Source organism: Catharus ustulatus, chromosome 21 (assembly GCF_009819885.2).
Source record: "Catharus ustulatus isolate bCatUst1 chromosome 21, bCatUst1.pri.v2, whole genome shotgun sequence".
NCBI lineage: Eukaryota > Metazoa > Chordata > Aves > Passeriformes > Turdidae > Catharus > Catharus ustulatus.
This window is the reverse complement of record NC_046241.1, coordinates 2,571,803-2,709,469: the sequence shown is the minus strand read 5'-3', so window position 1 is coordinate 2,709,469 and position 137,667 is coordinate 2,571,803. Positions and strand designations below refer to the sequence as shown.

Genomic DNA, 137,667 nt, shown 5'->3' with positions numbered 1-137,667 from the left:
CTGGTATTTAAAGAGGGAAAGGCTCCAAGGGTTACCAGCCACCCCAAACCCTCCTTGCAGACAGAGAAGGGTGGTGATGAGCTGGTCACCCAGAGGGAAGTGGAGCAGGGATGGTCAGAACACCCAAAGAACCCTCTGTGCATGATCCCTTGGGTGATGCAATGGCCAGGGCCACCCTGGCCTTTCTCATGACTAAACTGTGCCATATAAAATCCTTTCTGACACCCATCTGGCTGTGGGGGTAAGAAGAAAGGTGAAACATCCCAATTTATCAGGGTTTGGGCACTGTTTTCCATGTAGGCCTGGGGGTTTGGGTTTTCCCTGTAGGCCTGGTTTGCCTGGGTTTTTACGGCCACTGTCTTGGAACCTGGAAACCTGGGATTTTTGAGCTTTCTGTGCTTTCAGGCACTGACCCCCTGGAGAACACTGCTTTTGACCTGAGGCCTTGGAGAGAGCTTATAAATTTAAGTGATGGAGTTAAAATCACAAGTGTGTAGTGAATTAGAGGTGTGTGCTTTCACATGGTGATGCGTTTTCAATTTGAGGGTTTTATAGTATAGTAATGGGTATGGGACAAGATGGGAGATTTTGGGTGGTGTCTCTTTGTTCATCTTCCTTTTTCATGGTTTCAGGCAGCAGTTTGTGGTTGGTCAGTCAGTGTCACACTGAGGGTCATAGGAATTTGGTTACTGGGTCAGAAGTACAAATAATACAGGTAGGTGTTAATTCTCTATTGAACTCTTTATCTTTGAGAGACCTGGTAGCAGCTGCGTCTCAAGGCCATTTTTCCTCACTTCTAGCAGGTAGCTGGAAGTGCTGCTGTACCCTCTGTACTTTCTGATAAGATATGACAAACATCCGAGCCTGAACACAATAAAACTGTTTCAATGGTGGTTTTGATAACCCTGGCTCTGAGTGAAAACAGAGACTGAGACAAACCACTAATGAGGTGGTGCCAAGCCCCTGCACTGCTGTTCCAGCACCCTGCATGGCACAGGCTGCTGAAGAGCACACACACAGGTCCTTGGAGCTCTGGGCTGTTTGTTCTCTCATTTCTGTCCCTCCAGAGGAGCTGCAGGGCACTGGAATCTCTATCCAGTGTTCTACAAGCAAATCATCCCAAAATCCTTCCGAGGGTGCCAGTGATTGCTGGAGGTGTCCTGCCAAGGGTGGCAGAGGCTGGGCCAGGCTGGGAGATGGCTCAGGTGGTGCCATGGAAGGGTTGGCAAGCAGCAGGGTTGGAATATGCCCCAGGGAGTTCCTGCCTTGGCCCTGGTGCCTGGGGATGTGCCAAACCCAGCTGGCATCGCTGCCAACACCTGCCTGTGCCCCAAAGGGCACAAACCAGGGCACAAACCAAGGTACAAACCAGGGCACAAACCAGGGCACAAACCAGTCTGCTGCCTCCCCCTGGGCTCTGCCACATCCCCCTGCTCCTGAAACCTCCCTGGGCTGGCATTTCCATGTTTGAGCTGGCTTGGTGCCTCCCTCCCCTCTCAGTGAGGACGTCAGAGGGCTGGGGAAGGCTCAGGGAAAGGGTTTTGGGGATTTTGCCATAAAAATCTTGGAGTCACCTTCATCTCTCCCCAGATTTGTGAATGTTGGGATGGATTACTCAGGAATATCCTGCTTCCAGCAACTGGAGAGGAAGAGCCAGGCTGGGTTGGTGGCACAGAGAGGCCACCAAGGTGACAAGAACCACAACCAGCTGAGGGATGTTTGATTCAACAGGAATTCCCCATCATCCATGCCAAGAACAAAGCATCCAGAAAAGAACAGTGCCAGCTCTGGCTCCCAAATAATCCTTTTCCTGTGGATGTCTTGTCATGCACAGTCATGGATTGCCATCACAAGGGTGTCCTGAGCACTGAGACTCCTCTGCCCCTCCTGCCAGCCCTCTGCAGTGCTGTGGGGTCCCTGGGTTCTCCTGAGCTGGGTCAGATCCCTAAATGCACCTCCCCTGGTTTGTTCCCTCCTAAGCAAGCTGGTGTTTCATGAAAGGTATCACCACAGAGCTGAGCTGGAGTTCTGGGAGAGGTTTGTGCAGCAGTGCTGAGGGTAAAATCCACCAACAAACTGGGAACATTTGGGGCATTTCCCTAAAAGGGCTCTGAGGGAGCTGCAGAGGGGCTTTGGACAGGGGTCTGGAGTGATGGCACAAGGGAAAATGGTTTTAAAATGGCAGAGAGCAGGGCTAGGTTGGATTTGAGGAAGAAATTCTTCCCTATGAGGGTGGTGAGGCTGGATAACTTCCATCCCTGGAAGTGTCCGAGGTTGGACAGGGCTTGGAGCAGCCTGGGACAGTGGGAGGGGTCCCTGCCATGGCAGGGGTGGCACTGGATGAGCTTTGAGGTTCCCTCCAACCCAAAACTGTGCATCTGTGATTTAGCTCCACACCACTCCTTGGGATAGCTCTGGATTAATTCAGTCCTGTGCAGAACCCACAGGTCATGGAGAGGGTCTGAATTGGCACCAGGCTGGTTGGTGGCTGGAGATGAGGTCCCCAGGAACTTCAGGTGACATTCTGTGCTCATGGGCAGTAGGGAACGGAATGGATGACAGGTTGTTTGCAGCCCATGGATTAATGGGACAACTCATCTTGTAGAGATTTTTGCACATCTGGAGTAGAATCAAGAGCCTGGGGAGACTCTTTGTCAGTAAAACTCTGGTTTCACATCAGCACTGGGAGAACTGCCCTGCTGTTTCCAAAATCCTGGAGCCCTGGGTGCTGCTCCACAGAAACCTCGAGCAGCCCAACACAAACCACAGAGTGCTGAGCACTTCTGGCTGTAATTTGCTGCTTACAAGGGGACTGAGCTGTTCTGAAAACCCAGCCCAGATTATGGGTTTCAAGTGCCAGAAAATCTGTCCCTGAGCTCTTAATCCAGTTTATGGGTTCATCACAAATGGAGCTGAGCCATTCTTGGAAAGAAAACTTGGCAAAAGGAATCTTTCTCCACATGCAAAGCTCAGGCCAACCACTCTAGATGGGGAGGAATGAGAATGTGTCCCAGCCTCTGTCTGTGAGTGAGGGAAGTGGGGACAGTGCCCAGCAGCAGGACTGACACCAAAACCCACTGCAGGCTGGGCTGTGGCACACACCTGGAAGGCAGCTGGACACTCCTCAGTTCCAGTCCTGGTGCCAAGGAGGTTCCTGCCACAGGAATCTGGTGCCCTGGTGCCATCAGGGTGCAGGAAATCATCCCCTCTGCAGAGACACAGGGAGAGGAGCTCAGCTCTCCTGCCTCAGAGCTTCACAGAGTCTTCTCTCCCTTTTTATATTTAATGGGGGATAAAAAAAGCAGACCTGAAGGAGGCTATTCCTTTTAAAAGTCTCTTCTAACAGCAGTTCTCTTTCAACAGCTCATTGACTGCCCGTGTGGGACTCCAAAGTGAAATCTGCTCAGCCTAAAAGACTTCCCTTCACACTAACCCTCAATGATCCTCTGCTCCCCAGCAGCCAGGCTGGATTCTCTCTTGACTACCCACATCAATAAATCATGCATTATCTATGCTTGAATTTGGTTAGGATTCTGCTAAATGATGCATGACATAGAAGAGGACTGGGCTGATGAGTTGTGCTGCTCAGTAAAAACTGGCTGAAATGGGAAAAACAGCCAAGATGGATTTTTGCCATTAAAAACTCACTTGTCTGGTCTTGTGCATGGATAGGAGCAGATGCACTGATTAAAGTCACGATGGATTTGTGCAGTCTCACACACCAGCAAGGGAAATTGGAAGTGGAAGAAGAATCTGGGATGTGTTTGCTGCCAATAGACACAACGAGCACCTGCAGGAGTGAGTGGTGGAAAATGGAGAGGAAGATGATCTCCAAGCCCAGGAGACCTCGGGCAGTGTCCAGCAGGGCAGCCTCTCCTCAGGCCTCTCACCACCCATCTTTTCTCTTTATCTTAGCACCATCTAGAGGGATGTGTCTGCACACCCAAGAGGAGAGCACCCACACGTGGGCTGTGGAGTCTGGGGAGGCCAAACCTCAGAGGAGCAGGGCACTCCTCCAGGCACCCTCACTGTTTGCAGCCATCCCCCTGCACTCTGGAACTGGAATGAAGGGTCCTCCAGAGGGACTGGAGCTTGGGAGGTTCAGGGGCGAGGTCTGGGGGCTCTTGCTCAGGGTTTGGGGGTATTTCTTGATTTTTTTTTTAACACCTACAGATCTTGCATCACCTACAGATCTTGCATCACCTACAGATCTTGCAGGTTTCAACAGAGGCCACATCTGGAGTGCCATGTCCACTTGGGCTCCTCAGCACAGCAGGGACAGAGATCCTGGAGCTGAGCAAGGCCTGGAGCATCTCTGTGCCCAGGACAGGCTGAGGGAGCTGGGGCTGCTCAGCCTGGAGAGGAGCCCCAGCTGAGAGGGGCCTCAGCCCTGGGTGTCCCTGGGTGTTCTTTAGTGTCCCTGGGTGTCCCTGTCTGTCCCTGTCTGTCCCTGGGGCTCAGCAGTGGCACAGAGGAACGGGCAGGGATTGATCCCAGGAGTTCCCCCTGCACAGGAGGCAGAAGTTTCAGTGTGCAGTGACCTAGCACTGAACAGAGACCAGAGAGGGTGTGGAGTGTCCCTGTCTGGAGATATTCCACTGTCAGAGGCACTTCCTGCACTCCATAGCCCCATCTCAACCAGCCTCACACAATGCCAAGCAAGGCTGTGGAAACCAAAGTCCAACGTGCCCGGATCAGAGATAAGGGAAGCACACGGCCCTGGGCAGAGGGCAAAGCTGGAGCTCTCAGGGTTCACCTGGCTGGGATCAAGGAGCACAAACAGCAGCAAAGGATGCACAAAAGCTGCATTTCTGCAGTGACTGGCTTTAGTCAGGACTAAATCAGTGCTCTGGAGGTGGAATGGGATAAAGACCCTGGAAAAACCAAGGACAATCCTCTGCCCACATTTTGTATGTCCAGGATGTCACCCCTACCTCCCCCCGACACAATGGGTGTCAGAGGGTTTGAAGGTCTCACTAGGGGACAGAAGGACAGTGAAAGTGTCCCTGCCTATGGCAGAGGGGTTGAAACTGGATTGTGTTTAAGGTCCCTTCCAACCCAAACCATCCTGTGATCCTAAATCTGTCCCTGCAGTGCTGAGAGCAGCAGCAGAGGAGAGGAACAGTCCCTTTCCTCACCCCTGCCCCACACAAGCTCAGTGCCCATGCAGGGACCCTGTCCAGCCCACTTTGGGATCCCAGCTCCAGGTTCACCCCCCTCATCCCAAATCCAGCTCCTCCAGCAGCCGCAAAGCAACACCAGCAGCCCCTCCAGCCACGGCCAGAGCCCCTTTCATCTTCCCTGTGTCAAACCTCGGAGCAGCTGCCCTGAGGCAGCACCGAGCGCTTGGTCCTTGCCGGGAGCAGCAGGGATCCATTCCCGGGCAGGGTCCCGGGATGAGCCAGGTCCGCGCAGGTGAGCGGGAGAGGCATCCCCTGGGAGGGAGGGAAGGAACAGGGAGGGAGGGAGGGAGGGAGAGAAGGAAGGAGGGACGAAGGGAGGGAGCAAGGAGGGAGCAGAGAGGGAGGGAGGGAGCAGAGAGGGAAGGAGAGAGGGAAGGAAGAAGGGAGAGAGGGAAGGAAGGAAGGAAGGAAGGAAGGAAGGAAGGAAGGAAGGAAGGAAGGAAGGAAGGAAGGAAGGAAGGAAGGAAGGAAGGAAGGAAGGAAGGAAGGAAGGAAGGAAGGAAGGAAGGAAGGAAGGAAGGAAGGAAGGAAGGAAGGAAGGAAAGAGGGAGGGAGCAGGGAGGGAAGGAGGGAAGGAGGAAGGAGGGAAGGAAGGAGGGAGGGAAGGAAGGGAGGGAAGGAGCAGGGAGGGAAGGAGGGAAGGAGCAGGGAGGGAAGGAAGGAGGGAGGGAGGGAGCAGGGAGGGAAGGAAGGAAGGAGGCTGGGAAGGAAGGAGGGAGGGAGCAGGGAGGGAAGGAAGGAAGGAGGGAGGGAGGGAAGGAGGGAGGGAAGGAGGGAGGGAGGGAGCAGGGAGGGAGCAGGGAGGGAAGGAAAGAAGGAGGGAGGGAAGGAAGGAGGGAAGGGGGGAGGGAGCAGGGAGGGAAGGAAGGAGTAAGACAGGAGGAAGCCGGGCTGTTGAGTCAGCCCTGCGCAGCTGCCTGCGAGAGCAGAGCCAGGGAGAGCCGCGCTGGCTGCAAGGGACAGGATTGCTGAGCGCACGGCGAAATGGTTTGAGTAATAATCAACGGTAAGGAAACCTCTGCTCTGAGGAGAGAGCTTAGAGGGGAAATAGCCTGTTTGTGTCACGGCCCGGGCTGGTGGGGGAGGCAGGCTGGTGCTGGAGGGGTTTGGAACACAGCCGGGACGGCAGGCACGGAAACAAGTCCCGTTCATCCGGTAAATCCCGTCCCCATCCCTCCCTCTGTGCGGGGCTGCCTGGGGACGCTGCTCTGGGCTCGCTGCTGTTTCCCAGTGCCCCAAAGGTCCCCTGTGTCCCCTGTGTCCCCTGTCCCCGCAGCCTGCCGCTATGTGGCCAGGAAGATGAGGAGCCTGCGGAGCCGGGAGCCCCGGGATGAACCGCCCTGCCCGGGGCAGGCAGTGCCCCAGAGCCACCCCCGGGACAGGGACATGTCCCACAGCCACCCCCGGGACAGGGACATGTCCCACAGCCACCCCCGGGGTAAGTGCGGGCTCACGGGGACAGGGACCTGTCCCAGAGCCACCCCCGGGGTAAGTGCGGGCCCATGGGGACAGGGACATGTCCCAGAGCCACCCCCGGGACAGGGACATGTCCCACAGCCACCCCCGGGACAGGGACATGTCCCACAGCCACCCCCGGGGTGAGTACGGGCTCACGGGGACAGCAGCATCCACACACCTCATCCCAAACCTGCTGGCACGGGGAATTTTCCATTTTTTGGCTGGGACAGGGGGTTCAGGGCTCAGCCAGGGCTGGGGGCAGCTCCACACTCCCGGTCTGTGCTCCCAGGACCAAGCTGTAAAAGTTTCTGTTCTCCCCTGCTGTATTTTTCCTGGCTGGGTTTTGTTGTTCAGTGGCATTGCAGCCCCGGCAGAGGGGAGGAGCAAACAGCAGCCTTTGGAAAGGGGACAGACGTGCTTTGGGGTGGGATTAGGGGTACAAGAGGATGTCACCTGCCCCACAGAGCTATGTGCCCCCGGACACTGTTTGTTATTCAGAGCCCTGCCAAACACCAAAATATAGCACCGAGCTGGCAGCAGAGATTCTTGGTTTTGTTCCCAGTGTTCCCTCCCTGGCCCATTTAAAGCACACGTTGGAACCACAGTGACTTTGCAGATAAAGCAGAGCCCCAGTTTGGCACGGGGGGTACAGCAAGAACCATCCTGACTCCTCTCTGCTCCAAGCAAGGCATGGAAAAATCTCCGGCATCACCTGACTGCCCTGCTCAGATGGCAAAGTGAACTGAGCTCTGAGCTGAGCACTCAGCAGGGCAGGGATCTGCCCCACCCGTGCTGGTTGCACTGGTTTGGCTGAGTCACTCCTGAGCAAACATTGCCAGGAGCTTGGAGCTGGCCCTGGAGACTCCAGGGAAGGTGTAGGGCTGAGCCAATGTGTGTACAGGGGATCCTAAAAACCGTCTAGAATCTCACCTGTCCCCTAAAGTAACACTGGATCCTGAACAGGGAGGGGAAATGCCTCGACTGTGTGTGAAAGAGAAGCAGGAGGAAGGAGCAGCTCCCATCCTGCAGTGGGAGCCAGGAGTTTGCAGAGGCTCCAGGAAGATCAGCAAAGCACTTGGGTGTATCAGGGAGAGGAATCAAACCCATCTGAGCAAAGCTGTTCAGCTCCTTTCTGCAGTTAATTGCTGGGTGTTTAATTGCAGTCAGGGTAGCTGAGGTTTTCAGAATACCTTACTGTCCCTTCCAGAACCTTTTGCCTTGGCTAATCCCGAATCCCTTTCTTTTCTCCCATCCTTGTCATCTGCAGATGTAAAACCAGAGTTACCAGCACCCTCTGAAGCACCAGCCTCACTCCCCAGAAACATCAAACCCATCCAGTGCAGGTCCTGACGATAAAAGCCCTCACGGTGCTCCCATGAACCCCACGAGATTTCTTCCCACTGATTTTTGCTGGAAATCCTGTATCCCAGGGATTGGAAAACATCAGCAAATCCCTGCTGTATCTGCTCTCAGCACAGAAGCACATTGATAGAAAATGTCCTGATCGGTGTTTCATGACCAGAATTTTCAAATTGGCAGGGAAAAAAGATTCCCATGTGCATCAGATGCTCCTGGCACCCATGGGCCATGGAACACCAGGGGAGGAGCAGGAGCCCCTACATCCTAGCAAGGAACTAGATGTTTATACTGTGAAACCAAATCATGCTCCCAGTGATATTGGTACAAATTCAGACGAAGGCAAAACCATTTCCTGAGCTGAATAAGGAGTTTTGGAGCTCAGGTGTGTGGGAATCCCTTTCCCCATGCCCAGGTGATGTGCAGCACCCCCAGAGCAGAGGCTGCAGGACCACAGCAGGATGTGCCCCCAACCCTGCCCTGTCACAGAGCAATGACAGCAGAGCCCCAAACCCCACAAGTGTGGGGAGGACCTGCCTGACCCCTCCTGTGACAGCTCAGCCTGAAGTAAAGGTGCATGAAAATCAGCTTGGGAGTGTGGTGGTTTTTCTCCTGGAATGAGTTTGGTGTCACTGCAGTGCTTGGGATTGTGCATTGGCAGCATGGGGGGATCAGAGGATCTTGTAGGGGGGCATTGATAAGGGAATCATGTGTTAGGGGTCACTGATAAGGGGATCCTTTATTGTGGGTCACTGATAAGGGGATCCCTTGTTGAGGGGGGTTCACTGATAAGGGAATCCTTTGTTGTGGGTCACTGATAAGGGGATCCTTTATTGTGGGTCACTGATAAAGGGATTATGTGTTAGTGGGATCACTGACAAAGGGGATTATGTGTTGGGGACTCGCTGCTGAGGGTCCCAGGCAGTAGGAGATGGATCTCCTCTCAGCATTGCTGTGGCCAGAAGCCATGGGACAAGGAGCAGAGCTGTCCTGCACCCTGGGAAGAGCCAAATGCAAGTTGCTGCTGCTCAGGCTCCTGTGGCCTTTGCTGTACGAGGCTGTGGGAAGGCTGATGGTTGCTGGCAGGAGGGTTTGGACACAAACGAGCCCCAGGCTGTCCCTGGGCTGGTTCTGACCCCTGGGGCCATAACCCCACACCGAGCTGGTGGGCAGGAGCTCTCCAAGGTGAGCAGCTTTATTGGAGTCCTATTTCCACTCATTCAGCCAGGGAAGCTCCCATCCCTGCCCCACAGCTTCTCCACTGGTGGGGACAGCGATTTTGGTGCTGAGTCACCTGTCCCTGCCCCAGCAGCGCTGGGGGTGCAGCACGGTGCTCTGGATGAACTGGCACAGGCAGGGAACGCTGCTGGGGCCCAGGTGTCCCCCTGGGCTGGCCCGAGGGAGCCGGCCCGTGACCAGGAGCCGCACGTAGCAGCCACTGAAGATCACCAGGAGCTGCTGGGCCATGGCCTGGAGGGACAAGAGAGGTGTCAGAGCAGGGCACACATCCAACACCCTTTTCTCCCTGCTTCCAGGGCTGTGCTGCTCTGACAGGAGCACAGATAACTGGCCCAGAGCCTTGTGGCCAGCAGTGCTGGCACACTGTCCCCACAGGGGGTGACACCCGTGGGTGGCCCTGGGCACCTGCCTGCTCTGTCCCTGCCTCCTCGGGCTTGTTTGTGCCTGCAGACAGCCAGAGAGCCTCAACCTGCAGGGATGTCACCTGCCCTGAATTCACTTAGCCACAGTGACAGGAAAACTGCAAAGTAAACCCAAATCATCCCGTGCTGAGCGGGAATCAGGACACATTTGTTGCTCAGCGTGGCACAAGTCTTTGAAGGCAATTTCCATGGAGCAGACAAAGGCTGGGCTCACCCACGGCTCAGCCCCAGCCTGGGCAGGAGCACCAGATCCCTGGGGAGAGGTTTTCTTCCAAACAGGACCCTTGGGACCAGCAAGGAACAGCCCAGTGCATGAATTCCCCAAGGATTATCCCCAGCTGCTCAGACAGCTTTGACAGCTCGGCAGCACCAGGGCTGGAGAAGGTGTGTGGGGACTTCCAGGTGCTTCTGCTGGAGAAAAAGGTGGTGTCCCCATGGCTGGGAGGGGGTTTGGAGCTGAGATGCCTTGGGGGTGTGATTTGGGGGCTCTGTCAGGGGATATTTCTCCTCACCTCAGGTGGGCCCTCGGGGATGAGGTGCAGGAGCTTGCTGCAGGTCACAGGATCTTTATTCGGGGTCACCCTGCTGGATAAAAGAGGGGATTCTTCACATGGAGCCTCCTCCTCCGTGCCCAGCTCGGGCTGAACTGCCACATCCATCACCACACAGAGCTTGTTCAGCCTGTGCCTCAAGCCTGCCTGGAAGAGAAGGAGATTTTGGGGCTCTCCAAAGGCAGGCAGCAGTGGTGTCCTGAGCACAGCCTTTACAGGACACCATTTCCTCCTGCATGGCTTTTATTCCTGGGATTTCCCACCCCAGGCAGCAGTGGTGCCCTGAGCACAGAGTTTAAAAGGCACAATTTCCTCCTCCTGCACATAGTTCACTCCTGGGATTTCCCGTGCCAAAAAGTGTGCCCAGCACTTGGAGCAATGTGAATGGGGCAATTGCTGTCCATCCCTGAGCTGCAGCTTTCAGGGAGATTTCAGAGGGCTCTCACCTCTCATCCCACAAAGGCAGCTCAGCCTTTACACACCCACAGAGAGAAAAACATTTTCTGAAGGCCAAGAGGACAAAATTTTTATATAATTAACTCAATCCAGCATTTCCTGCTCCTCCAGGCTATCCCACTTATTCCAGGAGGACAGCTCAAGGTGGCAGCTGTTCCAAGGTGTGCCACGTGCTTCCAAAATTTGCCTTTCATTCCTGATGACTTTCCATCATTAAAGCTGTACAGTTAATTATCCAGACACGCACATTCCATGGGGTCTGGACAAATTCCTGCTGAACTGGGCAGGGACAGGTGCACTTTATTCACCTCCCAGCCTGCCCAGCTCCCAGTGCACAGCAGGGGAACCTCAGCAGGGCACTCAGACTCTCATTTGTCCTTGCCCACCTCCACCCCAGCAAATCCAGGCTCAGAGCAGCCCCAGGCTGTCCCCAGTGTCCCTTACCTGTGTCCCTTACCTGTGTCCCCTGCAGGTGAGTGATGTGGGCTGACAGGGCCTGCAGGCAGCTCTCAGGGCTGAAGTGCACAAACCACAGCTGGAAGGGGCAGGTGAAGGAAGGAATCTCTCCAAGCCTTCCTCTCCCTGGATGTGGATGCTGGGGTGGGCTCTGGGAGCAGAGCTGGGGCAGGTGAAGGAAGGAATCTCTCCATGCCCCCCCTGCCATCCATGGGATGCTGGGATGGGCTCTGGGAGCAGAGCTGAGCTGGTGCCCTCAGGGTGCTCAGGGACCCAAATAACACAGCCCAGGGCTGGTTTTAAGCCAGGAGAGTCTGGGCTAAGACAAAACTCCAAGCTTGGGGAAGCACAGAGCAGCCAGTCCTCCTCCCTGAGCTCCTGCAGCCTGGGATGACCCAGGGTCATTGCTCATCTCAGTGACCCTACCCCAAATAAACCATGGGCACAGTGACTCAGCTGCCCTACACCTTCCTGCTCTCTTCCCTTTGTTTCTAGGGATTCACTCCATTTATTTTTTACAAAACTGGCCGTACTCAGGGCTGCTCAGAGGACACTGCTGAGAAGAGTTTTCCAAGAGTAGCGTGTTGGGGATGTGAGTCCTGCCAGAGCTGTGTCCTTGTGCATCTGCTGCACCTGCCAGCAGCACAGGGATCCAGGAAAATGTAAAATCCAGAGGGTTGAAATGGATCTGACACTGGGGCAGACAGAGCCATTGTAAATCCCTGGGTTATTTGCTGCTCTCAGGCAGTTTTGGGACAGGTAGGTCAAGGTGAAGGCTCCCTGGGTTAGTCCTCTAATGGACTTTGCTGGCCTGACTAAAGGTGGAATTCAGGTTTACAGATGTGGAATTCAGGTTTTCAAGGGTTTCCTCCTCCTCCTGAATGGCTTTGCCCTCCTGCAGTGTTCCCTGTCCCCTTCCCTGCTTCACCCCAGCTTCCCTCTCCATTTGTATTTCAAGTCTCTTTCTGTGTCTCTCACCTTCCTTTAACACCTTCATGGAGCCTTAAAACTCTCTTCATTCCCCTAAATCCCTGTCTAGTCCAGAAAAATCATCTCTGAAAAGCAGCAAATGAGCCCAAGGATGGGGATTTTGTTTTTCTCCATTTTAGAGTTTTTGGGGGACTGTTTGGTTTTCTCCCTGTTGTTTTTAGTGGTTTTTTTTGTTTGTTTGTTTGTTTTGCTATAGGAACTTTTCTATCACTCTGCCTATAGGCAGAATCATCAGTGTCACATAAGTATAACATATTTTTAGCAATATAAGTATATACAGTATAAGTATATTTTTAGCAATATTTGTCTGCCCTAAGGAACCCCACTTCAACCCTTTAAACTCATTATTTCCAATCACCTTTGGGCATATCTCAATCCCCACTTACAGGAGAAATCAAAACTTCCCAATTCCTCATCCCATCCCACAGGAGACAAACCAGATCCTAGGAACCCCACACTCCTCTGGATCACAGCATCAATAAATCCCTCCTGGCATTGATCCAGGAGGGATCTGCCCAGTTCACAGCAGAAAGGATACTTGCAGGATGTTGTGTGGCCCATCCAGGACACCTGTAATCCCCAGGATTATTCTGTGTTTGATAAAGATTTCATTGACAGCTGCCAGCCTCACATCTGTGTTCACGTTTAGCTGTTAAAGAATGCAAGGGAAAATAACACAATCCACAGCAAAAGTCTACAAACTGCAGCTGGACAATCCCAAATACTGCAGCTCTGAAAGGAAAACAGTGGAATTTATTTCCAGTGCCATGTTCTCCCTTCCTCCCCCAGAAATCTCCCTTCCTGAACCTCTGAACCCCCACACTGGCCTGGCTTCCTCCTGGAAGATTCATTTGCTCTGAGTCTCCCTCTGGATTTTGAATCAAGACTTTCCAATATTATTCTTCAGCCAAATAAATGGTGCCAGTAGTGCCAGAGGCAGCAGAGAATGCAAGGAGGAATCATCAGGAGCAGGGCAGGAGTCAGAGCTGCTGTGGGAGCACAAGCCCCACTCTGAAGGGTTGGTCTGCAGGGTGACCTTGGGGCCTCTCAGGGCTCAAAGCAGCTTCAGGAGAGCTGGAGAGGGACTGGGGACAAGGGCCAGGACACAGGGAATGTCTTTTCCAGAATTAGATGGGATATTGGGCAGGAATTGTTCCCTGGCAGGGTGGGCAGGGCTGGCACAGGGTGCCCAGAGCAGCTGTGGCTGCCCCTGGATCCCTGGCAGTGCCCAAGGCCAGGCTGGACATTGGGGCTGGAGCAGCCTGGGACAGTGGGAGGTGTCCCTGCCATGGCAGGGGTGGGATGGGATGGGATTTAAGATCCCTTTAAACCCAAACCAGTCTGGGATTCTCCGATTCTCTGGTCTCTGAGCCAGCCTGAGCAGCTCCAACACTTCCCTTTCAAGCATTGCATCCCCTCCCTTGGCTGCAGAACATCCCCTGCCTTCCCTGATTGCTGTAAATCATTCCCTCCTCCCTGGATCATTGTATTCTTTGTCTGCAGCTAGGGAATGCCCCAGCAGGAGGAACCCTGCTCCCCTCTCCACATCCCCACAGCAGGAGCCTCCCCTCACCTTCCTGTGCTGCTGATCAATGAGCAGGATCACCAGGACAGTGAGAGCCAGGGCCACCAGGGTCACCAGCACGCCAGCCCCCCACGAGTGTCCCAGGGAGCACAGCTGGAGTGTGGAGTAAAGGTTTGTCCAGAGAGAGATGTAGAAAACCTGGGCAAAAATAGAGAGGCTGGTGAGAGTCACAAACCCATGAAAGCGAGAAAAGTCATGGGAAGAAGAAAACAGTCCCTGCTCCCTTATAAATTAAGTCCCATGAGATTTTTCAAAGGGTGAGAAAGAACAGAAGTTGTTTCAAATAACAAATAAAGAAAGAAAGGACTGGAAAGACTGAGTGAGCCCTAGTTTATTTTTAAAAATCACCACTCACCAAAGACAATGAGTGAATTATTAATGATGATTCATCCCTAGGAAGGATTTCAATGGATTTCTTCCATTTAGATAAGGAATGCACTCACTGAGGCATACTGATAATAATTCTCAGAGTCCCTGGATTTAGAAAGTTCCAATTTCAAGGTGGTGCAGACACCACTCCATTACAGCAATGCTCAACCAGTGGGCACTGACACAGGGCTCAGGGGCTGGGTTAATGTCAGGGAAAGCTGGATTCCTTCACCTCACAGAGCATGGATTTGGGAGCAGGTGTGACATGTAGGGCATGGCATCTTCTCACAAGGACAAAACTCAAAGGCACTGAACAGGCACCAAACCCCTAAAAACACTGAGCACCAATTCCTACAGTACCAGTGAAAGGAGAAGATTTGTATAATGGCTTTCCAAAAATAAAACATAGGAGTTAAAACAAATATTTGGGTTTGATCACACCCTCAGCACACTGCAAAGCATCAGTCTCTCAGCAGATCCTCATGGTTGGGTCTCCAGAGGAGTTTCTTGCACCAGAAGAAGACAACACCAAAAGTTGACTGATTTGTTGGTCTAAATTAGCATTAGGACCAGAATACCTTCAGATTTTTAAAATCAAGTTTTAAAGCCAATGTGTTGTAGGTACTGTCACCTCAGCATGGGCTGCTCCCCCAGGCAAGGACAGCCTGCTTTGGTGGGACTGCCAGCCAGGGGTGGAGAGAGAGCCTTGTCCTCTCCCTGCAGGAATTCTGTCAGCTGGAATTGCCATAGGAGCCCACCAGGAATGTGTCAGGACCAGGATTTGGTGCCAGCCAGAGCCCCTGGGCAGCAGGACCCCGGTGGCAGGCTGGCAGCCCGCAGTGCCCTCACCACAGCCATGGCAATCTGGAAACCCCTGGAGCTGTAGAGCAGGAACCGCCTCACTTCGGGCCTCAGGAGCCCCTCCTGGATCAGCCTCCTCCATGGCTCCACTGGCACCTGCCCAGGGACAAACACAGAGTCAGGGCCACCCTCCAGCCTGGGCTCCACCCCCCAGCACAGCCAGCCTGGGCAAACCTCGTGGGGCACTGACACCTAAACCTGTGTGCCAGAGCTGCCTCCCACGGGGAACATCTCCAACACCACCTACAGGGAACATCTCCAGTCCCAAACACAGGGAAATCTCCAATCCTAAATACAGAGAACATCTCCAGTCCATCCCCAGGGAACATCTCCAATCCCATCCATAAAGGAACATCTCCAATCCTACCCCAGGGAACATCTCCAATCCCAAATACAGAGAACATCTCTAATCCCAAAACACAATGAACATCTCCAATCCCATCCCAGGGAACATCTCCAATCCCAAAACACAATGAACATCTCCCATCCCAGGGAACATCTCCAATCCCAAAACACAATGAACATCTCCCATCCCAGGGAACATCTCCAATCCCATCCCAGGGAACATCTCCAATCCCAAACACAGGGAACATCTCCAATCCCATCCCAGGGAACATCTCCAATCCCATCCCCAGGGAACATCTCCAATAACAAATACAGAGAACATCTCCAATCCCATCCATAAGAGAACATCTCCACTCTCAAGCACAGAGAACATCTCCAATCCCAAATACAGAGAACATCTCCAATCCCATCCACAAGAGAACATCTCCACTCTCAAGCACAGAGAACATCTCCAATCCCAAACACAGGGAACATCTCCAATCCCAAATACAGAGAACATCTCCAATCCCATCCATAAGAGAACATCTCCACTCTCAAGCACAGAGAACATCTCCAATCCCATCCCCAGGGAACATCTCCAATCCCATCCATAAAGGAACATCTCCAATCCCATCCCCAGGGAACATCTCCAATCCCATCCACAGAGCCACCAAAGACCCCAAAATTGGGTCCCTGCCTCAGCTGCAGTGAGTAAAACCTGCCTGGGAAGGGCAGAGAGAGTCCCAAGGGAAGAAAACACCTTTTTGTGATGAAGAACAAGGCAAGGCAGATGTCCCAGGGATGGTGTGCCCTATATGAGTGAATTTTAAGCAAAATTCACTCCAAACTCTCTTCAAAAAGTTTCTCCACAGAGCTTTAAGGCAAGTTCATCCCAGTTGACTTCCAGCCCACGGGGAATAGACTGAAGTTGGACTGAAACATCGACTCTCAAACCAAAAAAACCCCAAAGCCATCTGGGACGTGGGTGTAAATGCAAATCATGCAAATCCAGCTGGAATTAACTCCCAGGGGAGCTCACCTGGACCCCGAGGGCCTGCAGTTTCTGGGCACAAAGGTCCATGTCGAAGGAGGAGGTGGGGCAGGAGTTGTCCATGCTGAGCACCAGCAGCACCTGGCCTTGGGGGGGGTCTGCAGGAACCAAAGGACCATGAGCACAGCATGGGGGTTCACCCCACAGCCAAGCAGCACCTGGCAAAGGGGGGGCTGAGAACACAAACCCCCTGGTGTGTTTGATCCACAAACATCCTTGGCCACTGCTAAGGAGCTCTGGAAGCAGCCTGGGATCCCCTGGATGGAAACAAACTGCAGAGAGGGAGGAAACCCCAAAATCATCCCAGGAGTGAGCAGCCAGAGATAACAGGAGATAACAGGAGATAAGAGGAGATAACAGGGGTTAACAGGAGTCTGATCTGCAGCACAGCCATGGAAGGACAATGTGCTCAGGCTGCTCCATGGTGCTGAGGCTCATTTCCCTCTTGGAGACCCCCCCATTGCCCACCCACCACAAAAACCAACTTGAGCCATTAATAAAGTGCTTTCCAGTGATCCCATTGCTTGGGAACGTGGCAGGGCTGCCCTGGAGCACCCCCAGAAGCCCCAGCAGCCAGGTCTCCTCTCCAGCAGCATTTCTGGAGCCTGGCTCTGCTCAAGGATCCTCCAGTGTCAGCTCGGGGCAGGATCAGAGATACAACCTAGAGAATGAAGTCAGGAGCCTAAAAAGTGTGAGGACAACGTGTCCTAGATTTAAGGAGCAGCAGGGGAGAGCTGTGATCTCCAGGCAGCCCATCTGGCACCCACCTAGAGCTTACACAACGAGAGGAAGAGTTTGGGCCTGAGCAAGTGGCTGGTTCAGCTGAGATCCTGCTTCACTGAAAAGTGTCACCCAAATTTCCTTCCCCTGGAAGGTCACCCTGGGCTGCTCCTGGGGACACTTTGAGCAAAAAGGGGGCCCTGCTGGAGGGTGTGGGGGCTTCAAGAATCCATGGCTCTGCTTGCTGCCAGGCTGCTCCAGCCCCAATGTCCAGCCTGGCCTTGGGCACTGCCAGGCATCCAGGGGCAGCCACAGCTGCTCTGGGCACCCTGTGCCAGCCCTGCCCACCCTGCCAGGGAACAATTCCTGCCCAATATCCCACCTAATCCTGGAAAAGCCATTCCCTGTGTCCTGTCCCTCCATCTTTCCTGTCAGCCCTTCAGGCACTGGAAGGTCACAATGAGATCAAACCAAATCTTTTCTACAGGCTGAACAATCCCAGAGCTGCTCCATCTCTGATCCCCCTGGTGCCTCCTCTGGACTCTCCAGCAGCTCCAGCTCCCTCCTGTGCTGGTTCCAGGGCTGGGGCAGCTCTGCAGGTGGGGTCTCACCTGAGCCCAGGGGCACAGGGACAGAATCCCCCCTGCCCTGCTGCCCCCAGCACAGGCCAAGTTTCCCAAAGATTTCTCAACCTCAAAGCCAAGAGGAGAGGACTTGCAGGGGGCTGCTTTTCAATAGGTTGGTTCATTCATTTCTGCCTATCAGGCATTCCAAAAAAAACCCCAAAGCATCTCTATCTCCATCCCGAAATGCTGAAACATCCACAATGTTTTGGTTCTATCACAAGTGAGATGCTGTTAAAGAGCATCTTTGATAAAATCTGTCAGTGGTTATTTTAAGGACACTGAGCTCAGCTCTGCCTCCCCCATTACCAATGAGCTGCTGCCTTACCTGGCACCCACTGCAGGGCTCCTTCCCTGAGCTCACCCTTGCTGTACCGGAGGGACGACTCATTTTTCTCAGTTCCACCAGTCTGGCTTTTCTGGGCCATGCTGAAGGTGAGTCTCCTTGAAGGATTCTGTGTTTTGTGGTCAGAAACTCAGCATTCCTCTCTCTCCCTGCTGGGAAGCACCAGCCAGCCCCCCAGCAGCAGTGGGGAGCAGATTGTGAAACCCTCACTCGCAGCCCCACTGCTGCCTTCCTGGGGATCCTGCTTGCCATGAGCCACCAGGCATTTCTTAGCCCTGAAATGAGAAAAAGAACATCCCAAATCTTGCAGAGACAGCAAATAAAGGCTAACAGCAGTGACTGTGCTCCTGGGGCATGGCAGCATCTGGTCTTGGTCAGTGCAAGTTCAGTACACACAGACTCACTTTTTATTTGGTTTTTGTTGCAAAGTGAAAAAGTTATCCTTAAATATTCCTTAAATTATCCTGACATCCTTCAGCATTCACATTTTGCAAGCAATTAACAAGGAACAGGCAGGATTTCTCCTTGCCAAGGCTCTTTGCCATCACCTTCAGAAGAAGCTGGAGCTGGTGGAAATGTCCCTCCTGCTCAATGACACGGGGACAGATCCTCACCACAGGACAGAGGAGCAGATAAGGCACAAAAATGCATTTGTTGAAGGCAGGGTCAAGCAGGAGCTCCTACCCAGCAGCAGTGAAGCCTTTGAGGTCTCTGCTTTCCTTTTCCTTTTCCCTCTCCTCTGATCTCTCCCCTCCCCTCTCCTCTCTTTTCCCTCTCCTCTGTTCTCCTTTCCCCTCTCCTCTCTTTTCCTTTTCCCTCTCCTTTCCTCTCTCCTCTGATCTCTCCCCTCCCCTCTCCTCTCTTTTCCCTCTCCTCTGTTCTCCTTTCCCCTCTCCTCTCTTTTCCCTTCTCCTCTCCCTGCTCTCCTCTCCCCTCTCCTCAGGGAAGTTCTCACAGCAGGCATTGTGCCCAAGGTTTTCCAGGTGTTTTTTTCCCTGCTGACACAGCTCTCTAACCTCCTGCCAGCGCCTGTGGGTGGTTGTTAAATGCTTGGAAGACTCAGGAGTTTACTTTTCAATTACTTTCCACCCCAGCTCTCCAAAACCACCACTTACTTTTTAACCTTTGCTCAAACCAAGAGCCTGTTGCTGTCTCCTGGTGCTCAGAGATCTCACCCATTCTCCTTCCAAAGGGGATTGTTTTGTTTCTGACATTTTTTCTGCTTTTTTTTTCTGATGGTTGTGGCTGTATTCACCCCCTTGCACAAAGCCAGGACAATCCCTGGATGAAGAATGCCAGAAAGGAAATGGAGGCAAGAGAAATAACACGAGAAATTCTTCTGATCACAGTGGGGAAAAAACCCCAAAACGCTGAAAACTCACACTGAAAGGATGAAGGCAGTGAGTGTGTGCACACAGGATGGGCACAGCACCTGCCCAGGTGAGGAGAGCCCCCCTGGCACAGCTCTGCCATGAGGATCACGGGCACCACGTGTCACAGGGCACATCCCAGACCGCAAGGTGCATTCAGATTGTCTCACTTCTTTCCCTCCTTTGCCATCCAACAGAAGGGAGTGCGAAATCAAGACAGAAAAGCCCGTGGAAGACAAAAGCAAAGAGTGGAAAGAAAGAAACTAAAGAAAAAGCTGATTAGAAACTGAAGAAAAACCTGATCAAAACCAACCACTCTGTTGCTGCTGCTGGCAGGTTCATCTGGAGATGAATCAAAGCTCTCTGGCTCAGATAATGAGAATCTGGGGCCTCTGGGGGACAGTCCCAGGAGGAGACAGTGGAGGTGCAGCAGCTCAGCCATCCCCAGGAGGAAAACTTCCCCAAATGCTGGGAGCTCCTCAGCCAAAGCAGCTTTGCTTTTACCACTTATTGCAGCACAGTTTGGCTCTGTTGCTTTTTCCAGCAGAACCTCCCATTTGGGGATTGGGTCTCCCCAAACCTCCCTCTGATCCCTCAAGGAGCAGCCTCTCCTCTCCAGCACTCCCAGGCTCTGTGCTCTCTAAACTGCTTCTTATTCTTTATGCAATGCCAACAACCCTCTGGTGCATTGACTTCCTTCTTTTCTGGACACCTCACTGAAGAGCAGAGAAACAGCCAGCAGGTCCTTGTGCCTCATTCCCAGAGCAGCCAGCACAGCCTTACCTGCTCCAGCTCACTCCTGGTGCTGGGAATGCAGCTCAGCCTCCTCCTGCTGCTGCTGCTGCCTGTCCTTCCTGTGCCACTGCCCCACTCTGCACTGCCACACTGTGCCACCGCAGGCAGGAAGGTCCCAGCCTGCTCTGGATGGGGTCCCTCTGTGCCCTGTGCCTGCCAGGAGCAGGGATTGCCCAGGCTGTGCCCCTGCCTCCCTCTCCTCACCCTGAGCTGCAAGCACCGACTTGCAAAATCTCCCTGGTGCATGTGACTCTCCTGCTGGGCTGTGCTCACAAATGTGGGTTTAACCCTCTCTAGTTCCTCAAAAGTGTTCCCACACTGCAGGCACGGCCCAGGGGGAGGTTCTGTCCTCACCTTCGGCAGGGTGGGGGTCCAGGGCTGGAGCTGGAGCCTGAGCATTGTGCAGAGCTGGAGAATGGCACAGGCAGGAGCGTCTCCCCCTCCTCCTCTGGGATCAGGCAGGATTCAGGAACACAAATCCCACTGTGGCACCACGTCAGTTCCTGAGAGAGTTTCAGTCAAACCCTCAGGACAGGGCTGGAGACATCAGAAGATGCAAACACAGATCTCAAGGCTGACAAGAAGTCACTATGTACCAGAAGCTCATGGAAAGCACACAGAACAGGGATGACAGCCACAGCAGGAGTTGTAGCTCCCCAAAGCAGGAGGCTGTGCTGATGTGGAGCAAGTTTCCTCTTCAGCAGCTCCAGAAGAAAAGCAGGCACAGTCAGATGGATCCTCCAGAGCAGCTGCACATGCTGCAGTTGTGACACCATGAAAACAAAACTCCTTAGCCTGGGAATCTGGTGTCAGAGCTCCCCAAAAGCTGCAGGATCCACGGCGGGTTGGAACAAAGCAAATCCAGTGGTGAGTGGATGAAAGAAAAGGCAAAGGCAGCTCTTGCAGTGCCTGTGTGCACTTCCTGGAGCAAAGGCTGTTCCTCTCCTGGAGGGATGGGTTCTGCAGCCCTGCCTGCTCCAGAGCTGGGAGTTCATCCCATGACGTGAACAGGAACAGCTCCAAAGCCACTCACCCTCCTGGGATCCTGTTACACTGCAAACACCATCCAGGTACGGGGGAAATCCCATCAATCTGTCACCAGCTCCAATCCCCACCCAGGACAGGGCCATGGGAAGCTTTGGGTTCTTTTGCAAACGCTCCTCATCAAAGGTTTTGGCTCTGTGTGCTCCTCACCCACACAGAATGCTGACAGGGAACACGAGAAGCCAAGAGCACTGCCAGCTCTGCACGGGAAACTGCCCCAGGCGAATCCCTGTGGGACAATAAAGCAGAAAGCAGCTGGGTAATGAGCTGCAGCACATCCCTGTGCCCTCTGGTTCGGCAGGACTCGCAAGGGCTTGGCATCCAGCTCATGTGAGAGTGTTGGGATCAGCAGAGGCTGCCACCCCAGCATGGTTTGGGTGGGAAGGGACCTTAAATCTCATCTGATTCCACCCTTCCAGCAGCTCGGGCTGGTCCAAGCCCTGCCCAGCCTTACCCTCCCCTTTACACACCTGCTGCCTCTGGGGAGTGCCCCCATCCCAATTTCCCAAATCCCTGCAGTGCTGTGCAGCTGGTTATGGATTGCTCAGAGTTGGTGTGTTTGATTTCACCTCTCTCAGTCACTCTTCCCTGCAGGGAGGCCCAGGCTATTGGTTTCAGATCATTTCTCCCACTTATCAAGATCGTTTGGAATTGTGATTCAGTGCTCTGTACCGTTTGTATCTCTTCCCAGCTTGGTGCCCTGGACTTACATTGTACTCCCTGTTCCACCTGCTGCATTAATGAATATGTTACAGGAGAACTGATTCCAGGAAAATGAAAAAATCTGCTTTTGCAAGACAGAAGTTTGAGGAGTGTCCCAGGCTGACAGCCTCAGGAATAACCTCACCCTCCATCACATCCTTAATGTCATTTCTGAGGTCACTCCAGCACCTATTTCAAGTCTCACTGCTGTAAATAATCAGACACACACATTTAGGCTGGTTTTGCCTATTCTGACCATGTTCCCTCTGTATTTACTCCATGCTTTGATAAACTGATCTCCTTTGCAGTATTTGGAATCCACACCCCCGTGATTCCAGCTTTTTTGGCCACAGTTTGCATGTGGTTGCAGCTTCTCCCCACGTCAGCCTTGTTTGGACTGTGCACACTGCAGCCAACACTGGCACATCTCATTTTCTTTTGATGAAACTGCATTTTCAGGGGAGAACTGTGCCATCTTTTTCCTATTTTTTTCTCTAGTGAGCCTTAATTAGGAGAACAAAATTGTTGAAAGCCTTGTCTTGCCCTTCTCCTCCCTTCCTGCACACAAAGTCCTTTCACTCTGCGTGGTTGGATTTTTTTGTCAGCAAAGCTGACAGATTGACAGTCATTAAATATAAAAATTTATTTCACACTACCCATAAATTACAAGTTTTAAATGAAGAATGACACTTGCTAAAGGCACGAAGTGTGGTTCTTATCTTTATTTTTCCTGCTTCTGCCTTTTTCCTATGAAGACTTAAAGTATTATTCTTTTTACTATGGTAATGCAAAAATCTCTTTTCTTGAATCTCAAATTAAAAGAGGGAAAGCTCACTATGTGCCTGGGATAATGATTCAGCTATTGATCCAGAAGATGCTTTATTAGATTATTTTGAGGCAGACTAAAGTAATTTAATACCAATTTATTTTCTATTCCTATGCCAGTCCAAGATACAAGCTTTTCTGCATGAAATTAGCACTTTCTCCTTTCAACCTCAAAGAAACATTACACTGCTCCTTCCTTGGATTAGTTTGGGAAAACTTTTTCAGCAGAACATTGATCTAGAGGGTTCTTGGTAGTGTTTTCTGTTAAGACTTTAAAGCCAAGGCCTCATCTGGGAACAGCAGGTCCTTGCCTTGTCTCTCCCATTATGCATTAATGCAAGAAGTAGTGAAGAGAGATAAAGGGGAAAGAGATTCCAGATGAGGAAAACAGGCAGAGAGGGAAAACAGAGCAGGTTTAATGTGGGCAAAGAGAAGGGAGAGGAGCTGCATTATTTTTACAGACATCTGTCACCCCCAGGGGTCGTCCCACCCCACAACAGGACAGCACCTGGGATACCCCATCCTGCTGCTCACACCTCCCACAAGCTGCCCCAGCGGCCAGGAACTGCTGGATTCTCTGTAGGGTTACCAAATTCTGCCAGCTCCAGGGTCAGCTGGGCTCCAGGGTGGGAGAGAACTGCAAGACCCAAAGCTGGGGATGCCAGGAAAGGGATAGAGGGACTGCCAGCAGCTCACTGGGCTATGTCTGGCATTAAAGCAGCTCCAGATTTTAAAAAATATCATCAGCAACTGTGCAGTGACCTCACAAACGCAGAAAAATGAGGAAATGAAGGTTGTCAAATGTGGACTTGCCCCCTGGAATACACTGAATTCCCTGATGTTGCCATCCAGCACAGCCAGCCTGGCAGCTCAGGGCAGAGAGGGGAAAGGTTCCTGGACCTCCAGCAGCAGGAACATGCAGGGTCCTCTCCCTGCTTCTGAAACTGCCCCAAAGCAGCTGCCAGGGGAGCTCCTGCTAAAGCCCTGCCAGCCAGAATTGCTGCCCCGCTAATGAGAGCTCTCTGGACTGCTGATCTGGGGTTAGAGGTGATTTCCTTCCTTTACTTCATAGACTCACTCACAGAGTGTCCTGAGCTGGAAGGGACTGAGGGGATCGCCCAGCCCAGCCCCTGTCCCTGCCCAGCCCCCCCAACAATCCCAGCCTGTCCATCCCTGGCAGCGCTGTCCAAACCTCCTGGAGCTCTGGCAGCCTCGGGGCCGTGCCCATTCCCTGGGGAGCCTGGGCAGTGCCAGCACCCTCTGGGGGAAGAACCTTTCCCTGAGCTCCACCTGAGCCTGCCCTGGCCCAGCTCCAGCCGTTCCCTGGCTCCTGTCCCTGGCCCAGAGCAGAGCCCGGAGCTGCCCCTCGGGAGGAGCTGCAGCCCCCGGGGAGCTCTGCCCTGAGTGTGCTCCAGCTGAGCCATCCCAGTGCCCTGAGTGTGCTCCAGCTGAGCCATCCCAGTGCCCCCAGTGTGCTCCAGCTGAGCCATCCCAGTGCCCCCAGTGTGCTCCAGCTGAGCCATCCCAGTGCCCTGAGTGTGCTCCAGCTGAGCCATCCCAGTGCCCCCAGTGTGCTCCAGCTGAGCCATCCCAGTGCCCCCAGTGTGCTCCAGCTGAGCCATCCCAGTGCCCCCAGTGTGCTCCAGCTGAGCCATCCCAGTGCCCTCAGCTGTACCTCACGGGCCCATCCAGACCCTTCCCCATCCCTGTGCCCCTCCTTGGGACACGCTCTCACACTGTAGTGCCCAAAGTGCCCCAGCAGCAGGAGCTGCCCCAAAGCAGCTTCTGCTCTTTCTGTGGTACAGGAGCAGGTTGTGGCTCAGTCCTGAAGGACTGTTACAGACTCCCAGACTGGTTTGGATTGGAAGGAACCCCTGAAGTTCACCCAGTGCCACCCCTTACCATGGGCAGACACCTCCCACTACCCCAGGTTGCCCCAAGCCCCATTGTGGCCTTGGACACTTCCAGCAATCCAAGAGCAGCCACAGCTTCTTTGGTAGAGGAGCAGCAGGAAGAATTCAGACACAGATTTGTTCTAGTAGCTGGTGTGGGCTTTACTCCTACTCCTCAAACTTGCCACAAAACACCCTAAAAATCAGATTTCAGGGGCAAGAAGCAGCGTGTCCCACTCCATACCTGTGTCAGGACTGTTCCCTGCAGAGCATTTCCCTGGCACAGCCTGGCTTAGGCACACAGGGCTCCCTTTCCCAGAGCATCACAGGGTAAGATGAAAGAATCTCAATTGGAAATAAAATCTCTGCACTGCACAAACAATGACAGCCTTCCTGGAGAGCAGTAATTGGAAATGCTTCCTTCAGTGCAAAGCTGGAGTCATTCTCCAGTTAAGTTTCAGGGAAGTATTACAGAAAATTATTATTCTTGCAAGACATTAACACTTCTGCATGTTCTAAAGGGAGTTTCTTCACAGCACATTTGCCAAGGAGAAATAATCATGGAGGATTTTTTCCCCTTTTTCTCCTGCCTCTGTTCTAAAGAAGGATAAAAGTCCTCATTAACCAAGGGAAACTTATGAACCAATATGAGAAAGTGGAGCACACACTTCATTTTTTCTGGACAGAGTCTCAGTCTGTTACTGATAAGAAAAGGAATGAAATTGCTAATTACAGCCTGGAGCAAGGAGGGCTTTGAGAAGCATCCTGCTGGAGCCTGAGCACCTGCTCTCAACAGGGAGAAATGTCTCATCTCCAAAGGACAGAGTGGAATTAGCATGGCTGAAACCTTTTATGAGGCCATAACACCTCTCCACATTGCAGCACACGGATTAAAGCTGGTTTGATCCTGTTCTGCTTGTGCCCACCTGACTTCTCCTCCAGCCTGGCACGTTTGACTTTGCAAGAAGCTTTTGTTGCAATTTTACAACCCGTTTAATAGCTTGAGTTCCTGAAGAGAACTTTCCAGGAGTACAGTACACTATCATAAAATGTGACAGGAGGAGACCCCAGAGTTGTCTGCTCCTGCCTGCAGGATTCACATCCACATCCATCCTGCTTTTTTCCCTCCCTATCACAATTCCAGAGGTCCAAGAAGTTTTGCAATGCCTCACTGAGGAGCTATGGAAATCGAGATGTTCTGTCTGAGGAACAGATCAGCATCCATGAGGCTCCTTGCAAAGATCCCAAACTGCACAACTCCTGGGCCAGATCAGTGACATGCTGAGATCCCTTTCCACAAAAAGCCTGGAATTTGAACTCAACAAAAAAAGCAAAGCTGCATTTCATATTCTGCTGGTAAGAGGAAGAAACCACTGAAACATGAAACCCCTGATGTATTTGTGTGGATCTTTAATCAAAGAGTAGAAAGTGATGCAGACAAGCCCAGAACTCTTCTCTCCCACTGTTCCCAAGCACAGAATGCTGCAGGATTCAGGATGACCTTGGTATAAACAGGCAGTGACCAGCACTGGACCCAAGGAAGGGTAATTACTGTGCAGCACCTGGCTATCAAACTATTCCAATGAACTGGCACCATTTTATTTCCCCTAATGGTCACAAGAACATTTGTTCCTGAAGGTTTTCAGAATGATCTGGCAGGTAAAGCATCAGACTGGAGCCAAGAGGAGGAGCTCTGTAATGGGTTTTAACTTACCTGCTGTGACCTTCAGATACTGTCTGTGTCTCTTAAACTTTCTTTTATCAATACTTGATGGTCACTCTGCAGAGTCCAGACTCCCAAAGTGCCCAGTGAGACCTGCCAGCATTCCCAGGACAAGTCAGTAGGAAGAACCAGACTGAGCAGAGGCTTTGGAGTGAAGTGTTTTTACTTTCAGGTGTCATAGTGCCAGACTTGTACCTCAAGCTAACAGCAGAATATACAGAGGATTTGATACAGAGAAACTCAAGCACCTGAAAATGATCAGCCAGGACTTGCACAGCCAGAGAATTCTTCCAGGGTTTAAACCCTGTGCAGAGATTTAACAACACACTGAGAAATGCAGTTTGGTCAACAAGAATACAGGTACACAGGTTTAGCAATTACTGACACAGGCCAGCAGCTCTCTCCCTTTTCTATTTCACAGAGGGAAGCCTCTCACTGAATACTGTCACCATGGAAAGGGAGCATTCCTGTGCCAGCTGGAATATCTATTTAATAACTTAGCACAGATGTGAGACATGGCCACTTCATGTTTGAATAAGCTCTGAATCCATGTCAAGAGACAAACTGAAGAGAACTCAAAGAGCTCACTGCAATAATTTAACACATGTACAAGGAGGACAGGTAAGGGATGGGTAAGAGCTGTACATTCCACCTGAAGCTCAGACTTTACTCCCAGCACTGCCAGGACACTCCTCCCTCTCCCAGCACTAGCCATTGATGCGGTAATTCACATGGATCTCAGGTTTGATGTCACACACCAGTGACAGCAGCTGGGACATCACCACCTCCCGGTTCTTCTGGAAGTTCTGCTGGATTACACTCATCTTTTCCTGAGTCTCCTTCTCAACTTCAGTGGTGCAGCTGCCATGGGAGCCAAGGGCCTACAAGCAGCAAAAGAAAGAGGAATCACCATGCCAAGCTCTGTATTTTGTTATTCTCAGATATTATCTTTGTTCAGGGAAGATTCATGCTAATGTTCATATCAGATTTCACCTTAAACTTGTCCATGTATTTCATCCCCAGCCCCTGCCTTTTACCCTCTTTTATAGAATCATCAAATGGTTTGGGTTGGAAGAAACCTTAAAGGTAATTTTGTTTCAACTCCCTGCCATTTATTCATTATCATCAGTTTAGAGCATGAGTTTCTGATACAGGTCCTGCTGTACAGACAACTGGAACCCTTGGGCACAACTGTACTAGAGAGTGCAAGAAATGTAACACTCAGGAGACTTAAAGCACAATTCCCATCCTCCCATTCCTCCTACCCTTGGAGAATCTTTGTAAAAATCTCAGCCTTCCCTTCTGGTGACCAGGGACACAGCAAGTGGTCTCTGCTACGTCGCACCATGGAAACAAGCCTGTGACAGGAGCAATGAGCTCAGTCTCTTTTGGACACTGCTACACACAGCAGCTTTTGGGAGGCTGTCACCCCTCAGGGCACCCAGGAGCTTATTAAGCTCTTTCCCTGTCAGCTGACATGCAACACACCATGTCCTGAGCGACTTCCACGGGTTCTTCTGGGACACGTGGCCGTGCCTCACAGGAAGGCACTTGGGGAAGTGCTCCTGCTGCAACTCCTCCACCCTGAGGGTGCTGCCAGGGCAAGGAAGGCCCAGCATGAGGCAAAGGGACTGGAAAGAAGTGAGTGATGAAGAAAACCAACCGCTGCCTCCTTGGCCTTAAACTCCTTCTCCCGCTGCAGGCGGTACTGCTCGATCTCAGCCTGGGCCTCCTCCTTGGCCTGCTTCAGCCTCCGGTTCTTCCCTGCTCCCAAAGGCAAAGAGAGGAGAGAAAGCACTGAGAGCTGCTTTTCCTAATGCACAGCCCTCACCACAGTGTTTGCTGTTTCACAGGAGGCATCAGCCAAGCCCCCTCCCCAAGCCTGCTGATCTCAGGAGGAGCCCAGCAAACCATGGCCAGGGTGACCAAGCATGAACTTCCCCCACTGAGCAGTGGAGAGCATCTCAGAGCATGTGGATGCAACATCCAGGCCTGGCTTTATTCACAGAATGAGTCCCAGACTGCTTTGGGCTGAAGGGACCTTAAAGCTCATCCCATCCCACCCTGCCATGGCAGGGACCCCTCCCACTGTCCCAGGTTGCTCCCAGCCCCAATGTCCAACCTGGCCTTGGGCACTGCCAGGGATCCAGGGGCAGCCACAGCTGCTCTGGGCACCCTGTGCCAGCCCTGCCCACCCTGCCAGGAAACAATTCCTTCCCAATATCCCATCTAACCCTGCCCTCTGGCACTTTCCCTATAAAAAGTCCCTCTCTCTCCTTTTCAAAAGCCTCTTTAAGGCCCTGGCAGGGGCTCTGAGCTCTTCCTGGAGCTTTCTCTTTTCCAGATAAACACCCCCAGCTGTGCCAGCCTTTCCTCCCAGCAGAGCTGCTCCATCCTCTGATCCCCCTGGTGCCTCCTCTGGACTCTCCAGCATCTCCAGCTCCCTCCTGTGCTGGTTCCAGGGCTGGGGCAGCTCTGCAGGTGGGGTCTCAGGGGCAGAATCCCCCTCCCCACACTGGGGTTCAGCCCAGGATGTGTTTGGCCCTGAAGGCTGTGAATGCATTGAGGGCTCATGTCCAGCCCCTCATGCACCAAAACCCCCAAATTCCTCTCTGCAGGGCTTCTCCCAATAAAGTCTCCAAGTCTGTACTCATGTTTAGGATTGCCCCAACACACGTGAGTGTGCAGCTTCTGTGAGATCCAAAAAAAAAAAAAAACCCAACAGAAAGAGCATTAAATCTTAGTTTTGCCAGACCAGCTGTGAAACCAAGAGCAGACCTGATCACTGCCTCAACTTCCCCTCCTGGACTTCCCACATTCTCCTGTCCAAGATTATCATTACTGCAGTGAACTACAAAAGTCTGCCTCTTGCAACACTGTCAGGGGTTGAACTGCAAACCAGGGCAGGTACATAAACACAGATATACATATGTATTTGTTTGAAGACTGGCAAGCTAGAGGATCCTTGAAACCAGAATTTCTCTTGCATAACCGGAGAAGCTAACTTGGGTCCATTAGGAATAGTTCTATAATTACTGATATGGAAACTCGCTGTTTTCACCAGGAGAAAAAGCAGCTGAAGGTAGGAAGCAGAGAGAGAAGCACAGCCATGCCCCAAGCGAAGGCCAGGTTATGGTGGTCGCGTCCTGCAGAGAGCCCGGAGCTCCTGAGCCCAGCGCTCCCGGGCAGGAGGGTCCCGCTGGGCTCCCACCCCTCACACCGCACTGAGCCTTCGCGGGGAGCCTCCAGCGCTGCTCTCTCGGGCCCGCCGAGCCCCGAGCACAGCCAGGGCAGGGCTGGGGGCTCCCCGCTGCCCCACCGCCCTCAGCGCCGGGCCGCAAGGCCTGAGGCGGCCGCGCCGGGCCGGGCCAGGCCAGACCGCACCGGGCCGGGCTCCCCCGCCACCACATCCCCCTCGGTGGGGCTGCCGGAGCCGAGCCGAGCCGTGCCGTACTCACTCTTGCGGGCCTCGGCCACCTTCTCCGCGGCGCGTTTCTCGGCCTGCAGCAGCTGCTGGATACCCTGCGACTGGCTCGCCATGGCGGCCGCTCCGTCCGGCCGGGCCGCGGCAGCGTCACTGCGTCACGGGGACACGCCCACGCCGCGCCGGCCACGCCCATAACCACACCCCTCATAGTGACAAATCATTGATCCCTGTGTAAGCCCCGCCTATCTCCCCGCCCCCGAAGGTCGGTCCCGCCCACCAACGCGTCTTTACCATCCTAGCTCCGCCCAGGGAATGCTTGGCCACGCCCCAATAGCGCCAGGCCCCGCCCCCAACAGCGCCAGGCCCCGCCCCTCGGATCGTGAGGGGAGCCCCGAGCGAGCCCGGTTGGAACCTTCACTGCCCGCTCCTGAGCCCTTTCGTTGCTCCAAAATCACCCGTTTGCCCCCGCAAAACCCACTTAAGCCCTACATGAAGGCGCTGGTGGGTTTGGTTTTGTTTCTTCCGTGGTTTCTAATCGCTGGAACTGCGGCAGCCCCCGGATGAGCACTAAGGGCACCAGGGATGCTTTGGTCCCTCCTGGGCTGTGCCATCTCCTCGGCGCTGCTGGCACGGGGGTGTCACCCCAGCACAGAGTCACTGCTGCTTTACATCACCCTGGGCCACCTTTTCCAGGAGCTCCCAGGAGAGCCAAGTGTGCCCCGAACACCCCACACTTCACCCCGTGCCACCCAACCCTCACCCATCACATCCCGGGGCATTGAAAGCCCTGAACGCAGCTCCCCCGGCACTTTCGGAGCATAAATTACAATTATTGTCAAATAATACCGCTCTGCTGAAGCCTCAGAGCCAGGACAGTGACTCATCGCTGCCGGTCCGCCTCCTCCATCGCCCGTGATGGAAGGGACAGCAGACAATGAATCAAATGCATATTTATAGTGCTGAATTGGAATCAGGAGTGTTTTCAGGGTGACCTTCAGCTGGGCCCAGCGGTTAAGTGAATGGGCTGAGTGTGCCCATCCATTCAGGAGGATGTTTGCTTCAGTGAAAGATAACAGGAGAGATGGGGAGAAACGCTTGGACCATAATTCCGGGGTTTGAGGGATGGCTCTGGTGCTGGGATGGGGCACTGGGAGCAACAGGATGAGCTGTGGCATCACAGCGGGCCGGGCTGGCTGAAGGAAAACCCAGAACTCCGGTCCTACATCACCTGCCAGATGGGGCAGCTCCAGCCCAGGGGACACGCTCAGGTGCTGTGCTGGTTGTTGGGAGCACAGGAAATCAAGGATGGTTTGGGCTGGAAGGGGCCTCATTCCCTCCCAGCCCACCCTGACATATCCCAACATGTGTCACAGCCAGAGCAGCTGCTGGGCTCAGCTGGGGCAGATCCTTTACAGCAGTAAGAACCCAGAAATGAGGTTCTTCTCATCTGACCCCAAGCCCCAGGAGCCCCTGCCCTCCTCTCACCTCTCACCAAAGCACAAAATCATTAAACTCTTCCTGTGACCCCCACAGCCCTCAGACCATGCCCCTCAGCCCCATTTCCATCTAGAAACCCGCCATGCTCATTAGCTGTTCTGTGTTTTCAGGAATGTTCCCTGTTAATTAAATCACTTGGGCTGAGCCCAGAGGTGATCCCAGAGCAGGATGCTCTGAAAGGGATACCAGGGATCAAACAGGGTTTGGATCAAAGGGGTCCAAAGGGGTCTGGCTGTGCCCTGGAGTCACAGGCAGCACTGGGGTGTTGTTTTTCTCCTGGGTGATGGTGATTTTCAGACTCAGAGTTTCTGTCTGTAAGGTGATAATGAGAACACTGCCCTTTTCTGCCCCCTGAAATACTTTGGCACTCATCACACTAAATTTTCAGACAAAAATCCCTCTGAATTTTTTAAGCTCTAGATTGCTTAAAAAAAACCGTGATGAGTTTTTAGCAATTTAATTTTGACAGTTAACAAATGAGACAATAACAGTTTGTATTTTAAATAATCTTTTGCTTGGTTGTGCTGCTTTCTAGTTTACTATTGCCCAAAAGCTAATTGAAACCTCATGGTGTGTGTCACATGAAACACATGTGAATCCAAAAGCTGTTGGAACAACTTCACCATTCACTTAACATTCAAGAAAATCTCTTCTTGCTGGTTGCAAAAAATAAAAACAAACCAAACCCCATCATTTCCAATCCTCAGACTCGCACAGGTATAAATAAAAGCTGCTGGAACCACTTGAATTTTACCAGAAATGGGTTGATAATTAATTAGCATCAAGAGTACTTCTGAGCTTGGCTTTTATTCCCTCAGATTCAGGAGCATGAGCTTGTCACTCGCTATTAGAGGAGGCAGCTCTTGCTGACACTGACATTGGCATCCCTTTATTTGTCCAGCACTGACTAAAGACATCTGAGGATGATAAACTCCAGCAATCCTAAATTTCATGCACCTCACATTCAACAGAGACTGAAGGAAGAATATTTATAGAATGCTGAGGCTGGTCCTGCTCTCTAGGATGGGAAAACAAATTATTAAAATAAACAAATGAAAGGTTTTTCTATTTATTTTAGCTATTTCCACAGATCTCGATAATGAAAAATAAATTGAACACATCTCTTAATTAATTTCATTGTTTTACCAAAAGCTTTTTAATTAATTTATTTATTTTCCAGCAAGCATTAAATATTTGTTTTCATTTTGGAGCTGCATCTCTCCTCGCTCTGCTTTAGTTCTACACTGGGTCACAACTCCAAGCATGTGTCACACAGGTTCCTGAAATACTAGCAGATATTTCCAGAATCAAGGGGAAAAAATATAGTTTGTTTTTGCTTTTCTTTTAGTTTCCAAGCCCAGTCAACTCGTGCCATGTCTCATGATCCTGCTGTCATTAAGGACTCCCAGACATATTTGGGAAGAAGGAGATTTTAAACAGTGTCTGGCCCCTTTCCAGAGCAGGTAATTACATTTTTCCTCTCTAAATTCCCTTGCACTTTCAATTGGATCTGTTATTATTCTCCATTCCCCAAGTTCAACTGCTATGCTGTGCAACTGTCTATTCTTTCAAAGAGGTTTTGTGCTCACCCCTGGGAACTGAGCTGATCTCTCTCTTCTGAGGTTTCATTCATTCACAGAAATGCACTGAGGTGATGCAGGTGTTGGATGTTGATAAAAGATTATTGGTTGGTTATTAAAAGATGGTCAATGAATAATTATTAACTAGCATTCATATTCTGGATGGACTTTTCCATTTATAAACAGAGTATTTAAAATCCAAGTACAGCATAGCAGTAGAATTTACATAGAAAAATCAATTAAACCCTGAAATGCACAAGTTGGTGCCACTTGTCTGTACCTGACCTGTGCCAAGAATTTGGCCCAAATATCCCAAAATGAGAAAGAAAGCTCCATTTATCATCTGGAGTTTCTCTGTGATCAAGGATGATTTAAAGCCTGCAGTAACCTGATTGCAGTGAAGGAATTACACCAGAATGGACTTACATTGATATTGTAAGAATTGATTTTTTTAAAAGCAGTTTAAGAAGCCATATTTCTGTGTCAGCCCCTGTTATCCTTTGGGATAAGAGAGCTGCTTTGGGGTAATACTTGGCTGTGCCAGTGGCATCCATCACCCACCAGGCTCAGTTTTGTATAAATCAGGATCTTTTGTAAGAGCCAGCATGGGAGCTCTGTTTATGTATTTCTATATTTCTATATATTTTATTTATATATTCTTCTGTTGGGATGAAGTGTCAGCAAACATTATTAATTCCTTGTCCACCACAGGAAATCTCCATTCCTGTCTCCTTTACATCTTCTGGCATCCATCCTTAACCAGAGCTCAGATGTCCTTTGCAAAGGACATGACTGGGAAGATAAATGGACACAAGGCTGAGTGATCCCAATGACATCCATGTGTGCCATCCACAGGGATTCCTCCATCAGAAAACATCCTGGGAGGGCCCCCATGGACTCACCACAGACTGTCTGGACCAGGATTTTTGGATGTGACAGCAAAGCAAAGCAGCTCCTGGAGTAAATACAGTAATCAATAGCACCTCCTGTAATGGGCAGCACCGAAGTTCTGGCTGCTGAAGGCAGCTTCCAGTTCTTCACAAGTTCTTCCCTGTTCCATGGGGAAGGAGCACACTGAAAATCTTGGTTTTTCCCCACCATAAAAGACCTTTTGGCTTCTCAGTTCCGCTTTCTCTGCCCCAAACCACTGAGTAATGTCACTGTGCATCATGGTGCAGGCACACTGACTTCCAGTGATGGATGAGACAATCCCTGTGTACGGAGATTGTTTGGTGCTCAGAGCTCTTTGAGTAAATGACACAGCACAGCACAAGCTTCATTATCAATATTGCCTGGAAATATCAAAAACGTCGGAGGCCGCAGTTTAATTTGGATGCTTATCATAAGCCTGGGAGAAATGGAAATGTGTGACAATAACAAAACACTGCAGCAGTGATGCCAAGCAACCTCGAGCAGCTGATGAATTTCCAGGCCATGAGGGATAGAGCTGCGGGTGCTGAGGGATCCTTCCCCAACACTTGTTCAAACAAAAGAGATGCTGGGAGGTGACAATGTCTGAGCTCCAGCAATTATCCCTGCGGCCTCTGGGGCCTGAGGAGATGTAGAACAAGAGCTGCTGGTGTGCAGCTTCCCCGTGGGACTGCTCACATCACTCAGCTGCAGGGCTCCTGCCTGCTAAATGAAGCAGATTTTTCTCCATAAAGGCAGTGGAGCAATAGACTCCTCACTGCACAAGCTCAACCAAACGCTCAGAACTACCCCAGGAAGGTGAACTTCCCTTGCTCCCAGCTCAGGAAGTTTGGAGCCTGAAGCCAGACAACAAACAGCTCCTCCAGGAAGGCTTTTCAGAGGTACATAAGCACCTAGGCATGCAGATAGCTACCTAGTGGAACTAATTTGTTTACAACATTCACGGAAAAATCTTAATAACCAATTGCTATATTTAGCTTAAATGCCTTTGAAAATCCAAGCTCTGCATCCCTGTGCTCACTGTCCCCATCCACTACTGTGGGACTATGGGAAAAAGCCAAAAATAAACCCACAGCCAGCACGACCCTCCCATGGTGCTGATTTTGTCAAAAGCAACCCAAAGGCTGCTGCCCTGCTTTGGCCACACTGCACCCCCAGTTTGGACTCTTAATTACCCAGCTCATTGCAAAATCAAGTCCATTCAGTTTACCTGAATTACCCCCTGGTTGTCCCTCCCCATATCAAACCCCTGCTCCATCCTGCTTGATTTCCATTGTGATTTGGCAGACAGCTCTCAGCTGCAGGGAAAAATAAAATCAATCTCTTTTTCCACTCCCTCACCCAGCACTTCATGCTCCGCCCGGCATCGAGCCTCGTGCTGGCAGGATGAGCTCCCCAGCAACTGGCTACCACCAAAGCAGCCCAGGGCCATTTGGTCACTGAATTTCAGAGCTGCTGGAGCAGGGGCTGCAATGATCTGCCTGACTGTGCCACGGGCTCAGGAGCAGAGTTTGGGCTCTGTGTAATGGGATTGCACTTCAGTGGCTTCGGGATATTAATAGCGGGATTAACCTGAAACAGCTGCAGTAAAAAATTGATTATCAAGAACAATAAATCATCTCACTAGCCTGGGGGTTTTTTGCATTGCAAAGCCATGAACTTCTCTACAGGACTGTAACAACCCCCAGTATGTAGCAATACCAAGGAAAAAGCCAACCAAATATGATTAAACTATTTTGGGAATGCAGGAGGCAAAAGGGGAGAAGGCTGCTGGATTTTACAGCTCTAAGATACAGGCACAAGTAATGTGACTTCTTTTTCTGCCCCTCCCCACCTCCACCTGCTGATTAGTTCTTTCCAGAAGACTTTGGGAATGACTTTGCAGGGCCTGGAGCCATGACAGGATGTGGCTGCTCTGGGCATGAAGGACATGGGAAGGAGTGTGGCTACTTTAGCTTCCAGCAGTTGAGTGATGGCCTGCTCCCCCTGCATCCTGAGCCCTGAGCTCCCTGGATTTGCTCCTGCACTTTTCCATACACAACCCTTGGAATGCTGCTACAGGCTCACCCCACTGGGTCCAGCTGCCTTCCAAGAGAGCTGCAATGTTTGAAGGAACTGAAGCACCAGACACCCAAATCCACCCCACAAAATCCACAGCTGGAATGTGAGCTGTGGTTTCCTTGGAGTGAATAACTCCTGCATGTGGCCTGAGTCATGTGCTCCCAGCTCCTGATCCAAACAGGAATCATTGAGTGAGCCCTGGGAAGGGCCCTGCTCACACCCAGGGAGGTGAATTATTCCTGGCATTGGGGCAGATTCCTTGACCATCAGCTGTGGCATTTGTTGCATACAGGTAGAGATATTATAAAAGAATGGCCTTACAAAATATGGTTTAGGCCCTGCTACTATAGCTAAGCTAACAACTAACTTGTAAGTTCCCACGTGGAAGAATCATAAGAATGAAAGTCAATTAGCACAATAATCTATTGTGGTAACAGAGCCATTCACACCTGCAAAAACAAGAAATCTGTCCCAGGAGAATCAGTGAAGAAAATATGTAAACATATCTGGAGAGAGAAAATTTGACAGACATATACAATAGCCCTTACCAACCAATGAACTGAGTTTCACTGTATTGCTGACCAGTTAGGTTTCACACAGTGCCTTCTAAAATTTCCTATAAATATGAGCTATGTGAATAAATAATTGGCTTTTCCTTCATGAAGAAACCGAGTCCTGTCTGCTTATTCCTGCAACAGGCATTGCCAAATGCACATCCACAGAGCTGGAGAGGAGTGTGGCTGAGAGGGAAAAAGATGTGCCTCAGCCTCTGAAGCAGGCTATTTATAACATCAAGGAACATTTCAGGGGATAATTTTAAAATATTCCACAGGCACAGAAGCAGAAAAAAGAGACATTTGGTTTGGAATTGGAGTCCTCTGCTACACCCAGGCCCCATCCACACCAGCAGGACTTGGAGCACACCAGTGCCAGGGCTCTTTTCACTTCCAGGTACTGCTGGGTACTCTCAAGTGCAGTTCAGCTGTAGGAAGGTGGCACAGCTCAGAAGGTCCCTGTCCCTTCCATCAGCTCTGATCTGCACTGGGAATCTGCAGATCACAGACCCTTCCCAGTCCTCTGAGCCCCCAGGGGCTGAGGAATTCCATCCCAGCTGCTCTGTGCTCCTTGTACAGAGGCTGAGAGTGGAGCAGGAGCCTTCACAGGAACAGATGGGACAAGAAGTGCCAACAGCTGCCATTTAGTCAGAACAAGTCCATCCATCCAACTCAAATCACTGGGCCACAGCTCACTGCTTTAGTTTGAGAATTATTTACAGCCAGTGACAGAAAACTAGATCCAAGTCAAGGAGATCACTGAGACACCCAGGGATTGGAACCATGCTGACTTGGATTAGTATTGGCATCAGAGGCAAAACACCCACAGGGCTTGGAGATTTACTGGGAACCCTCAGAAGGAGCCTTTTCTAGAGCCATGGCTGGGCAGGAGGAATCCAGAGAGGGATCAGCAGGTTGGGTGTCTCAAAGGCTGGCACACATTGCAGTGGTGGTGGAGTCAGGGCTTGCAAAGTCTGGGATGCAGGTGGGACAACTGGCAGCTCTTCCAGCAGTGCTCCCAGAGGGGTGAGACTCCCCTGCTGCTCCCCTTCCCCTTCCTGCAGCACACAGAACACCGAGCTGATTCACACACCCCCCAGTCCTGGGGAGCAGCAGGATTTGGGTAGCAAGCTGCTGCTCTTGGTTGTTCTGCCCACCATAAAATAAAATACAGTGAATTTGCAATAAAAATAAAAAAAGCCATGTGGAGTTTGTCTCTGCCATCTCATCCAACTCCTGGGTAGGGCTCTGGCAGTGTCCAAATTCCAGCTCCACTCCAGCCAGTCTGTTAATGGGAATGGGGCTGGTTTTGCTTGTTCCTGCCACAGACACTCCACTAAACCTGATTTTACTGTTGTCATACAGAAAAACACATTTCTGAAGGGTAAAATCCCCTTTCCAATTCTGATCCTGGTTTATTGGCACAGGAGGCCTAAATCCTGGCTTTTGCTCAAGAGGAATTCAGCTGGTCTGTCTCCAAAGCTCCAGCAGATAAGATCCAAAGCAGCAGGTGTGCACTTACCTGCCACATCCACACCTGGAATTTTCTCTCCCAATGGCCCAGCTCCAGCTCCCTGCTGAGGTTTACCCCCAGTTCTGTTTGTTTTCTGTGTGATTTCCACCATTTCAATAAGGATGTTTGTCACCAAAACCAAACATTTCATATCTACAGACTGTGTATGCACAGAACATCCCTTTCCCCTCTCCCTCTCGTTTAGAGAGCACGTGGAATTCAGGGCTGACACTCAGGATGGATTGCACTGAGCTAAGAGAGACACCAGATACACATTTCCTTTGCAAAAAGCCCAAATTTCCCTGTTTAAATCCCTTTGCCATGACTGATGGTTGGTATTTAAACAAGCACATTGTGTTTTCTGAAGCAGTTCATCCACTTTAATTAAAAACTTATATTTATAGAGCAGGGAAGGTGCACTGTTACCCAGTTACAGTCCTCACTTTGGGTTGCAGGTGGCTTTTTGCAGTAACCAGCACATAATCACTGCTAAACTGGAATAAGCACCATCGATTGCTGTCTCTAATAGAGGATATGATTTTAAAGAGCTCACAACACCAGGCTGTTCAAGCTTATTGTATTTATTGATCGAGACTGTGAGGACCGTAATCACGTGTGAAACACCAGGATATCCATCAGCTGTTCAAAAGGAGCACCCAAAACTGCCCAAATGGCATCAAACAAGAGCAAACGCTGCTGTGGGAGGGCTTTGTCACCATCGCATGACCACAGAGGGCAGTGCTGGGGGTGCTCCAGGCAGCAGCCACCAGGCAGAGCTGGCTCCTGACCTCTCCTGGGCAAAAGGCAGAGCAGGAAAAGCCAAGCCCCACACCTCCCTCAAAATGTCTCACCACCAGAAACAAGAAGGGAGGCAGGAGCAAAAACAGAAAGCAAAAACAGCAGCCAACAGGTTGGGCAGAATCTTGTCTAAATCAGAGGTCAGGAGTTTCCTCCTCAAAGCTAAACCTGGCTGCTGACTAACACCTCATTTTCCTGCCCTTTTTAACTTGCCTCTTCTCATCCAGTGGCTGCTGCTGCCCAGGCTCTGGAACTGGAATGTGACAACACAACTTACCAGTGATCACTCCTCACCCTCCTCATCCCATACACGACCCCACAGCCTGGGCACAGCATCACAGCTCCTCAGGGCATGGGAGTCCTGCTGCAGCTCTGTTGGGAACAGAAAACAGGAGTTGCTGTTCCAGGGAGGGTGAGCAGGGAGCAAAGGGCAGCACCCTCACCAAGGAGAGCCAGGACAGCACCTGAGTGAGAAGGAGAGGAGCTCTAGATTGATCAGGAATCATTTCCAGATATCCAGAAATCTCATTCCCAGATAGGCCCCCAGGAAACCAGTCAGGAACCCAAGGCACAAACCCACACATGACACAGCACAACCTGAGCCGAGGGCTGAGCTGAAATTCATCTCCTGAGCCCTGCAGTGAGAGCCAGGGTGCCACCCTGGGTGGGGCCAGGTGGAACACATGGATGGAGTCCCTTTAAGGACTGATTCTGCTTAAGAACTCCTAAATCATCCTGGCAAAAGGGTAGGATGTGCTTCCCTGGCTTTGGTACTGTCCTCCCTGTGCTCCTTGCAATCAGCAGTGTCAGTGGCTGCTGCTAGCTCTTCTTCCACCAGATCATCTCTGTGTTCTCTCCATCTCTGTTTTCCTCAGCTTCACTCCAACTTTCCCACCACAGCCTCATTACAGATGCTTTTCCCAAGGAACACCTACATGATTTAATGCCTTTCTGGTGCCTAATCAAGCATTCTACTTAAAGAAGTCCTAATTTAGCCTTGCATGTTCCTTGTCAGATCATTATCCACGTTGGCTTTCATGCTATTTTCCACTTAAATCTGGACTTTAAGTGTTTTCTTTCTACAAGTTCTTCCAAAGCATCGTGTGCTATTTATCAAACAAAAGGTCTCAGTTGCTGTTCTGGTGCCACAACCCCCCACTGCTGGGGATTTTTGCAGTGTCCTGATGTGACATTTAGACTTGAGCTCCTGTCTGCTCTGTGTTGCTGTTTATAGCACAAGCAAACACTCAGCCTATTAAAAATTGGGTTTTTCTGTTGGTGCCTTCAGGAGAAAGAGATGGCCAGTCTGGTGCTTGGGGAAAGTGGATCTCTGGTGTAGCAGGTTGATAGTTAAATGTGCAACACTACAGACAGTCCTTGTTTTGGAGGGCATGTCCCTATGCCCCAAATCAGGGAAGTTATTTGGTTCTTAGAAAGCCAAAAGATGTTCAGTAGTGTCTGCAAAAAAAACCCAAAAAACAACAGTCCGTTACAATTTGCTGCAGGCTGGATAGTCACCCATGTGAGAACAAGTTTTGCTTTTTCCAGAATTTCTTGTTAAAATCCCTGCCAAGTCCCCTGCCCAAAGGGTAATTCAGAATTTCCAAGGTTAACAATGCTAGCAGCCTCCTGGCCTATGAGGCTGCATTTTTATACATATCTCAAATACATCTAATTTGCCACTTAAATGCTCTGGTTTGTACCAGGGGCAGAAAAGCTTCCAAGATCAAACACTAGGCAGTGTCTCCTAATAAACTCTGCTAAAATGCTGTGGAACAGGGCTCATCCTGCAGGGAGAGCAGCTCCAGGGGCTGCAGGAACAGCCTGTGTGGTACAAACAAAGCTGCAAGAACAGCCACTGACCACTCTCACAGACAAATTAATTTAAACAATAATTACTTGTGCCAAAACTCAGCAAATGTCCTGTCACCAGAAACTAAAAATCTCCCTTTTCTTGGGAAGGAAAGGCTTGTCCTGAGCCTATGAGGCTGTGGGCAGTGCAAGGAGACAGCAGGAGGGCTGGGAAGCTGAGGTGGCACTGGGGTCTCTACCCTTTGCTGTCCCCAATACCCAGAAGGAGTTGCAGATGGGGCCCAGCCTGCCTGAGGTCCCTCTGCAGCTCTGAGAGCCTCTCTGTGCTAAGGGAGCAAAGGACAAAGGGATAAAGGGAAAAAGAACCATTTCCATCAAGCAATGGAACAGGGGCAACCCAGCTGCATCTTCCCCCACAGAAATCCTGCAAGGGAATACAAGAAGGAACTTGGATGAAGAAAACTTGAAATCCTGGTAGCAGGAAAAACGGGACTGGAGGGTGTGGGAGGGGAAGGCAGGAGCCAGGTGCTACTGGCAGAGCTCAGGGAGGAGAATTTGGCTGTACCAGCCTTGGGTTGAGTGGTTTGGAAGAGCTGGAGGTTTGTAGGGAGCAATAACAGAGAGCAATAACCTTACAAAGCAGTGGGGAAATGCTGGGATGTGGGACAGGCACACTGCTGGGAGAGCAGGAATGAGAGGTTAACACAGCCCCTGTGGGTGGGATGTGAACACAGATCCCCAGGGCTGCTGGAGCCCCAGAACAGCAGCCTGGTTGCCTTCCCAGCCCGTCCTGCTTGTGTCCAAGGAGGAGGGGGTGACAGGAGCTGTCTGTCTCTCCTGCCTGGCAGCTGGCAGCTCTCCTCCTCCTTTATCATCCTGCCCAGCTCGTTGCCAAGTCTTTATGCAAAGCCTCATTAAGTGATGCTGAAAGCACTCCCCTCTTGGTGTTAGATGTGACACCCATCTAAGTGAGCAAAATGTTCTGGCCGGGTTAGTGCTTTGTGCAGGTACAAAATGGCTCAGGAAGGTGCAGAGGGGGAAGGAATCCGGCCTGGGGAGGAGGGAGAACTGTCTGAGCTTGCAAAGTGTGTCAGTCTCAAAGTTGGGAAACAAGCCCAGACATCCTCATTGGAAGTCTGATATTCAGCTGTACATGCCAAATGCCTTCTGACTTTCCTGACAGAACTCCAGGGAGCAAATCCAGAAGGACAGTGACATCTCCTCCAGTTTATCAGCGTTTTCCTGCAGTCCATGGCCAGGCAGAGCTGTTTGATGCTCCAAGCTCTGTCCATCCAGCCTTTGGAGCTGCCCTGTGGGATTCCTTGGGGCCTGCTCCTCAGGGGTTCCAGAAGGATTTGGATAATGCCCTCAGGCACAGGGTGGGATTGCTGGGGTTGTGCTGTGCAGAGCCAGGAGTTGGACTTTGATGATCCTTGTGGGTCCCTTCCAGCTCAGGATTTCCTAAGATTTTAAATCAGGCAGCTCTGCTGCAGCCAAAGGTGCTTCTGCAGTTTATACTGGGTGAGTTTGTCCTGCAATTCCTCATGGCTGGAACTCCCTCTGTCCATCACTTTCAGGAGCATCTGACCCAAAAAGTGTCAGCTCAGACCAAATCCCTGTGGAAGATGACCCCGTGTTATGTTCAGGGATAGGGTGGGAGCTGGGGCACCAGCAGAGTGAGCTGGGTACCCAGAGAGCCTGGAGAGACCAGGGCACCTCTGTATGGATCCAAAGCACCAGGGGGCCACAGGGCTTTGGCTTTGGTTGTTGTTCTCTGAAAAGTGCTGATGGTGTGGTGGGAGCAGAGAGCTCTGTGCACCTCCAGGGAATCCTCCCTGCCTGGGCAGGTACAGGGAGCAGCAGCACCTGGGACTGCTGGCAGTCTCCATGGCAGGGGGGAATGGCAAATTCTGACTCTTCTTGATAATAGGAAAAGAAGTACTGAGGTGGAGAATCCCAGATTAGAGCACTCTGGGCATTGCCAGTGATGCACTTTTGGGGCTGCTGGTAACAGCACTGTGCACAAAGAACTCTGAGTTCTGCTGCTGAAAGCCAGGAACTTGGAGCTATTGGGGAAGATTCTCCTGAAATGGTGCCTGAGTGAATCCCAAACACCTCAGAGCACCTGCTGCCCCAAAATGGGGTCAGACAAGGATTATATCTTCCCTTTTTTTTGTTAATTCCTTACTTATGGAGGTCTCCAGATTTTACAGAGGTGGCACCTGTGCAAATGAGCCTTGCACTGGGAGGAAGGGTTCAATTGTTTCTCCTCTGCTTATGCCACGTAAAAATTGTTTCCATCTGTCTGCTGCAAAGCAGAGTAGAGGATGTATAACTGCAGAATTTGTCAGACTTGTCAGTGTTTAAAGTATCCCTGCTCCCTGCATCCCATCCCATCTCCTCTCCCTGTTGCTTGTCTCATTCAGATATTATTAACTTGCTCTCTGTAGCTGTGGCTCTGCTCACAGCACAGCATTAAACCAAATAGAGCAACAGCTGCTTGAGATGCAGCAAAATTTATCTCTCTGCTCTCTAGCTGGAGGCCTTGGCCAACACCAGGGAGAAGGTAAAAAGCAATTCATCCAGGAAAGCTGGAAAATTCAATCTGTTGTACCAGAGAGGGAGGTTCAGGCCACACAAAAATCCTTCTACTCCAGTAGTCCCTGCTGGCATTGCTGCTTTCCAGCAAGGACTCAGTGACAGGGAGATGTTGACTCAGAATCTTCTTTCAGCTGCCCAGGTGAGCAGCTACTCAAAACCTACTATGAATGCAGTTATCTTAATATAGTTTAGGCTGAATGAAGGTATTTTTATCCCAGGCTAAATGAGGTGTTTTTAATGTCAGCTACTAAATTATCTCGTGTAATCTGCTCGCTGCCTCCTGCTGAAGCAATGAGTGTCTGTGCTTGGGAGAGGCAGGGTAATTTGCCTGCAAATGTCTTCAGAGCAGCACGACTGTGACCTTACTCTCTGAGACTCGTGACACAGGTGCTGTGGAGCTGCCAGGAGCAGAAATCCCTCCCAGGCCCACTGAGGATCCAAGAGGAGACAAAATAATTCAGGAGAGGGCTGAGACTTGTTGCTGGCTCTACCTCAGTAGAGAAATCATTTCCTCACTCAGCATTTAGATTTTATTTACCAGCTTTTTTGTAATGGGAACCTCATTGATGGTGTTCAGGGGCAGAAAGTGGATAATGGAGTAGGCAGCTCTAGCTCAGGCTGTGCAGTCACAGACCGCTTTGGGTTGGGAGGGACCTTAAAAACCATCTTGTTCCACCCCCTAGGGACATCTTCCCCTAGACCAGCTTACTGCAAGCCCCATCCATCCAGCCTAGATCCAGGTTCAGGCTGGTAATTCAGGAACAGCTACTGTGCCCACAGCCAGCTTCCTGCTCGGGTGTTTGACTCCTGCTGGCAGCAGGAGAAAGGATGTGCTGCACCAGAGCAAGCCTGAGCCCCTCTGCTCCTCATCCCAGCACTTCCCTCTTCTCCCAAATTCCCTGACTCATTCAATGTGTGTGTGGATGTGTGTGTGGAGCAGTGGTTCCTGCAAACCCTTCCTCCTCTGGGCTGCCAAAACCGCTGCCACTTGTTTTGTGTCTTCAGCACCTTCCTTGTCCTGGCAGGGAGCGTGTGGGATCAGGGCCTGAGCCCAGTGTCTGTGTGCCACAGCTGAGGCAGAGCTGGAGTGTCCCCACGTGCCCAGGTGGCTGCAGTGCCATGCTGTGCTCGGGTGGATCTGCTGGATTATCCACAGCATGGCCCTGCAGCAGCTTTGCTGCCTCTTAGCACCGAGTTAAGTCCCTGAGGGACAGAGCCCTTTTTACTCTCCCACGAGAGAAGGTTGTTCTTCCAGTGAGAGAAACCTGTCTGGGAACAGGCTGGACACGTTCAGCTTCTGGAAGTGGCTCTGGAAGCAGCTTGGGCTGAGCAAAGCAGGGAACTCCAGCACCTGGAAAGAGATTCCGAGTGGGGTTGTGCAGAGGGTGTTTAACATTCTCAGCAGTGCTGGCTGCAGGGTGAGCTGCTCCTCCTGCATGGCTGGGAGCTCAGGGAGGGCCACAAAGCAGCTCCTGGGGAAGGAATAACATCATTCCCCACAATAATCCTGCTGGCTTTACCTTCTGCATCTAAAGTGATGAGATCAGGTGCCATCTAGTGTAAACCCTTCCTCTTAATGCACATCGGACTCCAGCCAGTTATTTGTGTTATTTCTTCCTTTCCCTGCTTTGATAAGCAAGCTCTGAAATCTTCAGCTGCTGGAACAAAAGCAAATCAGGAGATTTCCCAGGAGATTCTGCAGCAAAAACCTCACCAAGTTCTCCTGGTGCTGTCTGCAGTGCCAAAGGGAGGGTAAGAGAAAAATCCTACACCAATTCCACAGCCCCGGGATGGGATGGGATGGGATGGGATGGGATAATGGGATGGGATGGGATAATGGGATGGGATGGGATGGGATGGGATGTTCAGTCTGTGGCTGAGGGATGGCACAGCTGCTCTGGGCTGTCCCACGTGCCCCTGGACAGGTCCCCTCCCTCTGTGGCACCCGTGGAAATGGGTTGTTGCAGGGCAGAGTGAATGGGCCTGATGCAGCCTGTGCTGAACTCAGGAGATGTTCCCTCCCCTTGGACAGGGTGTGTTTGTGACCATTTCCATGTGCCCTGGGTTTCAAGGCATGAGAGTGGATTTCACAGCTCTCCCACCCCTGCTGCTCTCTCTGCTGGGTGTTCCTGGGTATTCCCTGGTCAGGATCCCTGGGGAAGGAGTTCCAGCCCTTCCAACCCCTCATCCCCACCAGCAGGTCACTGGGCAGCGAGGGCAGAAGGCTGAAACCCCCGTTTGAGAGCTGATATAAACCCAGCAGGCACAGATCATCCAGGATGTGGCTGTAAATATTGATTCTTTTCAATCCTGCCAGTTGACTTAAGAACCATTGACTCCTCGTGCTGCAAAGGTGTTTCGTGCTTATTGAGCTGAAGTGTGGCTGCTCATCCAGAAACGCAAAGGTGACTGGAAAATACCCAGTTTAACTCCAGTCCGAGGTGTAAAGTCATGTGGAAAATTAAGGGAGCACATGCCCTGAATGCTCCCACCAGGGGATTCCTGTTTGCTGAGGACACAGCGCAGGGCTTGGCTCTGTCCGGCTGGGCGAGCTTTGCTCAGAACAAATCTCCGATCTGCAGCTCGCAGGGCAAGGCAGCCCTGCCTCGGGGGAGGAGAATGAATATTTAAAAATGTAATCAGAGTCATTGGGGAAATGTGACAGGATTTAAACGATGACATAACACGCTTGTCTTGTCTTTGCTGCCGGTGCTAATGAGCATGAATTGAGAGCATTAGCGATCTATCCACGGGCATTAGTGCGTGTGAGGCAGGGGATCGCAGCCCTAATTAGTCTCATCCTCGGCTGCCAGCACAGCCACTTTGCCTGCCCGCCGCTCTGGAGTTACTCAGGCTTTACCACAGCGCTGCCCAGCACCTACACCCGGTTGTAGCTGGGTTTGATCACCTCTGTCTCCCTAAGAGAAGCCTGAGCGCTTTTTCCTCTCTTTTGGCAAGTGTCAGAAGTGTGATGACATCTCTGAGAGGTTTTTTGATCTGTTTTCTCTTCGCATTTTGTCACTTTAGGAGAATTTTGAGCATTCAGAACAGATTGTGTGTGTGTGTGTGTGTGTGTGTGTGTTTGTGTTTGTTTATTCAAACTAATATTTGTTCTCACAAAAGCCTCGTCTCTGCAAGAAAACCAGAGGGGTTGGGCTGGAAACAAGCGAATAAAGACCTGCAGAGAAAGGATCCAGGATTCAAGCTTGTCCTGCCTATTTTTCCTATCTCTCCAAGCTCCCAGTTCCTCACTGTGGATTTTCAGTGGAACCTCACAGAGCCCCTTCAGAAGGTGTGGGCTGGCCGCAGGGTGATGGGTGATGAGTGCAGGGAGGGAACGCAGCCAGCCGAGCTTCTTGGGCAGGAGATTGGGCCTCTGGCATGTCCCAGCCTCTCCCTGATGGTAGGAAATGAATTTTGGAAAATCAAATGGCTGATATGATGGGTTAGATGTCTTTGCCCCACTACATTTAATCGATGGCAGCGGGTATTTATTGCATTATATACTGCAAATCTATAATGATTAGTACCTCATTAACCTTTTCTTTTCTTTTGATTGTCTTCCTGCAGTGTTGTAATAAGGGAGCCCAGAGCTCTGCATCCCTCTCCAGCCTGGCAGGGTTGGGTTTGCAGGCTGGAGGAGTTGAGAGTGATGAAGAGAGTGACCCTGCAGCCCCATTATCCTCTAAATGAGTGGAGGAATCTCACTGTAAATCATCCCCACCAGGAGAGATGCTCACAAAGAGGTTCCAGCCTCACGAAGATCTCAGTCCTGCATTCCTGTAGCAGTGGTTGAACAGGGAGCAGAACTCCCAGCAGTGCAAAGCTGGGCTGGGGGATTGAGGATGAATTTCCTGGTGCTCTGGCAGCATTCCAGGGCTGTCACAGCAGCAGTGAGCTGCTCCCTGGGGAATTTCTGGTGTTGCATTTCCCCTGGGACACAGCCAGTCTCTAGAGGCACAGGGAGAGTCTCAGTGGGGAGCTGTAAGGAGCACCCCCTTTCTGCCCTGTGGTTTGTCCCCCCAAATCTGTGCAATCAGACCTTGCAGCTGAGTTCTCCTGCTGGCAGGGCTGAGTTGTGCTCCTGATGCAAACTTGCAGGGATAGTTTGTACCACTGCAGGCCCTTCCACCACTGCAGAAAAGCTTGGGAAGCTGGCCCATAAATCCTGCCAGACTGACAGCCTTTCACAACCTGCAGAATGATAAATGTGTTTGAATTAGATAAATGTTTGCAAATGAGATAAATACCTTCCAATTAGATTAGCTCTGTGTGAGTTTGTCAATTCCCAGTGTGAGTGAAGGAGTGAAGCCCCTGATTTTCCCACCTGCTGAGAGGCTGAACTTGTGCAAATGCACTCTGCAGTGCTCAGGTCTGATGTGAATTGTTGGCTATATTAACAGAGCTCTTCAGAAAGGGACTGTACTTCTCCCAAATTCATTGGGTACTCTCCAGCCAGCCCCTGACACCAGAAGATGTGGAGCTGCTGAAGTGACTCAAGGGTGTGAAGGTGCTCCAAGGACTGGAGCCCCTCTGCTCTGCAGACGGAAAGAGCTGGGGGGAGAAGAGAAGAGAAGAGAAGAGAAGAGAAGAGAAGAGAAGAGAAGAGAAGAGAAGAGAAGAGAAGAGAAGAGAAGAGAAGAGAAGAGAAGAGAAGAGAAGAGAAGAGAAGAGAAGAGAAGAGAAGAGAAGAGAAGAGAAGAGAAGAGAAGAGAAGAGAAGAGAAGAGAAGAGAAGAGAAGAGAAGAGAAGAGAAGAGAAGAGAAGAGAAGAGAGAAATCCAGGGAGAGCTCAGAGCCCCTTCCAGGGCCTGAAGGGGCTCCAGGGGAGCTGGAGAGGGACTGGGGACAGGGGATGGAGGGACAGGACACAGGGAATGGCTTTTCCAGGATTAGATGGGATATTGGGCAGGAATTGTTCCCTGGCAGGGTGGGCAGGGCTGGCACAGGGTGCCCAGAGCAGCTGTGGCTGCCCCTGGATCCCTGGCAGTGCCCAAGGCCAGGTTGGACATTGGGGCTGGAGCAGCCTGGGACAGTGGGAGGGGTCCCTGCCATGGCAGGGGGTTGAACTGAGCTGATCTTTAAAGTCAACCCAAACCATTCCATGGCTCTCTCAGCAAAGCATGCCAGCCTGTGTGTGAGGTGCTGCACTCCAGGAGTAGCCAAGACCTCCAGCAGGGCAAAGTCCCTGCCTGAAAGGTGGAGACTGGGCTGGGGCAGTGATGGACCCAGCAGGAGGAGAATTCAGGGTTGGAGGCATCAATTTGCACCCTGTGCAGAAAGGCACACTGAGGACAAAGAGTTTGTGCTTCCCCTCCATCCTACACCTTCCAGCCAGTCCTCTGCCATCCAGCTCGTCTGGTGGGAATTTTGGACTTGCCTGACAATTTCTAGGGTAGTAAACCCAGTCCTGTTATTCACAGCCCCAGGATGCCTCCCTCAGCAGGTACTCCCTATGGCACAGCTCCACAATCCTAAAACAGCCTTAGAATGGTGGAATCACAGAATGGTTTGGCTTGGAAGGGACCTTAAAGCTCTTCCAGCTCCAGCCCCCTGCAGGCAGGGACACCTCCCAGTAACCAGGGCCAGTAAACTCACCTGCCCCATCCCAGGACAGCCAGCCATCAGGAACAGGCTCTGTGTCCTCCAGCACCAAACTGAACAGCCAGGGTGCCCAAATCAGAGAGCAGGCACCGAGCTGATCCTGTGCCAGTGGCAGCTCTGCCTGCCCCTGACACCCAGGCCCACGCCGTGACTTGGCCATGATTTGTGCTGGGCATTAAAAGGAAAAAAAAGCTGATGACGCAAGTGGCTTTTTCTTTCAGGCATTTCAAGCAGGACTGGAGAGTGCATAAGTGCAAGAAATTGCCAGAGAGGGGAGGAGGATTGCAGCTCTTAAATCATCTGGCTCTGTGATGCAGGGTTACACTCAGTGTTGGCACCGTGGAGAGATCACTGCAGGCAAATCGGGGAGGAACTCGAGCTCCTGGGAAAGGCTTGAGCAAACGGAGGTTTGTTTGAATGTGAATTGCTTTGACTTAGGCTTTTACTAAGTGTCACAGCATTCCAATGGCTTGAAATCAAAATATGGCTGGGAATACAGGTGAAACTGTTGCTGTCTGTTTGATTTGATTATGTTTTAATCTACACTAAATGAGTGATAAACTCTTAGCCTGCAGTGCCCACCCCATGGAAACTTTAGGGTTTGGTGCTAAAATTCTCATCTTTGATGTTCTCTTGCACAATGGAAACCTCAAATTCCCACTCCAATGAAGTGGTTTGGGCTGACTTTGCTTAGGTACAGCCTGAGTGTGGCATTGAGCTATAGGAGATTTGTAGATATGCAGACATAGAAGAGTTTGAGGAGTGTCAGGGTTTCCTACCCCCTCTGCCTGCTTGGACCCTGCTCTTCAGGATCTGTCCCAGCTGGGACGTGCCAAACTGAACTTGGTCTGATGAAGCACAGCAACCTCCACTCACTGGAACCATTCCTGTTGTGAGTGATTGATACTCATAAAGCAGAACTTAAAAAATCTCCCTTGAAATGATGATTTCTCACTGCTCCTACAGCTTTCCTTCAAATCCAGCTTCTGCTTGTTATATCTGGAGCTGAAGAGATGGAGCATGAGCCTGCTCCCTGCACCGTGGGGAACTTGAACTGTGCTGGATTCAGCTTTGCTGCAGGAGGAATGGAGCTGGAAGCCAAGGCACCCAGGAATTCTGCTGGAAAACCCTGTGCATGCTTCTCCCTGTGTGCTGGCTCCTTCTGTGAGCACTCAGCTGCAGCACTCAGCTGATTCCTGCATATGTCCAAGCTGTGCAAACCAGCCTGGCCAGGGCCAGAGGATTGGGAGCCAATCTGCTAAACAGGGATTTAGCCAAGAGGCAGCCCCGAGTGCCAGCCCCCTCCTAATACTCTCTTAAGCAGCACAGGCAGCTGCTGCTTCCTCCTTGGCCCTCCTCGCAGTTCACCTCAGTCCTCCAACTGCAGCAAGGCATTTCCAACCAGAATTAGGTTTTCTTGGCTTCTTGCTACAGTGCCTTTTAATTAGGAGCACAGCTGCTCTGGAAACACGGAGCTCACTTTTCAAAGAGTGCCTCTGGAAAGTGATTACAGCGGATTAAAGTGGAAAGGTTAGGCAATTTATTCAGGTGGCACTTAGCAAACGCATCGGATTATTTTGTGCTGCAAGGATGATTTAAAAACCCACAAGAATAACACGTTTTGGGCTCCTACTGGCCTTGAGGGACTCTGCTGGGCAAGGCTGGGTGGAGCTGAAAGCTGTTTGGGAATGAGCAGTGCCCAGCTGTGCTGGAGCTCTCCACTGTGACTGGGTGCTGAGATCCCATTGCCAGGGTCTGGCAGGTCCCCACAGTTAGCAAAGGTTCAGTTCAGCCAGGAGCTGTCCCAGGAATTATTGTGGACTCTCAGTGTTCATGAATCTTGTCTCCAGAGGATGTTTGTACCTGGCATTGATCCTCTGCCCTGAGCACTGCTGCCAACTCCCCCCTGGCAGAGCTCCCTTTCCAAATCATCACAGAATCACTGAGGCTGGAAAAGACCTCCAAAATCACCAAGTCCAACCTTTGCCTGATCCTCACCTTGTCACCAGCCCAGAGAACTGAGTGCCACATCCAGGTCTTCCTTGGTCACCTCCAGGGATGGGGCTTCATCACCAATGGTTTGGGTTAGGAGGTCCATGAAGATCATCTGTCCAGGGGCAGGGACACCTTCCACTGTCCCAGGTTGCTCCAAGCCCTGTCCAAGCTGACCTTAAACACTTGCAGGGATGTGGAAGCCACAGCTTCTCTGGGCAGCCTGTGCCAGGGTCTCACCACCTTCCAATTTCTTCCCAAGAAATCCTGAAGGATCACTTTGGTGTAGTGAGTCTGGCCCGTGGAGCCCTGCAGCTCTACATAGATATTGCACACTGATGGGGGGCATTTATTCTGCAGCATTACCTGGGCTGAGGAAGTTTGGAGAGGCTTTGCTCAGGTGTGGAAGCACTCCTGAGCCCAGGAGCTGCATGAACCCCCCTTTCCCCTCTGGCCCAAGCCATGTGCTGCTCCCTCTCAGCTGCCTGGTGCAGTGTTCACAGCAGTGGAAAGGATAAAGCCCCCAGAAATCCATCAGATTCACTTCAAAGCTGAGGCTCCATGAGAAGACCTCAATCCTTTTATTCTCCAAAGGAAAAGCAGTGGAAGCCCCTGTCTGGAGTGTATGGTAAAGATCCAACTTGCCAATGTGTGAACAATCTAAATGTTAAACTTCTCTGAGGAGAAACTAAACCAGGGATCACATCCAAAGGACAGGCTCAGAGCCGTCCTGTGGGGGCAGCAAGTGGATGGGGCATCCCAAGGGTGAGCAGAGTCTGCTGGCAGGGCAGTGACAGCAAGACAGCAGAATTATTCCTAAATACAGCTACTGTGAGTGCTTCTGCTGGGTAGCACTGGATTGGAGTTGTTCTGGGACTGGAACACTGACTTTGTGATATTCTGGAGTCGTCAAAAGAGCAGGGACCAAGTGTTAGCACTGGGCATGGAGCAGCCCTGGTGGCTGTGCTGGAGAGGATGTGCTGCTCCAGGCTGCACAGAGCAGGGGCAGCTCCCACTGCAGCTGCTCACGTTCACACATTCAGACTCTTCGTGTAGGATCCAAAAAGGCTGGAGCAGCTCAGACACGGTGCTGGTGGGAACAGCAGTGCTTTAAATAGAGGAGTCTGAGCAGGACTGAGCACTGGCATCATGTCTGAGCGCAATTCAAAGACTTGCAGTACCTTGTTTGCCCTTCTCTCACTTTGTTTGGCTGATGTAGGCGTATTTTTGTTTTTACTCACTTCTCTGTCCTATATTGTCCCTTTTCTTTCCAGTAATGTTGACTGTTCCATCTGCTTATTTATCAGCCACAGTTCGAACGCGAATTTCAATTAGCAATCTGCTTTGTTTAGTTTTGTTTTAAACAAGGCATTGAGAGCTCCAACAAAGCTTTAATACATAAAGCTACTTGCAATGCAGCTGTTTAAGCTCTTCCATCATATCCATGAGCAAAATGAATTCTGCTGCTATCAAGATGCATCTGATGAATTAGGTTTAATCCTTCTCTACTGTAGCAGATGGAAGGCACTCCAACAAAGACAGAAAGATTTCAAATGAGTGAGATGGAAAATGGTCTTTGCTCAGTGCTCCAGAGACATAAAAGAAACTCAAACCTAACGTAGTAAGAAATAATTCATCCAGCAACCAGAAAAGCACTTCCTGTATTTCTGCACTGATTCCTCATCCCAATGCTTCTCTTTGGGTCTGAGGTCACAAGTTTTGGGTGTGGAGGCAGAGAGGAGGGTAGATACTTGTGCAGGAGCATCCCAGGTGGGAACGTGCTTCCCCAAGTCCCAGCTATCCAGGCTGGCAATACCGTGTGCCTGAGGCCCTGCCAGCTTCTTTATCATTGGATCTGCACCAGCAGGATCCCTCAGGGAAAGGCTTCTCTGTGGTGCTTGTGTTTGCTGAACGAGGAGGGGTTAACTGCTGTGAGTTTGGAGTGGACTCCAAACCCGACATCACCGAGTGGTTTGGGTTGGAAGGGACCTTACAGATCATCCCATGCCACCCCTGCCATGGCAGGGACACCTCCCACTGCCCCAGGGTGCTCCAAACGCCATCCAACCTGGCCTTGGGCACTGCCAGGGATCCAGGGGCAGCCACAGCTGCTCTGGGCACCCTGTGCCAGGGCCTCACCACCCTCACTCAATTCTTAGTAACAATTTCTTTCTAAGATCTATTCTACATTTCTCCTTTTTAAAATCTGCTCCCCCAACCACAGATTCCTTCAACACCCCGTCAGGAACAAATGTGCCTGAATTTTAGGTGCGATTTAACAATCACACACGACAATCACATTTAGGTGTGATTAACACAAAGCCCGTGCTGAGCTGAACGGGCGCATCCCCAGCACCACAACTCAGCACTCACCGCGCCCTGCACCGTGAGGTAACAACAATCCCACACCTGGCACGGCGGGCAATGGAAAAACATCCCCGCGGGTCAGGTAACGCTCCGTGTGCCGGGCCAGGCTGTTCTCAGCGCAACCCGATCCCTGGCGAGTGTCCTCTGCCGTGTGCCCTCCATCCGTGCTGGGATGGAGGGAGCTGAGGAAGCTCTGGGATGGACGCCATCCATCCCGGGAGGGCTGGGGAAGGGTGCCAGCACTTTCCAACCGGAGCCGCGGGCAGGGCAGGGCAGGGCAGGGCTCGGCGCTGATGAGCGGACGCGCTAATTGCGGGTCCCGCGGGGGCGGGCGCTGGGGCGGGGCGGGGGGGTCCGGTCCCGCCGCCGGGGCCGCTCTGTATAACCGGTCTCCCGGCAACGGCGGCCGCGTCACTTCCTGGGGAGCCGCCGGCGAGCGCACGGACAGGTGGAGCGGCGGGGCCGGCCGGTCCCGGTGCTGCCCGGGGGGCTCCGCTGCTGCCCCGCCTGGCTCCGCTGCCGCCCCGCCTGGCTCCGCTGCTGCCCTGCCTGGCTCGCTCCGGCCGCTCCGTCCCCCGGCGCGGTCGCGGTGCCGCGGCGATGAGCGCGGAGCTGGACGGCGTGTCCGTGCACTCCTCCTCCTCCTCGTCGGGCTCGCTGGGCTCGGCGCCGGGGCCGGCTCCGCGGCCGCTCTCGGCGAACGTGCGGCGGCTGCACCAGGCGCTCACGGCGCTGCTGAGCGAGGCGGAGCGGGAGCGCTTCATCCTCTGCCTCAACGCCTACCACGGCCGCCGCAACGTCTGCGACCTGGTGCGCTCCCTGCGCGCCCTCCTCGACGGGCCGCGCCGCCGGCAGCTGCTGCCGCTGCTGCGCCTCGTCCTGCCGCGCTCGGACCAGCTGCTCTTCGACCAGTACACGGCCGAGGGGCCCTACCTGCCGCCGCCCGGCCGCCCCCCGCCGCCCCCCGCCCCGCCGCCGGTGGTCCCGGGCGAGCTGCGGCAGGTGACGCTGCGCCGGAGCAAAGCCCACGAGGGTCTGGGCTTCAGCATCCGCGGCGGTGCCGAGCACGGCGTGGGCATCTACGTGTCGCTGGTGGAACCGGGCTCTCTGGCCGAGCGGGAGGGGCTGCGCGTCGGCGATCAGATCCTGGGGGTCAACGGCAAGTCCCTGGACAGGGTGACCCACGCCGAGGCGGTCAAGGTAAGGCTGCTCCGCACCGGGCTCTGTTGGATTTTCCTCCATCCCGGCTTGCCGCGGGCTCCGCTGCGCGCCCCGTCCCGCTCTGCCTCTCCGCTGCCTGTCCGTGTGTCCCCGCTCCTGTCCCCGTGCGCCCCGTCCAGCCGCATCCCTCCCCGGCTCCATCCCCGCCGCCGGTGGGAGCGGAGCCCCCGGTGCCGCTCTCCTGGGATCGCGGAGCCGCTCCGGGCTCGCACCGCGCCGGCGACATCGTGCGGGACCGGCCGGAAAGTTTGCAGTGGCAATAGCGGTGCCACCCACGGCAGGGACCGCGTACCGGGGTGGCTCCGGGCACGGCAGGCTCGTCCTGCGCTTTTGTCGCGCTTCTGAAACGCAGCGGTGCTGCTCGCGGCTCGCCTGCAGCCTGGGAAGCTCGGAGAAGCTGGGAATCTGCCTGAGCCGGGTTTTAAGGGATGTACTCCAGCTCTAGTGGGCTTCTCCTCGCAAAGATGGGGAAACTGAGGCACGGAGAAGCAGAATAGATCCCCCCAAGGGCTGCACCGTGCCCGAGGCAGGAGCAGGTCCCCGATTCCTTTGACTGTTCCAGGGAGAGGAGAGCAGTTATACAACTGAAAGGCTCCGGCTCTCCCAGCACGGCTCCACATGCCCCGGAGACCTGTTGTAGCCGTAACAGCATGGGGGCTATCGATAAAAGCTTTAATGTGGGGGGAGAACTCCAGGAACCGTGGGATTTTCATCTGAAACGCGGGGTTCTGAGGCAAACTCAGGTCTGAGTGTCCCAAACCCTTCCCAGAGCTGATCTTGTGGCTGGTGGGCTCTGCTCGGAGCGTTCCCGAGGCACGAACCTATCGAGCTGGAGAATCGACTTTTAGAGCAGCAATTTGCAGGCAGCGTGTGGAGAGCTGGGATGTGGCGTGACAAGGCTGTTTTCCAGCTGTTTGTGCTTTAATTTATCCATAATAAGCTAAAGTGGTTCTGTTGGGAGCCCGTTCCATGCGGAGCGTTCCTCTGGCAGCGCATTAATCTTGCACAGCTTTGAACACTTCTTCCCTGCCGACCTGTGCCTTCCCTGCCTCAGCTTTAAATCAGTGCTGTGGGCAAGGGCACGACTTCCAGGCTGGAAATGAGTCCCTGGTAATCCTGAGAGCAGAGGAAAGGTTTGTAGGAATTGTTTTTCTCTTGTTCCTAATGATAGGACGACAGCAGGGTAAGCTTTCAGTTGTTACTCTGCAATTTCATGCCTTGGAGATTGCAGCCCCCACATATTTTGGTTATAGCGTTGGGATGGAGAGGAACCAGGTGTCAGGAATGCTCTGCTCCATGACTTCATCTCCAATTCACCCACTCTGCTGGGTAATTCACATCACTTTCTATTTGTTCTCTAATATAATGTAATTGATGCCTTTTAGACATTATTAATTTTGAGTGAAACTAAGTGCTTCCTGCACAGAAATAATTCCTGGAGGACGTGGCTTGCCAAGAGCTGTATTTTGTTAATATGATCCTGATAGGAAAAAGCAGCTTAGAAATTGTCTCCTTGTGAGCTGAACGTCTCTCAACAACAAATTCATCACTTCCCCTGTACTGGCACCTTCTTGAGCTCCTGGGTTCTTTTCACATCTGGGAAGGGTTTTTATGACCCATGTTGTGCTGGTGGAAACAATTTGCTTGGGAAGAATGGGAAGAGGGTTTTGAGCTGTACTGTAAATCATTGGGAGATTCTAAAATAACCAAGCGTTAATTTGCCCTCAGATGCTGCATTTGGGAGGGGGGCAATGAAGAGAATCGCGTTCAGTGATGCTCAGGGCGGCATTTGAAGGTTTAAGGCACAAATGCCCCAGCCCAGTGTTTTGGGTGTTCAGTGTCAGAGCTGCAGGGACAAGAGGTGCTGATGAGTGGCTTCGTTTTGTGCTCTCTGCTTTCCTTTGAAAGCTGGGATGTGGGGCTCGGGCTGGGTGCACTGACAGCCCTGCAAAGGCTCTGCTGTGGTGTCCTGAGGCACAGCAAACCCCGCTGTGTCCTGCCCTGCCGAGGGTCCGTGGAGAGGGAAACATCAGCTCGGTTGGTCAGAGCTTGGTGCTCGTAACCCTGGACTGGGGATTTGATCCCGTTATTGGCTGCTCACTTATGAGCCGGCCTCGCTGATCCTGTGATGCCTTCCAACTCAGAATATTCTGTGATAACCCAGAGCTGGAATCGGTGCACACGCTGCATTCGGGATCAAATAGAGTGAAAGCTGAGGAGAGAGACTTTGTTAGCACAAGCCCCCGGCAGTGTGGCTGATCCCAGACACGGCTTGTGCCGAGCCGTGTGCGATCAGAGCCCGGCTCCGAGCCGCGATGCTCCGGCTGTGTCCTGCAGCAAGGAGCTGTCTGGCCAGGGCTGCCCCGCTATCCATCACGGGCACGGCGTGCTGGGCTGACAGAGCTGTCACCGGGCTCGGGAAGGCTCGGGGCTGATGTGACAAACTCGCTGGGTGCTGGAGGTGCGGCTGGGGCTGTGCACTGCTCGGGCAGAGCTGGATTCAGCCGTGTCTGCTCCGTTCGTGCAGCCCTGGCTGAGCGTTCCCTGCGCAAATTCAAGTCGTGCTAGCCCGGCTGCCTTTAGACTCCTCTCCAGAAGCAGCAGTTTCTGTTTGCTCTGGGATTTTCACCCCGAGGCTGGGCTGAGTGCCCTGCTGATGTCCCAGCTCAGAGCTCGCTGCTGGCCCGGGACCGGTGCAGTGCTGTTTGCAGATGTTTTCAGTGTAAATGAGATAAAAAGTGGCGTTCTGACTTCAACCACAAGATTACCTCAGCACTCCAAATCAATTCCCTTAATGACCAACTCCTTAACCTTTATGTGAGCACGGGAGTTTTATGCCTTGTCTGCTCTGTGCTCGGCTGTTTCATCCAAATCCAAATTAAATGACTCCATTACAATTACAGCTCCATCATTACAGCATTCAAGAGTGCACTTTAGCAAAAGATCACCAGCATTTGAATTATGGGGTGAGAGGAGAAGTTTGTGTTGTCTGCCATATTTTTAGAGTTCGCTTGGCTTTTATCAGCCTTGCTATTTAGGACAGTATATTATGTCTATACACTATATATATATTTCTTTTTCTTTTTATGGTGTATATGCTGCTATATTTTAGCATATACTGCTATATTTTAGCAGTTGTGCTGCAAGTTTGTATTGATAAGCTGTCATATTTTATCCAGAGGACTTAAAATCAAGGTGTTTATAACTTTAGACCATGAAAATGTTACCCAGGGAGGTGTTTCCTCCCTGCTCTGGAGTTGGCATTAAATTCACATCCTTTCTCCCCCACCTCTTACATTTCCTGCTCTGCTGTAGGTTTTGATGTCCTTTGAATAAAAGGACATTTAGGGAGGGAGAGGATGAGAGAAAATGAAAAGTGGAAGAATTCCTGATTTAGGATTTTGCTTACTGAGCTACACCAGCCTCAAAAAGCTGCACTGGTCCCACCATTGGCCCTGCTGTTCCTGCTGGGCAAATCTGGATCAGCTTGACCAAAATCACCAAAACTCCCCTGATCTGGATGTGCTGGGCTTGGGGAGTTTGATCCTTTGGTGTTGGTGTAAATCCGTGATGGCTCTGCCAAAGTCACTGGGCCAGAACTGAGTTTATCCTGGAGGAACTGGAGGAGTTCAAGTGCCCTGTCTTGGGGACAGGATGTGGCACTGCCAGCCTGTCCTGTGTGTCCTGTGCAGCCCTGGGAGGGAAGGGGATTCCATCAGGGGGTGTCACATCACACCCCAGCCTGGGATGGAGGAGGATCTCATCCCCAGCCACCATCTCTCTGTTCCAGCAGAGCTTTTCACCCCCTCCAGCCCTTCCATCTCCCACTCTGGTGGAAGTGGCAAGTGGGCATTTAAAAACAATTAAAAGGAGATTAAAATTCATTTTATGTCCTGTTGCTGTGGGTTTTCATGCTGGCAAACAAGGTGATCTCTTCAGAGACTGTAATATTTCACAGGAAAGAGCCCCAGCTGTGGGATTGCTGAAAGACCTCTGAGAAATGACAGCAGAGCTGTGCAGCCCTGAGCCTCAGAAACATTTAGAGCCATTTTTCTTTCCAGCCAGTTTACAATAAAGAAAATTTCATGTCATTGTTTGTGCTGCCCAATTAATTGATTACCATGACCTGACACTGCTTAGTTAATCACCACAGCATTGTGGGCACGGCTCAGAGGAGGGAATGCAGCTTGGTTTGGTTGGGGTTTGACCCTTCCAAGTGCTTGGAGCTGTGCATGATCAGGCAGAGCCAGGCTGAGGGGTGAAGGCAATCCTTGATCCCTGACTCTGTGAAGAGATCAGCTGTGTTCCTTTCACTGCTGTGTGGTTATTGCTGGCTCTGTTTTTAGAAGACACTAAAGAAGGAGGCTTGGAACTTCTCCCTTTCCCAAGGGAGCTCGGGGAGCTGGAGCATGGAGAAGGAGGATATGACTTGTCTCCACCCCAACACTTAGAGTGGTAATTGCTTCCTTCATCTCTGGATCTGCTCAGAACCAAAATCCCCAAAACTGCACTCAAAAAAAGCACTCAGCTTCAAGGCAGGTGCTGTGTGATGCCAGGGCTCCTGCTGTGCCCTTCTGTCCTGCAAACACTTTCCATTTCAGCTCCTGTAGTCAGCTGGACTCAGAGAGAGAGGGTGGAAAGTGTAAAGGCACCAGGATCTCCCTCTGGGAAAAAGGAGGAGGGGAAATGGTCACTCTTGAGGTATCTGCCTTTAAAGTGACTTTTAAAGGGAGGGCTGGTGGCAGGGGCAGAGTGTGGATGTGCTGGGGCTGCTCCTGCTCCCAGGGGCAGATCTGGAGTTGTTGGAGCAGTTTGAGCACTGGAACTCACCTGGAGCTGCCCACGGTGCTGCTGCCCTGTCACTGTGAGCTCCTCTGGGCTCCACATGAGCTCCTGCTGCCCCTTGGGCTGGGGTGAAGCTGCACACCCAGCCAGGGGCTGTGGGAACGTGGGCTTGGCCGCTCCACCTGCGCTGGGAGTTGTTGTATTTGCTGCTCTGCCACTGATTTCCCTCAGTGGGCAAGTTCCTTAGTCATCTGTTTCCCTTCATTTCACCAGCAAATCACAATCAGCCCTAATGAAATCAAATGACTTTATACTGATGCAAAAGATTGGAATGAGAGCCTTAATCTCCCCTCATAATGCAAGGATGATAGGACTTGGCACCAGGACTGGCTTGTTCATCAGGGTTAGCATTGTCAGGGCATCCTGGAGTTCTTGCAGCATCAATGTTGTTTAGTGGGCTCCTTTTAAATAACCAGTTTTGCCTCAGCAGAGAAATTGGTAAGATAATCTGGAGGATAAAAGCTTATTTCCTTCTAGTGGCCACTGGAAGAAAACAAAAGCGTCAGAACTGGTGAATTAAAATATCTTTTACGCAGTTCCCCTGTCCTCAGGGAAGAGGATGGATTTTCTTGACACTTCCTCAATGCCACAGAGAATTATTCAGCTCTACAGGCCCTCAGTTAAAGTGACAAAGCATCTGCTGGTGTGATTTACCTCGGGTTCCTTGGGATGCTCTGAGTTCTCCCTCTCTCCAGGTGCTGGGTGAGTGGGGGTGAGGCAGAGCCCTGGAGCAGCTCTAGCTCTGCTCCTGCCAGCTCAGATGAGGCAGAGCCTGGAGCAGCTCTAGCTCTGCTCCTGCCAGCTCAGGAATTGCCTTGGAGCCCCTGGGCCAGGGGAGGCTGGAGGAGGCTCTGATTGATTCTCCCAAAGTTTTTAACCCTGCTTAGACAACATGGCCTTGGTGCTGCTTCACCTCCCTCCTTTCAGCATGGCTTGGTGTGGAGCAGGAAGAGAAGACCAGAGGAAGGAGTCAGAGCTTTAATCTGCATTTCCCTTATGCCTCCCCCTGCCCTGAAAGCACCCAAACAGCTTTGGTTTTGCTTTGTTTGCACAATTATGGAGTTTTCTGCTCTTTTTAGAATGGTCCCGGGCTTGCCTGAGGGCTGCCCTGGGCAGGGCCCACCTTGGAGGGGTGGGAGGTTGGAGAGGGGCATGGGGAGGTGTCAGCCCTTGGAGGGCTGGGGAGAAGGTGCTGGAGCTAAGATTTCACTTGACCTTTCCCGGTGAAAGGGACGTGGGTTCCTGATGCCTTGGGGCTAAATGTGTGCAATCACCATAATTATACATCGATTTGCATTGATTTGCATAAGTGCCGCTACTTGAAAGCCCAACTGCTGTCCTTTGGCTTGGGAGAGGGGGAGAGCTTGGACTGTGCCTCCTACGCCTCCCATTTGTGCTCCTGCAGGGAGGCTGTGTGTGTCCCCGCGTGTCCCCCCGTGTCCCCTGTGCTTCCCCCAGCCCCCTCCTGTGTCCTGCTGTCCCCTCCTGCCTCTGTCACCTTTTCCTCGTTCCAGCCCCTCTGTCCCCCTCAGGGATGAGCTCTTTGCCCACCTCAGACCATTCCATTCCCAGTCCCTCTGTGCAGATCCGGCTCCCTGGGCCTTGTCAGGCAACAAGGGGATGGGATAGACTCAAAATCATGGAATCCCACACCTTAAAGCTCATCCAGTTCCATGGGCAGGACAGGTCCTACTATCCCAGACTGCTCCAAACCCCATCCAACCTGGCCTTGAACACTTCCAGGGATCCAGGGGCACCCACAGCTTCTCTAGGCAGCACTTGTTCCAAAATACATTTTTTACCACTGCACCCTGTGGCAGGGGACAGTCTCTGGCCTTAACCAGGTGTGCATTGGGATCTGCAATAGCCTTTTACCCACCTTGCCTGCAGCTGATCCCCGGAGCAAAGGTTTTGGGGGCAGGATGTGCCTGTGCCTGCTGTCCTGTCTCGGCAGAGGAACCTTTTAGCTGATGTGGCTCAACCCCTCTCCTGTCTCTGCAGCCCCTTCCCCTCCCCAGCAGGCACAGGTTGCTGCTTCATTCCCGCTGGCAGCAGGGTTTTGTTCAGTCCATCTGATCCCACAAGCTTCAACCCACCTGATCCAGCAGGAGCAGCCTGGGATGGGGCAGGAAGGAGTGGTGGGACAAAGCTGTGCCTGCTCGGTGCTGGAACGTGCTGTAAAAGCTCCCTCTGCCTCCCTCCTGTGGTATCTCAGCATTTCCTTCCCTCTGCAGCTCGATTTCCAAGCCTTTGCTTTACTTTTTGGGGACGTGCTGCCAAACCCCTGGTGCTTTGGTGATTGATAACCTCAGCACCGACCTTTGGAGCTCACCAGCAGAGCAGTGCCCATTATTGCATTCCCATTATTCCATTCCCATTATCCCAGAGCCAAAAAAAAAAAAGCAGCTGGAGGCAGTGGGGAGGGGGAGGCTGGCTGATGGTTAAAGGTGAAGGGAGGGGCTGTGTCCCTGCAGCTTGGGCAGGCTGCCAGGAGCATCCTGGTGGGGAATTACCATTGATTGCTGGCATCTCTGCTCCTTCTGGGGGCATTTCTGGAGATGTTTTACACAGGGCTGTTGGGAAGTGGGGAATGGTGAAGATGGGAAAGGAAAACCCTCGGTGATGTGAGACCAGCAGGGATTCAGAAGGGTGGCAGCTGCCACGCTGGATCCTAGGAAAGAACATGATGTTCTGGGAGCTGTTTGGGTTTTATGGGAGTTTTGTAAAGGTAATTGTGGCACATGGGATGTGTGTTTCCTTTTTTGATCAGTTTACACGATGTTCTTCCCTCTCAGAGCACTTGACAGATAATTAAATAGAGTGTTGTTAGGGGATCAGTGGCCTCATGGAATCAATCTGCCTCTCTCTCTGGCACTTGCTGCTTCTGATCACATTTCTGGGCAGTTGGTGACTGTTTCTCTGCTAAAGGTTTTGGCACTAATTCCCAGATTCACATAAATGATTTCTGCTGGCAGGTGAGCTTGCACACTGCGGTGCCAGCCCCAAACCTCCCACCTCATGGTCCTCAAACACATCAGAGATGGGGCAAAGCCAAACCTTACCTGAGGCTGGAGCAGAACCCAGAGCACTGAACAACAGGCAGCAGATCCCTGGAGTGGCTTGAGGAAGGAGATGGAGATGCAGCCTGCACTGTCTGATTCTGCACAGGGCATCGAGGAGGTGGAATTTGTTATTTAGGGGTGGCTGGGTGGGGTTCAGTGTGCCCACCAGATAACCTGATTTCCCAAAAAACTCACAGCATGAGTTCTGCTGTGGTTCTGGGGGTATCTCTGCAGTCAGTGCACACAGGACAATTTGTGTCTCTGGCAGGAAAATGTTTTCCCTTGTAGAATTCCCACCCAGACCCTGTCCTTTGTGATGTCCCTCTGTGCTGGGCACTGCTGGGACCACCTCAAATCCTTGTCCAGTTCTGGGCCCATCAGTTTGGGAAGGACCTTGAGGGGCTGGAATGTGTCCAGGGAGGGAACAGAGCTGGGGAAGGGGCTGGAGCACCAGGAGAGGCTGAGGGAGCTGGGAAGGGGCTCAGAAGGAGAAAAGGAGGCTCAGGGGGAAATTATGGCTCTGCACAACTCCCTGACAGGAGGGGACAGCTGAGGGGTTGGGCTCTGGGAACAGAGAACAGGGACAGGACAGAGGGAATGGCCTCAGGCTGGGCAGGGGAGGGCAGGGTGGGCACCAGCAGGAATTTCCTCATGGAAAGGGTGGGCAGGGATTGGAAGGTTTGGAGTGCCCATCCCTGGAGGTGTCCCAGTAAAGGCTGGAGGTGGCACTGAGTGCTCTGGGCTGGGGACAAGGTGGGGACCAGGCACAGGTTGGATTTGATGGTCTGGGAGGTCTTTTCCAACCTGAGTGATTGTGGAATTCTGTGATTAGAAGTCTGCTGAAAAGCTTCTCCTTTCATCCCAGGGAGCTGGGGTGCTCTGTGTTGTCTGTGGGCAGGTTCTGGCCCTCTCTCTCTTGCTCTGGTGGCTTTATGAGCAGGGCTGGCAGCAAAGCTGACATTGGAGGGCTGGCGCCAGCCTGGTGGCACTGTGGCACCTCACTGGGAATGGGGACAGGGAAGTGCTCAAAGCCTGAGCAGCAGCTGGGCACAGGGAGCAGCAGGATAAAGGCTTCCATGGGAGGAGGACAGTGGTGAAACCTTCTCTGGGCTCCTGTCCCAGTGCTCAGCCACTGCACAGGGAAGGAATTCTTCCTCATGTCCACCTGGAACTCCTGGACATCAGTTCCTGCCCATTCCTCTTGTCCCACTGCTGGGCCCCAGGGAACAGAACCTGGGCCCTGCTCTGAGCCCTCCCTGGCTGTAGTAAAACCTGGGGGGGAAAAAACCCAAAATGAATTACAGCATTTCTCCCTGTGCAGGGAGATGATGGAAACTCTGCTCTCCTGGAGCTGAGCACAGCAGCTGCTGGTGGGTTCTGTCCTGCTCTGGGTGCAGGTGGAAGCTTCTCCCACTTGGCACACCTGGTGCCTCGTCCCCCTGCAGCACTGGTGCCAAGTGCTTTGCTGAAGTCTGCTTCAGAGTGTGGCTGCACAAAGGTTTTGTAGATGTGTGCCAGATGCTGTCCCCGTGCCTGCTGTGCTGCAGTGTGGATCACATGTTCTCCCAGGGAAACTGAGGGAAAACTGCTTCCCTCTCCTCTCCTCTCCCAGCTGGGGCAGCTGCAGTTTAAAGAGCTGCTGCCTGATGGACACAAAGCTTCCTGGGAGCTCAGATGTTTGAGCAGAACTGACTCCAGTGGTCACCAGGTTGGGGAAGGGGTTTGCACCCCTCACATGGAAGAATTTCTTCCCAATATCCAATCTAATTCTGCCATCCCTCAGCATGGAGCCATCCCCCTTGTCCCATTACTACATAATAATACCCCTAAAAGTTCCTTAAAAATAATTTGTGGGTGTCACTGTGCTCCCCCAGCTGTGCTCACCCAAAGGGTCTCCAAAAGGTGCAGGTCAGCAGGTGACCTGCTCCAAAAGGTGTGTCCTGAAGGGTTTCTGAGTGAGGGAGGGTCTGATGGGCTCCTCTTCCAGCCCTGCCCTGGGCATCAGCAGGGAGGGGTTTGGGAAGGGAACTCTGTGCTGGCTGGGAAACTGCTTCTCCCTGAGTACAGGACAGACCTCAGTGGGTGTGTGAAGGACTCCCCAGAGTGTCACCAGCCTGCTGCAGCCCCTCTGGGAGACACTGTCACAGCAATGTCCTGCTGGGCACTCCAGCTTCTGTCCCCTCTTGGATGGAGCTCCTGGCCCTCCTGCTGCCTCCAGCTGTGCAGCTGCTCCCTCCCTCGGGCTCTCTGCTGTCACCTTCATGCATAAAACATCTCCCTGAGCCCCAGATCCCTGCTCCTGGTGGCCCTGTCAAGGGAGCTGCAGGGGACATAAAAATCCCTGTGTAAATCTCTGGCCTCTCATCCCTGCTAACCTCCCTGTGCCTCCGGAGAGCAGCCCTGCCGTGCCTGCCCTGCCAGGGGATGACATTTGGCTGAGGCTAAATGGCTGTGCCAGGCTTCATCAGCTACTCTGCCCTGTCCCTGGGGCAGCTGTGACACTGCAGCATGAGCCCCTGCCTGTGACTGATTCCTGTGCCTGATCCCTGCTCCTGTGCCTGATCCTGTGCCTGATCCCTGCTGCTGTGCCTGGTCCCTGCTCCTGATCCCTGCTCCTGTGCCTGATCCCTGCTCCTGTGCCTGATCCCTGCTCCTGTGCCTGATCCCTGCTGCTGTGCCTGGTCCTGTGACTGATCCCTGCTGCTGTGACTGATCCCTGCTCCTGTGCCTGATCCCTGCTCCTGTGCCTGGTCCCTGCTCCTGCTCCTGATCCCTGCTCCTGTGCCTGGTCCCTGCTCCTGCTCCTGATCCCTGCTCCTGTGCCTGATCCCTGCTCCTGTGCCTGGTCCTGTGCCTGATCCCTGCTGCTGTGCCTGGTCCTGTGACTGATCCCTGCTCCTGATCCCTGCTCCTGTGCCTGGTCCCTGCTGCTGTGATTGATCCCTGCTCCTGTGCCTGATCCCTGCTCCTGCTCCCTGCTCCTGTGCCTGATCCCTGCTCCTGTGCCTGATCCCTGCTCCTGTGCCTGATCCCTGCTCCTGTGCCTGATCCCTGCTCCTGATCCCTGCTCCTGTTCCTTGTCCCTGCTCCTGTGCCTGGTCCCTGCTCCTGTTCCTTGTCCCTGCTCTTGTGCCTGATCCCTGTGCCTGGTCCCTGCTCCTGTGCCTGGTCCCTGCTCCTGTGCCTGATCCCTGCTCCTGATCCCTGCTCCTGTGCCTGGTCTCTGCTCCTGATCCCTGCTGCTGTGCCTCGAGTGTCTCCTGTGTGATACACACCCCAGAGGGTTCCCTTTGCTCCTTCTCCTCCCTGCCAGGATGGATTCTATGAGGAAGGGAGGGAAGGGGATCCCTGTGCCATGTCCAGGTGACACCTCCAGGGATGGGGAATCTAAACCTCCCTGGGCAGCCCCTTCCAATCACCTTTTCCATGGGGAAATTCCTGCTGGGTGCCCACCCTGCCCTCCCCTGCCCAGCCTGAGGCCGTTCCCTCTCCTCCTGTCCCTGTTCCTGGAGCAGAGCCTGACCCCCTCAGCTGTTCCCTTCTGTCAAGGAGTTGTGCAGAGCCACAAGGGCCCCCCTGAGCCTCCTTTTCTCCTTCTAAGCCCCTTCCCAGCTCCCTCAGTCTCCTGGGCTCCAGCCCCTTTCCCAGCTCTGTTCCCTTCCCTGGACATGCTCCAGTTCTTCCTTTGAGGGGCCAAAACTGGACACAGGTAGAGGGGTACAAAGATGTTATGCAGACTCAAAAGAGGTTTTATAGAGATGGCTCCATTTTGGATGAACAAGAACATTTCAGGAGGTCCTGTACCCCATCTGACAGGGATCCCTTGCCCTGGAAGGGTCCCTGCCACCCCCAGCCCGTTGATTTCCATGGAGCTCAGCCCATCCTGAGCCTGGCTGTAAGGCAGCTTGGCTCAGGAAGCTGCTCTGTGCCCTGGAGCCTGGCACAGCCACTGTGCCCATGGGAGAGCTCCCCTGGAGCTGGCACAGGGCTCAGAACCTGCTCCATCATCCCAGAGAGACCTGGCAGGACTGGTGAGCACCTCTGGCAGCCCAGCTGGGCTCGCAGTGCCTGCAGGGAGGGAGCAGACCCAGCAGGGATGTGTTTGAGGCACTGGGAGCTGCAGGAACAGGGGCTGGAGCTGGTGAGCAGCCCAGGGGCTGAAGGGCTCTGAGGTGTCCCAATGGGGCTGTTGGTTTGTGTAAATGGGTTAAATGCACCACCTGATCAGTGGCTTGTCTTCATTTTCTTCTGTCTTCACCCAGAGTCAGGATTAAAAATATGAAGGAAATGAATTTCTCATGTTTGGGCTTGGTTGTTTATTAAATCTTATCTAAAGTACAGAGAGTTCTGCAACACTTCTAGTTACCAGCTAAAAGTGAGCAAAATGGAGCTGAACCTAGCTAGGTACAAGGTATTCTAAAGCTAAACAGTCCCATAGGGAATTAACACCTATATTATTTAAACTTTTCACCCAATAACCAAACTCCTGTGACCCTCAGTGTAGCACTAACTGTCCAACCAGAAACTACTGCCTGAAACTATGAAGAAGACAGAAAGAGACAACATCCTCCATCTTGTCCCAAAATTTTTTTTCCTAAAAATCCCAAATTCAACCCCCCTCACCATGTGAAATCACACACTTCTATTTAACTACACACCCATGATTTTAACTCCATCACTCAAATTTGGAGCCTTCTCCAAGGCCTCAGGTCACAAGCAGTGTTCTCCAGGGGGTCAGTGCCAGGAAGCACAGAAAGCTCAAACATCCCATGGTTGTGGGTTCCAGCAGCTTTGCAGTCCTTGTGCCAGCCCTCTGGGCACATGGTGACCTTGGGAGCATGTGACAAATCTGCAGCCAGGCTGCTGTGTGTGATGGAGGTGCTGAGCTGGGCTTTGGGCTGGATTCTCTGTGCCTCTGGCAGGGAGGGACAGGGGTGCTGCCAGCTCAGGGCTGGGATCCAGCCAGCCCACTATTAGTGACAACTTTACCCTTTGCTGCTGGTTTTAGTTCTTCCCAGCCACAAGCCTTGCTCAGCAGCTTCTCTGCTCAGTGGAGACCTTGCAGGAGCAGCTCATCAGGATGATGTATACATGGCAAAAAAGCCCCAAACAGCTCCCTTCTGAGAGCAGATCTGCAGTGCTGATGCTCCTGAGGCCTCTGGAGGGATCAGCACTTAGAGCTGTCCCCAGGGAGAACTCCTCCGTGTTAATTGAAGTTCCTGTGTCAGCTCCTCACAGTGGAAGCTGGAGGAGCACAGGAGCGATTGCAAATCACCTCCTCTGGCCCCCAAGGTCATCTCTGTGTGTGCTGGTGTAAGTGTGTGTATGTATTTAGTAATTATTCCACTCATTAATTGGCTGCCTGTGCTGGGGAAGGCAGCTGGTAACTCACTGGCTGAATTTCTGGGAGTGCTGTCAGTGTTCCCTGAAGGCAGCAGGGGCTTTTCCAGTGCAGGGGTTGGAGCTGTGGGGACAGAGCTGGGGCTGAGCTGAGGCTTTTCCCATACTGGCTTTGTTTGCTGCCAACACAGTCATTGAGGGCTGACATCCCTTACAGCCTGGAGGGGAGAAGGCTCCAGGGAGATCTTGGAGCACTTTGCAGTGCCTAAAGGGGCTCTGTGAGGGCTGGAGAGGGCTTTGGGCAAGGATCAGTGCTGCTCACCTCCAGCACTGCTCCCTGTCCTGCTCTGGCTCCTCTCCAGAGCTGCAGAAGCTGCTCAGCCCCAGGTTCAGCCCATCCTGGCCATGGCTCTGCCCCCCTCACCTCCCCATTTTGCTTCACTCTGTCCTTCCCTGGCTGATGGGAAAGGTTTTCTCTGTGTTTTCTCAGCAGCAGCTTTACCTTATCTCTATTACAGCCAGGAGAGAACAGAAAAATCCCAGCTTTTCCCACCAGCTTTTTATGCAGCTCCATCATTCAGCTGGTGGCTGCAGAGGAGCTGGAGATCTTTAAGCTTCCAGAAGTGCAAAGCTGTGCCTGCCTGGCCCTGTGGGCACTAACCCCTCGTGCTTGGCTTGTGTTGCAGGTGCTGAAGGGCTGCAAGAAGCTGAACCTGTCGGTGCACTCGGTGGGGCGCATCCCTGGGGGCTATGTCACCAACCACATCTACACCTGGGTGGACCCGCAGGGCCGCAGCGTGTCCCCCCCCACGGGGCTGCCCCACCACCAGAACAGCTCCCTGCGCAGGGACAGCGAGAAGAGGAGCCACCTGCAGCTCCTGCAGGAGGGGGATGAGAAGAAGGTGAGCAAAGGGGGATCACACACAGCCCTGGGGGTCCCTTCCCAGCAGGTCCCACCCTGTGTGACTCTGCATTGCTCTGCCCTGGCTCTCCTTTAGCATCCTGGATTTCTGCCTTGGGCTGTGGCTTTCCCCCAGCAGTCCTGTGGGGTGGGATGGGATGGGTTGGCTTTGCTCCTCTTTGACACAGGGAGAAGCTGGGCTGGAGGGGAGGAATTGGCCAGTCTGGTCTGGCAGGGAAGGTCCTGCCAGGAGCAGCCACCAAACCAGGAGAGGTTTTAAGGCTTTTACCAACAGGAGGTTGTTTGGCTGGACATTGAGGGACTGACATCCATGTTCAGCCTGGAAAGCTCTGGGGAGAGCTTAAGGGGCTCCAGGAGAGCTGGAGAGGGACTGGGGACAAGGGATGGAGGGACAGGACACAGGGAATGGCTTTTCCAGGGTTAGATGGGATATTGGGCAGGAATTGTTCCCTGGCAGGGTGGGCAGGGCTGGCACAGGGTGCCCAGAGCAGCTGTGGCTGCCCCTGGATCCCTGGCAGTACCCAAGGCCAGGTTAGACATTGGAGCTTGGAGCAGCCTGGGACAGTGGGAGTTGTTTCCATGGCAGGGGGTTGAAGGATGATTTTAAGGTCTCTTCTAATCTGTGTCACCTCTGCATGTGGAGGGCTGGATGTCTGAGTGCATTCCTGCCCTTCCTCCTGAGATTCAGATCTTTCCTCAGCTGTTCCTTTCTTGGGTCCCTTGGCAATTCTGTTGTAATAAAAAAAAAAAACAAAACCTTCCTCCCCAGTTCTTCTCTTCTACAAATGCTCTGCAATAAACCTGATTATTTTCCTTTTCCATTTGGGGAGAGGCAGCCTGAGCCAGGAGGGGCCTGAGTGAAAAGCCTGGTGAGGGAAGAAGGAGCAGGGAAGGGAATGGCTTGTGCAGCGCCAGCAGGGGAGTGTGGCAGTGCTGGGCCTGGATCCCAGGCCTCTGCCAGAAGGAACCCATCAGCACACTGAATTTCCAGCCCTGCTCTCTTGCTGTGAGCTGCCCTCCTTTAAACAGCCCTTGGTGTAAGGGAAGCCTGCACAGGGTGCTCGAGCTGCAGTATTTGATCTCAGGGATTTAATGTCTCCTCTCCTCACCCTTCCCATGGGCAGCCAGGCTGCAGAGGTGTCACAGTGCTCAGTGGAGTGAGGCACAGCTGAGGGGACAGATGGACAGGGAACCTCATCCTGTACAAGCAGGATGTGGTGTTTCCTCTTTGCCACCCATGGAATATCAAAGTCCTGTCCTAGTAGTCAGCACTGCCTTCCCTAGACACAGGAATTCTTGGAGCCTTGACTGTTCCCATCCTTTTATCCTGGTATTGCTCTGTCTGCGCCCAAAATGTCCTCAGCTCCTGCAAATGCTGTGGGAGGGTCTGTGAGCTTCCCATCTCAGCTGGAGGGAGAGAAAAATCTAATCCAGGATGAGGCAGTTTGCTGATGAAATATTCATGTGGGCCACAAGGGAGAAGGGCCTATTATTTTTATTTTAAGGAGAGGAGAAAAGCAGGCTCTGCTGGCTGGTGTCCCCCACCCCCTGCCACCCAGTGTCACCTTGACAGAGCAGCAGCAGCTCTGGGCAGCTCTGGGGAGTTGTTTCTGTGCACATCACTCCTTCAGTCCTCACTGTGTGGACATGAAATGCTCAGAAACCTGGAGCTGAGAGTCCCCTGCCTCTGTCAGCCTGCTGTGGTCCCTGGGAAGATGTGCCAGCCCTGGGTGTGCTCCTGCTCATCCTGTGTGTGCAGCTTTGCCCTGGTGTGCAAAATCTGAGCTTGTCCTTCCATCCCTTGGTGCTGCTCCACACAGTCAGGCAGCCCTTTGGCTCCTTCAGAGAATCCCAGACTGGTTTGGGTTGGAAAGGACCTTAAAGCTCATCCAGTGCCACCCCTGCCATGGCAGGGACACCTCCCACTGTCCCAGGCTGCTCCAGCCCCAATGTCCAGCCTGGCCTTGGGCACTGCCAGGGATCCAGGGGCAGCCACAGCTGCTCTGGGCACCCTGTGCCAGCCCTGCCCACCCTGCCAGGGAACAATTCCTGCCCAATATCCCATCTAATCCTGGAAAAGCCATTCCCTGTGTCCTGTCCCTCCATCCCTTGGGAATTGTCTCTCTCCATCTTTCCTGCAGCCCCTTCAGGCCCTGCAAGGCCACCCTGAGCTCACCCCAAAGCTTCTCCTCTCCAGGTGAACAATCCCAGCTGTCCCAGCCTTTCCTCCCAGCAGAGCTGCTCCATCTCTGATCCCCCAGGACAGGGGGCTGGAGGCCTCTCTGTTAACCTGGGAAGATTCCATGACAGCTGCAGGAAATACTGTAAGCTCCCAGTGATGGAGCTGGGATGGAGAGGGAGCGTTCAGCCTTCTGCTGGCCTCACTCCTTGGTGACACACCAGCAGGAACATTGGTCTCTGCTTGAAGTGCACAAGGCTTGGAATGCACTTTGCAGCAGCCTCCACTCCTGATTTCCCATCTGTAAGAGCAGAAAAAAAGAAAATTACTGGCTGCTGCCACTCTGAAATGCTCAAGGCTGCCCAGACACCTCGGTATCCAGAGGTGCCTTGCTGTGCCAGCTGGTGGTGGAAGCAATTCCCCCTGACCCAAGGCTCTGGCAGCAAGCAGAGCCTGTCCTGGCTGGTGTTGGGTTATTTGGAGTGACATTTTCTGCACACAGCCTGCAGGGCATGGGTGAGCTGAGTCTCTGTGGCCTGAGTTACTGAGCACCATGGAGGGGTGAAAACGTGTCCCAGAACAGGGCAGCAAACTGCCTGCAGTTTTCTCCCTTTCTATTTGTATGTGTAGATTTATGGGTAGCTACAGATACATCATTAACTGCTGAAAGTGGGGTTATTCTGTTCACAGAAATGCAAATAAATGCAGCACATCCCTGGTTAATTCAGCCCAGTCAACCAGAACTGACAGGCACCAAGGCCTGGTTGATTTGTGACTGGTTTTACATTCTGAGGGGAGAATTGGTTATTTTTTTTTTATATCCCACTCTCTCCTATTTCTAATCTATCTGAATGTCCTGGAATGAATGTGCCAAAGCTTTCAGACAGGCAGGGTTTGGGGAAGCACAGCAGCAGGAGGTGAATCCACTGCCACAGCTCAGCACCTCTGGAGTCAAAGGGATATTCCAGTTTCCCCAAGGTTAAATTCAAGGCTGTTGGAGGCATCTGCCATTCTTCAGGCAGTGGAAATGTCCATCTGGATGCCTGTTCCTGAGCACATCTGCATGCCTGGAAGGATGGGTTTGTCACCGAGCTTAAGGAGTTGATTATCCCGAGGCAGAAGGATTTGTTATCCAAAGGCTTGAAATGGAAACCACCACAGTGAGGTGTGTGATGGTGTAACTGATCCATCCAGGGATCTGTGGGATCATCCAGTGGGGTGAGCTGTGGGACAGGGTGCCTTTGGGCAGTGTTCAGCTCCAAAGGCAGCGTTCCCAGCCTGTGGCTTTGTCCCCATTTCCTGAGGGCACTGGGATTCCTTCACTTCCAGCTGTGCAAGGATCCCCACCAAAGGCATTTGGGGATTGGGATTTGGCAGCTGGCTTGGCTTTCCCCATCCTCTTCCAGGCAGAATCCAGCCTGCCCTGAGCTCAGGTCAGAGGCTGTTCTGGGAGAGCAGAGGGGGTGCTGAGATCTGGGCCAGGTTTTTGGTGTAGACCTGAGTGATGGCACTGGGGATGGGAGGTGAGGATTGAGGGAATGCTGGGCTGAAGGAGCTGCTGGCAGGTTCAGCCTGTGATTGTGCAAGGTGTTCCAGATCCTTGTGTGGCAGGTGCTGCATTTCCCAGATTTAGCATTTTCCTGTAGTTGTAATTGGTGAATCCTGTCTCATCAGAGCCCTGTGCCCGCAGGTGGACTCACCAGGGGTCAGGAAGTGTGAAAGGAAGGGTTTGCAATAGTGCAAAGCTCTGGGAAATGCTGCTGGAGCCAAGCCAGGCAGAACAGCAGGTGACAGACCCCAGCCCCATCCCAGGATGTCCCTGCCTGCTGGCAGGCTGGGACCTGATTCCAGTGCTCACCTTCTGCTTCAGAGCACTCGGATTTTTATCGTCTGTCCAGGCTTAGAGTCCTCAGGATTTGTCACAGCAGCAGCAAGAGCCATTTGTGCCGTGAATTGTCATTGATGGACTTCTGGGATTGACAGCTTATTTCATTAAAAGCACTTTGGAAAGCCTCAGACAGCGAAAACTCGGAGGTGCTGCTGAGCTGGGAGGAAGATGAAGTGTGCAAAGCACTCTGGCAGTGCTGGGCTGTGAGTTCTCTGAGAAGCACCATTCCATCAGCTGAATTGGTGCCTTAATGTGCTTATTGCCAGGGGAGCTGCTTATTCCTGGTGCAGCAGAAGAAAGAAAACATAATAGACTGTGAACATCTCCTCGGCTTCAGGCAATTCTGGAGCCAAAAGTAGCAGTAATTATTATTAAAAAAAAATAAAATATCTGTGCTAATATTGCGTGGCTTGAATGTTTGAGACACTGCTGGTGACTACTTGAGCATGAAGGATAAGAGATGCAGGAGAGGGAAGGAAGGATTTCTTGCTATTAGTTTGTAATGACATTTGCAGTGTGGATGATCCAGCTCCCCACGTCTCTCACTGTTTGCTTGCTCTGACCTTGCTGGGCTCTGATTTTGTTTACAGCTTTAAGGAAATCCAGGCTCGTGGGGGGCTGGCTCAGTTCCCTGTGGGACTGGAATATGGGATGTGAGCCACTGGTGCGTGCCACCAGTGTGCTGGGGATGGGGCATGGGCTGGTGTGGGTTGGAAAGGACATTTAAATCCCATCTAATCCAACCCCCTGCAGTGAGCAGGGCATCTTCAGCCACATCAGGTTACCCTGAGCCACATCCAGCCTGGCTTTCAATGTGGCCAGGAGTCATCCTTCTGCCTCGGGCATTTGTAGCTCTGTCCCAGCAGACTCACCTAAAAATGCCCTTTGTGTCACAGCCCAGCCCACCCTGAGGGGCGGCAGTTCCACCTCTTGGTTGTTTCAGGCACTTTAAATAGGAAAAGCAGCCAAAAGTGGCAATGGGTGTGTGAGCCAAGCCCTGCCCCATGGGGGACTGGGACTGAGGCTTGGGATGGGCACAAGGCTTGGTTTGGTCACTGCCCCTGTGCCCTGGTGTCCCCTCTCAGCCCTGGGAGCTGCTCCTTGTGCCCAGTGCTGGGTGTGGGGTGGCAGCCCAGGGGGTGACACTGGGACAGCTCTGGTGGCCCTGGCACCCCCAGCTGCTGCCAGAACTCAGAGAAGGGCTGGGAGCAACTCTGCCTGCCCTCCCTGGCTGTGTGAGGATGTCTAGACACAAGCTGTGGGGTTTCCTTGGGAGGCAGGAGCAGGATGAGCCCTGCCAGCCTCCCCCGGTGCTGTTTGTGTTGTGTGGCAGCAGTAATGGCCTGGAAATAGCTGCCAGCATGGCTGAAAGCTCCTCAGCCACACAGCTGTGTGCTGAGCCATACTGGGGCAGGCTAATTCCTTCTGAAAAGCCTTTTTCTAATGGCAAAATTGAATCTGTCAACAGGTAATTCCATAAACCCAGAGAGCAGAAATCCTGTGCAGGAATCAGCAAGTGCCTCATTGATGATGGCATTCTTCCCTTCATTTCCTGCTACAGGAGATGGCAGATGTTTCATTGTTAAAACACAAATTAAAACTGTGACCTTGGACTTCCAAATGTTTCTGTGATGCACGAAGGAGTCGCCTGGGGCTGGGCACAGCCTGGGAATGGCTCAGGGAAGGAGGTGGCACTGGGCAGTGCCAGTGCTGGGGAATGCCTGGCAAGGTGTGGGGGTGACCTTGCCTGGATGTTACTGTGCCTCCAGGACCTAAAGGGGCTCCAGGAGAGCTGGACAGGGACTGGGGACAAGGGATGGAGGGACAGCACACAGGGAATGGCTTTTCCAGGATTAGATGGGATATTGGGCAGGAATTGCTCCCTGGCAGGGTGGGCAGGGCTGGCACAGGGTGCCCAGAGCAGCTGTGGCTGCCCCTGGATCCCTGGCAGTGCCCAAGGCCAGGCTGGACATTGGGGCTGGAGCAGCCTGGGACAGTGGCAGGGGTCCCTGCCATGGCAGGGGTGGCACTGGATGGGCTTTAGGGTCCTTTCCAACCCAAACCCTTCTATTATCTGTGGTGTCCTCAGTTTCCCCCACAGAAGAGCTGCCCTTGTTTGCTGCCTGGTTTAGGGTGGTGTCAGGACAGTCTGAATTTAGGATCCCTCAATCCCAGCTCTCCCTGAGGGGTCTCACAGCTTCTCACACTGAGGGAGCTTCGGCCAGGGGGGAGAGAGAAGCATAAAGTGGAAATGGAACCAAAATGCCCTCTTTGGGCCAAGCTTTGGCACTGGAGTGTTGATCACTCGTGTGCCAGCCTGAGTGCAAGAGCCCAAGCAGAAGGGAATGGCCCAGGGAATGCTGTGCTGAGGGTGTGTTCCCAGAGGGGCCTGGATCACCCCTGGGAACCTCTGGGAACCTCTGGGAACCTCTGGCAACCACTGGCAACCACTGGCAACATCAGCCTGATCACAGGTTTAGCTTCCTTGTGCTTCAGTGTCACCCCAGAGCCATGTGTGGGGCCAGGCTGGCAGGATTGTGACAATGCAGTGCTGGGACAGCCAGCACAGCAGGGCCACCCTCTGTCACCATCCCTGTGCTGTGCCCATCACTGCAGACACAGACCCTCGGGAAGCAGAGAGCAAATTGTCCTCTGTGATCCCCAAACCCTTAGCTCAGCCTTTGCTTCATCCTGGCAATCAGCTTATCCCATTGCTCCTGAGATCTCTCAGGATTTCAGCTTTTATGTTCTCCATCTATTTGTAACCCTGCAGTTCTTTAGTGTGTAACTCTAAACTCCACACACAGTGTGAGCTGCTGCTCTCCCGTTTTGGGCACACACAACAATTCCTCTCTGGGCTGGCAATCAAGGACACCTCACTGCCTCAGGGCCCCAGAGATGGAAACAAAAGTGAGTTTGGGGAGCAAACTTGGGGTCAATGACTTCATTACCTGCAGCTGTGATTGGGAGATTCACCCCCAATGTGCAAATGGACCAAACTTATCAAAGTGTGAAATCCTGTGAGCCATTGTCCATTTGGGTGTAGCCCCTGGGGGGCTTTGTCTGCCCTAAATGTACCTGAAGGCCTCAATAAATAGAACTGCTTTTTATTCCCTTAATTTTATTGTTTGTTTTTTAGGCAGTCCCAAAGAGGCATCACCTCCCCTCCCCACTGAGTGCCTCCAGCTCTCCCTCCCTCCCTCCCCAGCCATTCCCGAAATCTGCGCTGTGTCCGTGAGCTGGATGCTCCCTGGCTGTTCCCTTCTCTGCCACGCTGTTCCCGGCAGTTCCTGCTGCAGGGTTCATTCAGGGAGCCTGAATTCAGCTATTAGCTGATGAAGAGATGCAATTAAACCCTCAGCAACCCAACTTTCTGGGCTGCCAGCAGTGATGTGTTTTCCAGGAGCGCTGAGGTTTTTGCACACAGCTCCTGTGGCTTTGCTGGCCTTTGTGGCTCCAGGATTTCTGTATCTGTGGTTTCCCTGCCTCTGGAAGTGCAGCTTTGCCCGGTGCAGGGGTGAGCAGAGCAGCTCACGTGGCAGCACCTCAGCAGCACAGGGACAGGGGTATCTCTTACTCCATCTGATGCTCTCCCCATGTGGGGGGAGCAGCTTCTCAGCTTACCAGGATAGTGTTAAAGGGAAATGGAAATGTCTGCGTGCAGAGCCACCCCTCCTGGTGCTAACCCCAGCACATATAAATGTCATTCAGGGACTTACAGAGGGAATTTCCTCATTCCCAGCCTATTCTGGTCTATTCTATTCTAGACAAGCATTTCTCCTGCTTGTGTTTTTCCCAAGCTGGGGAATTTTTGAGAGGCACAGCCACGGTGAGGTGAAAAACTTACAGCAGATGCCACCAGACAGATTGGGAGGGAACAGCACTTCAGAAAAGTTGAATGTTTTCCTAATTCTCAGGAGCACTCAGTGAAGTGTTCTGTGGTCCAGAGCAAGGTTCCCTGTGAAGAGAAAACCAAACTGCCCTTGGATGTGACAGCAGCTGCTCCTTTGGGTGGCTTCAGTGCCCAGCTCGTCTCTCCAGCCTGAAGTGTGAAGGTCTCTGTAATTCCTTCATAATCCTTCAATGCTAAAATTGTTTCCAGCACTTTCTGCCCTTTAAAGCAGGGCATGGAAACCCAGAGAACGTCAGGTTTTTCACAGAAGGATGCTGGTACAGGTAGTTGATGTCTTACAGTTCTCATTCCAGCTTTGCATCCCTTTCTCTGAATCTAAAATCTGGAGCCTTAGGTGGATTTGTGTTGTGCTGCTGATTTCTGTGTTTCTGTCACCAAGATAGAAAATGGGTTTTCAATACCAGCCACTCAAAGATTGGCCTGAATTCCCTCTGTGATGCCGTGTCCTCAAGAAAGATGGATTAATTACAGACTTGAAGCTGGGAATTATTTTTCCATCCAGGTAAATGTGCAAGATTTTGGTTTGACTGCAGCAAAGGTGTTTAAATATAAAAGCCCTTCACAAACAGCTTGTTTCTGGTTGTTTCTATCAGTGTGAAACACATTTTGGCTTTTCTCATTTGTTTTTATTCCTGCTGTCTGCTTTTCTCCAGAAGTGACTCAAAACTTGGGAGCAAAGCAAAAAAATCACCCTGGAGTTATTCATTTAGAAAGTGTCATGCAGTGAGTGAACAAAGGCCATTTTAAATGGAGAGCCCTCGAGGGAGCTGAGCACAGGCTTGCTCATGCACTCCAAATCCCCACCTGCACGTCCAAACACTGTCAGCCCTGTGAGGAGGAGAGGGTGGATGAAGCAGGTGGAAGCTGGGTTTGCAAATCAGCATTTGGTGGGGAGAACATCTGGCCAGGTGCTGCCTGGCAGGTTGTGGGGAATGTGAAATGTCTTCTGCAATCTATACTGGATCTATGGAGAGTTGGTCCTGGTGTTGTTGTTGGAGATAATGGCTGGGAGGAGGAGCCCCTGTGGGGTCTGTCCTGGCCTGTGGAGTGGCCCTGCACAGCCAGCAAAGGGCAGAGGGCTGCAGCTGGGCTGATCCGTGCCCAGTGTGGGATCGTGGCTCTGTTTGCACAGGCAGGAATGCCAGAGGGGGAATTCACAGCCAGTGCTGGTGCTCAGGGGGCTTTGGGGGCTGCTCTCAGCTCGGTCTCTACCCCAGGGATGCACTTGCAAAAGGAGAGATTGGAAAACTGCTGTGGATCAGCTGATTTGTGACTGAAAATCCAGCCACATGTGCTGCCCCTCCTGTAGCTGAGCCTCTCAGCCTCCAGAGCTTTTCCTCCCTGTGCCTCCTCCATCCCACAGGAACTGCTGTCCAGCCCAGCAGCACTTGGACACCACAGAAATGTCTCTTGCTATTCCTCTGCAGGTGAATCTGGTCCTGAATGAAGGGAAATCCCTGGGCCTCATGATCCGAGGAGGGGCAGAATATTCCCTGGGCATCTACATCACGGGTGTGGACAAGGGCTCCGAGGCAGAGAGCACTGGCTTGAAGGTGAGAGTGATCCCAGAGAGGGTGGGAGGTGACACAGGAACCTGTCCAGGTGGGTTTGGGATGTCCCCAGAGGGGGACACTCCACACCCTCCCTGGGCAGCTGTTCAGGGCTCTGCCACCCTCAGGGTAAGAATTTCTTCCTCATGTTGATGTGGAACTTGTTGTGTTTTGGTTTATGGCCACTGCTCCTCATCCTGTCACTGAAAAGCCTCTGGCACCATCCTCTGACTCCCCTTGGAGTTGTTTATATGGATTGATGGGATCCCCTCTCAGTCCTCTCTTCTCCAGACAAGTCAGCTCCCACAGTCTCCTCAGCAGAAAGTCCCTCCCACCTGCTGCCTTAAGATTTTATCTTACTCAAATCCTGTATTGCATTAGTGTGTAACTCTAAACTCCTTATAAAGTGTTAGTTAAATGTCTCCACATTTTGGTCAGACAAAACAATTCCTCTGGGCCTGAGGTGCAAGGACACCCTACAGCCTCAGGCCTTGGAAAGTATAAACAAAAGTGAATTGTGGGGGAGCAAACTGGGGGTAAATGAGTTCATTACCTGCAGCTGTAATTGGAGGATTAACCCCTGATACACAAATGGACCACATTTATAATTGTGTGAAAAACTCATGACCATCATCCATCTGGGGTGTAGCCTCTGGAAGGCTTTGCCTGCCCAAGGTGTAGCTACTGAAAGCCTTTAATAAATCCCCACTTTATTCTCTGGATCTGCTCTAGCCTCTGTTCTAGGAGCCACTCCAAGGCATCCCCCCTCTCTGAGCTGGCAGGGCAGAGATTTCCATGAAAGATCCTGGTCCTGTCACTGTCCCTGCCGCTCTCCTCCAAAGCCACAGGGTCTGGAGGCTGTGCTGGGCACCAGGGCTCCCAGCCTGGCTGCAGGGCAGGGCTTCAGAGCCAGCTCTCAGCTGGGTGTGCTGAAAGTGCCACCCTTGGGACAGTGATGCATTCAGAACCTATAAATGAAACACACTTTTCAGATATTGTTAGTGTAGGAGGTGAGATAAAAGCTGGTCTTTATTGGAGGCCTCCAGGAAAATATGGAAAATATCCATGAAAGCTCCTCCATGGGGTTAACACTGTTTTATAGCAAATTAGCATAATTGATAACAATCACCAATTAGGAACACAAGTGGGATGCAATTCCCCCCTGTTCAAGCACCTTCTAAATCCTCCCCCCTCAGGTGGAACTGAACTTTGTTGATGAAAATGTGTCTCAAAGAGCTGGATTTTGGCCTTGGTTCCCCAAGAGAACCAAGATGGGATAGGGGCTAGGAATGTGTTTTGTCTTTCTGCCTATCAGGGCAGGGAAAAGCACTGGGAAGACAAAGTAGGAATGCAACAACAGGCTACAGAGCTCTAAATATATGTGCAAATAATACAGAGCATATAGAAAAGAAAAAAAAAGATAAAAATCACTGGGCATCAATAGAGCAGGGCTGATCCATCAGCAGGCTGGCTCAGGGACCTCAGCTCATCCACACTCCAGCAGGGTCCTGAGGGATGCTCTGGGCTTGGGCAGAGCTGGCTGCAGAGCTCTTGTGAAGGGAGATGTGCACTCACTGACCCCAGCATGTGAAGGGAGATGTGCACTCACTGACCCCAGCATGTGCACACATCACCTCTGAGCTGCTCCAGCCTTCCCTGCAGGTCCCAGGGTGTTCCCTTCTCTGGTCACAGCTGATCCTGGAAGGGACATTTGGGGTTAACACTGTGTATGTTCACCAGTGGAATAAGTTGGAAAGGGAACAATTGCAAGTATCTCTGTGCCAGGCAGGAATGGGGCACGTTTGACACTCAGGCTCCTCAAGCTGGATCATTTGACTTCAGTCACAGTTTCTTTTCTGGTGTGTTTTTCCCTCTAAATGACCCAGTTCCCTGCAATGACATCCAGTCACTGCTTGTTCCAGTGCAATCTCCTGGGCTCTGAGGGTCAGTTCTTTCCTATCCCTAAGCTGAGATCTGATGCATGTTAAACTCTGAAATGTTCTCCCAATCCCCTGGGCTGGTGCTGGGCTGCAGAGGATGAGGAGTGATCTGCTCTCATCCCCTCTTTGTTTGTGCTGTGAGCCATTTCTTGGGCTCACTGATCCTAAAGGTCTTTTCCACCCTAAAGGATTCTGTGTTTCCCCATCATTCAGCCCTTGGCTGTTTAGGGGTGGACACGATCCTGTCCCTCAAGGTGCTATGGCACTGAGGTCACCAGAGTTCCCTTTGTAGCCAAGGAGACTTTTAGGGGTAATGCAGCCACTGCTGAGCTGTCCTGGGCACTGCAGGCTGTTCCCCTTTGTGCCACAGAATAAAAATGCTGCACTGGGAGGTTTGGATCAATCCAAGTTTAAATCTCCCTCAGGCCCTAAGCAGGAAAATGGACCCTGGGCCATGAGGGGATCCCTGGGGCATGGGGCAGGGAGCAGCAGGAGCATCCTAGAGATGGCAGAGTGCTTTTCAGAAATGCTGCTGGAAGCTCCCTGCAGCACCCCAGAGTGCAGGATGTTCCTCTGGGCTGGCACCTCTGCCCACAGCCCTGGCACCTCTGCCCACAGCCCTGGCTGGGTCCCCAGCTGTGTCCCAGGGATGTTGGTGGGTTCATCAGCGAGAGGGGCAGAGCTCTGGGGCACAGGATTTCAATGCAGGGACAGGAGGAGGCACAGGACAATTTGTTTGTGCTTGGTAGAGCTGGGAGGGGAGGGACTGGCTGGAGCTGCCATGGGTGACATTGCTGACACCAGCATGTTTGTCCCCTGTGCCAGGGTCAGGATCCAGCCCCCAAACCCAGGAGCCTGAAGGTTTAAATACAGGATAGGAAAGAAAAAGCTGCATGGTAGAACCCAGAACCATGGGGGGTTGAGTTTTCTGTATTTTCTGGCATTGACCCTCTGGAGAACACTGTTTTTGACCCAAGGCCTTGGAGAAGGCTCCAAAATTGAGTGATGGAGTTAAAGTCACAGGTGTGTAGTTAAATAGAAGTGTGTGATTTCACTTGGTAAAGGGTAAATTTGAGGGTTTTATAATGTAGCAATAGGTATGGGACAAAATGGAAGATTTTGCATGTTGTTTCTTTCTGTCTTTTTCCTTCTTCTTCATGATTTCAGGCAGTATTTCTGGTTGGACAGTCAGTGATGCACTGCAGGTCACAGGAGTTTGGTTATTGGGTCAAAAATATAAATACTATATATGTTAATTCTCTATGGGACTGTTTAGCTTTAGAATACCTTGTACCTAGCTTGATTCAGCTCCATTTTGCTCATTTTTAGCTGGTAGCTAGAAGCGTTCCAGAACTCTCTGTTCTTTAGATAAGATTTAATAAACAACCAAGCCCAAACACAAGAAAATTCATCTCCTTCGTATTTTTAATCCTGAGTAAAAACAAAAGAACCTACAATCAAACCACTAATTAAGTGGTACAAATACCACATTTACAGCTGCATTGTTTTCCTTGGTGTTTTTTTCTGTTTTTTCTGTGCTGCTCCAAATCCCTGCTTTTGCTGCACAGGGAAAATCACTGCTGTCCTTTGTTCTGCATCCCCCTGGCAGTGAGCTCAGCAGAGATGTCACAGGGACAGTCCCAGCAGCAGAACTGGCTGAGTCCCTCCATCCTCATCCCATGCCAGGAAATGACCACACTCAGCACCCAGCGCAGTGCCAGCTCCCTGTCCCTGTCCCCCCAAGTCCTGCCACTGTTGTTTGCACACCTGAGCCTGTGCTTGTTGACTCTGGAGATCTCCCCCTCACTGCTCTGCCCTCCAGGCAGTGATTTGTGTGTCCAGCAGGCTCGTGCTGTGCTCAGTGCCAGGCTTGGTGTGATTTGAGATCCTCACAGGTGCTTCCCACCCTGATTTGTGTATGCTACAGGCTGTAAATTCAGTGCTGCCTGGAGGTCTGGAGATAAAAAAGCCCTTTTATGCCCTGCTGTTAAACATGGTCAGGTGTAGATTGCTGCTCCAGGTGCTGGTGGAAGGGATGTGATGCCACAAGGAAGCAAGAACTGGTGGATAAATGTGATTGCCAGGTAATTTGTTGCTCTCTAAAATGGAAATGTTGTGGGTGTGCTCAATGTGGGCTCAGCACAGCCTGGCTGGGTTGATGGGAAGGTTCCTGTGGCTCCTTCTGTGGGGTTTGCTGCTTTCACTGAGTTTGTCACCAGAACTGAGCTGGTTCTGAGCTGATGTTCAGATGAGAGACAAGGCAGGAATTGTTCCCTGGCAGGGTGAGCAGGGCTGGCACAGGGTGCCCAGAGCAGCTGTGGCTGCCCCTGGATCCCTGGCAGTGCCCAAGGCCAGGCTGGACATTGGGGCTGGAGCAGCCTGGGACAGTGGGAGGGGTCCCTGCCATGACAGGGGTGGCACTGGATGATTTTGAGGTCCATTTTAACCCAAACCAATATTAAATTTTGCCAGACATTTTGTTTTTACCTCCTTGTATCTATGGCACCAAATCAGAATTTTGGACTCTTTTAATAACAACTAAAATAAATAATTGATGTTTTACACTTCCCTTAAATTTTGATCAAAGGGCAAACAAAAGGAACTGAAAGCCAGGCAAAACCATGGAAGCTTCTCTGAGGCCCAGAAACTTTTGCCAGTTCCAGAAACAGGAACCAAAGTCCTGAAATGAGTGTCCAGAGGAGCTCCAGCCCTGCTGCTGCTGGTTCAGGTGCTGCTGTTCTGCTCCCTCAGCAGGCAGAATTCCAGCAGGAGCCAGGCTGGATCTCTGCAGTCAGTCAATAACTAAATATTCATAGCCTTGGCCTTGGCCTTCTGATGTTTATTCATTCATGAAACTTCTGACAATGTGTTCTTTGGGCATGTTTTAAAATCTGCTGCCTCGGAGGAAGTTCTGGGAGTGAAGAAGTGGGGGTTAGCAGAGGGCTGCAGAGGAGGGAGGTGACTCAGCCTTGTTTGCTTCCAGCTTCTGTCCTTCCTGCCTCCTTTGTGACGTTCCCAGTGGTGCCCAGCACAAGCTGAGCTCCTGATGCTGATCCTGGCTCTGCTGGCCCTCATGGCTTCCCTGCTTATTTTTCCTGGTGCTGCATTTTGTCAGGACTGGGGTTCTTTTTCTTCCTTAAGCCGTTTTTTGTTTTCTCTCCTTGACCTTTACATCAGAAATAGCAGATTCCAGGGAGCTTGCTTTGAGCAAACAACTCAATATTGAGTTCCCAGAACGAGGGCTGGGGTGAAAAGGGCTGCCACCATCCATATTTATCCAGATATGAGAGGAGAGGGAAAGGGAGGCTGTAAACAGGGAGAGCTGAATGATTTGACGTCAGCAGTGGCTGTCGTAGAACAAAGAGTAATTTAATCTGAAGCTCTCCAAGATCATTGTGTCCAACCATTGCTCCACCATGTCCCCAAGTGCCACATCCACATGGCTTTTAAATCCCTCCAGGGGTGGGGACACCACCACTGCCCTGGGTAGTGGACAACATTTTCCTTATTTTCCTTATACCCACCCTGCCCTCCCCTGCCCAGCCTGAGGCCGTTCCCTCTCCTCCTGTCCCTGTTCCTGGAGCAGATCCCAAATCCCCCCTGGCTGTCCCCTCCTGTCAGGGAGTTGTGCAGAGCCAGAATTTCCCCCTGAGCCTCCTTTTCTCCTTTCCCAGCTCCCTCAGCCTCTCCTGGGGCTCCAGCCCCTTTCCCAGCTCTGCTCCCTTCCCTGGACACAATTTGGTGCCATCTGTGAACTCCCTGGGGCTGCCCTCGAGCCCCTCACCCCAAAGCCATCCCTTGAAAGCTGCTTTGAGATCTGGACACAGACAAATGTTCTGGAAAAGAGAAGCTAGGTAAAAGTCTTGTGGCTCCCTCAGAGTTTGGGAATGAGCTGCAAAGTGAGAAAGTCACTCAGGAGGTTCCTGGTTGTGGTACCCAAGATGTTTGTCCTGGTCCTTCCAATGGTGTCACCTTGATGTGGACAGAAATCTCCTCTCCTGGGGGGCCACCAAAAACCTGCCCCCATCAGTGCCACAACCACTGCCAGCCCCACAGAGCCCCTTCCCTCCTGGGCTTTCCTGCCCCCTCTGTGTCTGTTCCTGCTCTTTGGGCTGCAGTGTTTGGGGCAAGGGCCCATTTTCAGCCAGCCATGCCCCCCTCATTCCCTGTCCTGCTCCCACATCTGGCCTGGATCCCTCCAGGCTCTGCTGGACATGGATCATCTGCCCTGCCCCCTGTCCCTCCTGCAGAAGCTGAGCACTCCCTTATTTACTGTGAGCCTTAATTTGGTCACTTCCAAATTGATCCATACATTTTCCTGCCCATAGCTTTAATTTCTTAAGGGCTTTTGGTAATAATTATTTATGCTGGGGAGAGGCTCCTTCTACTTTAGTGGTATCTCCAATGTCATTTAGCCTCTCTGCTGGCACTTTGGTGGCATCAAACAGGACTGGTGCCAGTGCCAGCCCACTTGGCATCCCTTGGCATGTTCCCAGCTCTGTTTGCTGTCATTTAACTCTACCTCACATTTAAAATCTCTTGCCTATTTTTCCATCTGTGCGATTGAATTTCTTCCAGAGCCAATTCTCATTATTTTAAAGAGATTTTAGGTGCTCAGAACCCTTGTCTGAAGCCCATTAAGTTTCTCTTGATTTTACCTCCCCTTGCCCACTGTCTCCAGAAGGAGAAGGAGCCAGGGCTGTCATCCAGGTGTTATTTCCCAGCTCTCTTCTTGTCATGGTCTGTCACCTTCTGTGTGTTGTGTTCAGCCCCTGCATTTCAGGCTGCAGTTTTCCCTAGGAAGTGAGAGTAATCCTCATTTTCAGAGGTGTTCAAGCATTCAGCACATCCTGGATATCCACCCACCATTAGCTGAGAACAACTGAAAAGTAGTTCCTGAAATATCCAGGGCAATAATTTTCCTGCGTTTTATTATAACTTTTTTTTTATGTCTTATTATTACTTCTTTTATTCTGTGCTAGTTTGCAGCTGTGAATACAGCAAATCATTTCTCAGGGCCAGCTTTTGTTTTAGTAGATGCTTCTTTTGCATCTCTGCAGTTTTTTTTACTTTCCCACTTGACCTTGACTTTGGGGGGGAAAATATAATTATTATCTATGTTAGTTAGCAAAAAATCCAGAGCCACTCTGGTTTCCCTGATGTTATGAGAGCATACCTCTTGGTTCACTCTTAAAGGAGAAGTGAAAGGAAGATTATTATACCTCTGTAACTGTTCTGAACCAAAAAATCATGAAAATTTAATCCCTGGTATGGAAAACCATTACAGATTCATAATTACAATAAAACTGCCTAATCAAATTTGGATTTTTACTGTTTTGGGGCTGCAGTGGACTCTGTGTTCCTTGTCTGAGCAGCAGGGGACTGTCTGATGGATCAGAAACACCTGGGAGATGATATTGGTGCACCTGAGCAGGTGTTTCTCTTGGCACTTCAGGCTCTGGCATAATTCCCCTCCCCTGTTACATTGGTAGGCAGCAATTTTCTGACAGTGGATTTAAAGCTGACAGCTCAAAGGGAACCTGAGATATTTGTGGAGCCCCATGGTTGGGAATGTGGTCATTTGTGTCATTTGCCTTCCTCTGGGACCCCTCCCTTCACACTTCTGGGATATTTTAGGTCATTTCCAACACAAACCATTGAACTTTATGATGAGGAATGAGGCAAATCCACTCAGGGTCCCTGGATGGAGCTGAACAGGGAGCTGAGCTCTGCTGCATCTGGACTCAATGATCTTTTCCAACCCACATGATTCCATCTTGCTGCAGGCCCTTTTTCCCCTCAGCACCAGTCTGAGCATCCTTCCAGCCTCCCTGAGCCTCTCTGTCCTTTGAGCAGAGGGAAGGGCAGGCAGGAGCCCTTCTCTGGCTTCTCATTATTGCCAGCATTATTTTGTACAGCTCCATCCAGCCCCCCCACACCATCTCCTCTCTAAATTTAACAGCCTAATCTCTTCCATCTGTCCTTTCACAGGCACCTTCACCTGCCACTGATCATTTTTGTTTCACTTCTCTGGAACTTTTCTCTCCCTGTGTCTCCTTGATGGCCAGGCAGAGAAGAAAATCCATTCTGTGCTTTGGTAGAGCTGAGCTAGGCCATGATTAAGCTAAGAAAAGGCAGTTTCAAAAATGTGGTTCATCAGGAACAGGGTGAATTGTGATACTGGAGTTAGGGGAACAGCCCTGGATGCCCTGGGAGCACAGAGGAAGAGGAGCTGGGATGAAGGAAGGGTGAAACACTGGGTGGGTGCTGTGTCTCAAACAGGGCCAGGCTGTCAGGAAAGCTCCTGGTTCCAGCCAAGGCCTTGGCCACAAAATGAAATCTCTTAGGAGCAGCTGGGGAGGAACAGGAGAGGAGGGATGGAATGCAGCTGTGCCAGATGCTGCAGTTTGCAGGGATTTGGAGGCTGTGGTCAGACCCTCCCTGCTGCATGCAGAGATCTGAGGTTTGGGGCTTCCACAGATGGTTCCTGTGTCCCATGGCAGCAGCAGGGCTGGGGCTGGAGGCCTTGATGTCTTTTGGGGTTGGTCTGGTTGATGGAGGAGGCTGGGCAGACCAGTCTGATCCTGAACAGCCCCCTCCAGGCTCCACAGGTCCTCCCTGGTGCCAGCCTGAGCATTTTCCCTGGTCCCTCCAATGGCTGTGTCCCTCATCTGGAGCGGGGTTAGCCTGGGCAGCACCTCCCTGGAAAGCTCCAGGCTCAGTCCATGCTGATCCCACAGGTGGGTGATCAGATCCTGGAGGTGAACGGGCGCAGCTTCCTGAGCATCCCCCACGATGAGGCCGTGAAGCTGCTCAAGTCCTCGCGCCACCTCATCATGACGGTGAAGGACATCGGGCGCCTGCCCCACGCCCGCACCACCGTGGATGAGACCCGCTGGATCAGCAGCTCCCAGCTCGGGGAGACCCTGCTCAGCTCAGCAGGGTACGTGCCCAGCCAGCTTTTGGGGGGTGTGTCAGCCCAGAGCCCCGTTCTGTCCATGCAGGTCCCCGTTCCGGGGTCTGGCTCACGCATCTCTGGGCTGTGGGGTGAGCAGGTGTGCACAATGGTGTGCTGTCCCTTCCCCTTCTCCCCTGCAGAAGGTTTTGGCTCTCCAGAGAGGAGGGAAGGTGCCAGGTGCTGTGCCAGCACCAAGAGACAGCTCTCAGTGCTAACTGACCTTCTCCCTCCTCGCAGGGCAGTGGGTGACCATGCCATGGACGTGGCAGCCAGGGTAAGACATTCCTGATGCCTTGTGAAAGTATCACTGCTGCTGGGTTTTATTTTCCGTGGGAGGGAGGGACCTGTGCTCCTAGTTATAGCAGGGATGCTGCTTTGGGATTTTAATGGGCCATGTTGGCAGCTGTGTTCTACAGAGTGACACAGTGGTGTCCCCTCTCCTGTGCCACTCCTAAGCACATCTGGTGCCCTCCAGCCTTAATGGCCGAGGGGCAATGACCACCCATGGACCCCCTCCACCCTGCAGAGGTGACCATGATTCCTTCCTCATGGTGGCTGTCTCTGGGCCCTGACAGCTGCAGGGATGTGTCCCAGAGATGTGTCCCTCACCAGGCACAGGGACTCACCCCTGCAGCTCTGTGCCAGTGTCTTCTGCCCACAGCTCCTTGCAAAGCACATTGCTTTTAAATGGAAATGAAGTAGGGAGGTTTCACAGGTGGCTCTCACTGATAACAGCTTTGTGCTCTTTGCTGGCAAAACATGTTCCCCAGCCTCAACTCCTCTCTGTCTCTGGGATAGTCAGGGTCTTGTCTGGCTCTGTGTCCCTGTGCCAACTCTGCCTGGGAGGAAACACTAGGGACCTCCCCTCAGAAATCCCTCTCAAAGGGAAAACGTCTTTCATCTGCAGCCAGGCTTGTCTCTCCCTGGGGCTCCTTTGGTTGCCAGTGGCTCTTTCCTCACTGGGGTCTGCTTCAAGCTGGCAGTGGGGGCAAATGTGCATTTTCCACAGGAAGGGGAGCTGGCATCTCTCCTGTGGCCCCAGTTCTGCCAGGGAGGAACAAAGCCTGGGATTAAATCACTGCCTGGCTGAGGGACAGGATCTCCACTTGCTGAAAAGGGATGGGAAACTCAACTTGTGCTGCATGAACTCAGAGAATCAGAGTATCAGAGAATACCCTGAGCTGGAAGGGTCTGAGAGGATCATCCTGTCCCTGCCCAGCCCCCCAACAATCCCAGCCTGTCCATCCCTGGCAGCGCTGTCCAAACGCTCCTGGAGCTCTGGCAGCCTCGGGGCCGTGCCCATTCCCTGGGGAGCCTGGGCAGTGCCAGCACCCTCTGGGGGAAGGGAAGAGCCTTTCCCTGAGCTCCACCTGACCCTGACACAGATCCAGCCACTCCCTGGGTCCTGTCCCTGTCACAGAGAGCAGAGCTCAGCTCCTCTGATCATGGCTCTGGAGTTACCCAAACAAGTGGTGACACTGAAAGCCTGGTGAATTCCTGGGGGTGCCTTCCTCCTGTCATTCCCCAAATCCTCCTTCCAGTCTGATTCCAGCTCCTCTCGCTCACAGCAGACAGGGCTGGTGGGCAGAGCCCAGAGCAGGGGCACTCCCTGGTCCAGCCTGGCTGTCTCAGCAGGGCACTGCCCTCCTTCCCAATGCCCCAAGCCTGTCCCCTGTCCCCTGCAGCCCGTGTTCTACCGGGGGCTGGCAGGCTCGCAGGTGACCCTGAGCACCATGGTGAACCAGACCCGGGTGATGCTGGAGGAGCAGGCACGGCACCTGCTCAACGAGCAGGAGCGCGCCACCATGGGCTACTACCTGGACGAGTACAAGGAGGGCAACATCTCTGTGGATGCTCTGGTCATGGCCCTCTTCGAGCTGCTCAACACACACGCCAAGGTGAGGCCCTCACCAGGGCAGGGATGGCTTCCTGGGGCTGGTGGGCTGAGCAGAGTCACTGCCACGGTGTGGGCATTGTCACAGTGTGGCCCAGTGCCTCCAAGGTGATCTCAGGGAAAAGGGGGAGGCTATGGGAGCCAAACCCACCTTATCATGGGACCAGCACAGAATTCCACCCTGGTTTGGGTTGGAAGGGACCTTAAAAGTCACCTCATTCCACTCTCTGCCATGGCAGGGACCCCTCCCGCTGTCCCAGGCTGCTCCAGCCCCAATGTCCAACCTGGCCTTGGGCACTGCCAGGGATCCAGGGGCAGCCACAGCTGTGCCAGGGCCATTCTGGGGGGTGCAGGCTGGTGTTCAGTGGCAGAGGAGCTCCTGGTAACATTCAGGACCAGACCTCCTCCATCACCTGTGGTACATCTGCTGGCCATGGTGGGAGGGAGGTCTCCAGCTTTCCAGGACTGTGATTGTGCTCCAACCTGTCTCTGGCTGTGTGTGCCTGGCCAGTTCTCGCTGCTCTCCGAGGTGAGGGGGGTGATCTCCCCACAAGACCTGGACCGCTTTGACAACCTGGTGCTGAAGAGGGAGATCGAGTCCATGAAGGCCCGGCAGCCCGCGGGGCCCAGCACCGACTCCTACTCCATGATGTCCTACAGCGACACCGTCTCGTCCTCCAGCAGCCACTTCACTGCCACCACCGTCAGCTCGGCCCGGGTGTGTCCCTCCTGCCTGACCCCTTCCTTCAGCCCCTCCTCCTGGCACTGCTGCACAAACTGCTTTCCTGCAGTGCTGTGCAGTCATTTCACCCCACAGGGAGCCCTAGCCTCCCCCATGGATCCCCCAAAGCTGTTGTTTCTGTGCAGTCTGGGTGATTTGTAGGTGATGCCATGAGTATCAGTGCCCCTGACACTGAGGTGCTGCTGTCCCCTGCTCCAGGGCTGCATGTCCCTTCATCCCAGTGAGGGACAGAGCCTGCCTTGCTTCCAGAAATCCACTGGAGCTGCATCCACACAGCAATCCCAGCAATGCCCCACTGCCCTGCCGTGCCTGCTGCTGCTCCCCAGCTCTTAAAGCACTCCCTAAGCATGCTGCCCATCCCAGTGGGAGCCACAGTGACCAGGCACTGCATCCCTCTCCCAGCCCACTCTGCAGCACTGAGCAGCAGCAGCACTCCCACGTCTCTGCCAGGCCCTGTCACACGCACCGTCTAATTAAGTTACTGTAATCACCTCAGACTGTGCAGGCACACAGCCCCCAAATTAATTTCCTCGCCATAAAATGCCTTTCATCATAAATGCATTAGTAACCTTGGAAATTAAACCCTTCATAGAAAGCAGGAGGAACAATGGGCTCTGTGCTGGTTCCTCAGCCAGGAAAGCAGCCCGCGGTGGTGGATGGGGCTGTGGAGGGTGCACCCAGCACAGCGCCTGGGGGACAGGGGAGGGGGCTTTCCTGGGGCTCTGCCTGCTTGTGAGAGACCTCAGAGAGTGTCAGAGCATCAGAGCTGTGCTTGTGTCCTGTCAAATCCACAAGTTCCCACCTGCTCAGCTCAGGAGGGATTTCAGTGCGATCCTTTATGGATCTGCAGAAACAAAGTGAGTTTTGGTCTGCTCTCCAAGGAGCTGCTGGGAGTTTTTTTCTGAGGTCTGGCACAGGTGTGCCAGGATGGTGTGCTGAGCTCACACCCTGCTCTCATGCTGTGCCCATGCCTGGGGCTGTGCCACGTGCTCCAGGTGTGCCTCCTGCTCCACAACACGTGCCAAACGGGGCTGCCTGGACCAGTGTGTGAGCAGTGGCCCAGCCCCACCTGGCACACCAGCCCAGAGCTCAGGGAGGGACACTGCTGTGGCACGGAGAAGGGAGTGGGCAGCACTGCTTTAAAAGCTTCCTTTGGGAGCAGGTGTCCCCTGGTGCCACTGCAGGGCCCCCTGGCTGTGTGGCACCTCCCTCCATGGGTGTGAGAACACACCCTGCTCCCAGCTCTGCCTGCTGCTGGCACTGCTGCCATTGGAAATGCTTGTGCCCACTCGTGCTGGAACAGCTGCCAAGCAAACAGCACCAAGGTGGATGGGTGCTTGGATAGAGGAGAGATGTGGGGCAGGGTCCCAAAGTGTTCCCTCTGCCCCCAGCCCCTGCTGCTGTCCCCTCCCCAGCACCCCTCGCAGGGGGGGCTCACTGCAGCTTCCCAGCCAGCCCTGCATGCAGCTGGGTGTGCATTCTGCAGGGTGGGTTTGGGGATGAGGGCAGCGCTGTGCTGGGATTTCTCAGCTCACTCGTTTGTTCTGCACCTTCCCTGACGTTACATTTTCACTTTTGTGCTTGTTTTCCTCTGCTCTCCCCCTGGCACATCCCAGGAGCGGCTCCTGTGGCTCATAGACCTGATGGAGGTAGGGCTGCCCTGGCTGGGTGGGTGTGTGTGGGCAGGGAGGGATGGGCTGCCCGGGGGTGCTGCAGCTCCTGCACAGGCACGGCCACCTCGTGTCACCCACCTCTGTCCCTGTGTCTGCAGAGAACAGCTCCTGCTCCACCCCTGGAGCTGCAGTGCACACCAGGCTCAGCTTGAGCCACACCCAGCGGGTGCCTGAGTGCCACGGACACCTCGGGGGTGGGGTTTTGGAGAGACCAGCAGAGTTGGAGCCTGGCAGACCCCACAGTGCCCTCCCTGCCCTGCCTGCTGCTGTGCTGGGTGGCTGTGTGGGCACCCTGGATAAACACCAGTAGAAAATCACAGAACACAGAATGGTTTGGGTTGGAGGGACCTTTAAAGCCCATCTGATTTAACTGCCCTGCAGTGAGCAGGGACATCTTCAAGGTGCTCAGAGCCCTATCCAACCTAGCCTTGGATGTTCCCAGGGATCCAGGGGCAGCCACAGCTTCTCTGGGTACCCTGTGCCAGCCCTGCCCACTCTTTTTATAAAACTCCTTCTATCTAATTTAAACTGACCCTCTTTTAGTTTAAAACCATTCCCCTTCGTGTTATCACAAACCCTGTTAAAAAATCTGTCCCCATCTTTTGTACAGACCTCTCCAACAGTGAAATGCCACATCAAGGTCTCTGCAGAAACTCCTCTTGCCAGCCCCAGCTCTCTCAGCAGGCTGCTCACACCCCAGCACACACCCTTAGCATGAGGGAGAATTTTCCTCGTGGGCCTTGGGTGTGCTGCAGTTTAGGGGTCAGTGCACCTGCACTGTGTGTGAGGAATCCTCAGCCAGGCTGTGGAGGGGCTGGGAGCAGGCTGAGGGTGTGGAGCTCATTCCCTGCTCCTTGGCCAGGAGGAGCTCACAGGGTGAGAGCAAAGGGTGGTGCTGAGAGCTGGGACAGAGGACTCTCCCCAAGAGCTGCATCCCTGTGGGAATGGCTCTTATCCAGCAGAGGATGCTGCAGCATTCCCAGATGGAGTTATCCCAGGCACCCCAGACTGTGGGACACAGATCTTTTTGGCTTTGTGACCAAACACTGTGACACCAAACCTGTCCCACAGCTTGGTGAGGGAACTGCCACCAAAAACAAGCAGGGTGAGGCTGGGCAGGGCCTGCCATGGATAAGTGATTCCATGAAGGAATGTGTGAAGGATGCTTGGGAATGACACAATGCTGTGTTTGATGGTGCCAGCCATGGGTGCTCAGCCACTGTCTGAGTGTCACCAGCACCTCCTGGAAATCCTGGGACTGCAGGTGAGTCCTGCAGGGTAGAGATCAGCTGCAGACTGCAATAACCAGAGCAGTGGAAACTCCTGATTTTTCTGGCATTCCCTTTGTCCCTACCTCCTGCCCAGCCCTCAGTGTTGGGATGAAGGAATTGATATCCCTGTGGGTTTTGTTTTTCCTCTCTACCACCTCCTAGCAAAGCTGCTGCCATCCAGAGGTGCCTTCTCCTCCCAGGGCTGTTTGCAGAGGTGCTGGCTTGCTCCCAGCTCCCTGGGATATCCCACGTGCTGGGAATGATCCTCTCAGGGGATGAGGATAAGGACAGAGTGAAAGCACTGTGTGCAGGTCATTATACATGCTTAGAGCCCCTCAGCTCTGGAGCAGAGGCTTGTGGCTCCTCCATCCCTGTGGCTGCATTCCAGAGTGGGAGATGGAAGGGAAGAGAGGAGGGAAGCCAGGTTTATTCCCAGGCTGATGCAGTTGTTCAGAATTGAAACCCCACAGGACTCAGGCTGAGTAGCTCAGTGAAGCTCTCGTTAGCAGTAACTGGAAACTAGGGGACTGATTTGGAGCTGAGAGGTTAATTAAAGGTTGGGCTGTGTTCCCTGGGGAGGTGGCAGTTTCTCCACCCTTTAATCTGCAAATGAAAACTGTCTTCCTGTCTGAAAGATGCTCTGCAGCTCCATCACTCCTGCTGGGGACTCTCTTTAGGATAAGAAGGACAAATGTTTCCCAGCTGCCCTGAGGAGGGGCCTCACCTGGCCCTGGTTTCTATGAGGAACTGAAAAACAGATGAGGTAGAGGAGCAGGAGGGAGCAGCCTTCTCAATAGAGACTCATTTTTCAGGGCAGTGGCTTCCATGAGTCTTTCAAGGGAAATCCAGGAAGGCACAGCCTTGAAATAGCCAATTCCTGGAAGCAAATGTGCTTAAAAGTCGTTGTGTTTTATGGCCTAGAGCAATCACTGTTTAATTGCTGTTGCCCCCAGAGAAACCAGCCTGGGGAAAGGAAAAGCTCCTGCTCAGACACTGCAGCAGCCAGAGGTGCCCTGAGGAGGAGGAGCAGTGTCCCTGGCTGGGGGGACAGAGCTGGCAGTGGCACAGGGACACAGGGACAGCTGCTGTGCCCAGCCAGGCTCTGCAGAGGAGCCACAGCTCAGCACAGACTAGTCCCTGCTGCGAGGCCAGAGCTGGGACATGGCCTGGGTGGGCACAGGGCTGGGGGAAATGGCCCTGGCAGGTTTTAGGGGGCATCAGGCAGATTATTGCCATTTTAGTAGCTACACAGCTGGGACAGTTTGGCTGCTGCAGTCATGTTCCCCAGAGCAGCTGTGGCAGAAGTGTCCCAGGCCAGGCTGGATGGGTCTTGGAGCAACCTGGGAATAGTGGAAGGTGTCCCTGCCCATGGCAGAGGGTTGGAATTAGATATCTTCAAAGTTCTACCCAAATCCTTCTGTGATTCTCTTTGAAAAGCCATCTGCCCTTAAGTTGCAATAATTGAGGATGAGCTTTCCCAAGCGAGGCCTTTACCTGTCACTCCCTGAACAAGCTGTTTCTTTGTGTTCTCATTCTCCAGGGCTCCTTCAGCAGCCACAGGGATAAAAGCACTTTGCATCGATGTTTTTGCTGCTCCTCTAATGGTCTTAATTGCCTCCCGTGTCTATTTTGGGACACGAACATCTCACAGCAGCAGCCTCCAGCAGCTGGGGGAGATGCAGATGCACCAGCGTTTGAGCTAATCAGCTGTTTACCCTGCAATAAATAACAGGCACTTAAACACAAACGGTGCCTGCCCCATCCAAACAGCCCTGCGGGCGTCACAAGAGCCCAGTTCAGCCTTCCTGAGCAGCAGCAGCCCCTCCAGAGCAGAAGGGTTCCTGCGGCTGGGTGTGCCCTGGCAGGGGCACCAGGGGAGCTGGGGATGGTTCCCCCTGGCAGAGGATTCCCTCAGCAGGGCCAGGGTTTCAAACCCTTCCCCAGCTCTGCTGTGCCCCCCACTCTGCCAGCCCTGCCTTGGCCAGCTTTGCTCTGCTTGGCTGCATCCCTGGCCTCTCCCTGGGCCCATCCCTACTGACAGATTTCCACAGGAAATCCCTTCTGGGTTTCTGGAGCTGTGATATCCTCCAGAGTGTGGTGTGGCATTTCCTGATGACATTTTTTGACTCATAAAGCATCTTCACTTTGTATCTGAGACCCACTGCTCTGAGTTGCAGGGGAGAAGAGTTTTAAATTTCTATTGTCCTTCCTCTGGGAAAAAAAAATCCAGGGACTGAACCTGCAGGGTTGGTTCCTTCCCTCCTTCCAAATTCAGCAGGAGCCGCTGGTTTGGGCCTAGAGGAACTCACCCACACGTATCAGGTCCACAGCATGCTCTGAGAACATTCCTTAGCTTGGGAGAGCCTATCCCAACAAAGCTGGGGGTCTCCAGGGCACCTTTGGGTGAGGCTGGACCTGCATGGGGAGGGGTTTGGAGCATCCCTCTGCCTGTCCCCATCACACTGGCCCTGTGCTGGTCACTCCTGCTGCTGTGCCAGTCGCTCCTGCTGCTGTGCCATGCTGTTCTCTCTTCCTTCTGTGCCCCTCAGAACACGTCAGAGATGGAGGGAGCTGGGGACTGCCACCAGAGCAGCATCAACACCCTGCCAGATGTGTCCCTGGTAAGGAGCTGGGTGGGAGCAGGGGGCAAACTGGGGCTGCTGGGCTGTGCCCCAGCTCTGCCATATCAACCCCCAGGGGAGACACTGAACCCAGCTCAGGAGATGGGCTCAGGAGAGGGATCCTGGCTGGCTGGAGAGGAGCAGCCGTGTGCACACCAAAGGTTGGGTGGGTTGCTGTGCAGCTGTGCTCACTTGTGAGTCACGGTCCCATTGTCAGAAGGTCAGGAAGGTGTTTCTGTAGCAACCAGCTCCTTCAGCCATGCCAGTGCGAGGAATGAAGATGCACTGAGCTGGCCCTGGTGTCCTACCAACTGTGCTTGCTTTGGCAGGATGACCTCTCCTCCTTCCCAGAGGAACCACCCAACTTCAAGCCTCCTCCTCCTCCATCAGCCCCCCAGAGCCTGGACCCCTCCTCTGCCCAGCACCGCCTCCCAGGGCAGGACAAGCCCAAGCGCCCCTCCTCCGAGTCCTCCCAGTCCGGCCTTTTCTTCGTTGCCCCCCGAAACCCCTCTCCCCCCGGCAACCCCCCCGAGAAGGACACGCTCAGCGTCACCTCCACGGCCTCCACGTCCACCGAGGATTCCGCCCCCAGCGCCATCTACGCCACCATCTCCCCGTCCCCGCACGGCTCCCGCAGGCCGCCCGACGCCCCGCTGGCCCTGCTGAGCCAGGCCCCCATCGGGCCCTTCCCCAGGGTGCAGTCCCCCACCAGGCTGAAGAGCCCAAACCCCGAGGGGGTGCAGAGCCCCCCGTCCCCCAGCCCTCCTCCCCCGCCCGCGCACCCCGCGCCCCCTCCCCCGGACAAGGGCAGCCCCCAGGCCGTGGCCAACCAGCATTTCATCATGGTGGAGGTGCACCAGCCCAACAGCGAGCCCGACGTCAACGAAGTGAGGCCCCTGCCCCAGGCCAGAGGTGGGTGTCACCTCAGCAGCTGGAAAAAAACATCCCTGGGGCGTTCGGGAGAGATGAATGGGACAGGACACGCAAGGTTTTGGGGTTTGTCGTGGATCTCATGATCCAAAGGTTGGAGCATCTCTCCTGTGGAGACTGAGGGAGCTGGGGGTGCTCACCTGGAGAGACTCCAGGGAGAGCTCAGAGCGCCTTCCAGGGGCTCCAGGAGAGCTGGAGAGGGACTGGGGACAAGGGATGGAGGTGCAGCACACAGGGAATGGCTTTTCCAGGATTAGATGGGCTATTGGGCAGGAATCGTTCCCTGGCAGGGTGGGCAGGGCTGGCACAGGGTGCCCAGAGCAGCTGTGGCTGCCCCTGGATCCCTGGCAGTGCCCAAGGCCAGGCTGAATGGGACTCACTCTGTGGAAGGTGCCTCCATGGCAGGAGTGGGAGGAGATGAGCTTGAAGACCTTTCCAACCCAGGTCATTTGTGATCTCAAGGACCAGAAATAATTCTGCTCTTTTCCCATTAACTGTGTATTTTGGGGGAGAAAAAAAAAATTCTAACTGTGCTCACACTCAGCTTAAGAGAAAAGAAGTGGAGGTGAGGAAGCAGTGTGTGGGGTCTCAGGGGGTCCCGGAGATGGAGAGGAAAGCCCAGGGGGAATCTCAGAGATTGAGAGAGGAGGGGAATCCAGGGGGATCTCTTGGAGATGGAGAGGGAAGAGGGGTCCCAGCGGAATCCCGGCATCCCTCGGAGATGGACAGAAAAGGGGATTAAGAGGGGGTCTCTTGGAGATGGAGAGGGCATCAAGGGGATCCCAGGGGTCCAGAGGGATCCAGGGAAATCCCGGAGATCCAAGGCAATCCCGGGGGTCCAGGGCAATCCCGGGGGTCCCGGAGCGTTCCCGGCCCCGCGCTCGGGACGGACGCGAGTGGCAATGTCGCCCTCGTGTGGCGCGGTGCCGTCACTGCAGGCGGCGCGTCCCGCAGGTTAATGCGAGTGGGGGCAGCACCTCCAGCACCGCCGCTGCTGCTGCTGCTGCTGCTGCTGCTGCTGCTGACATTCCCAGCCTCCAGCTGCACCTGGGCTTCATCCCCAAAGGGCAGAGAGCTCCTACATGGCAGCACCTCCTCACTTGGCTTCGTCCCTGTCTCCTCCCTGACCCTCCTGAGAAGCCCGGGCTACATAAACTGGCTTCTAGCAGGATCCCTGAATGCATCACTCTCCCTCCACCCCAGTTTGGGATCTGGGTTGGATTCCAGACCGAGTCTGAGGCCACTTGTCTCTTGACGCTGCCTGTGCACAGCTCTGCTCTTCTGACAGGAGGGTGCAGGGAGGTTGGGCTCAATCCCTTCTCCCAGGAAACAGGCACAGGACAAGAGGAAATGTCCTCAAACTGTGCCAGGAGAGCTTCAGGTTGGATATTGCGATAATATCTTCACTGAAAGAGTGGTCAGGCATTGGGAGAGGCTGCCCAGAGCAGTGGTGGAGAGCCTATGAAAGAATTTCAGGAGATCCCTGAAAGAATTTAAAGGCCATGTAGATGTGGCACGTGGGGACTTGATTTCGAAAAGGCCTTGGCAGTGCTGGTCTTATGGTTGGACTCGATGGTCTGAGAGGGCTTTTCTCACCTAAGCCATTCCATGGTTCTGAAGGGCTCTGCTTGGGAGCCTTGCTCTGCAGCTCCGGTGTGAATCCCAGGGAAGCTGCCCGGTTCTGGACCGGAGCTGCTCAGCCCGGGAGCAGAGCTGCCCGGCCCTGGAGCGGAGCTGCCCGGCCCTGGAGCGGAGCTGCCCGGCTCTGGAGCGGAGCTGCCGGCTCTGGAGCGGAGCTGCTCGGTTCTGGAGCGTAGCTGCCCGGCTCTGGAGTGGAGCTGCCCGGTTCTGGAGCAGAGCTGCCCTCGCCCGTGGCCCGTGTGCGCTCGGCCAGCCCGGCCCTGGCGCTGCCCGCCCGCTAACGCCGCGTCTCTCCCCAGCCTCCACGCTCTCCCAGCTGTCGGACAGCGGGCAGACCCTCAGCGAGGACAGCGGGGTGGACATCGGGGAGGTCGAGACGAGCGGCAAGGACAAGAGCCGGCAGCCATGCCCCGGGAAAAGCCGCAGCCTCAAGGAGGCCACGAGGAGCGAGGGGGCGGCAGAAGGGGCGTCCAAGCCGGTGAGGGGCTGGGGAGCTGCCCTGTGTGGGAGGGGGCACTGGGGATGTGTCCCCTGCCTTGGCCAGCCCGTTCCCCTCCCTCTGCCCACAGGCAGCAACCGCGTGTCCATGCTTAGCTGGGATAGAAAGGGCTCAGGAGTGGCTGAGAGAGGCACTGTAGGGCTGATTCACTCTGTCCTGGGTAAATCCCATCCCTCCCAGCTCCAGCGAGCATGGGAGAATTCCTGGTACTAAAGGGACATCCACAAACCACGTGAATGAAGTCACCTGTCGCCCAAAAGGGAAGGTAGCAGTGGGTGTCAGACATAACTTAGAGGGTTTCTGATGGTGGTGAGGCTGAGGGACACAGGCAGGCAGGCACAGAGCTGCTCTGCTCCTTCCCAAACCCTTCCAGACCTGCCCAGAGCTGGGATTTTAGATGTCAGGAGTCAGAAAGCAACTGCAGGCTGTGTCTGTCCCTCTGTGCTGGCCATCAGGGTCCCTGCCTGCTGTGGGGCCCTGGCCCAGGGAGCACAGCTGGCACACGGTGTCCAGGCCCCCTTGGCAGTGCTACCATCTGTCCCCACAGCCCGGGCTCCTGGAGCCCACGTCGTGTCTGATCCGGGTGTCCAAGAGCGCTCCCACCCTGGGCATCGCCATCGAGGGCGGCGCGAACACGCGGCAGCCGCTGCCCCGCATCGTCACCATCCAGGTACATCCTTCTCCTCCCTGGGCAAACCCTTGAGCCCTGGCCAGGGGGTTTTGGGGGTTTGTCCGTCCCACCACACAGCCCTGCACCTCCCCAGGCTGTGTCTGTGTCCTGTGGATGATCCCATCCCAGAACACCTCTCCTGGGAGCCAGCCGTTTGCTCCAGACATCTCCGAGGGGAGCAGGGCACTCCTGAAAGCTTGGCTGCTCTCTCCAGATGTCTGGAAACTGCCAGACAGAGGATTGAGGAGGGGGAATGGTGGATGGGAGCCAGGGAACTGAGCCCTCCGGAGCTGTCTCCCTGTTTGCTGTTTACTTGGGGCAAAATTCAAGTTATTTACAGCAAAAAAAAGCAGAGCTGACTTTGCCTTGGTTATTCTTGGCCATCCCAGCTGGCATCATGCTCCAGGAACAATCAGGGGAGAAGCCAAATTCATCCCCTCTCCCCAAAAAGTGAAATATTTCACATCCATCATGTCAGATATGAATTTTTTTTCCCCCTGCTTGATGCAAAGAGCAGTGGGAACATGAGCTGACCCCTCTCTCTGTCTCCTGCAGCGGGGGGGCTCGGCACACAACTGCGGGAAGCTGAAGGTGGGACACGTCATTTTGGAGGTGAACGGCACAGGGCTGCGAGGGAAGGAGCACCGGGAGGCCGCCCGCATCATCGCCGAGGCCTTCAAGCTGAAGGAAAAGGACTACATCGATTTCTTGGTCACAGAATTCAACGTGGCCCTTTAGGAGCGGGGTTTGGCGGGTGGGGAGCACTCGGATGGGGATGAAGGATGGCGCCGAGGTGTGACAGCAGCGTTCCCCTCGCCGGCCGCGCCACCCCGCACGCGCAGACACCCCCAGCTTGTCCCCAAATGTCCCCCCTGCCTCGCATAGGGCAGGCTGAGAGCGGGCACATCCCTTAAAGTCTCCGTCCCTGTCTTCTCTGGGGTAGGGAACATCCTCTCCCCTCGGCCAGCTTGGGACCGGGGCAGGAGGATGGCGCAGTCTGGGTGTCCCTGCTGTCATTAGAGTGCCACACACACAGCAAGTGGGTCCCTGGAGGGAGTTTGGGGGGATTGCTGCTCCCTTGGGTGGTCCCCGAGGTGCCCAGGTGGGTGGGGATAAAGAGAGAGCAACCGGAGGCCTTGTAAATCGCTGGCAATGTCGTCGTATTTATATATACAGAGCTTGTGCTTTTAATTTTTCAATAAATCTATCAGGGTAGAAAAAAGGCTGCACTTGGGGGGTGCTTCGGGGCTGGGGTGAGGGGTAGGAAGGAGCAGAAGTGCCGGGATATTTTCCTTGATATCCTGGGAGCTTCCCAGGGTGGGCAGGGTGGGTGGGAGTGCAGTGGTGGAGGTGGTGGGCTGGGAGGGGATGGTCTGTGTCAGCCCCATCCCATCCTATGGATCCCATCCCATCCCATCCCATCCCATCCCATCCCGTCCCATCCCATCCCATCCCATCCTATCCCATCCCATTATCCCATCCCATTATCCCATCCCATTATCCCATCCCATTATCCCATCCCATTATCCCATGCCATCCCATCCCATCCCATCCCATCCCATCCCATCCCATCCCATCCCATCCCATCCCATCCCATCCATGAGCAGCGCTCCGCCAGGGGGTGCCCGCGCTGCATAAATTATGCTAATGAGGTTCCCTCAGCCGCGGCTCTGATTGGCTGCCAGCCGCGGGATAGGCAAACGAAGGATGGGCGGGGTTTATGCTTATTATGTCCCTCCCCGCGCGCGGATTGGCAGAGAGGGAGGATATGCAAATAAGGGCAGGCCCCGCCCCCTAGCGCCGCGGGCCGCGCTTTTGTCCGGCGGGGCCGGGCCGGGCTGGATCGGGACCGGGGCCGGGATCAGAATCGGGATCGGGATCAGAACCGGGACTGGGATCGGAATCGGGACCGGAGCCGCCCAGCGCCGGCGGAGGAGGCGCCGGCCGGGCCCTCCCTACAGGTGGGCAGCGCGCGGGGCTGGAGGCGCCTCTCCAGCGGTGCCCTCGGGCCAGATGTGCCCCAGCTGTGCCCGGGGGGAGCGGGAATGGCTCGGCTGCTGCCTGCAAGCCGCCTACTGCAGCTGCAAGGAGGGAGAGGGCCCCCGGGGCGCCGCCGGATGCACAGCTGGAGGCACAGCTGGAGGCACAGCCCGCGGGCCCCATCCCGGGGCCGCATCCAGAGCTGCGGGCTCTGCTGAGCCCGGCTCTGCTGAGCCCGGCTCGGGCAGGGCTGGCTCACGAGCCAGGAGCCGCTTGGGTTTGCCTGGGCGGAGCGGGGGAACCCTGAGCCCCGGCGGGGTCCCTGCGGCCGGGGACATGGGACACCCGGGAGGATGCGGGACACGCCGGGAGGATGCGGCACACGCCGCTCCTGCCCGAGGCGTGTCCTCCCCACGCCATCGCAGCCTTCGTGGCCCCGAGGAAACTTGTCGTAACTTTTCTTGTGGCGGTGCCTCCTCCCCGCCCGGGCCGGAGGATTCCGGGAGAGTTTCGTCAGGGGCTGCGGAGGCGGCTCGGAGGCACGGCCGGGGCTCGGCCGAGGCTGCGGGGCCGGGAGCTGCCGGCGGCTCCTCCGGGGAACTTCGGCTTCAGTTCCGCGTTTTATTGAAGGGACAGCCGCGTTCCTGCAGCCCGGGGTGTCCCGTGCTCCGCCGCAGCCTCTCGGTACCCTCCGGGCAGGGCTAAATCACCTCTGAAAGTTCAAGGGCAGCCGGAGAGCGCGGCAGGGCAGGCTCTGTCCGTGAGAGCTGGGGATGAAAGAGCTTCAGGGAGAGCTCAGAGCCGCCCCCAGAGCCTAAAGGGGCACCAGGAGAGCTGGAGAGGGACTGGGGACAAGGGATGGAGGGACAGCACACAGGGAATGGCTTCAAACTGACAGAGAGCAGGGATAGATGGGAAACTGGGGAGAAATTTTTGCTGTGGGAGGTTGAGGCCGTGGCACAGGGTGCCCAGAGCAGCTGTGGCTGGCTCACCCCAGCACAATGACCCGGGCCAGCTGCCCTGCCGTGTCCCCAGCCTCTCCCTGCCCTGTGCTAAGCAGGGATCTCAGGCGGGGGGACAGCGGCAGCGCTCTCCAGACGGGGATTAGGGCTGTCCTTCAGGGCATTACGGCCATCCGGCCCTGCGGGTGTCTGGACTTCAGCCCTGGGGGTGCACCCGGGGTGTCCCCGCCAGGCCAGGAGGGTCCGTGTGCCAGGGACGGGGTGGGAAAGAGGAGCTGTCCTGCCCTGGGGCTTTGCTTGGCTGCAAGTGATGGAAAAATGACATTTCTATGAGGTTTTGGTGCCAGTATGGGGGGCTGGGGGGGGACATGGCCCCCCAGCCGCTGGAATTGGGGTGACACGTGGGCTTTGGAGTCGTGGTGACAGGCGTGCGCTTTCAGAGACCAGGGAGGTTTGTCAGGCTCTTCCTCGCTGTGATGGTCCCGCCCTTGTTCTACTAGGAAATAATGCAAACTAAGAACGCAGCGTTTCCGCTTCTCTGCCCTCTTTCATGCCCATAAAAACGGGGCTCTGTGGTCTTTAAAAAAGGGTTTATACACCAGGAATTTCTCCCTCCTGGAGCGCAGACATCCCTTGCCAAGTTTCAGCCCGAGGCCGTTCTGGCCTCCTTCAAACCTCCCTAAAAGAGCTGCAAAATATCCATCCCTTGCCTGGGACTGGGTTTAAGCACTTCCCCTGCATCCCAGACGGGCAGGGATGTGCAGGGAGGGCTTTAACCCGTCCCAGACCAGCGATTTTTGGGACAGAAGGAAGGAGGGTGTGGGGATGGAGGTGTGGGGTTTAGAGCCCCCCATCCCCCTGCTCTGCACAGGGCTGACAGGGCAGTGAAGGCAGAGTGACAGCAGCCCTGTCCCCCCCTTCCTTGTCACCGAGCGAGCCCTGGGGCGGAGGATGCTCCTGTCTCCTCTGCTGTCACCACTGATAAACCCAGCGGTGGGTTTGGTGCCGGCCTTGGCGGCTGCTGCCTCCCTGCCCCAACGTTAATGGGCTGGGCGGGCTCAGCCTCGCACCTCCGCCTTTCCCGAGGGGCAGAGTGGGACTGGGATGGGATCGCTGCCTCCGAAAGGATCAGGGGTTTGGGGCTGAGCTGAGCACCTCCACCCCGAGCCACAATTTGGGACAGCCCTGGCTGGGATTTGTAGGGCAGGAGATGTGTTGAGGGGCTGGGGCAGAGCAGAGTTCAGGATTTTCTAACTGAGGCTTTTACATTTCTTTGTAGCTGTGTTTTCAGTTGCCTGTTGCAAAAATCCTGGCTTTCGAAGAGGAAAATTAAAATATATGGTTGCATTTCTACACACACATTTGGGATTGTTTCTGTTTGATTTGTGGCTGCTGAGCACGAAGCCACATCATTTTTCAAGCTTTTCTGTGCTCCCATAACGGCGAGAAAATCACTTAGAGAGGGGAAAAGAATCTTGAGATTTTTTTGCTCTTGCCACCATGACCATCAGCAGAGGGACTTTCTGGGAAAGCAATAAATGTGGCTGGGTTTGGAAGTGGATTCTGCAGCCTCCAGCTGCTGTGGGAACCACTGCTCAGAAATGGGGTGACAGCCAGTGGCATGTGGGTTAGGCATGGCCTCCTTCAAGAGATGCAACATCTCCATCCCTTGCCTGGGGTGGGGTTAAAGAAACACCAGAAATGTTTTGGGGATGTTTTAATCTCCTTTATCCCAAGAGAACAGGACCCCCAGGCTCCCTTCAGCCAGCACTCTCCCTCTGGGAATCCTGGGTGTGGTGTTTGGGGCTCCTCATCGCTCTGGGATCCTGCAGGGCTCCAGGTGGGATGGGAGGCACTTCGGTGGGGATCTCTGGGATATGTGTAAGGATTTGGGGCTGGAAACATCCCAGCTCAGGGAGGAGCTAAAGCCAAAGTCCCTCTTTGGTTTCAGTAGCTCAGAGTCCGAAGAATCCCATGGGCAGCCCCGTCCTTCCCGGTGGCAGGAGAAGCTGTGGAGCATCTCCAGGTGTGGAGAATGGAGTTATCCCCTCGGTTATCCCCAGGAGGTTTGCAAGACCCTAAGGGATGCTTTGGGGTTTGCTCCTGCCTGGAATGTCCCAAGGATGCAGGCAGGGCTGGGAGCAAAGCTGCTGCAAGGATGATGCCCTTGGTGTCAGGTGGTGCTGGAAAACAGCCTCAAACCTCACAAACACCCAAAGAATTTGCAGATCTGAGGCTTGGGAGTGGATGAGAGGACTTTTCCCAGAGCACATGGGTGCCATGGATAGGTTTACTCCTCATCACCACCATCCCTGAGCCAGCAGCACCCCAAAATCACCACAGCACCCTCTGGCTAAGAGCAGCCACCCCAGGGACTGTGCTGTGGTTTCATTAGCTTGTCAAGCTGTCCTCTGCGTGCCACTAATTACACAGTAACGAGCTGGCTTAATTGCCTGCTTGTGAATGTGCCAAGACAGGCCACAGCTCCTGGGTACAGCCACAGCATCCCTGGGATTGTGAGCAGCATCCCAGGATGGGGCCAGCTGGACCCTCCCTTTGGGAATCTGGGCAAATTTCCAAGGATGGGGTTCACCTGGCTGAAATTTGGGGCTTTAAATCTTAATTTTAGGTCTCCTGGAAGGTCCTCACGCTGATGTTTATTGGAACAATTGCTGATGGTCTCAGGGATCTCCCTCCCCTCCCTTCCTACAGCATTTTGCTCTGAACTGGATTAAAAAACAAAGGTTTTGGTGGAAAATGCTGTGGAAGGAGGGTTCAGCCCCCACTGCGCAGGGCCGGATGGGGTTAAAACTTTTGTGGCCACCTGCAAACTTGCAGGAAACATCATTTCCTCCTTTTGCAAAGCTCGGCTGCCCCACAGGCACAGGAAGGTGTTGGGCTGCTCAGAAGGACTCTCCTTGGGGTCACGGTGATGGGGATGTCCTGGGGCTGCTGGTACAGGGTGAGTGTCCCCTGCATGGGGCTGGTGGTGCCTGGTTTGACCCCCAGGCCAAACTATGGGGCTCAAATCCAGCAGAGGGAGCATTGGTTGGAAAACCCCGTGGCCTTTCTTGCCACACCCACGTTTGGGGTTTTGGCATCCAGCGTTTCTCCAGCTGCTGATGGAAACCCCGGGTGGGGGTGAGGGGGGAGCTCATTCTCGGGGTCATCGGTGAAATTTGTGTGGCAGATCTCTGCTGTGATGCCTTTCACTGTCAGCCCCCACATCCAGAGGGGTCTTTGGGGTGCTCCTGCCTCCCCAGCACTGCAGGTGCTCCCCAGGGTGTGGCTGCTCGGCTGGGGTGACATCCACGGGGTGCCAGCATGGGCTGGGTGTTCAAACCTTTTGGGGTGGCCCTGAGGGGCTCCTTCCCCACAAGGAGAGATGTGGCAGCTCCAGCTTCGTGATGGGACACAGAGCGGGGGGTGTGATCCGAGAGTGTCCCCCCCTCATCGGGGGTTGCTTTTGTCCCCGGGATTTGGGGGACAGGGAGCACCCAGCCAGCGCGGGGGAACCAGCTCAAGCAGAGCCCAGCACGTCCCGCTGAGCATCCCTCCCTCTCCCCCGGCCCCCCCAGGACGCGGCGGCGATGCTGTGACCTACATTCGCGACAAGCAGGTCCCCAGCCCGCCGCCACCGCCGCCGGGCCATGAAGCGACACAAGTGACGGGGCCGGCGCGCCCGCGGCCATGGCCAGCCCGGCACCATGGCTGCGCTGGACACAAACACAGCTGACGCGCTGGCACGGCCGGGACGAGGAGGAGGAGGAGGAAGAAGACGACTTTGAAAGGCGGATGGACGAGGATGGGGTGATCGGCCTGGGGGAGGGTGCCAGGAGCCCCCCGTGGGGTGAGTCCTGCCCTCCCTCCTGCCCAAAAGGGGTGGTCCCGAATGTCCCACCGCTGCTGGAGCCAAGGGACACCGCCTGTGTCTGGGGTGGCGACAGCCCCGCCGTGCCGGTGTTTTGCAGGTGACAGCGAGGATCTGGAGGAGGGGTCCCCGGCACAGGAGGGGTCCCCGGCACAGGAGGGGCGCTGGCAGCCGCGGCAGGACTCGCCCGAGGAGCGGGGCAGCTCCGGGGGGGATGAGGGGCCCTGGGGGGCAGAGAGCGATGGGGAGCCCTACCCGAGCTGTCCTCTGAGGGCTGCTGGGGCTCGGCCTCCAGCGGCAGCCCCGAGGCGCTGAGGGGCGGCCGGGCTCTCTGCCAGCCCCGGGGCTGCAGCACGGAAGGAGGGGACACCTCAGGGCTGTCGGACAGCAGCCCTGGCCCTGCCAGCCCGTCCCGCCAGCACCGGGGCTGGGGCACGGCCGGGGACACATCGAGGGGCACAGGCAGGAATGGAGCCCGAGACGGAGCCTCCCTCTGCACCTCTCCCCCGATGACCCCAGCCCCGAGCGTGTCCCCGAGCCCCAGACAGGTGGCACAGGGGTGCCAGCCCCCGGCACTGCTGGCTCGGCACCCAGCGGGCACCCCCAGGGCGCTGGGGATCCCCCGGCACCCCAAGGGCACGGCAGATCCCGAGTGCCCAAGAAAGCAGCGCCCGCGGCCGTGCCCCCCAAGCCCGCCCGGCAGTCCCGGTCCCTGAGCCCCCGGAGGCGAACGGGTGGCAAGGGGACCAGAGATCCCTCGGGAACGGGCACCGAGGCCACCCAGTACGGCCGAGGGCGCCTCAACCACCCCCTGCCCGACCTCTCCAAGGTGGAGGCGCGGGTGAAGTTCGACCAGAGCTACCGCCCACCCCGGGGCCGGGTGCTGCCCGCCCGCCCCCACGGCCCCGGCCACCCCATCGGCTTCAAATCCCCGGCCGAAATCGTCCGGGAGGTGCTGCTGAGCAGCGGGGAGGGGGTGTCCCCGCAGCCCCCCAGCACGGCCGGGCTGCCGCAGGAGCTCAGGTCCCCCAGACAAGCCACGGCGCTGGTGCAGCAGCTCCAGGTAATGCCCGGCTCAGGCAGAGAGGCCGCGCTGGGAGGGTCTCCAGGGTGGGGGCAGCAGGGCGTGCTGGGGGTGTCACTGTCCCTGGGACACCGGTCGGGGTTTGGTGCTGCTCACCCCTCCATGGAGCTGGCGAGGAGGGAAGGAGCCGGGATGTGGGCAGCGCTCAGGCTGGGTACAGGATGCTCATGTCCCCCGGGATGGCGGTCACCCCCCCAAGCTTGTCACCCTCAGGGTGTTTGTCCCCCCGGGAGGAGAGGGGGGCTCTCCCCACGCAGAGCAGGGAGGGCCACGTCTGCACAGATGGGTCGGATGTTTTGGAGAGGGCATTTCTGCACTCCTCCCATGGGCCTTGCTGTCCCCACACAGGGCTGCCTCTCCCCTTTAGCACCCCTGGGGCATCCCCCGTGCCGGGGGCTGTCACCCACCGGTGTCCCCTCCCCGCAGGACGATTACCACAAGCTGCTGACCAAGTACGCCGAGGCTGAGAACACCATCGACCAGCTGCGCCTGGGCGCCAGGGTGGGTGGGGGCAGGATACCTGGGGGGTCCCCACTCTGCTCCCCCCCCGCCCTGAGGTTATTTGTTGTGTTTTCCTCCCTTGGCCCCCCTCCTCTTCCTCCTCCCGGGGAGCTGCGGTTGAGCAGTCCCAGCCCAGGGAGCAGGGCTGAGGCCACCGCAGAGGCCACAGCAGACTGGGGACACCGTCTCCCCTCCCCTGGCGGGGTGCCCTCCGTGCCAGGGTGGTGGCCGAGCCGGATTGTCCCCGGAATGGCAGGGCACCTCTCTCTGAGATGGCAGGCCCACGGGCGGAAGCGCGTCCCCGTGTCACCTCTGCCACCTCCCGCCCTGCACCACCGCGTGGGTGGGGAAACTGAGGCAGGGCTGTGCCAGCCGACCCCCGCACGCGTGTCCGCACCTTCACCCCACCCTCCTGTGCCCATCAGGTGCTGCAGGGCACGCTGGGTGGGTCGGCGTGCAGGCTGCCTGCCCAAACCCGCTCTCCCTACCCAGGTGAGCCTGTTCTCCGACCCGCCACAGCCCAGCCGCAGCCTCGCCATGGGCACCGTGGCCAGCGGGAGCCGAGTGATGACCTTCAGCATCCCGCAGGCACGGACTGCGGCTCTGGGCATGGCCACAGCCCCGGCCTCGCCAGCTACAGGTGTGTTGATCCATGTGCCTTGCCCAGCTCACCACCCCCCTGTTTCGGTTCTGGGGGGATTCTCCCCCACAGCGCCTTCCCCACGCCGGTGTCACCAGTGCTGCGGTGTCACTTGTCCTCGTGTTTTCTCGCAGCTGCAGCCCCCGGACCGTCAGAGCGGGGGGATTCACCCCAACCTCGGTCCCCTCCTCTGCCCGGGGGGTGCTGCCCCACCTGCCCCGGGCCGTGCTGCTGCCCCGGCCCCCGGCTCACCCGGGCACTGGCGGGGCAGAGCCGCAGGCTGCAGGCACAGGCAAGGATGGGGGGCTGCTGGAGGGGCTGGGGCGTGGAGAGATGGAAAGGGGAGCTGTAGAGGGGACAGCTGGGGGCTGAGGGGGGGCTGCATAGGGAAGTTTTTTTGGGGAGAGTGCTGGTGGGGACTGCCGGTGTGGGGCAGTGGGGAGGGGATTTGGGGGGGATTAGGCTGGGAAGGTGCTGCAGAGGGTGCTGGGGGCAACTCAAGAGGGGTCTGGGTGGGAGGGGTTGGGAGATGCTGCAGGAGGTGGCTGTGGGGAGGGGAAGTGTTGCGGGGTGCTGGGGAGGGGGCTGCAGTGGGGGATCGCGCTGGAGCAGTCTCTGGGGATGCTTCATACTGGGGGGGGTCTCGGGGGTGCGGAGGGGGCTCATCCCTACCATCCGGACAGGTGGAATCCTTCGAAAGCTGGATGCGTGCAGGGACTCCCTCACCTTCGGAACAGCTCCAGGTGTGTCAGCCCCTTCCCGGAGCCCAGCCGGGGGCGGGGCAGGACCACGGGGGGTGGCGGTGCCCAGGGGACAGGCTCGGACCCCGCACCCTTGTGCCGCAGAGGATGAGGATGCTGAAGGACGCACAGGATGCGCTGGAGCGGGAATACCTGCGGTGCCGGCAGCAGCTCCCGGAGGCTGCAGGGGGGTTTGATCCTGACCGGTACGTGCTCGATCCCCCTGCCACCCCCTCCCCAGAGCCCCCGGGGGTCGCTGTCCCCCCGCACTGATGGCTGGTGTCTTGCAGGGCAGTGGAAGGGGAGATTTACCGCCTGGGGCTGCGTCTGGAGGGGCTCAAGGAGCGGCTGGAGCCGGGGGGCAGGCAGCAGCCCGTCCCTCAGACCCTCCTTCAGCCCGTCCCTCAGCCTCCCCTGCAGACCCTCCTTCAACCCCCCCCGCAGCCCCGCTGCCCCCCAGCCCCGTCCCCACCGCCGGCCGACCACTCCCCGCACCCCGAGGTGAGCTGGGGGTGTGAATGTTCCCCGCACCCCGAGGTGAGCTGGGGGTGTGAATGTTCCCCACCTCCCTGCGTTTAGTGGGGGCTGCCTCTCTCAGCCCCTTTCGCTGTTCCCAGAGCCCTGCGCTGGTGGAGGGTCATCGGGGGACAGCAGGGGACACTGAGGGGGTGGCAGGGGGGCTGCCCTGGCCCCTCTGGCACAAGCAGCACCAAGTGGAGGAGGATTTCGGGGACCTGCTGGAGCAGTGAGTGCTGTCACAGCGGGGCAGGGGGGACACGGGCACGGAGCATGTCCCCAAACCCACCCGCTCCTGCCCGCGGGTCCCCCCAGGTACGAGCACTTCAAGTCCTTGCCGGAGTCGCTGAGCCTGGAGCGGCTGAGCCTGGCAGAGAGCGGGTCCCAGGAGGAGGTGGATGCACCCAGCACAGGGGACGGTGGCGCCAGCAGGGTCCCCAGCAGGACACGGTCACTCGAGGAGGGGCCCAGCCTCCAGACCTTGCCCCTGTAAGTGCTGTGAGAGGGCGAGTGCCCAGGCGGGGGTGAGCAGGAGGTTTGACATCGGGCTCCAGTTTTACCTCAGGGTTAACAGCCTCCATGGGAGAGCTGGACCAGACCTGCCCTATGATTCCTGCTCCATCCCCTCCCCACAGGCACCGCCCGCAGAGAAGAGCTGCGACGGTTCCCCCCAGAGGACCCCCAAACCTGGGGGAGACACGGGGCCACCCCTCCCCTGCCGCTGCTTGAGGAGCCTCCAGCCTCTGCCAAGCCCCCCTGCAGGTCCCTGCGCCACCACGGGTGCCCGTGTCCCTCGGCAGCAGTGGGACAGGCAGCACTGCCACCCCGCACGGGCCCCTCAAGGTGAGTCCTTGGGCTGCGGATCCCACCGGAGAGCACCCAGAGCTGCCGGGTGCTGGGCACTGATCCTGCTCTCTGTTCTCGCCCTGCCTCTGCAGGAGCAGCGCATCGTGTCCCCAGAGACCGACAGCGGCTTCGTGGGCTCGGAGGCCAGCAGGGTGTCCCCCCCCGTGCACACCCCCGAGCACCTTCCCCCCGGCCCGGGGTACGGCAGGAATTCGGCTCTGCCTGCGGGATTTGGAGGGTTGAAGAGGGCAGGGTTTGCGGGAGAGGCACTGAGGGCGTGGGGAGCAGGGTTCTGGCGGGGCTGGAGATGAGCAGGGGTGACCCATCCCTTCTCCAGGACTCCGGGCTCGCTGGGACCTTCCATCGCCATCCCCAACACCCTCCGTGCCCCACGGAAGAGAGAGACGGCCCCGCTTCCCTCCGAGACAGCCTGATCTACCGCCGGGGGGCACAGGGGGGTCCCGGCTGCCCCCCAGCAGCCCCTCCCAGGGCAGCTCCCCCCCTCGCTGGGCCGAGAGCGCGGGCAGCGAGGGGGGGCCGGACCCCGACGGCGATGGCAGTGAGTACACAGGCAAGGGAGAGAGAGCTGGGGTCCTGGCTCTGTGGCTCTGGTTTGTGGGGTTCCCGGAGCTCCCTGTGGTGCTGGTGTCCCCCTCCCTGGAGGAGGTGTGTCCCAGTCTCTGATCACTGTGCCTCCTCCTCCCCAGCTCACACGGACTCGGAGGTGGGAGACAGGAGCTGTGCCAGCGCCGGTGGCCACCCCTCAGCCATGGCCAGGAGCCCAACCAGCCCCCTGGCATCCCCCGAAACGCCATCCCCACCCTCCTGTCCCCCGACCTGCCGTCCCTGGAGCCGGCTCACTGTGACCTGCTGGGCTCCCGTCTGGAGCGCGAGTGAGTGGCTGTGTCCCCAGCGCCCCAAACCACGCCAGACCCCCCTGGGCCCCCCAAGGCACCCACTGGCACTGACGCCAGCCCAGCCCCAGGCTTGGTTCTGGGGGTGTCCAGCTGCTGGATGCCGCTGTGGAGGATCTGGGAGGGGTTTCTGGTGCACTGCTGGGTCCCTGCTGGGTGCAGCCCCCCTCACGGTGACATCTGTCCCGGGGCAGCCAGGCCATCCGGGCGCTGCAGGACGAGGTGTGGCGGCTGCGGCTGCGGCTGGAGGAGAGCCTGCGCCGCTCCCGCAGCTATCCCGAGGGAAAAGCCGCTCCCCGTGTCACCCAGGGCAGGACGCAGCCACTGACCAGCGGACCATTGTCCCCCCGGGACGCAGCACCCTCGGGGTAGGTGGCAGGGGGACGTGGGGGGCAGCGAGGGGACACCCCCAGGCTCAGCCTGTCCCCAGCTCGGCTGTGAGCAGGCTTGAGGGGACTGCCAGCCTGCTGCGTGGAGGTGGTGGCAGCGTTTCTGTCCCCTCTGCAGGGACCCGAGCCCCCCGGTGCGGGGCAGGGGGGCCCCCGGGGTCACAGCCCCGCGGAGGGAGAGGTCGGCGTCGCTGCCCCGGGACAGGCAGGAGCCAGACCTCGGTGAGTGGGACCCCCCCGGGGTGGGGACAGAGGGGACACGCTCCTCCCTGCACCCCACTTCCCCTCCCCAAGGGCAGCGGGATGTTCTGGGCTGCAGGACCGCGGAGACCAGGTCCTGGTGGTCCCTCGGACCCCGCAGTGCTCAGCCCGGGGTGCATCCTGCAGGTCTGGAGCTCGGTCCCCGCGGATCCCTCCCGCATCCCTGTCCTCCGCCGCAGCCTCCGAGTCCGAGCCGTGCCCCGCCGGGCCCCGGGCCCCCCCCGCCCTGCGGAAGCCCCTTGGGAAGCCCCCGGGGGCGGTGACATTTCGGGGACAGTACACAGGTGGGTGCTGCTGGCGGTCTGTGTGGGGCTGGAGGCGGCCACCCTCACCTTGGGGACGCTGGCCACGCTGACGCTGGGGTTTGGCAGGGACACGGTACGAGGGGGGCACGCCAAGGGCCACCCCGGCACCCCGAGAAGAGCCGGGCACCTCGGGGTGTCCCCGATGTCACAGGGACAGGATGGCATCAGGTGAGTGGGCCCCAGCCCCTTCCAGCCTTCCCTACCACCCCTAACAGTTGCTAATGACCTTAATTAATTAACTGGAGAGGCTTAGGGAGGGGACAGACAAACCCATTCCTCATGGCCTGAGGCTCTCCCCAGTGTCCCCCAAGGGAACCAACCTGGGCAGCTCTGGGCATGCTCTGACCTCGTGTGGGTCGTGCACAGGTCAAACCCCCTTGGCATCTGTTCTGTGTGGGCAGAATTTCCTGGGATTACCTGGAGTTCCTGGGATTCCCTGGGGTTCCTGGTGTCACCGGGAGCAGTGTCCCCTGTCCCAGGTGCCAGTGCAACCCACCTTTGCAGACCCCCTTTCCCTGCAGGGGAACCCCCCTCCCATCTCAGCAGCCCCCCCCAAACCACTCAGCTCTTCCCAGACATCCCTGGCTGGCTCTGCCGGGGACATTCCCGATTTCCTCTCTCCACAGCCGGGTTTGGGGGAGGTGATGCCCCCCGGCAGCCCCAGCACAGCACCCCCAGGAGAACGTCCTGCCCCACCTGCCGGGCACCCTCGGGCCCCTCTGCGCCGGGCAGCAGGGACAGAGCCACGCACGGTGGGTGACAAGGGTGACACAGCTCCTCCCTGCCCGGGGCTGGTGCTGGGACAAGGAACAACCTCAGCCCCCTGACAGTGCTTGGGGTCTGCTCCCACCCGGCAGTGGCTGCCCAGAGTGGCACAGGGGCTGATGTCACCTGCGGATACCCAACCCCCTGGGGGCACCCAACCCCCCTGGGGACACCCAACCCCCCTGGGCTCATCTACCCACCTTGCTCCCCGCAGCAGAGCGTGGCCCTGGTGGCTCCTGTCGCCCAGGTCCCCACGCTGGAGCCGAGAAGCCGGAGCAGCCTGGAATTTGGTACTTGGCAGCCACCCCGGCTGCCACCACTGCCACCGTCTGCCTGGCACCCGTCCCCCTCGTGCCTTACGTGCCCTCCATGCTGTAAGGATGCCCTGGGGCTGGGAGGGGTGTCAGCATCTCCCAGGGGTGCAGGGGCAGGGACTGTCCCCATCCCAGGGATCCTCTGGTTTGCCCATGGCTGTGGGGTGAAAGGGCCACCAGCTCCTCAGAGGGTGGGCATGGAGGAGATGGGGGAGACGGATGGAGATAAGGGGGAGTGGGGACACAGAGCCCTGGGAGGGCACAGAGCCCTGGGGGGACACAGCCAGCGAGCAGCACTGAGCCCCTGTCCCTTCTCCTTCCCAGCTACTGCTCCCCAGCAGTTCCTACCTCAGCCCCAGCCCTGGCCGGGGTTCCCCTCGGTGTCACTGCGAAGTCCCGGCGGGCAGAGCGTCCCCCCCGGCCCCAGGGCCACCACAGCTGCCTGAGCCTGGACCTGGAGGAGCTGGAGGAGCTGAACTGGTCACTGAGCCGGGCTGTGGAGGCTGCCCAGAGCGTGAGGCTGACCACGACCCGCATGAGCCGGGCACTGGCCGCAGAGCTGGGCCGGGCACGGGGCCCACGGGGCTCCTGCCTCTTCTGAGGACCTGCTGGCACCTCCAAACCCTGCAGGTGTCACCTCCAAACCCTGCAGGTGTCACCCCTAAACCCTGCAGCTGGCACCCCTAAACCCTCCTGCTGGCGCCTCCAAGCCCTCCCTGCCATCAGGAGCAGGAGGAGGGGCAGCATGGCCCCCTCAGCATCCCTTTGGGGTGCTCCCTGCCAAATCTGGGGGCAGCAGGGCTGGAGGTGTTCCCCTTCCTGCTCTCCCTGCACATCTTGTCTGTCTGTCTGTCCGTTTTCAGGACCCCCCAAGCTGCAGGAGGGGGAAGGTGAGGGCAGAAGTCTCCAGCATCTGCAGCACCATCCCCTGGGACTAAGGGGATCCCTGTGTCCCCCCAGGATGGGCAGTGCCACCCCACCCTGAGCACTTCTGGGGCTGCTCTGACCTGCTGTGGGTCGAGCCCCCTTGGCAGCTGTATTTACCTCTGTGCCTGTGAGGGCAGAAATCCCCGGGATTCCCTGGGATTCCCTATTCCACCCCTTTCCAGGGGCTGTGTTCTGTGCCCTCTGCCCTTGGACTTGAACCCACCAGGATCCTCCCTGGGGAAACTTTTTTTTTTCCTGTGTTTTTTATGTGAATTTTTTTAGCTAGTAAGCAGCTAAATCACTCTTTTGAGTGATTGATGATCTATAATGTGTGTGTGTGATATATGTGTATCTGTAAATGGATATATCTAGGTGCAGGCATATCTATATTTAGTTGTATGTCTGTATCTATAGAGACATGAATAGTTCTGTCTATGTACAGATCTCTATCTGATTCTATAGATATATCTTTCTACAGATACATATATATAAATATTCTGGTTTGCATTTCCAGCACAACCCTTAGGGCATTTGTGGGGTTTTTCTGGTCCTCCCTGGATCCCAGGCAGAAAATGAAGGATTTGAGGTTTTTCCCCTGGGATGCTCAGGGAATCTGGGCTGGTAGAGAAGGCACCTGCTGAGACCAAAGCAGGTGTGGGGTGTGGAGCCCTGCTCCTCCCAGCTGGGTTTCTAAGGAGTTAATGCCTCTTTTTTAGGGAAAAGGATGTGCTTGGGGCAGCTTTTCCTGGGATGGCTCCAGCCAAACCCCCAGCACCTCAGCCTGTGCTTATCTGTAGGACCTACCTGAAGTGCCAGTGTCAAATGTATTTATTTTTGCTTTTATTTGTTGTACAAATCTCCACATTTGGAGGGGGGATCAGTGAGTGACTCAGCTCTGGAGCCTTCCAAGCTCCCCCTGAGCCTGATCCTGCCATGAGCCCACGGGTTGGGAATGGGGCTGTCCCCTCCTCCTTTTTGGGGGAAGAGGGCTGAGTTTGGGGGATTTTAAAGAAGTTTAGGAGATTTTAAAGAGGTTTGATATGTCTGTGGTTGCCTCTGCTCCTGCCCATGCCCCAAGCTGGAAGCTGTGAGCCCCCCAGCCCAGCCAGGGCGTGATGGGAGCACGTGGAAAGTGTGGTTAATTATCCCAAATGCAGTAGCCAGGACCAAATTATTTTTTTTCCCTTATCCCCCATTTTTTAACGCCCAGCAGAAGCACTGGGGTGGTGTTTTGTACGAAGAAATCACCTATTTTTGAAGGAAATAAATGCGGTTGGACGACTCGTGTGGATTTTCCTTCCCAAAGCCACTCCTGGGGGGTTTGGCATCACCACACCAGGAGCCCTCCCTTGGGGGTTGGAGGGAATATTTTCCCATGCCTGTTCCCTTTTCCTGGCCCTGAGGGAGCAGCACAGCACAGCCCCAGTTGCACTAGGGATGGAGATCGCTTTTATTTAGTCACTCGAGTGCTTTAGTACAGAAGAACAGATATACAGAGATGATACATGTTTGTGCTTCAACACCTTCAAACATTTAGATTCCAGTAATTTCAAGGTAAACAAGTTCCAAGACAGACTAGATTATTTTTTTTTAAGTTTTCCTTTTTGATAAATTATTTTTTATATAAATAACTGTAACAGAAAAAATAATAATAATAATAATGTCCAACATACAAGATCCTGAAGCATTTGCATTGCTAAACCAAGGAGGAACAGAAACGGGCTGGGAGACCAAAGGGGAACCAACAAATATCAGTGCAATGATACAGCCTTTGCCCTAAAAATATATATTTAACTTTATGGGCAAGGAGCAGACAGGAAGGGGAGGGAAAGGGGGGGGCTAACCACCAACGAGGCAAGAAAGAGCAATTTCAGGGAAGGAAAAGGGGGGTCACAGCCTCAGGGGGAAGAGAACAAAAACCATAGACCCCAAAATATTGCAGTGCATCTAATGCAAGGGAAAGGGGGCATCCAGGGTGTCAAATAAAAACCCAACTAAAATCAGAGGTTTTGGGGAAATCACTATACACCAAGCTCGTAAGAACGTCACAAGACACAGTCATAATATACACAGAGTCCAGAGGGTCTGGGGGGCCTGGAGCGTTTGGGGGCCCCAGAGGGATTTTTGGGGATGGCCAGAGGGATTTTGGGGAGGGCCCAGAGGGATTTTGGGGGGGGCTCAGGGTGACGGCACGCTCAGAAAACGCTTCACCACGGGACGACACGAGCGGAGCTGGGCACGGGCACCGAGCTTCCGTGGGGATGGATGGAGAGGTATCCATGGAGAGAGAGCACAGAGATATATATATATATATAAAATAGCTTTTTATTTATATATATATATATATTTCTGAAGGAATTCCCAGGGAGAGGCGGGGCTGCAGCAAGGCCGTGGCAAGCAGCTGGGCCCCAGCTCCCAGTTCTGACCGGTTTGGTCCCTTTACACACGGGAATTACCACGGTGTGAAGCGTCCTGGCTGCACCCCCACACCACCCCCATCCCAAACTTCCCATCCAGATGTTGGCATGCACATCTGGCAGGAGCACCCACCACCCCAAAAGCCATGGGACAGATGGTGGCACCCGCGCTGAGCAGTGGCTTGAGCGGTGTGGGGCGTCCATCCATCTGTCCTCCCATCCACACGAGACCCCAGTGAGGAGCATTCCCCAAAAAATTGAGTTTTTCTGTCATTTTCCCCACCATATTCACTAGCAATGGGCAGATGGTTTACTCAGCAATGAGCTCCTGGGCGCTTCCCACAGCTGCAGCTACAAATATATAGATTTTTTTTCTTTTTCTCTTAAACACAATGCATCCATTTTCTTATATATATATATATTATTTTTTTTTGGCTGTTATCCCATCCCTGTGGATAAAATGAGATGGGGGAGGCGCTGGGAGGGGAGAGGGGGGGGGTCAACACAAGAACAAGAGAGAAGCTGGAGCCACTGGGTGCAGGGTGGCACCCGGGGCCGGGCGCCCGGCGGGGACGTGGGTCGGCATCGAGTGGTGACAGCGTTTCCTTTTAACTGCTGCTCTCTTCCTCTGTTTTATTGAGTTTCTTCAGCGTGTCCAGCAGTTTCTGTGGGGTGAGGATGTGCGTGGACCCTGTGGGAGCAGAGGAGAAGGGGTGCAGGGGATCAGTGATGGTTTTGGGAGCCTGTGCCCTGTCCCCGCTGTCCTGGGTCCCCCTTACCTGGCGGCGCCGGCCCCGCGCCGCTGGAAATGCTTGCGGGGAAATGCAGTCTGTGGGGACAGGGAGGGAGCTGTGGGGGCATGGAGAACGGAAGAGGACAGAGGAGGAGGAATGGAGGCGAGGGATGGAGCTGGAGGGAGGTGCTGGTGCAGGGGGTTGTGGCACTGGGGTCACTGCAGCACCCACGGGGCATGCAGGAGGCACTGGTGGGGTGCAGGGGTGACAGCCGACGTGGAAGGACCTGCCCCAGGTCCCCCAACCTGCACAGAGCATCCTGGGGACACAGAGGTGGCTGGAAGGGCTGGGAGTGGACAAGGAAAAAAAGCTCTCATCTGCTGCCCCTCGCTCAGGGGGGCCCCAGCACGGTGCCAGTGGGGCTCCCACCATGCTGCCCACACTGGCTCAGCCCCACAGCCCCCCAGCACTGGCAGGTCAATGTTTCACTGACAGGTGAAAGCAGCAGGAGCTGAGCCCAGAGCAGGGTTTGGGGTCTGCAATGTCAGGAGGCTCCTGCCTATCCAGAGCAAACCTGAGCTGAGTGGGATCCCAGAGCACCCCAGAGCTGGGGGTCCCAGCAGTGCCCAGGCCCTGAGGATGCACCAGGATGCAGGGCTGGGGTCTCCACTGCTGCCCCTCTCCCCCAGCCCTGCTCTGCTCCCAGGGCAGAATCCAGGAGCTCTGTGCCCCTGCCCGGCGCTGGGACACCTCTGTGGGGCAGGCAGGACCCAGACCCCTGTGGCCCTGGCCAGGGGGAACTCATGGCATGAAGGAGCTGGCCAGGGACATGGCTGAGGGATTGACTGGATGCTTTTCCACCTGCTCGGAGGAACCGCAAGCATTTTCTAATCGGAGAACCCCACAAAACCCCAAAAACAATGATGTAAAAAAAGGAGGAACAGAAGAATCAAAGAAAACCCTTCGGGGAAGAAGAGTTTCTTTTTCATTAGTAAGCTGGCCTTTACTTGGTTTCTTTGGCTCACTCCATTGCTGGAGCCTGATCCTCAAATGATACCCTAGTGGAGTCCCTGAAGTCGGGGTGCCTCAGGTCCATGAGAAATTTGGTGGGAGTGAGAATGTGAGTAGAACCTGCAGGAGAACAGAGCGGGGCTGAGGGCTGTGCAGAGGCTCCCCACGCCACCACCACCACCAGCAGCTGCTTTTGGGGGCAGGAAGAGGAAGGAGGCAGCTGGAGCCCGGAGCGTGGGAGGCGCATGCAGGGGATGGAGCCTGGCGAGAGGCGGCATGAGATGGGGTGACAGGCAGCGTGCAGCTGGGTGACAGGGACACAGCTGGGCCAGCAGGAGGTGGTGGAGCCTGGCATGCTGCTCCCAAGGAGCAGAAGAGATGCTGGGGACAGGCTCCACCAGGCACCCAGGGCATCAGAGGAGATGGCAGCCTGTACACTGTGTGTATTCAAGCTGCTCTTCCCACAGGAATTTTAGGGACCTAACAGCTCCTTGCTAACACCGGGCAGAGCTTCCACGGTGTCCTCTGTGCCTGACTCACAGCTCCCCTGGAGCACAGATGGGAGCTGACCTCTCCATGACCTGTGCAACTGAAAAGCCTGGCTCCTGTTTGCACCCCTCTTTATTTTGCACCTTTCTTCCTGTAATGACCCCAAAACCGAGGAGCAATCCGAGCAGCCAAACCTCCTCCCCTCTCACCCAACCAGCCAGGAGCCATGAAAAAATGGAAGCAGAAACGAGGATGTTTGGAGTGACAAACCCAGATGGGGAAGGTGCGGGGACACACGGGGGTGCCAACAGGAAACCTTTCCGCAGAGTTCCAGCTCCCGCAGTCGTCTGGAGCCGGGGATTTGCGGATGGAGCGTGGGATGAGCAGCCAGCGGGAGGGGCCAGCCCCGGGGCCACCACTCACCTATTAGCACCTCCCACTTGCCGCTGGCTTGTGTCACCTCGTAGGCGCAGCGCATCTCGTTCATGCTCACCCCGCCCAGGATGAAGATGATGAGGCGGGGGCCGCTCCGGTACTCGCCGGGGGCCTTGTTCTTGTGCCAGTGGCCGTAGCGGGCACTGAGGAGAGGAAGAGGAGGGTGAAGGACGGCCACGAGGCACCACATCTCAATTCAATCACACAGACACTGCTGCTACAGCAGGCAAGTCCAGTGCTCCAGCCACGAGCACTGTGTGCTGTTACAGGGAGGGAAACTGAGGCACAGGATCCCCAGAGGGACTCTGAGGCACCAGGAGTGCAGAGAGAAAATGAGGAATGGGATCCCTAAAGGGAAACTGAGGCACAGGATGCCATGGGGAAAACAGAGGCCATGGGACGCATGAAGGAAAGATGAGGCATAGAGTGCCTAAAGGAAAAATGAGGCATGGGATTGCTGAGGGAAATGGAGGGCACAGGATGCCTGGAGGGAAACTGAGCATGGGATACCTCAAGGGAAACTGAGGCACAGGATGCCTGGAGGGAAACTGAGGCACCAGGAGTCCAGAGGGAATGTGAGGAATGGGATTCCTAAAGGAAAACTGAGGCATGGGATTCCTACAGGGGAGCAGAAGTACAGGATGCCTGGAGGGAAACTGAGGCATGGGATACCTCGAGGGAAACTAAGGAATGGAATGCCTGAAAGGAAATAAAGACATGGGATTCCTAAAGGGAAATGGAAACACAGGATATCCATAGGGAAAGAGAAATGGAGATACAGGGTGCCTGAAGGGAAAGTGAGGCACAGGATGCCTGAAGGAAACTGAGACAAGGGGTTCCTGAAGGGATACAGAGGCACAGGCTGAGGGAGGGAAACTGAGAGCTGGGGTGCCTCAAGGGAATGGAGACATGAAGGGCCTGAGGGGAAACTGAGGCACAGGATGCCTGAATGCCCCAGAGCAGCTCCCAGACTGCTGCTGGATGCAGCCCTGGGCCGGGCTGGGCTGGCTGCTGGTGCAGCTGGGGGTGGTCAGGGAGGAGGGCACACACCTGACGGCAGTGGTGCTGAAGGAGGCGGAGGAGCGGGTGGAGATGTACGGGTAGTGCTTGGTGTCCAGCTTGTCATCGATGGCATCCTAGGACAGAGAGCCAGGGGTCAGCCAGGAGCCAGGCACAGCCCCTGGCCCCACAGGATTCCCCTCCTGAGAAGCTCAGGAGCAGGTGCTGAGCTGCAGGTTTCAGCCCAGGGACATGCTGCTGCTTCAGCAGTGGCAGAGGGTCAGTGCCACCTGGGAGACCTTGCTGAGGTGCTGCTGCTGCCCTGGGCAGGCCCCTCTGTCCTGGGGGCGAGGCTGAAGGGTGTCCTGGGGGTGAAGCCACCCCAGGGGAGGGTTGTGACAAAGGAAAATACGAACTCTGTGTTTCTGGGACCTGAGGGAGCTGCGGCTCTGCTGGGTTGAGGTGAGAGGCCGCACTGAACTGCCCAGTGCAGAGCTCCTGTGACAGCTCCTGAGGACACAGACACAGCTGTACAGAGCCATCCATGCCTGTCCCCTGGCTCTGCTGGTACATTGGTAAGGCCCTGACAAGGCCACCCAGCCTTGGTGGCCATGGTGGCACACACACAACCCAAGCTGTTACTGTATTTGTATTCCAGGGATGCTGAGCAAGTCTGGTTTGGTATGTGCGCACTGAGGGGAGACCTCACTGCAGTCTAAAACTACCTCATGAGGGAAAGAGAAGGGGCAGGCACTGATCTCTGCCCCCTGGGCCAGGGCAGGCTCAGGGGGAGCTCAGGGAAAGGTTCTTCCCCCAGAGGGTGCTGGCACTGCCCAGGCTCCCCAGGGAATGGGCACGGCCCCGAGGCTGCCAGAGCTCCAGGAGCGTTTGGACAGCGCTGCCAGGGATGGACAGGCTGGGATTGTTGGGGGGTCTGCACTGGATTATCCTTGGTATCCCTTCCAACATTCTGGAATTCTGTGCATCCTACCTGGAGGCAGCACTCTCACAGAGGCCAGGAAAGCCTCCCAAAATATCCCAACCATGCTGCAATCCCCGGCAGGGAGCAGCCTAGAGGACATGTGTTCAGAGAGGTGACTGGGCTGGGCTGGCAGCATCCAGGTCTCTGCATGCCCCTTCCTGGGTGTCTCTGGAATTCCCTGCTCTGCCCCAGCCCTGCCCTGGTGGCTGGCTCACCTCCATGATGTCCTTGATCACGGGGGTCCACCGGGACAGCTGGTAGGTCTGCTCGCTGATGCGCTCCTTGCGCTCGGGCTTGCTCCGGCGGCGCAGCGTGGACTGGGCACAGAGCACAGGGACACCCTGAGCCCCCTGAGCAGGGACAGGGACACCCCCCAGGCCACCCCAGAGCAGAGGGGCAGGGGCAGCGGGAGGAGCACACTCACGTCTGTGATGATGGGCACCCCGAGGTGGGCCATGTTGGTGATGATCTCGCTGTCCTCTGCCGGGATCTGAGCGTGCTGGATCAGCTTGTTCAGGTTCTCCTCAGTGATTCCTGCCAATGACACAGGAGGGGTTAATCTCACTGAGGGGACACAGCCCCTCTGCTGCCATCTCAGGACACTCAGCCTGCTCAGGGAGGCAAGGCTGGGTTTTCCCAGCTGGATCAGCCCTGCCCACACCCCTGCCCAGGCATCCTCACCATTCTTCAGGAAGATGTAGAGCAAGATGATGCGGATCTTGTCATAGGTGCTGACATTGCCATCCAGCAGGATGGGGACAATGGCCCTCATGGGGTCCTTGATCTTCTCTCCTTCAGCATCGGTGCCCATGGCCAGGTCCTGCAGAGAGCACGAGCTCATCCCCACTGCATCCTGCGAGGGTGGAGCTGCACCCCCAATGTTCCTGGGGGAACGTGGGGCTGGGGAATATTTGGTACCTGCTCAACTCGGCAGAGCTTGTCCACAGTGCCCTGGTAGTGCTTCATGCAGTCCTCAGCCAGGTGCAGGTGGGTCGAGTACTGGGGACACAAGAGTGGTCACCTCACAGCGCTGGCAGCACTGAGGGTCCCTGTGCCACCACCCATGGCCAGGGGAGAGCTGCCACCTCCTGCTCCCCATGAGTGGGGTGGGCTCAGTCACTGAACACACAGTGCCCCCTCCCCATACCTTGCTGAGCTCCTTCTGGTACTGTGGCATCTTCTTCAGCATCTGGGACAGGTCCCTCATGGTGGTCTGTGAGGGAAGGGGACATGGTCACACGTGAGCCCTCCTGTGGGGGTTTGGTGACACCTGATGTGTCACTGCCAGGTCTCCTCCCCTGAAGCTGAGAGGCACGAGGGGTCTGCAGCTCTGCAAACTGGGGCACAGTTGGGAGAAATCCCCTGAGGAATCCTCCCTGAGGCTCTCCCTCTGGGAGCCTCGTGTGCCTGGCTGGGACTCAGATGGGCCTTTCAGCTTCTGGCCACTTTTACATCCTACTGCCACCAGGGTCCCCTCACTGTCACCAACTCAGGGAGCAGGGACAGAGCAGCTGCTGTGGGAGGTGCTCAGACCCTGTGCTCGGGCAAGCTGACCCCTGGGTGCAGAGCTGTCCCAAAGCACCCCACTTTCCAGCCCACAGCCATCTCCCCCTGCCAGGAACACGACCACCCCTCTTCCTTGGCCAAGTGTCCCCAGGAGACCCCACCATGTGCCAGCCCCAGCTCAGTAATGCATCAGGTCACCTTGTCACCCGTGTTCATCCTCTTGCTGGAAGAAAACTCCTTCAGGGACCGGGTCACCTCCCTGGAGAGAGGAGCAGGGCAGAGCTGTGAGTGGGGAGGGGACCCTCACAGTGGGGTGGGTGGCAATGCCAAGCCAGTGTCCCACCCAGGCAGCAAACCAGCCCCAGGGCACTCACTGGGACACCTCGGCGATGTGCTTGTGGCGCAGGGTGACCCACAGGTCATCATCCTCATCCAGGAGAACCTCCTTGATCCGGGCCTCACCAATGCCACTGGTCTCGTACCTGGGATGAGGGGAGGGGTGTCAGGATGTCACAGTGGGGATGGGGCGGAGGGCACACACAGACCCCTCACTGCTGACTTTAGGGAGGTGGGGGGACATGAGGGCTCTTCTTGGCTCTGCAGTGATTTCAGCTGAGATTGACCTCTTCCCTTGTACCCTTCAACTCCTAAATGTTGGGAAGGGGCTCAGTGCTGAAGGCTGGACAAGCCCTTTCTGTCCCAGTCCTGCCAGAGTGCAGCACTGCTGTCTCCCAAGGGAGGACTTGTGATGGATGGAGGGATGCTGAGCCCCCAGCTGCAGCTCTAGGACTGGCCTCAGGGCTGTCACAAGGGGATGGCAGCACTGCACTCACTTGTAGACATCGTTCTCGATGGGCAGCAGGTCATAGCTCATGGCCTGGAAGGTCAGCTCGTGCAGCACTGGGGATGCAGGGTCGAAGCCACGGTCCAGGATGAGGAGCTGGGAGCGAGCCTTGTCCGGACCCTGCGGGCACAGCAGGGCCATCAGCACCGGGCTGGGGCTCCCCCAGCCCCACAGGGCTCAGGGGCTGTGCTGGGCTCTGCTGTGTGGCTGCCACAGGGCAGAGTTTGAGCAGGACCCCCAGCACCCTCCCTCGGGGCTGCCAGCAGCGCTCACCTCGCCCATGGTGGGGTCATCAGCCTTGTAGGCATCCAGCTTGTCCTGGATGAGCTGTGCCAGCATGGCATTGTCCTTGTAATCCCTGGGAGAGGCAGGGGGACAGGTCAGCCCCACAGGGCACAGCATGGGGAGGAGATGTTGGCTTCCCTGTGCAACATCCTTGGCTCATGGCAGAGCAGGGACCCGAGCAGGCTGTGCTGCCCATTCCCACCTCTCCTCAAAGAGCTCCACTTTGCCTTGGTGCCACTTAAAATTTCAGGATCCCAACCCTCTCAGCTCCCCAGATCATCATGAGCCAGTTTACACTGAGCATGGCTGGCTGTCCCTGCCACCAGCCCATCCCTCCCCGTGCCCTGCCCTGCCCTGCACACAGCAGCCTCCCCCCCAGCCGCGATGCCCGCACTCACCCGCGGTACCGCACGGCTGGGTACTCCTTCAGGGTGGCACAGAGCGTGGCAATCTGCTCTGCCAGCCGCTCCAGGATCGGGTTCTTCATCTGCGCCTTGTGTGGGCTGTAAAAGCTCTGGAAGGAGTCGGCTGAATCCAGAGAATAAACCTGGGGTGCAGAGGGAGGGAGGTCAGAGGGGATGTCTGCAGAGCTGGGTTTGGAAACCACATCCATCCCCAGATGGAGCCAGCTGAGCCTGGCACCAAGCAGGAGCTCAGCGAAGCTCAGGGCATCCCAGGTAGGATCCTTATCCATGTGTCCCTCCCAGCTGAGCAGAGACAGAACACCCCTGCCCTCAGCAGTCACCTGCTCCCAGGCAGGGAAACAGAGACTGGGGACAAGCAGAAACACACTGATCCCCAGCAGTGCCCCCAGTAAAAACCACAGGAAGGTGCCAAGAGGTCACTCCCTAGGAATGCTGAGGATTGAAGGGTTAATGGTACCAAGGAGTTCTGGTATGTCTGTCCCCAGGTTTCTTTGTCCCCAGCAAGGGCAGATGGCCCAGGGCCAGCTCCCTGGTGTTCTTGGCTGGTGGCTGGGGTGATGGCAGAGCTGGCCAGCACAGCTGTGGGCACAGGGCCAAGGCACTGCACCCGCTAAATCCCCTGTGGGATCAGCCCAGCAAGTCATCTAAGGAGACAGGGAGGCAGAGCAAGGAGCCAGCTGGGGCTGCAAGGCTGTTACACAAACCCTGCTGGGCTGAGAGGCACCTGGAGCACCCCCTGGCTGTCCCACAGCCTGTCCCACCCCAGCCCAGGCTCACCTGGGACTCAGAAGGGAGGAAGGCAATGTTGATCTCCGTCAGGGTCTTGATGACCTTGGCAGCCCGGGATTTCACCAGCTCGTTGAACAGGGCATCAGGACAGGCTGCAAGGGGAGGAGGAGCAGGAGGGGGGTGCTCAGCATCTCTCCATCCATCATCCTCATCCCTCCCCACCTGCTGGCACCATTCCAGTGCCAGTCCCTCCCCTCTGGGCACTCACAGTCAGTGAAGAAGACATGGGCAGCTCTGTACTTGGAGGTGGGGGGATCCTTGAAGTCGTTGATAAGGGAGTGGATGGACTGGAAGAGAGAGGGAGCAGCTGGGCTGGGCAGGATGGCACTGTGGGCCTCCCTCCTGGCTCAGGTGAGCTCTGCACCTCCATCCCATCACCTCACTGGAGCCAGCTGCCCATCCCAGCACCTCAGCCAGGCCACAGTGCCCCACACTGCACTCACCTTCTCGGAGGGGGTGATGAGGTACACGGCCTCCAGGCTGGGCAGGGGCTCCCGGCGCTTGTTGATGTCTTCCACAACTTGGGGGGAAAAACAGGGGTCATGGTAGGCAGGGCTGTGGGCAGGGCACTGAGCCACACAGGGCTGTTGGACACCCCAGGGTGGTAGGATATCCCATGGCAGCCCCTCCATATCCAAAACAGCCCCAGGCACTCATCCCTGCCCACCCAGGAGCTGGACACCCCTGCCCCCCCATTCCAGCCTGTGGTCCCTGCTTGAACTCTGGGTGTGGGCACCTGGCAGGTCCCAGGGGCCATGGATCTGTCTGTGCTGCTGCTCCCTTGGTTTATCCTCACAGCCCCCTCCACCTGAGGATGAAGCTCTGGCTGTACCCAGACAAACCCCACTATCCCCAACACCTCCCAGCATCCAGCCTGGCATTTCCCTCTCTTTCCCAAGTGTTGCAGGGAGCTATTTAATTATTAGGCTGATAAAAACGAACACCTCCTGGTCCCCTCCTGGAACTGAAGGGCTGCCAGGGGACAAGGTGTTCTGGTTGCTCCAGCCCCAGCAGGCAAGGAGGGACCTGAGGAAATCCAGCCTGGCACCAGGAGCCGTCCATGGCATCCCAGCTGGGATAGGGCTGGGTGGGGGCTGTGCCAACCGCCCTGTGCCAGCCTGGAGATGCCTCTGTGGGTGTCCTGGGAGATCTGGCTCTCCCCACAGGCAGTGTGGGAGGCAGGGAGGGGGTACTCACTGGTTATGCCCTCTGTCATGATGTCGGTCATCTTGCAGCAGGAGGAGAGCATGCGCATGCTCAGCTGGTCCACCACCAGTACCTGGGGACAGGTGAGCACCCTGTGAGCACCCTGTGAGCTGGGGGCACAGCAGGACCTTCCCCACCCTGCCCACACCTGCCCCCTTCCCTGCTTCCTCCCCTCCTGGCCCCTCCCTGCCTTTGGTGCTCACCTTCCATTCCCCCTTCTTCTTCACTTTCCGGATCACATCGTGCATAATCTCTGCAACAAAGGGGACAGGGGCAGTGGTGAGACCCCAATTTCCATCCTACAGCACCCCAGAGGCTGCTGGCAGCAGCAGGGGCTGCACTGGGGGCACCAAACCCCGCCATGTGCAGGGTCACACTGAGCCTCACTCACCCTGTGCCTTAACTGGGGATGCAGGAGGGGACTGGGGTGGTTTTGGGGTACCCAGGGAGGGGTGGTCACCCCCCAGCCCTGTTTTTCTCTTGTGCTTGGCACTCACAGACAGACCCCAGGCTGGTCTGGGGGTCCCTTTGGGGAGCCTGGGGGCCACCCCACGAGGTTCAGTCCTAATCCCAAGTGCTGGGAAAGCAACAGCAGCTTAAGAGCTCCTTTTAGAAACAAGAATCAAGCGGCCTGAGCCTGTTCCTTGTAATCCCTCACAATCCCATTTCACCTCCCATGGCTGCCAGGCTTATGCAACCAGTCAGGACAGCAGCACCTCTGGGACCCCCCCCCAAATTCCCCTGCTCCTGGGAGATGCAGCTCAGGGACACCAGGAGGTGGCAGTGGGACAACCTTTGAGGCTGGGTTGCAGGAAGGGGTGTTCAAGCCTTGCCCTCCTGCCAGTGCTGCCCTGACATGTTCTGGGGGAACAAGGTGCCCCCCAAACCCTTTCACCTCAGTGTGTGACCCACTGTCCCTCACAGAGCTGAGCCTGAGGACAGCAGTCTGTGCCCTGTTCTCACACAGTATTTTCCCCTGGATTTTATCCCTGCAGGGTTTTGCTCTGAGCCCCTGATGCCAGGGACAGGGATGGAAATACCCAGTAAAAAGCCAGTTAAGGAATGTCCCTAAATTAGAAAACAGAGGTGTGAGGATGTCACCCTGCCAGCCTCAGCCTTGGGAGCCTTCCCTGTGGGTCACCCCAAGGGTGCTGGTTCCCTGGGTAAAGCCAGCAGGGTCCAGAGCTGGCACTGGTGCCAGCAGGGATTAAACAGGAGCCTCTGAGTGTCACTGTCTGTCTGCCCTGCTGCAAAAACAGAAAACAGCCAAGCCTCAATGCCATTCCTACCACTGCACACCCATCACCTTTCCCAGCTAATCTGCCTGCAGGGAGCCCCAAAGGACACTGGCCTTGCCCTTGGTGTCCTGCCTGCCCTTGGTCCCATCCCTTGGCCTCTCCATGGGGAGAGGGGGCACAGGGCAGCTCCAGGCTGGGAAAGGGGGGCTGGAAGGTACCTGAGTGCCTGAACATGCATCCACCAAATGCACCAGGAATTGTCCCCTGTGGGCAGAGCTGGCAGTGAGGGCTGCCTGTGCACCCAGTGCTGCTCCCTGCTCCCCCTGACACGGGGCACAGCAGGGCAGGAGCGATGCCAGCACATCCCTGCTCCTCCTGCCATCACTCACACTTGGCTCCTGCCCTGCAGTGAGGATCCAGCAACAACAGCACTGTCTGCAGGGCAGCACCAGGGCTCCAGCACTATCATCCCATCCCACCCCATCCCACAGGCTCCAGCACCATCATCCCATCCCATCCCATCCCATCCCATCCCACCCCACCCCACAACCTCCATCCCAGTAAAGCACAGAGGGCCATGGTGGTGCACCATGAAAGGGGTCAGCAAAAAGCAGCAGCCAGGAGGAATTGCTGCCCCTGAAATGAAAATCAGGGAAGGAAGGGCATGCTATGGCCCAGGGCATGGTGTTCCCATGGGGAAAGTGGGCCCAAGGGCATGAGATTCCCAAAAAGGGCTCCCAAATTGCTGCCTCAGCCCCCCCTGAGCGTGTCCTTGCTGTGGCAGCAGCTGCAGGGGACGTTGTGGCTCTGTGGGAACGCTGTGTCCCTCCTGCACAGGGATGGGTTGGGCTGGATGGAGGATGCTTGAGGGGGGGAGCATCTGCCTGGCTGCAAAAAGTGCTGCTACATCCCCAGCCCAGCCCTGGAACCAAGATGGGCCTCTCAGAGCAGGAACTGGGCACTTCAAAGGGTAATTTCTCTGAGCTTTGTAGGTTTAGGGTGTCAATCCCTAAATCCCTGATCCCCAGGCACATCAATGTCCTCTCCTGCCCTGACCATGGGTCAGATCTGACTCCAAGTTTTGGCTTTTTCACTGCCAGAGCCAGCTCAGAGACCAGGCAGGGTCAGGAAAGAGGCACAGAGCATCCTCCAGAGAGTTCCAGGGTCCTGCCAAAGGGCACAAACTCTAGCACAAGCTGGAGATTGGGGTCACATTTAGGGAGATATGGCTCTGAATGTCCCCTCCTGGTGTCCCTGCAGCAGCCAGGAAACCCCAGCTTAGGGCAGAGTACTCTGGACTCCCAGGGGAAATGGGAGGTGCTGAGGTGCCAAGGTCCTCCAGCCATGCCCAGTCCCCTCTCAGAAGTGGTGCTCTCCCATTCCACATCAGCAGCCAGATGTTGCTGTCCATGGCCTCAAACATCTGGCCAGACAGAGTTTTTAGGATCTAACATCACTTGGTGATGCTCACAGCCAAGTTTTTCATCTTGGAGATAAAAACAGGTTTCAGGGGGAAGAAATCCATTAGCATCTCAGTGCCTGCAACCCTTGGCTTGTCTGGACCTACAACATCACATCTGTTTCTTTCAGGCTGAAAGAACTTTCATGACAATTTTTCCCAAAAGCAGAGAATACACACAGCTCTGGATCCTCCCCCAGCATCAGAGCCCATGGACTGAATTCAGGGCTGAATGCAGAACCTCTGGAGCAGTCTGGCCCTGAAAGTGCCAGCAGGGAGGTGTCATGTTGGACACCCAGCACCTGCAGGCAGGCTCCTTCTCAGGGATGTGACCCCTGTCACTGCCAAGCAGGTGACACGCTGGCCTAGTAGGACTTGAGCCCATCCATCCCTCCAAGAGGCTTATCCCACGTTATTTATACCCTGGCCTTCCCCCAGGCCAGCCTGGGGCAGGGAAAGAGCCAGCCCTATGTGTCCCACTGGAGCTGGGGAAGGAGGGAGAGTCCCTGCCATGACAACAAAGCTGGGTCCCAAGAGATGGACCCATTTTGGGATCCCCAGAGATGGATCCATTTAGGGATCCCCAAAAGATGGACCCTTTTTATGATGCCTCAGGAGATGGACCCATTTTGGGGTTCCCCAAGCCCATCATCCTAGTTCAGAAACAGGCCTGGAAGCTGATGAGCAGCCCTAGTGGGAGGTAAAGCCCATGAGACACCAGGGTGGGGATGCTGCAGCCAGGGACACTCAGGCCCTTCCCTCCTGGAAATCCCTGCTGCTCAGAAATGCTCCTTCACTGCCACATCCCAGGACCTCACCTGTGGCCTGATGTGGCACAGGAAGATGGAGCTGTGTGATGGATGGGCAGCAGTTGATCCCAACCATGAGCTTTTCACTCTCCTCACACATCCTGTGAGGATCCCAAATCCCTGGGCAGCTCTGGAGAGCTGGATCACAGAAACCCAGTGAGATTTGCTGGAGTCCCACTTCTCCTAAAAAGCTGTCAGGCTGCATCTCCCAGACAGACATGTTTGGCTTTGGGTTGGCCTGGCAACTGCATTTGTGCTGGTTCATTAATTAATTGCTCAAGCCAGTGTGGAAGTTGCACTGATCCAAGCACGGCTGGATGGAGTGCAGAGGGCCCCAGCTCCAAGCAGCCCCAGCTGGGGCTCTGCAGGTGCCATCCCCAAATGAAACAGGCAGCACAGAGCAGAGGTGGCAGGAATGGCCTTCCATGGCCACCAGCACCACCCAGCCCATGGAAATCACTGAGGAGACAAAGCCCAGCTGATGTCCCTCAGCATCCCATCAGGGATGACCTGAGCCTGGACAGTGCTGTGCCCAAAACCCAAACAAGTCTCAAACACCTCAAGTCTTGAACATCCCTATTTCCCACTGGATTATGCCCACCTGGAAGCCCTCAGGCTTCCTGGAGGACACATTCCTCACCCAGGAATGCAGGGATTAGTCCCAGTCATGGTGGTAACCTGTGTTTAATTCCTCTTTTTCCAGTTTGCTTTGCTCTCATGAAGGATGTCCACATTTATCCCTGCTGGGCAAAGCCCTGGGAAAGCTGCACAGCCTAGGGAGGAGGAGGATGGAGACCTGGGGCTCTTGAACTCTGCAGAAATTGAGTAACAGCCAGAAGTGAAAAAGGGAAATTAAATGCATGATCACACCCATGAACCCTCTGAGTGCCCTGGAGAAACAGAGGAAAATTCACGAGGTTTTCAGTGCAGGAGGAGGCACAGGGTGACTGTTGGGCTGTCCTGTGCAGGGACAGGAGCTGAACTTTGAAGATCCTCATGGACCCCTTGCAGCTCAGGATACTCTGTGGTAACTCCAGACAATCTCCCTGGGTCTGCACAAGGATCTGGTGCAGAGTTGAGCAGTTTCCCTGTTTGGGTACACTCAGTGACCCACAGCCCTTCAGGTCCCTGCTGGAGGCACCACCAGCACTTGTCCTCTTGCTCCAGATGTTTCCATCCCCAGCTGCTGTCCCTGGCTGTGGTGCTGGTGCTGTGGGCTGCTCTGGTGGTGCTTCAGTGCCAAGAGGAGCCCAGAGTGACTCACACAGTGTCACAGTGTCCCCGAGGGGAGGTGACCCTCACGTGTGGCAGTGACTTCCTGAGCTGGATCTTCTCTGCCTTGATGCCAAACAGAGGAAAACACCAACAAACTGTGGTTCTTTGGTGGGAACCCAGGCTGGGCTGGTCTCCTGTGCCCTCAGGAACGCCAGGGCAGGCTGCAGGGCAGCTGCCATGTGGCTGGGTGGTCCTTGCTGCTCCCTTCTGATGGGCTCCACAAAAGGCCCTCAGGCACAGGTGTGTGCCCATTCCCAGGTTCTCTCACATCCTGGGGGATGTGGGAGCCCACAAATGACAGCACCTTCAGCCCTGCTCTATTTTTGCACTCTCCAGAGCCAAGCTCCTTCCCCGCACCGTGAGTTGGAGGGAGCAGCATCTGCTCCTCAGCGTGCGACCAAAGCCTTGTGATGGTGATGATCCTCCTCTGAAAGGTGTTGATTTTGTGGGAAGAAGGAAGGAATCTCTGCTGGGACACTTTTTCCAAGAGGTGCAGAGGAATCAGACACAGACCTTATATTTTCTTTTCTTCTTAAGAGGGAAAGAGTCTAAATTCTCTCTGTTAGTGGCTTTTTTAACCTGTTTGCACGTGCAGACACTGGTGAGTGCACGCAGTCCTGCCACACTGAGGTTTGTCACTCTTGGTCACCTTCCATGCTCACATATGGGCAGGAGTTTCTCAGCCCCTGGTGCAGACTGGAGATTGAAATTGTCTGCAGTGCCTGTGATGATGGTGAATGCTGAATTTTACAGTGATTTTTTCAAGCTTTTCCAACTTGGAGCCGACACCAGAGGTGAGACACAGCCTGGTGACAGAGCTGCAGCCCCAGCAGAGGCTGTGCCCATTCCTGTACCCACACACCAGGCTGGTGGCACCACGGGGACTGCAGGGAAGTGGGAATTGGCAGCAGACTGGATTCAGGGTCTGCTCCCACCCAGGGTGGAGACAGGGTGCAGAGACCTCCTGCTCCTCACCCATCCACTTCTGCAGCAGGCTGAGGTCACAGCTGTGCCTGTGCAGGCAAGAGGATGCCATGGGCACCCCTGCAATGATACCTGTGCCCTTCACTGCCTCCTCTTCCTCTGTGCCTGGCACAGCCCTTTCCAGGCCTGGCATGGCAGCACACCAGCCGTGTTCCCTGGGCATGAGATGGGCTCAGAACATCCTCCACAAGCAGCACCTGACCCTCCAAGGCCCCCTGTGCCCTCAGCAGGGGCTGGTGCCAGCTGCAGGGTGCCCCAAACAGCCGGGCTGAGCCAGGTCCCTGCAGGTCCCCAGGCTGTGCCCCAGGCTGGCAGCAGCCCCAGCCCTGCCCCTGCCTCCTCCCTGTCCCTGCAGGAGAAGCACAACCCCAGCCCGAGTCCCTGAGTCATGCCCAGGCAGGGCTGGACCCTGGAGAGGCCCAGCTGGGGACACAGAGTGACACTGGGCAGTGTCAGACCTGTCCAGGCAGGGTTTGGCCGTGGGGCTCCTGGGCACAGCCCTGGCAGGAGGCACAGGGCACAGGTCAGCTCTGGGGAGGCTGTGCAGGTGAGGCTGCCCCGTGGGAGGATCACCTGGTGGCCTGGGGGAAAGGTGTTCTCTTGCTGTCTCTGCAAAGTGCTTCCTTATCCCAGGGCTCCTCCGCCTCTCCCGCCTGCCCGTGTCAGCAACGAGCAAAAGGAGCCTTTGGGGAGCCTGAAGGGCTGCAGGGGGTTTTGGATCCAGCATGAAATCACATCCATGTGCTCCAGCTCTGTGTCCTGCACCAGCCCAGCGTGTGGCAGGCGCTGCACAGGTGTCACCCCTGCAGCAGGGCCCGTCTCTCCTCGCTGCTGACAGTTCAGTGAAGTAAAACCAGCCTCCTCCTCCTCCTCACTGCAGGCTGCTGCAGGAGAGCCACCACCACTGGGCTGGGCAGGGCAAGCTCGGGGAAGGTGGCCCTGAGAAGATCCCACGGGCACGAGAGGATGGGAGGGATGTCCGTGCAGTTGGGGGTCAGGTGCAGATTTGGGGATGGGTGTCCTCAGAGCTGCCACTCTCAGCTTAGATTTTCCCAACCAGCTCTCCCTGGGGAGGGACAGAGACACAGCAGGAGGACCTGGTCCTCAAGCACACTCAGCTCCAGCCTATCCAGACAACAGCAGGTGCAGGAGGTGCAGTCACCATCGCTGGACACCTCGGGAAGGCACAGGGACACCCCCAGCACACCCCCCACAGCTCAGGGGGTGACAATCTGCTTCTGCCCCTCTCCTCCTGCAGCCCTGACCCACCTCTCCCCCTGCCCACCACCTCCCACCTCTTCAGAGGCCTCCAAACCCTGTCTTGTTATGGCACCAGCTGGTCAGAGGAATAATCCGGGTCTGGAGGGAAGCCAGGGCAGAATGCAGCTCGGGAGGGGGGGCTGGCGGAGCGAGCCATGGCAACGCGGCAGCATCCTCCCCATCCAGCCTTCCTTCCTTCCCTTCCTCCCGGAGAAGGAGCCCACAGGACATGTCCTGCCTCGGGGTCAGCCCCAGGCTCGGCCCTCTTGCTCCTCAGGAGCAAACATCTCCTGCAGGAAAACCTCCAGGGAGCGCCAGGCTGGCGCAGCCCAGGAAATCTCGTGCCAGCCGCACCGGTGCCCAGCGCCGGAGGGTTTGGGGACCCTGCAGGCTGCTCCCCACTCTGGGGTGCTGGAACAGCCCCCCAAGGCAGGCAGTGATGCAGCAAGCCCAGGAGCCCCCCGTGGCAGCCCCGGGAGCTCCCGATGGCTGCGGGGGAGGCTGGACCCCAGGGTGCTCCCCCGGTGCCACCCCTGGCTCCTCTGCAGCATTCTGCCTGCACAAACCCTGCTCCCCCCTCGCAGCCACCCACGCTTCCCCGCCAGCCCGGCTGCCCGGCTCCACATTATCATTCTCAGTCTGGAATCATGTTTTTCAGGGAAAGAACGGAGCAGTTTGTCACTAAACCCTGAAGGGGAGGATTAAGTCAGATTTCCCTGATGCTGCCTTGAACCTCTCTCTGCGTGTGTGTGTATGCGTGTGTGTCTGTGCTCTCCCCCAGCCTTTCCGGCGCAGACAATGAATGGAAATAAGGGACACGCAGTGGCGCTGGTCTCTGTCCCCTCCGGGCCAGGGCACCGCATGTGGCACTGCCAGGGCTGCGTGGGCAGCGGCTCCAACCCCCCACCCCACATCCCACCGGGCTGGGGACAGCCCTGTCCCCAATCCGGGACCAGCCCCCCAAACCCAACCCAGCCAAGCCCCAGAGCCACCCCCCTCCCCTGCCAATCCTGCAGCACAGGCACACCGGGACACTGCCCTGCCTCTCCCCGTCCATTTTGGGCTCTGTCCCCGACGCAGCAGCCCGGGGGATGGCGCAGCCCCCGTGCCCGCGGCGGTGACACCGGCAGGGTGGCAGGGCCGTGGGGATCCCCCCGTTGTCCCCCCCTGCCCATCACCACCCACCCGATCACACCACCAGCCCGGCCGCGCCATCTGCAGCGGGCGAGGGAGGGCGGGGGGATGGCCACGGGCACGGATGGCACGCCAAAAACACCCCAAAAACCGGCGCAAAAACCAAAAAAATACACCCAGATCCGGCCGCGGCCGGCCACGGTGCCACGGAAATAAACCCTGCGAGAGGCGGGGAGGAGGAGGAGGAGGAAGGCTCATGGCTGCGGGGGGAAGTTCCCACCGGTTCCTGCCCTTTCATTTTCTGCTTTTTTTTTTATTTAATGCGGAGTTTTTTCGCCTTAATTTCGCCCCGGGGAAAGAAGCGCCCCTCCTGCTTCGTCCAGCCTCGGGTGTTTTTTGGAGAACAACCCCCCCGTTCTTCCCCGGGAAAATATCGCCTTGCAACAGCCGGGAAGGAGGAAGCGGGGCCGGGGACGATCGCGCCGTGCCCCCGCCCGCGGCTCCCGGGAACGTTCGGGCCGGGAACGGAGCGGGACCCCCGCGGGGAGGGATGGCCGGGGAGGGGGGACACACACCGGGCACCCCGGCTCGGGGCAGCACGGCCGGGAAAATAATAATAATAATAGTAATAGTAATAATGCTGCTAGGAACGAGAATAATAATGCAATAAACCCCAGCGTTTGAGCGGGATTTGCTGCAGACAAAGCGGGAGGGCCCTGCCGGGCACTGCGCTGGGGGAGGGTTTGGGGGGGTCTGCACCCCTGTGTGCCCCCTCGGGGCTCAGCCTCGGCCCTCTGCGAGCCTGGGGGCCGCGGGGGGATAAAACCGAGGGGTGCCCGAGCGTCTCTGGCTTCCCCGTGCCCCCCGCGCTTTTCCGCCGTGGCCCCGTCACCAACCCACCCCCTCCCCCAGCACTGCAGAAAAGCCCCCAACACCCGCAAGAATCCGGCAAATACACCCGGAAGGTGACAGCACCCCGGACCCCCCCAGCGCACATCGCCAGCGTGTCCCCACGGGGGTGTCCCGTGTCGCCGCGTCCCCCCCGCCCCCCCGAGGGTCCGGATTGCGCATCCGCAGCATCCCCCCACCCCCGGCCGGGGCCGCTCCGGCCCCCCCGCCCCCGCCGCTCCCCCGCGCTGCCCCCACCCAAACCCGCGGGGAGCGCGGCTCTTACTCTCTCCCACCACAGCCTTGAGTCCGATGGGGGCCATGTCTCGGTGCCGGGGGGGCCGCAGCGGCTGGGGGGGGTTTAGGGGGGCACCCGGAGGCGCGCACGGCCGGGCGAGGCTGCGGGTGGCGGCGCAGGGATGCGGAGGGCGGAGGGAAGAGGGAGGAGGAGCGGGGGGCTCGGGGGGGCGCGGGGGGGGGCGGTGCGGAGCGCTCAGCTGACCGGGGGCGGGGCCTCGGAACTGCGTCACGGCCACGCCCCTGCCACGCCCAGACAGGGCCACGCCCCGCGCCGCAGCGCAGCGCCCGCCGCCAGCGCCCCCTGGCAGGCGGGACACGGTACTGCAGCGGCGGGACCTGCGCGGCGGCTGGGACACGGACAGGGAGACACGGACAGGGGGACACGGATATGGGGACATGGACATGGGGACATGGACAGGGAGACACGGACAGGGAGACACGGACACGGACACGGACACGGAAGGACACAGGGACACGGACAGGGGGACATGGACACGGGGACACGGACAGGGGGACACGGACACGGGGACACGGACAGGGGGACATGGACATGGGAACAGACACGGACAAGGGGACATGAACGGACACGGGGACACAACGGACTCTCCGCAACCGGAGGCACTCACGGACACACAGAGCCCCCTTGTAACCAGAGTAAACACAGACACACCCCCAGCAGGCCCCACATCCAAAACACAAAACACCCCCCGCAGCCAGCATCACCACACACCCAGAATCACCCACTCAACCCAGCATCACCCACAGACACACAGCCAGCATCACCACACACACCTCAGCATCACCCACACACCTCAGCATCACCCACAGACACACAGCCAGCATCACCCAGACACCCCAGCCATTACCCACAGACACACAGCCAGCATCACCACACACACCTCAGCATCACCCACAGACACGGACCCGGCATCCCCCCGCAGCCAGCACAGCCTCTGCCCGTGCCCCAGGGCTCAGCTCTGCCACCAAAGCTCAGCCAAAGCTCAGCCATTGCCCCCCATCCCACGGTGGGGCTGGAAGGAACCTGCCCCTCCCACCCTCAGGGCTGCAGTGGGGAGGGGTGTCAGGGGTGAATCAGGTTTATTTCCCAGTAAAATATCACACACACACACGGGATCAATCACCCCGTGGCCACGCTGGGCACGGCAGGGCTGTAAATCTGGGGCAAAGGCTGTGTGCTCACCCCACACCCAGCACGGCACCCAACAGCTTTCCCTCCAGGCTGGCTGCCAGCCCTGCCAGACTCTGTAGCTGGCTCCAGGGCTGTGCCCAGGGGATTTGGGTGCTTCTGTGCTTCCCCTTGTGAGCCTGGGCTGTGTGTGAAGGGGGAAATGGGGAAGGAGGTGAGGAATGGCGAGGTGCTAGCACAGAGCCGGAGCACATGGCAGCGCTCCAGAGACAGGCTGTGCCCGCAGGTGTGTGCATGTGGAAATATTTTATACGGATGTATGCACGGCCATAGAGAGGCTCACCCTGCCACGGAGTGCCTGGGGACACAGGACAGCAAAGGAGCACCCAGAGGGACAGCAGAGTGACAAAGGCCTGTGCTCTGTGCAGCTCCAGCAGCCCCAGGTCAGGCAGCTGCCAGCCCCAGTCCCTTGCTGCAAAACCTGCTCTCCTCGATGCTTCCTTAAAAATAATCCAGAGTTGAGTTTGTCAGAGGCGCTGGACTCAGTGCCAGCACAGGCTATAAATACCAGCAGGCTATTTAGGAGAGAGGTATTTCTACTGCTGCTCCATCTCCCTGTCAGTGTTCCCAGGGAGGCCGAGCACCGCTTGTCTGCAGGAACAGCCCCAGCGTCTGTGGGGAGCTGCAGGACAGCTGGACCTGCCTGGAGGGGTCCCCAAGATGTGTCCCCTTGCCCTTGGGGACACTCAGCTCCCTGGCAGCCCAGTGGTTCTCTTGCATCCATCACACCTGGTAGAAAATATAAATAAGGAAAGAGTGGAAAAATTTTATTGAAAAAATTGGAAATCAAGCTGCCCCCACTCCCCAGGCTGCCTGGGGATGGTGTCAGGCTGGGGATGGAGGCTTTGGAGGGGAAAGCTGGGAGGGCAGGGATGGGAACATCCTCCCCATAGTGGGAGGAGAGGGCTGCTGTGGGATTGATGGTTTGGAGCACCCTCCTGACAACACAGCTCAGGTGTGGGCAGGCCCCATCCTGACATCCAGGACCCCACTGGCCTCGGGGCTGGATGGGACCCAGAGGCTGCTTCCCACTCCAGGGCACCTGCTGGAGTGCAAAATGCCTCAGGATGGTGGGTGCTCCAAGCAGGGACTGTGGGGTGGTTTGGGATCCCCAGAAACCTCCCCCTGCTCAGGGGGATGA

The 137,667-nt window shown here is 55.4% G+C and overlaps 5 protein-coding genes and 1 long non-coding RNA gene across 7 annotated transcripts; 3 read left to right on the top strand and 3 right to left on the bottom strand.

Moving 5' to 3' along the window:
- Positions 1 to 6,037: 6,037 nt before the first annotated feature.
- LOC117005655 lies at positions 6,038 to 8,584 on the top strand. Its single transcript, XR_004419863.1, has 3 exons — positions 6,038 to 6,189; positions 6,460 to 6,621; positions 7,909 to 8,584. It is a non-coding gene; the product is annotated as an uncharacterized LOC117005655 (long non-coding RNA).
- A 489-nt stretch (positions 8,585 to 9,073) lies between these two features.
- TMEM268 (transmembrane protein 268) lies at positions 9,074 to 20,185 on the bottom strand. The gene is made up of 9 exons (XM_033077709.1): positions 20,144 to 20,185; positions 17,973 to 18,265; positions 16,290 to 16,399; positions 14,915 to 15,022; positions 13,685 to 13,834; positions 12,650 to 12,760; positions 11,123 to 11,200; positions 10,171 to 10,356; positions 9,074 to 9,467 (listed from the first exon to the last, which is right to left on the bottom strand). The coding sequence occupies exons 2-9, from the start codon at positions 18,070 to 18,072 to the stop codon at positions 9,288 to 9,290; spliced, it is 1,023 nt and encodes a 340-aa protein (XP_032933600.1). The 5' UTR covers positions 18,073 to 18,265; positions 20,144 to 20,185; the 3' UTR covers positions 9,074 to 9,287.
- A 6,301-nt stretch (positions 20,186 to 26,486) lies between these two features.
- On the bottom strand, positions 26,487 to 29,960 carry ATP6V1G1 (ATPase H+ transporting V1 subunit G1). Its single transcript, XM_033077827.1, has 3 exons — positions 29,800 to 29,960; positions 28,005 to 28,105; positions 26,487 to 27,222 (listed from the first exon to the last, which is right to left on the bottom strand). Exons 1-3 carry the CDS (start codon positions 29,879 to 29,881, stop codon positions 27,049 to 27,051), a joined length of 357 nt encoding a protein of 118 aa, XP_032933718.1. The 5' UTR covers positions 29,882 to 29,960; the 3' UTR covers positions 26,487 to 27,048.
- Positions 29,961 to 53,606: 23,646 nt separating this feature from the next.
- Positions 53,607 to 100,051, top strand: WHRN (whirlin). Its single transcript, XM_033077751.1, has 13 exons — positions 53,607 to 54,276; positions 68,231 to 68,446; positions 77,874 to 77,999; positions 86,677 to 86,879; positions 87,132 to 87,168; positions 88,580 to 88,792; positions 89,300 to 89,506; positions 91,147 to 91,179; positions 95,024 to 95,095; positions 95,425 to 96,007; positions 97,966 to 98,144; positions 98,713 to 98,835; positions 99,391 to 100,051. The coding sequence occupies exons 1-13, from the start codon at positions 53,677 to 53,679 to the stop codon at positions 99,571 to 99,573; spliced, it is 2,775 nt and encodes a 924-aa protein (XP_032933642.1). The 5' UTR covers positions 53,607 to 53,676; the 3' UTR covers positions 99,574 to 100,051.
- A 5,416-nt stretch (positions 100,052 to 105,467) lies between these two features.
- On the top strand, positions 105,468 to 115,604 carry AKNA (AT-hook transcription factor). The gene is given in 21 exon segments (XM_042779889.1): positions 105,468 to 105,627; positions 105,921 to 106,711; positions 107,159 to 107,233; positions 107,726 to 107,873; positions 108,008 to 108,165; positions 108,557 to 108,616; positions 108,719 to 108,819; positions 108,904 to 109,114; positions 109,231 to 109,358; positions 109,445 to 109,618; positions 109,765 to 109,972; positions 110,068 to 110,174; positions 110,313 to 110,534; positions 110,683 to 110,868; positions 111,084 to 111,257; positions 111,397 to 111,500; positions 111,666 to 111,785; positions 111,911 to 112,012; positions 112,471 to 112,596; positions 112,824 to 112,983; positions 113,248 to 115,604. Coding segments are annotated over 21 exon segments (3,792 nt in total). The 3' UTR covers positions 113,525 to 115,604.
- STXBP1 (syntaxin binding protein 1) lies at positions 115,277 to 135,452 on the bottom strand. 2 transcript variants are annotated; one of them, XM_033077337.1, is made up of 20 exons: positions 135,306 to 135,452; positions 126,176 to 126,225; positions 125,964 to 126,045; positions 125,210 to 125,286; positions 124,975 to 125,053; positions 124,755 to 124,858; positions 123,951 to 124,099; positions 123,541 to 123,625; positions 123,257 to 123,387; positions 122,798 to 122,905; positions 122,622 to 122,682; positions 122,065 to 122,130; positions 121,836 to 121,916; positions 121,599 to 121,737; positions 121,342 to 121,451; positions 121,133 to 121,234; positions 119,987 to 120,072; positions 118,925 to 119,079; positions 118,009 to 118,132; positions 116,891 to 116,958 (listed from the first exon to the last, which is right to left on the bottom strand). In XM_033077337.1, exons 1-19 carry the CDS (start codon positions 135,340 to 135,342, stop codon positions 118,023 to 118,025), a joined length of 1,812 nt encoding a protein of 603 aa, XP_032933228.1. In that variant the 5' UTR covers positions 135,343 to 135,452; the 3' UTR covers positions 116,891 to 116,958; positions 118,009 to 118,022. The 2 variants fall into 2 exon arrangements, with proteins under 2 accessions (XP_032933229.1, XP_032933228.1); XM_033077338.1 differs by lacking the exon at positions 118,009 to 118,132 and having other exon boundaries at positions 115,277 to 116,958; positions 135,306 to 135,451.
- Positions 135,453 to 137,667: the final 2,215 nt, after the last annotated feature.

Excerpts from the sequence above, each read along its gene's own strand:
- TMEM268 (XM_033077709.1), bottom strand. The coding sequence starts at position 18,072 with ATGGCCCAGAAAAGCCAGACTGGTGGAACTGAGAAAAATGAGTCGTCC. Across the intron at positions 15,023-16,289 it reads TGCAGGCCCTCGGGGTCCAG|GTGCCAGTGGAGCCATGGAG; the intron begins GTGAGCTCCCCT and ends GTCCCTGGGCAG. Across the intron at positions 12,761-13,684 it reads TTGATCAGCAGCACAGGAAG|CTAAACGTGAACACAGATGT; the intron begins GTGAGGGGAGGC and ends ATTCTTTAACAG.
- ATP6V1G1 (XM_033077827.1), bottom strand. The coding sequence starts at position 29,881 with ATGGCGAGCCAGTCGCAGGGTATCCAGCAGCTGCTGCAGGCCGAGAAA. Across the intron at positions 28,106-29,799 it reads GGTGGCCGAGGCCCGCAAGA|GGAAGAACCGGAGGCTGAAG; the intron begins GTGAGTACGGCA and ends CTTTGGGAGCAG. Across the intron at positions 27,223-28,004 it reads TTAAGGCCAAGGAGGCAGCG|GCCCTTGGCTCCCATGGCAG; the intron begins GTTGGTTTTCTT and ends TGCTGCTTGTAG.
- WHRN (XM_033077751.1), top strand. The coding sequence starts at position 53,677 with ATGAGCGCGGAGCTGGACGGCGTGTCCGTGCACTCCTCCTCCTCCTCG. Across the intron at positions 78,000-86,676 it reads CAGAGAGCACTGGCTTGAAG|GTGGGTGATCAGATCCTGGA; the intron begins GTGAGAGTGATC and ends CTGATCCCACAG. Across the intron at positions 91,180-95,023 it reads GGCTCATAGACCTGATGGAG|AACACGTCAGAGATGGAGGG; the intron begins GTAGGGCTGCCC and ends TGTGCCCCTCAG.
- STXBP1 (XM_033077337.1), bottom strand. The coding sequence starts at position 135,342 with ATGGCCCCCATCGGACTCAAGGCTGTGGTGGGAGAGA. Across the intron at positions 123,626-123,950 it reads CCAGCCGTGCGGTACCGCGG|GGATTACAAGGACAATGCCA; the intron begins GTGAGTGCGGGC and ends TGCCTCTCCCAG. Across the intron at positions 123,388-123,540 it reads ATGACCCCACCATGGGCGAG|GGTCCGGACAAGGCTCGCTC; the intron begins GTGAGCGCTGCT and ends CTGTGCCCGCAG.